Genomic DNA, 144,179 nt, shown 5'->3' on the forward strand with positions numbered 1-144,179 from the left:
TGGGCAAGACATCCTAGTGGGTGTTAATTTGGTTGTTTATGTCTAAGGAAATTGGCAAAGGAAATGACTAAGGCTTTGGAAAGCAAAAATGACATTTTTAGCACATTTATTTATGAAAATAATGGAAAGTAGGAAAAAAGGGAGGTGAATGGTCACAGGTTGCATGTGAGGAGAAAAATGAAGGAAAATAATGGAAAATGAAGAAAATAGAGGTCTCATTCATAAAAAGGCTTCTGAGGATCAGTTGGTAACCTTTTGTTAGTTAAGTGTTGGAGCTCTCTCATTGTTCTCTCTCTCTCATACTCTTGGACACTTAGAGTTTCTTGGAGGAGTTTGGAATTGGAGCAAGAAAGACAAAGAAGGTAAGAGGAAGCAAAGATCAAGAAAGGAAAGGTAGGATCAAGCAGCTACAACATGCTTCATTGCAGGTATCAAATTGCATGTGTATTTTCCTTGCTAGATTTTGCATGCATGGGATTGCATGTGCTTGTTTTATACCATGGAATGGGTTTTACTAGGTGTGACAATATTTTTAGCATAACCTTTCCATTTTGTGATAGTTTTGATGAGATGGGTTCTCTCATATGGTTTATGTGGAATGGATAGATTGGATTCGATGCTGAGTGTGGTTGATCTCTGAATTGACAAACACATGGTCTAGTGGTCTCTGAAAGGATTAAGGATCACGAAGCCACTGACCTAGTAACCAGGTAAAGCTAGATTGTGTGCCTCAGTGGGCCTAGGAATCCTTACCGATGAATGGAGGGATATACAGTAAATCAAAGAGGTGTATTTTCTCTCTGTTGGGCCTAGTTCTCTCAGGATGGGATGCACAGTAAATTCTGGAGAGTATGTCTCGGTGTAGGGCCTAGTGATCTCTAGATCAAACTGTGGATGCATGGTAATGCTTGAGAGACTAGGAGGCACTCAAATTCCTCACAGTGTAGGTGGAGAACTACGATGGCATCCATGTGGATTGGTGATTTTGGTGTGTTCTATGAGTTCCACATTCATGTTTAGATTATGGCACGAGGGTGATTGGCTGAAGAGGGACTTGGCTCAACCAATCTATGGCTGGGTGGAATGTGGTAGTTTCGTCTTTGGTTGGTTCATTGCATTCATTAATAAGAAATCCATTCCCTTGATTTTCATGTGTAAATGTATTGATGTATATGTGGATTTTGATGGCTGATATGTTTATGGTATCTATATTCCTATTATGTTAGTTATATGCATATTTTATGACAATGGCCATGTATGGATCTCAACATATTTTCACTTGTATATGAAAGGATGATGTGTCTATGACCTAATAGATGATAATGTAGCAAAATGACATGAGGGAACAATGGTTGATATCGATTCTCAGATAAGTATGAGATTCCTACACTTGATTCTGTTGTTTACATCTGTAGGTTCCATGTTGAAGATATGTTTGAAAAAATTCCTATCATGGCTAGTAGGGGTATCGTTATCATCTTGTTCATCTTATTGCTTTTGCATCATTTTTTCCCTATACTTTTATTGATTTCAAGCCATCACTCCATTTTTGGGAGTGGCCTAGGCTTTGGGACTCAAAAAGTGGCTTAAATCCTGGGGTCGTTGGCACAAAATTGGCAACTACAGTCTTTGGTCACTGGCAGGCAAGCCAGTGAGAAAATTTAGGTTGTTGGTCACTTCCTTGCCCATAGCATGGGAGAAACTATGGCCTAAGAGATCTAGAACAACGATGGGACCTAAGGACAGACTGTTTGTGTGGCTGACTTGTCTTTTGAGGGTTATTTTGATGATGTTGGATGACTGCGTGTTATGTTCCATTGATTCCAATTCCTTAAGGTCACATAGGAGGTCAAATATGATCATAGTAGCCTCTCATCTCATGTTTTCCCTGGTTGGCATAGTTACTTGGGTGGATGTTGGAGGAGGGTGTTACACTACTCATGATGAGTGTGGATTTATTAAATTTTTCATTAAATAATCTAGCCCCAAATCCTCTACCTCATAGCACTCCTCTTACAAATATCCCCACCCCCACCCCCATCTAATAATCACTATTATCCTCTCTCTTATTTTTATGGAACCAACTCACAAAATAGAAGAAAAGAAAGATCAACAACTTAAAAATTAACCTCTTAGAGGGGGAACATCCTTTACATTACATCAATGAAAAATTCATGGATGATACAAATGACAAGCCATCCTTGTTATATGTATGAGTCTAAGGAGTCACAATATAATCAAAGCCTACATAACAATAATAATATTAGGGAACAACAATAAAAATAAGGGGGACACACTAGCGATAACAATAAGGGGATACACTAGTATTATAGGTACCTAACATGCCCCTCTCCTTCAAAAAGGTGTTTTCCTCAACACTTGAATAGCTATGGATGCTTTTGTATAAAATTATCATCCTCCCATGTGTAATATTTAGTGGGTAAGTTCTTCCACTTAATGAGATTCTCTAAAATTGATCAATTTCGTAGTTATTGGGTTCTTGCTTATGTGACTTCTTCAGGATCAAATATGATTTTTCTTTTCTCGTTAAGTTGTGGCAATATTGTTTGAACTCAGAACTTGTCACCATTAACCTTATTTAAGCATGAGACATGCAAAACTGGGTGCACTCAGGAAGATGCAGGAAGATCCAATTTGTGTGCCATAGTAACAATCTTTTGCAACACCTTGTCAGCACCATAGTACTTGGGTGATAATTTATTATCCTTCTTATCTTGCTTGAGGGATATTTGTTTGTATGGTTGTATCCATAAAAATACCTAATCACCTACATCAAAATTTCTTTTTCTGCAATGTTGATCCGCCCATTGTTTCATTTTATTTTGTGCCAAAGTGAGGTTATCCTTTAAGAGTTGGAGAAATTGTTGTTGATGCTCGATGTGATCTTACACTACTTGTACCTTTTAATTTTCTCTTAAAGATGATGTGATGGACGGTGGACGACATCCATAAAGTCCCATAAATGGGGCCATTTTTTCTGCAGTATGGAAGGAAGTGTTACACTACCATTCAACCAAAGATAACCACTTGAACCATCATGTGTGTTTATCAGATATAAAGCAATGAAGGTATCCTTCCAAACATGTATTCACTATCTTAGTTTTCCTGTCAATCCGAGGATGATACGATGAGCTATGAGCTAATTGAGTACTAAGACAAGAAAATAACTCTGTTCAAAAATTTCCAGTGAAAATGGGATCTCTGTCACTTACAATAATCTTCAGGTTTCCATGTAGCTCTTGAATTGTTTTCATAAATGTAGTAGCAATTTCACTAGCTTTAAAAGGATGGGATAATGCAAAAAAATGTGCATACTTGGTAAGTTTGTCAACTACCATCATGATGACACTCTTTCCTTCATACTCTGGTAAACCTATGACAAAATCCATTGAGATCTCCTCCAATGTTTATTTGGAATGGCTAAAGGTTGTAACAAGTCCAGGGTTTTAATTGTTTCAACTTTATTTTGTTGGAAAACAAGACATTCTGCCAAAAAAATTTGAATATAAGATTTAAGGCCATCCTAAAAAAATTCCTTCTTAACCTTGTGGTATGTTTTTAAAAATACTGGGTTCCCTCCTAAAGGAGAGGTGTGTAATTCCAAAATAATATTTTGTTTGAGTTTGGAGTTATTACATATATATAAGCGATCTTTGTACCATAATGAGTCATTTTTACATAAAAATGTATCATCTATATTGGGATCTTGTTCACACTTTTGAATGATTTTCCATACCTCTTCGTCATTCTTCCATTCCTCCCTTCTTCAATTAGAAAGTTAGGTTGGATAATTGAAATGGAATAGAGAAATGCTTCCACATCCTCATTCGTTCCTGAGAGTGGATCTGCAACAACATTTTACTTCCCTTTTTTTGTAGATGATTTCAAAGTCATAACCCAACATCTTAGTGACCCATTATTTCTACACTTATGAAGAAAATATTTGTTCCTAAAAGTTTTTAGACTATCATGATCCATTTTTACCTTGAAGTGTCTTCCCATTAGGTAAGGTCCCCATCGCTTCAAGGCATGTAGTATTGCCAACATTTCCTTCTCATAAATAGTTTTGTGTAAATATTTTCCCTTGATTTGACGACTTTAAAAAGCAATGGGTCTTCCTTCTTCAATTAAAACAACACCAATTCCATTTCCTCAGGCATCACATTCCACCATTAAGGTTTTTGTTATGTCTATAGTAGCTAAAACTGGAGCTTGGCACATTGCCTCTTTAAGATATTCAAAGGACATAGTTGCTTCTGGAGTCCCAAAAAATTCATATTTCTTCAGTAATCTTGTTAGAAGTGTTGATATTATCCCACAATTCTTAATAAACTTGCAATAATATGTTTTCAACCTAATAAATCCTTGAAGGTGCTTTAGGGTTATCGGAATTTTCCATTCCTTGATGGCTTTAATTTTTTTAGGAACTACCTTAACACTCTTTTGGGAATAGGGATATCTATAAGGTCTGATGTTTGGAGGAACACATCTTGGAATCAAATGAATAGCTCCATCATCATCATGAATAGGTGGGAGACCTTTGGGAGTCTCAAATACTTTGGAATGATTGTCCAAGATTCTTTGGAGAATTGGAGAAATAAATGATTTTGATGTTTGAACATCCAGTGAACATAATTGTGCAATTATGCCACGTTGTCCATTCTTCAAAACCTTTGATATGCTATTAGAGTTGATTATATTTCCTATTTTCTATGTGATTCCACTTAATTCAATTTCCTTTCCTTCCCATGAAAATTTCAAGAAAATTTCTTGAATATTAAAAGCGATCATCCCCAAAGATTGTAATCATTGGACTCCTAATACAACATTAGCACCACCCATTGGAATAGAAAGCATTGGACTATTTAATACATATTCTATCATGGTTAGTTTGATATTATGACGCTTCCTTGAGCAATTTATAGTTCTTGCATTTTCAACCATCACTTGACACTCTAGTGTTGGATATAGAAAGCAAGTCAATTCCTTGGCTATCTTACAATGAATAAAATTTTGGCTACTACCATAATCGATCAACACTATTATCTTTTTCTTCTTGATAAATACTTCTACCTTGAGAGTTTAAGGAGTGGTAATTCTTTCCAATGCATTATAAGATATGGTAGGATTCATATCTTATTTCTTTGGGGTTGGTTCCTAGTGTATATCCTCTTCTTTTTATGTTCCTCGTTCCTTTTATTCCTCCTCTTCACAATCTATGTAAAATAATTTCTTCTCAGCACTCTTATGAACCTTAGTGTATTTTATATCACAATTGTAACGAAACCCTTTTCCTCCTTTCTCCTCTAGTTTCTGTGGTGTCAACCTTGTAGGTTGTGGGAGGCTAGGAGCAACAACGCTTCCATATTTATAGTTGAGTGGTAGGCTTCCTTGTTTCCATAATTTTTCTTTCAAATTTTATTTCCACCTTGAATGCCTTCTCCATTGAATCAGGTTCCCAAATTTGAACCTCATGTCGTATGTTATCTTTTAAATTCCCTATGAAGACATCAATCATATGCTCCTCCAAAATATAATTTCCCTTATATTCATTCTTTGGAAGCCTTCAATGTGCTCCACCATTAAACCCTTTTTGCTTAGATTTATCAACTAGATAAAGAAGGTATTTCTCTATGTATCCTCATAATGTGATACGAATTATTGTGAAAAAATTGTTCAAGTGAGAATTAATTTATCAGAATAAAGCCATCTATACCACAAAAAATAATTTTTCTTTAAATATAAATATGCAATGCGTACCTTTTGTATGTGTGGTACATCATGTATATCAAAGAATTTCTCCATCTGTAGTATCCATGTTACTACATCCTTGGCATTGAAATTTCTCATATCTATCTTTGGAATGTGGTGGGTCTTAAATTAATTGTTGGAGTCTATGAAATCATATTTCATATTCCTTTTGTCTTCATCCTAATTTTCTTGTAGTACCTTGTCACCACTAAGAAGCATTTCTTATAACAACTTTGTCAAACCTTCCTTCAAACCTTCCATTTCTGCTTTTAAATAATTCTTCAAATATTCCACGTTTCCTTTCAGTTTTTCTTCTATCGCATCCATCTTAGCTTCGAGTTCATTTTTGGTTACTCTTTGCGAGAGTGAAATTTGTTGCACTTGCTCTTGTAATTTTGATATATCATGATGCATTTCTTCGTCTTCTTCCTGTGTCATAGTGGAGATTTCTAGTTACTTACTCGGTGTGTCCATTTTTTTGTTTCAAGGTATTTTAGAAATACGATATCTATGCTTCACTATGCCATTTCAATCACTTCAAACTGATTTTTTAGAGAAAAGTTATGAAAAATATAAAAAAAATACACATCTTTTTCTTTCTTTTTAGGAGCTCAATATTGAATCTCTTGTACAACTATAATTTCTAATCTCCAAGGTCTAACATTTCTTTTTGTGGTATCACTATGAGTCTTCTTTCCAACCCCATAAGTCATACCCAAATTGGATTTTACAAGAAATAGTCATGCCTAATATCCCATGATGACCTGATTATAGATAAGTTTAGTACAGAAAACTTATACGGAGTTCCACGTGTCACTATTTTGACCTTTGACCCTCAAAATGATACACGAAAAAACTATTTTGTGCACTTTCAACATTTTTTTTTCAAGTTCAAATATAATGATCAGATAGAAAAATTATGACCATTTTCCCTAGGTCACCTATTTGAGATTGAATTCTGGAGCCTACAAAAATCCTAACTTCCTCGGATCATATCTCTACAAAATTAGTGAACCAAGATCTAAAATTCATAAACCAAGTTCACTAATATTTCGGCTCCACGTGGTTGTAATTACATCTTTTGAAGCCTCAGAGAAAAACATTTATAGAGAAAATTCCAAGATGACTTGTTTGAAGAAGAGAAACCATAAAATCCACATCTGTGATACCAAATGTTATGCAACCAGCTCACAAAATAGAAGAAAACATAAATCAACAACTTAGAAATTAGCCTCTTTGACAGGGAACCTCCTTTACATTACATAAATGAACCATTCTTAGATGATACGAACTAAAAGACCTCCTTTCTATATATAGGAGTCTAAGGGGTCACAATATAATCAATGGATACATATTAACAATAATAATGTAAAGGCACAATAATAACAATAGTGGGCTTCTATGGGGAACAACAATAACAATTAGGGGATAAATGGGCACAACGACAAAAATAATGGGGATACACTAAAAATAACAATAAAGGGTTACACTAGTATTATAGGGACCTAACACTTCTTTGGATGTGGTGGACCATCCTTTGGTTGTGCCACTCCTGAAAGTCAAGATGCATGATTATTTTCTTCCATTTCTAACCTTTGTCGATAAACCTACCTTTTCCACCATCTCGTTACTCCCTCCACCCTCTCAATTGATGCCCCAAGCTTGAACACTTGATATTATTGACTTAATTCTTGACCTAGTTAATGAAATGGAGCTTGATTCCTTGATTTAAAGAGATTAGCTAAAGCTTAGAAAGGGAAAGACTCTTATCCCTTCCTGAAAACCAAGCCAAATTTATTTGTAAGGCATATTTTGAATTATGACATTTTAACACAAAATCCACATTTGGAAAATCCATTACTAGATCGGTTGGAGTTTAATCTCAATCTATGAATCACTCAATAAAGCTACACAAAGAAGAAAAACAAAAGAGTTGAAAAAAAAAAACTTCAACTACTGTATGAATTTGGGGTTATGTTGGTGAACTTAGGACACATAAGGATGATAACGTATGCTTTCCCTATTTCTATCACACCCCCAAAATGAGGATTAGCTCAATGTTAGAGGCCTCAACTATAAAGGAAAACAAAGGCTTCTCAAAGAAAAATGAAATCCAAAAATCATGTAATTATGATGATCCAAGAGACCAAATATTATAGTAAATCCATTTCCAATATAGTAAGCAAACAAAGACTACTATGTGATCACTATAGATGCCTAACGACACTAAGAGGGCTTTTCCTATCATCTAGAATACCTAGGAAATTCAAATTTCAAATGTGTTCATTCTTTTCTACATCGTTATTGTCCAATTTTTTTTAATTGGATATATTGATACCTATTTTATTTCTAATGTATACAACCTACCCTATCCCAAATACAAGTAATTCTTCTTACAATCACTCACTGGAACACACAACTTCCTCTATCATACCCAACTAGGTGCTTGGCAGTGACTTTAACCTCATCAAATCATTGGATGAAAAGTGTGGAGGCATAAAGTGGCTTGACATAGAATCTGTTCTCTTACAAGACACAATGGAAAACTTGTATCTGATGGATGTTGCAACAATCAATGGAACTTTCACTTGGAATAATCAAAGAAGAAGGGCATAGAAAGTGGCCTCAAAATTGGATTCCTTTCTAGTCACAAAATCCATCATGGCCTAGGACATATTTATGGAACCATCCATACTCCCAAGTCATGGCCTAGATCACTAGCCCATATGCCTAAATATCCACATTTTGAGAATTTTTTGTTCCATCCCCCTGATTTCTAGGAAAACATAAAACAATGGTGGAGAGAACATAAATATCTAAAAGGCTTCTCTATGTACAATCTCCTTAAAAAATTGAAACACATAAAATTCCATCTCATAGGGTTGAAACTAAAATAAATGTGGCATCATTCTAGAGGAAAAATGTAAATTGTAGTAGAAAATGGAGAACATACAACAAGAATCAATTCTCTATGGCTGACTAGATGCAATAATTGTAGAAGAAGTCACTATCCTCATTGATCTTGAAGAACACACAAAACTGGAGGAACTTCTTTGGAAACAAACATAAATGATTTTTTACCTTAAGGAAGGGGAAATTAATATTGATTTCATCCATAATTCCATGCTCCAACATTGACATCATAATCACATATCTTCCATCAAAAACTTTGTGGGAGAAAAACTACTAGAATTTCAAAATATTACTTAGGAGCTCACCTAGTTTTATCAAACCATTCTTACATAACTCTCTCAAAATAGGTTATTCAATATTTAGCACATCATCTACAAAATTCCTCATATAGTTATTACAAAGCACAAGTAAGCCATGTTTCAAGCTATATCCCTTAGGAAAGTAGAAGTGATTGTCAAGCAGATGTCGGGAAAGAAGGTCCCCTCCAAAGATGAGTTTATTATTGATTTATTTTAGGCTTGTTGGTCCGTATTCAGTCTAAAGTTCTAGAAAGTGGTGGAAAAATCAAGGAAATCTCATTCCATTCTCAAATACCTTAATGCTACCTCCCTTACACTGGTCCCCAAATAGGATAAAGTGGAGGATCCTAATGGATTTAGGGCCCATTTCTCTTTATAATTTCATATACAAGATCATTACTAAGATAATAGCCAAACAACTCAAACCCATACTCTCAAAGTTGGTCTCTCCAAAACAAACAAGATTTATGAAAGGCTACCAAGTCCTTGATTCTTTCATGGTTTCCCACAAAACCATTCATTCCCTGAAAAAAATATCATAAACCTATAAGGTAGCTTAAGCTTCATCACTCAAAATATTTCGATAAGATCAACTAGCAACACCTTTTCCACATTCTTAGGTATTTTGGTTTCTCCCTAGACTAGATCAAATGGATTGGGAATCTACTATCATCTACCTCCTTCTATATTCTAGTCAATGATTCTCCTTCCACTCTGTTGTAGTGGCTACAACCACCCTCCAAAATTTTTCCTTAGCCTGTTTTGGAGCCTCCCTAGCAACTTTACACAACACTTTATCTTGCTTTGTCAAGCACTCAAGCTTCAAGTGTTTTCCTCGCACAAAGGCAGCCTGTTGATCACAGTTGATCCATTCCCCTCACAGGCTTCTCACTCAGACTTGCTCCAGATGCAAGCTAAGCAACTTTGCCTTGAAAATGGCGCATTTCTGGAGGGAAACCAACCTTACCTGCAAGAATTGAACAATCCACTAGCAACCTGTTGGTGGGCTCCAGTATTGCAGCAATAATGCTGCAAATCCTAGGATTCCCTTCTTTACTTTTATCAACCCGGTAGTTCGTAACAAACTTGGAAGCGACGGTGTTGTATGCATAAGTACTAGCTCTTGCCGCAGCTGTCACTTGGTCAGCTGGCACAAGTCCACTAGGGGCTTAATCCAACTTCTATGAGCTCTTAGAAGAAGCTTTTTAACTGATGGATGGAAGCTAACTCAAAGGAAGTTGATCTACTTGCAGAAAGAAACTGAAAGCCAAAGAGTGACAGAAACCCTAGCAAACCCTAATTCTACCAGCTAGTCTTACTGATGCAGAGGAGAGAATGCAAACTATTGAAAGAGATTCCATTACTTCTATGAAGGTAAAATGCACAAGTCTATGTTATCTCTATCTGAAGAACACATCTTTTTGTATTTTTGAAAGAGTTATCAGAATTATCATGCATGTGCTTTTAACTGGCTTTTTACTGTGCAGGGGTGGATCAAGGAAGAGAAATGCTTGGAAAAAGGTTGGGACAGTTCAAAGAGGGTCTAAGGAGTCCCTAACACCCTTCTGGAGAGTTTCACAAAGTTTGGCTATCCAGCAACCTCACTTGTCAGCTTCTATAGGAAGTCTGTAGGGGTTCTACAGGATGTTTCAGGGATTTCTACAGGATCTTCAGAAATTTCTACAGGATGTTCTAAAATTGGATTTTGGAGGATGGGTGAGTGAAAGAGGATGCATGAATGGATAGGGAGGTAGGGTAGGGGTCTGAAATGACCCAGTGACTGATGGATGAAGTGATGAGAGGGTGTGGAAAGCTAACTTGACTTAAAGAAGGCTAAGGTAATGGAAGAGCAAGAAGGTAGGGTTACGTGGGCAGAAGAGTAGTTGTGAGACGAGGAACCTAACTAGGAGATGGAGCAGCTGGCCTGGACGAAGCCTAGGTGGACGAGAGAATGATGGAGATGCCCTGCACGGTGTACACTTAACCGAATCAACCAAATCCTGCACACAATCAAAATCTTAGCTAATCTATCCTAACTATCAACGAAACAAATGAACAACAACTTTATTTCCAAAGAGAACCATGTACAACACTTAATCAAAGAAACATCTAAAAAGGTTTGAACACATGACTAACTTCTACAAATGAAGACATTACACCAAAGATTGCATGGTCAAGCAAACCAGTGTTTTTGTTGGGCAGCACTGTTTCTGCAATTCCAGCCCTGATCCAATAAGGGAGAGGTGAAACTGAGAGTGCAGGCAACCCTTTTTTCTTTAGCTTTATCAATTATTATCCTATCAATCTATTCTACACATCTGAAGCAATTCTATTCCTCAACAATGACCTATTTAACCAACACAACTAAATCTTTCTCAACAAAACCACGTTTCAAATGCATAAAAGGAAAATCACAGTGCTTAAAGGAAAGATAACAATACAAAGAAGGAGGCCCTAGGCTCTCAGGTTGGGCCCAACCTCGAGAGCTATGGCTCCTATAGAAAACTCAGAGCTGATATCAAATCTGACTACTTCTCATTATCAAAAAATAATCATAAGTCAAGAGTTATGCCAACAATGGCTACAAAAGAAAAAAACAGAGCTAGCAGCACTGTAGTGCAAAATATGCAAGAGTTTTTCAAAAGTCCTTTTCGAAGACTGAGGCCTTAACATTTATACACCACGAGGCCCTAGCTGGCCTCCTAAATCTATGGGACTTGGCTGCCCAAACTGTGAGTGAACAGCTCCTCCAAAAAAATCTGTTTGGCTGCCTTCTAGATCCGGTTTTGGTGGCCTTTAGAGCTCAGAGTTGGGGGTGAAGATCCCAAGGGAGGCTATTTAATGCCATAGAAAACCCCCCTACGAATCCTCAACCCAAGCTTGGCTGGCTCCTAGCCCATGTCTGCTCGGTTTTGCTCCAACATGTGTCAAAAAATCCTTAAATAAGCACGTGTTAGCCACCTAGGAATAGTGACTACCCTTATTCGTACAAATGACATAAACATACTAAAAAATAATGCATAAGTTATGAAAAATGAAGGATTGAATAGGGATAATTAGGCCAAATGAGCCCAAAATGTTACCAAATTTGGGGCTCATCACCTATTGGGCTCAAGGATTGCGCAATCCTGCCAGCCAACCCTCCCAGTAGGATTTGTGCAAATGTTCCCAACAGCAGGCTGTTAAGCCCAAGATTTGCGGAAATCTGGGCAACAGTCAATTGCTCTACCTAGGAACTGCGTAAACCTTCTGGGAATTCAACCCAGCTCCCAACCAGGAATGCGCATTTTTCCCAAGAAGTTGAGCACTTGCATGCATGGACATTCTGGTTGACCAGTTCCACCTAGGACTGAGTAAACTTGACTTGCATACATGCATGACTTGATCTTCCCAGAATAGCAAGATACAACATGCAAAAGGCATCCCATGATTCATAGAGCTATTTTTAGCAGCGCGGGGTTACATGCAAATTTGTTTTAGAAGTTTCCCTCCAAGTGTCGCTTTTTCCTATATTTATGGCATGCACGTTATTAGGTTCGTATACCAATAGGAGTCATAATTTTTTAATGATTGAGATTAAACTTGTAGTATGTACATACCTTTGCTTTCTGTAAATGTTTTCCATATTCAAAAAAAAAAAAAAAATGTAAAGAGGGTATGTCCTAAAAGAATAATCAAAGGACAACAAGAATGAAAAGGTCAAAAAAGATGAGAAATAGGAACCCCAAGAAAAGAAAAAGGACCATGAAAGTGTGCAAGTTAAAATGCCACTACTATTTACTTTTTGTGCAAAATAAATGATTGTGTGCAGTTTGTAACCCTTGCCACAATCCATGATAGTCGAAATGTTTAAACTTGGCTATTCCATGTTTTAAATTTCATGTCTATACATAGAGAATAAAATCTAACCAAACTGTTTAATCCTGGTAGATAAGTAGATAGGTAGAGTAAATAAAAGGAGCTCAAGTGTTTAAACTAAGCCCTTGGATGTAATAAGGTTAAATTTAGTTAGTTTACTATTGTAAAGAAAAAGAAAAATGTTTGATAAGGGTTTGTTAGCTCAAATGCACCCTAATAAAGAGAAGTAAAAATGGTAGGATGAGTAGGTGTGTAAGTAGAGGAAAGGTTGCAGAATTTTGATGATTGATTAGACAAAAGCATGTGTATCATATTTTTCCTTATAAAAGTTCCAAATGTGAATGGGCACTCAAGCATCCAAATTGTGATCAAAGTCAACTAATTACTTTCCCTCATTCATTTCACCTTTTACTTAACTAATGTCCCCACAATAAAGATCAAAGTACTTAAAAACCTTAAGTCAAAGAGGCTCAGAGAATTTCTTTGACTCTTGGAGGGACCAAACCCTTGGCTCAATGATTTATAGGCAATAAGTACTAAATCCTCTCATAAGAATTCATCCCCCCCCCCCCCCTTCAGTTCATTCATTTTCCCTAAATAATACTCTTTCCCTAAGGTTAAGTCACTTTTACCTAAGAAAAGTATTTGTTCCCCCACATAACTCATTTTCATATAAAAAACCCATAAAAATACTATATCCTAAGTCTTTATGTGATTATTGGAAAGCATTAAAACACGAGATATCATATATTTGGGATATTATGCCCATTTTCCACTTATTTGACTAAATCACTAATTTATTTATTAAATCCCTAATGAAAACCTGTTTCCCGTATATATATTAACTCCCACAATATTAATTAATCCCACCCTAATTTAATTATATAAACTAAGGTTTTCTACCCTGGACCCACTAACTAATCGATCCTCGATTAAGTTAGTTAAAAAACCCAATTAAATCTCGCCTAATACCTTAACCCCTGCCTTAATCTCACATTAAACCAAAACCGTCGCGCTTAAACGCTCGCCGGGCCCCCCCATTACCTTCCGTGCAACTCCATCACCTGACTACCACATGATCTCTCCCCTCCACATCAGACAACCCATGTTGATTTCGAAAGGGCCCAAAATCTGAACGTTACCCACCCGAAAAGAGTTGTTTTCCACTGGGCCCCCGAGGAGACGTGGCGCTCAATGAATGGAATCGGGCAACCTCCCCCCAATACTACCAAGTGCCCAAAAGTTGTGTGAAGCAAACCACTTACCAAAAGCTCGTTACACATCAAAACAACCATTGTTCACCCTGCTACATGACAAACAACCACTTTTCACTCGTACCTGCCAAATTGAATTTTGCGCGTAAAGCCAAAAAAGCCCCAAATTATTGTTTTTATCATTTTTTTAACTGTAAACTTCCATGCACGCATCAGCGAACGTCCAAGTTGTCAACCCACATACAATTGCACCCTAAAGACACTAGGAAGCTCCCATATCACCTTCCAACTTTCTCGTAGCCTTTTCAACTATTCACAGTTGCCAGTAAACTGGTTCAGACCCAGTTTTCTTCAAATTCCATGTATTTAAACCATAATTCACTGAAAACCCTGTCAATTTCAGAGATAATTGCTGAGTGTTCTTAATTGAAATTAAAGAGAAACTCTAGTAACTTAAGCCCACCTAGAATTGAACCACCTTTGCCCTAAAAGACTGATAATCTACCTCCCCCATTCTCAAATCCACAAGAACTCAGAATGGCAGCCCCAATTTCCATGGACATCAAACCCATTTCCACTCCTCACCTAGACCTGGACCACCTTCCCCTTACTAATAAATATTTCCAAATCAAGGACACCTATGTACATGAATCCCCTCTCAAATTATACTGCCGATATAGAGACCAGTACCTAAACCATGTTGATAAAATAGGTCTTTGGGAGTCTAATTTTCCCAAGTATCAATTCCCTGAGGTGCACATCTTACCAGAGATTGTCCATTATTGCCATGCAAACTACATCCCCAGTCAAAGAGTAGTGATGTCCCCTGACCAAACCATACTTTTCACCATCAATGCCGAGTCAATCAATGAAATTCTGCAACTACAACCAGGGAAAAACCTAACCCCAATTTCTATTGGAGACCTATTGGACTAATTCCCCAAGCTAACCACTGCAAAGCTTGCTGAAATGTTCCAAAATTTTATTGTGGAAGTGAAACACATTCCAAAATATCCTCCCCCATATGTATATACCATATTTTCCAAATTTGGCCAGGACATTGTAGCAATGATATCTAGTATCCTAGGCTATACCACGAGTGAGTATATAGATGAAATCATCTTAGTCTCCATGTCCATTTTCACTCCAAGATAGCCTCCTACTGTCATGTATGATTATGCCAAGTTCATAGCTAATATGATGCATAACCAATTTCTTAAGATGATTAATAAGAGACTTTTCAAGTATTCCTCAGTTTTGTACCACCTTTTTCTATATTACCAAGCTGACAAGTTCCCCTTTACCCTCTAAAAGCTTGATACTAAAGGTCACCCTAGGTCAGTGATTTTTTGGACTCCTTTGATCCATAAGTATGACTCCTCACATCCCTATACAGACTTCATAGATCCTTTTGTACATCCTATAGTAACAATGCTGATAGGCAGCCCTCCTCCAAGAATTAGTTTGGATATCAGGAGGATCCTATAGCTTTCAAAACAACACAAAGTAGGAGATTGGTACTTGTACCAAAATCACACTGAAATTAGGATTTATGGTTGTGAGGTAGCACCATATAAACTACCCAGATACTGCCCAATGAGGTCATTTTCTTTGGAATATTACAGGCAGATAATCAATTCAAATGAGGTGCATTTTGTTAAAGCCAAAAAGAAGGCCCAGCTCAAAATCAAAGATCAACTAGGCCCCTTTGTGTGTAATAGTCGAGAAGCTAGAAAGGAATCAGAGTAAATCCTTCAGAGAAATAATCTAAAACAAAGCTTCATTTGGAGATATGATCCCTTGGACTTCATCTGCAATAGAAGACAGAAAAACAAGATGGCTCCCTACATTCACCATCGAATCCCTGAAATAGAAAAATATTCAAATCAATTGGAATGGGTGGATAATACTTTAGTGGACAGGGATAGAATGAAGTTACTATTGAAAATGCTCTAATTGATATAAAGAAATAGCTTGATGAGGGTTATTTCCTATAGGTGTCAGGTGGATCTTAGGTCTAAGAAGAATCAAAGGCATAAGGAGAATCTTAGGCACAAGGAGAATCTCAGGCACAAAGTGAATCACATGTAGAAGAAGAATCCCAGGTGCAAGAAGAGTTAGAGCAACCAAACCTATCAAAGGAGTTAACTGAAACATATATATCAAATCGCATCATGAGTACTCCCCTAGTCTTGCAAACTCCTCTAAATGAGGAGAAAAGCCTCAAAGGAAACACAAAAGAGACCACTACTTCAGGAAAAGCAACCACAAAGGCATACGTAGAGACTAGCCTGGTCAAAATGCAAAGGATAAATCTTGTCTCTGAACAAGAATTCATAGAAGAAACAGTTGGGGACACCAGCATAGAAAGAGAAGGAAGTAGGCATGCCACTCCCAGTAGGGGCTGACTAGAACCTTCCACATCACACACTCAGATGTTAGAAAGGCAGTAGAGTGTTGAAGTGTCCTCACTCAGGATGCCATCTGACAGAGACCAAGACATAAGAGAAAGATACAAGGACATAAAATCCAGGAATGAGAGGCTAAAAGCCCAAACTTATGCACAATACTTAAATATGGCTCCTACCAATCAGGCAAGGCTTATGTCAGCCGATGATGTGAGAAAAGGAAAAATGCAAATGACATTTATGAAGCCCACTACTTAGCAACCAATAATAGAAGCAGACTTCAAAAGATAGACTTCGAAGTACTGGCAAAGGAAATTTATCTTATTGACCAGATTGAGCTACACAAGGAGACAGGGGAGATGATTTACTCCACCTTGATAGGGAAAGCCATCGAAGCCCACCATTTACAAAACTCCCTGAATAAAATATTAGCTCAGTTCCAATTGGAGAAGGCCTCTTCACAGGTACAATACACCAGAATCAAGTCCTTAGAGGACTTAATCATTGAATTGGGACACGATCCCAAAGATGTAAAGGCCACTGAAAAATTGATAAAGGAGAAGAATGAAGATATAGCTGCTTTGAAGAAGCAACTCAAGATTCCCCAGTTGCATCACCCACTGACAACAAAAGTCCTGTAGACACAAAAAGGACAGGAAGAGCTTATGGAATTGGTCCTAAAGCTAAATGACCAATTGAAAGAGACAAAGAAGGAGTTGGAAATTTTGATTCAGTCCATTCAAAGTGACTTGGCAACAACTTCCACAAATGCCATTCCCACAGTGACAACATCAGCTCCTTCTACATTGGCAGCATCATTGGCACCTACAGCTCCACCTAGCACAACACTACCAATTACCACTGAATCTACAACAACAGGTACTTAAACAAAGAAAACATTGGAGCTGGTAAAAAACATGGAGGATATGTCAATCCAGGCAACAGAGCTCAAAAGGCTAAAGGGGAAAGTGTCAAGCTTAGAAACTGACTGTAAGCTTGCCCAAATTCGGTAGAGAGAAGAAACACAAAAAGCCCTAAGGATGCATGAGAAGATCAAAGTCCTAGAAAAAGATCTAACATTGCAAAAGCCACTAGGATAGACCAAAGAGATGCTCTAGGCCAATATCATTCACTCTGTCAATGATATTTGGCCATCAATTCAAGTTATATTTGAGCAAATTGAATTGGTGAAAGTAGCCACTAAGGCTATTTAGAAAGTAAGGGAAGATTTAGGAGACCAACCTGAGGATGAAAATTGACTCATAAACTTCCTGAATAGTAGGAACATACATGAGATTAATGAGCTTGGTGTAGGGGATAGGACTGGAGCCATCCTAGAAGTTAAAAAAGTTCTTTCCAAAAGAAACCTTATGGTCAACTTAGAAGAAAACTGCCATGACATGCAGGTGGCCATTAATGTATTCATGGCCAAATTTTAAATTTTGAGGGACAAATGCCTTCCCAGTCCTATGGTGCTCCATGATAAACTTATGACTCAATTGGACTACATTGACAGAATAAGGAAGTTGGCCAAGGAACAAGCAAGCACTTCGGGTATCAAAGCCTTGCCAACTGGTAAAGTATTGTATGATACTTTAGAGAATCTATTTTTTCTAGAGCATGAGGTGAAACACTTGCTTGTCACCAAGCCTAATTTCTCTAAATACACAGAGGCAAATAAAACCTACAGAGGAATGTTGAAAGTTAAGTTACTTGAGGATGAATGGTGGGAAAAAATGACATATTTACTATAAGTTACCACAGTAAATTTGAAGGCAGCTAGATGAAATAGGTAAAAGATAGATCAACAGGGTCAAAGAGTATCAGTGAAAGAATAAAGATAAAGATGATTCCAACGTACAAATATAAGCCAGCTTAAAGGCTCAAACCCAACTGCAACAGTGAGCACTACCACAATAAGAGGGACAACATGATGCATTTTTCCATCTGTACCTACCTTCATGCTTGAAGATATTTTGATTCCGTAGATTAAATCTTAGATTGTTATGAGATATTTTGTAAATATTTTTTGTATAAATACTTCATATTTCGAAGTATTTAGAGTGGATTCCAAGACATTTCTATAGACTTTCTGTCTCAATTCTAAGTTCTATTGTATCAACGACTGGATTGGCTTGCTGGATCATGGAATAAAGCTCAGATATTTTACAAGATTCTTGTGTAAAGTGAAAATCAAATAAGTATTCTCTCATGTGCATTATTATTTTTCCTTACATTTCCTAATAATCATATATGTTTCTACGAAATATGAATGTTAAACTAGGAATGATATTTTAGAACTTACTTAGCTACACTCTGTCTTGACTATTTACATTCTTAATGTTTTCTGCTAAATTATCTTAGTTACAGAATTATTGACTACAACCTTGCTTCTGTAGTTTCCCCCCTGATCTATAGAAAAGGATTCTTAATTGCCCTTTGTTCATGATCACTTGCTTTCTTTCATTCTAATCCTAGTCTAAGGATACTTCATTGCCCTTTCACCCTGGTTAGAACCATCTCATCCATTAAACCTGGAGATTTTCCTTTCGATTTGCTAGCCTGCCCTGTGAACATTCCCTTTAATGATCTGTTCCAGTTATGCTATCGTTTGATTGACTCCATAGCCCAATGGCTTGAAGACCTAGCTTTATCCATCTATTCTAAGAATTCCACCACCCAACCTTCAATCTAAAATCAAAATCCTCATGAACACTAAGAACTAGCCCAAAATCTAATAAAAACAAAGTTAAATCATAAGGAGAGAGCCCTCTCTGGACTTAGGCTGGCTAGAATCTGAGTCTAAAAGATTGGTTTGTGGTTACCTCAGATTATTCCTTCTTTTGATAACTTTTAGGGAAAACTTCTGAGTGATAACATAGTGGCGACCATACTGGGGACTCAAATCCTCAGTCTTAATAAACCTTTGAGAAATTTCAAATCTTTATTTCAAGCCTCTTGAAGGGTTTATTAGAAGTTATTTACAAAAATTTCATAAAAAGAAAGTAATTAGAAAAATTCAAAACTTTGGCTTCAAGGAGAACTCACTATACCAGGGCCAACCCAGATCCAAATCCTACCCCAGTAGTGGATAATCCTAACCTGATTTCGAGAAGATCCAGAAGACAAGAGAGTTTAGTAAGTCTAATACCTTCAATCAAAGTAGATTCATGCCCTAAAGAGTGGTTGTGTTTAGAAGACCTCCCCTTTGATGCGTCAATTGACCTTTCCCTATTTAGAACCAAGTCTGAAAGTGCAGTTGATGACATAGTTCTAGATCCAGAGTTTATTGTAGATCTTGAAGTCCAAAATGCAAACCTGTCAATTGATCAGTATATTCTAAATTCCCCTCAATCATCCCTTACTACTGCTAAGATCTCCGAGCTCTCTGAACTAATGTCAACTACCCTTAGTTCAACATTATTCCCTTCCACCTCTGAAGTTCATTCCCCACCTCCATTTATACCTTCACTTCCCCACCAACCTATCATTACTCATCAATCACCTATTACTCCCAGTTCTCCATCAACTACTCTATCATCTCCTAGTACCCCAACCCCACTTCTTAGCCCTACCCAACATAGAGCCATGGCAAATAGATATGATCCTCTTTTGTTACCTGCCCCACTTGCACCTATGCCACAATATTACCAGAACAAAATTGTCCAATTTGATGGCCTATGACCTGATACAACATAACATCATGTAAAAAAAATGACAGACTACTTAGAATTTCATGAAATTGATATTGGACATGTTCAGATGAGACTTTTTTCTCAGAATCTAGCTGGTGATGTAAGAACATGGTTTAGAGCTTTACCTGCTAATAACATAGACACTTTAGAAATATTCTATCAACAATTTTTAAATAGATGGGAAAAGAAAAAGAACCCTCTGCAAATCCTTTCAGAATATGAAAACATCAAGAGAGGACCAAAGGAAACAGTCTAGGATTACTCTACTAGATTTAATAATATATAAAATGCAATACCAGTCAATCTTAGGCTCCTACCTGGCTTAGCTTTGATAAATTTTCCTGATGGGTTTGATATTGATATGGCCTTCCAACTCAGAGAGAGAAATCCTCCAACTTTAGAAGATATGAAGAGTGTAGTAGTTAGTATAGAAGCTAACCTGCTGGCAAAAATAGCTAAAGTTAGGAATGAGAGGAGAGGATTTGCCAAAGATGAAGCCTCACCCTTTGACCTTAAAATAGATGTTTTAACCAAGGGTATGGAAAAACTAATGGATAGAGTAGAGAACATTAAGAGGAAGCCTCACCGGGATAATCAACAGGCACCTCCAGTGAGAAATCCAAACTGTAGAAAGAACCAAAATCAAAACACTAACAAGAATGGGCCTGATCAAAATATTTGGCCTCCTTTTCAAGAAAACTATGCTGAAACATCCCATTCAAAGGACCCTGAAAATAACACACAAATAAACTTGATGGGATTAGATGATGAGGAAACTGTTTTTTTGACCCAAGATGAGCAAGAAGTACATATGTTGTAGCAATTGCAAACCCAATCTGGAGAATCATTTGATTATAAGCAAGGGTATGATTCTACCATTTTTTAAGTACATAAACAATATAATCTAAGGAGTAAAAAGAATTCTGATACTCCTGAACATGCCAAGAAAACAGTGCCAAATCAACCTAAGAAAAGCAAAACAACTCCAGTTACTAAGACTCTCCAAATCCTCCCTAGACGAAATCATAACCCTTCTGGTCCCACCATTGTAGATATAACAAATGACCAACCCATTGATGATCAACCATCCACTTCAATCCCCTCCAAGGAGATAGTGGAGAAATCTCCAAACACCATATTAGAAAATCCATAGAAAAAGATTTCAAATGCAAAAAAAGAAGAGCAACCTACTCCAAATCCTACTATCAAAATTCCAAACACTCAAATAGAAAAATCCCCTTTGCCTTTCAATTTGGGATTAGAGGTTGCTAAACTAAAAATTTCAGTCCCCTTAACAGAGTTGATTAAAAATGAAACTTACAAGTCTCAAATAAACAAGACCTTAAACTTTGTTGAGAATGAAGACTGTGTTAACTTGTTTGATGATCAACTTGAGCTTATATTTGGTCTTGATGTTAATGGAAAACTGTTAGAAGGAGGGATACCACCGTTTTATATTAGCCTTAGCATTCATGATAAAATCTTACACAATGGAATGTTAGATTCAGGAGCTTCACACAATTTGATTCCTAAATCAGTTATGGAAAAGTTAAATTTGGATATTACTAGACCTTACAAAGACTTGTTTTCATTTTATTCAAGTCAGGTAAAGTGTCTAGGTTTAATCAAAGACCTGTGTGTTTCCTTGGTAAAATACACTGCTAAGGCTATTCTCATGGATATAGTAGTAGCTGAAATCCCACCTAAATATGGCATGCTCTTGTCTAGATCATGGGGGGCCAAACTCCAATGGTCTTTGCAACTTGACATGTCATATGCCACAATATCAGTCTTTGGACAAACTAAAAAGATGTATAAAGAGACCCTAATGAAATATGTGGTGAGTAGCCGGGATATACCTCAAAACTTCCCTATCTATTCCATGCACTCTGACATTTATTCTTTTATTTTGTATAACGCTAAACAAACACAAAAAACCACCTCAAACAACATTATTTCAAAACCAAAAGAAATTGCAGTAACAGTTGAAAAAGAGATTGTCCAAACTCAAGAGATTTTAGATAAAAAAGTTGATCAAAATGCCTCAAACAAGGAAATTTTTCTTCCCCCTGACAGTGAAAATTATGAACATGAGATATTATAGCACTTTGAATTTGATGGATCAGTGAACAATTTAGGAGTAGGAGCAGGAGTGTGGATTTATAATCTAGAGAGTGATCACTCAGAGGGCCATGCTTACAGACTGAATTTCAAATGCGCTAACAACATGGTTGAGTATGAAGCACTTCTTTTAGGTCTTAAACTAGTTAGAAAGTTAGGAGCTATAAGAGTTTATGTTATGGGAGACTGCGAATTAGTGATAAATCAAATTAAAGCTATATATATGACCAAAGCACCTAGATAAAGTTGTTACAGAGGAACCATTATAGAAATACTAAATATTTTCCTAGAAACCAAAGTGGTTGTAATTCTTAGGAAGCATAATATGCAGGCTAATAGTTTAGCAATGTTTGCCAGCACTTGTAAGTTGCCATTCCAACTTAACCATCAGTATACTGTTGAGGTCAAGCACATAACTACTATTCCCAGATAACTTGAAAAACTGGCAAGTATTTGCAAATGACCAACAAATAAACAACTTTTTAACCTTAGAGGAGGAATTTCTAAATAGTAATATAGATACTGACATAACATTATATCCTAGTTTTAAAGATAAAATAGAAATTAACAAAATATAAGATGAAGAGATAGATAGATTCCATCCCACTAAATTTACAAAATCAGATCTACAAAACCTAAAGCAAGTTGAAATTGAAGAGATAATTAACTAAGATTCTGAAATCATTAATCTCAAAGACAACATTTTTCCCAAAGGATTAACCCCTTTGGAAGACTTGTTTGATTCAAATGATGTCCCTAGAAAGCAAAAGATGGAACCCTTAAAATTTGATATAGAGGAGTGTAATATAGGTACTGAGGAAAATCCAAAATTAATAAAACTTTCAAAGTCCTTACCTCCTACTGAAAAGGTGAAATACATTGAACTTTTAAACGAATTCCAAGATGTCTTTGCTTGGAATTATGAGGACCTCAAGTCCTATGACACCAGCATAATACAACACACCATCCCCATAAAAGAAAACCATAAACCTTTTAGACAGAAGCTTAGGAGGATTAATCCCATTCTATTTCCTTCTATTGAAAAGGAAATTAGAAGGATGTATGAAGCTAAGATAATAACACCAATTAGATTCTGTGATTGGGTTTCAAATTTGATGCCAACAAGGAAGAAAACTGGTGAGATTAGAATGTGTGTTGATCTCAAGAATCTCAATAAATTTTCACTCAAAGACAATTACCCTCTCCCTAAAATGGATCATATATTACAAAGGGTAGTAGGGTCAACCAAAATCGCATTATTGGATGGGTTTTTTCGTTACAATCAGATTTTAGTTCACCCAGATGACTAGGCTAAAACTACATTCACTACTCCTTGGGGCACATTCATGTATGTGAAGATGCCTTTTGGATTAAATAATGTAGGGGCCACCTTTCAAAGGGCTATGGACATAGCTTTTGCTAAGGAAATTCATGACTTCCTAGTAATATACTTAGATGATATCACTGTATTCTCAAAATCTGACAAACAACACTTAGATCATCTAAGGCAGGTCTTCATCAAATGTAGGAAGTATGGAATTTCTTTGAATCCTAAAAAATATTTATTTGGGTTAGAAGAGGGAAAATTGTTAGGCCACATAATCTCTAAAGATGGTATCTGAATAGATCCTGCAAGAATTGAAGCCATCTTACAGATACAACATCCTAGGAGCATTAGGGAATTACAAGCCTTTTTAGGGAAAATAAACTTTCTTAGAAGATTTATTTCTAACTTAGCATAATTAATCAGGTCATCAAACATTATGTTGAAAAAAGATTCGACCATAAAATGGACAGTTGAGGCTAAGAATTCCTTTGAATATATTAAGCTAGCCTTAACGAAAATGCTAGTTTTGATCAGTCCAAAGTTTGATAGAGATTTCATTCTATTTTCCTTTGCATCAGAACACACAGTTGTTGCAGTCCTACTGCAGAAAAATGATGAGGGTTATGATAAACCTATTGTCTTTTTTAGCAAATCCCTGAGGGATGCTCCTTTAAAATACAATATAATGGAAAAGCAAGCTTTTGCTTTGGTCAAAGCTATCAAAGGTTTTAGAGTTTACATTTTATATTCTCATATAATAGCTTATGCCCCCAATTTAGTAGTCAAGGATATCCTAACTCAGGATGGTCCAAATGGAAAAAGAGGGAAATGGATTGCTACTATATTAGAATATGACCTAGAAATCAAGCCAACAAAGTTAATCAAAGGCCATGGTTTAGCCAAGCTTATGGATGAATCGAACTGTTAGGCCTTAGATATAAATTTTATTACGGAAATGGATAACAAAGAGGAGATGGTGACTCCACCAATCAGCCAGGCCTTTATTGAATCACCGTGGTATGTTGACATCATATATGTTTTACAAAATCTACAAGCTCCTCATGAATTATCCAGGACCAAAAGAAGATTTTTAAAAATGAAATATTTAAAATTTTGCATAATTGACATTGCTTTGTTTTGGAGGAATCATGAAGGTGTCCTTCTTAATTGTTTATTGAAAGAAGAATTTGACAAGGTGTTACAAGAGTTTCATGCAAGTGACTATGGAGGACATCTTTACTGGAAAATCATTGCTGACAAGATTCTTAGCACTGGTTTCTATTGGCCCACTTTGTTTTCTGATGTAAAGAAATTTGTAACCTCATGTCATAAATGTCAAATTTTCGAAGGAAAGAAAAAGCTTTTACCCCTTCCACTAAAACCAATATCTGCTGAAGCACCTTCTCAACAATGGGGTCTTGACTTCATTTGTGAAATCCACCCACCTTCCTCTACCCAACACAAATGGATCCTCACTGCTATAGACTATTTCACAAAGTGGATATAAGCCATACCATCAAGGCAAGCTACTGACACTTTTATAATAACCTTCCTTAAATCCAACATCCTATCTAGATTTGGGTGCCCAACCAAGATAATCACTGATAATGCAGCAGCCTTCAAATCTAAAATAATGATTGATTCTTGTAATAAGTACCATATAACTTTGGGCCATTCCACAGCATATTACCCCCGAGGAAATTGACTAGCAGAGTCCTCAAACAAAAGTCTGGTAAATATCGTCAAAAGATTATTAGAAGACAACAAGAAAACATGGAACAAGAAGCTAGCGAATGCCTTATGGGCAGAAAAGCTAACCACAAAGAAATCCATTGGTACTAGTCCTTATCAATTAGTTTATGGAATGGAAGTTGTTTTCCCATCTTCCTTAGGAACACCAGTGATGAAGCTACTCCAAGAGCTGCAAGTTGAACCTAATGACATCCAAAGAAGAATCAACCAAACAATTCACTTAAAGCAGACCAGGGAAGAACTATACATCAGATCTCAAGTTGTGCAGGAAAGGAATTAGAAGACTTTTGATAATAGGACAAAGGCAGAAGATTTTTACCTAGGGGACCAAGCTTTGAAATGGGATTCAAAAAGAGAGGGTCAAGATAAACATGGGAAATTTGATTTCCTATGGAAAGACCCATATATCATCTGTGCTTTCAGAGGTAGTAATGCTTTCTTCCTCGGAGAAATGGATGGCACAGAAGTAGAAGGAGGACCAGTTAATGGTCAAATACTTAAACAATACATGGAACCTAGTTACTGATTTCACTAATCATTTGTACATATTCTATTTTTCAAAAGTCTAGAGTTGATTGGATGGTGATTTTTTGAAGTTGAAGCCCGAAGAGAAGGCCCTAAGCTTCAAAAGTTTTACCGTCATAAATAGCAATAAGGCAGACAAGTGAAAAGGGAGAAGTTGCAGAGTGACATCATAGCAATTTAGAAGGCCATTGATCTACAAGTTCTTGACATTTCACCAAGAAATTCCATCCCCAAGTGGAGCCACTTTTAGGTTCCTATACCAATAGGAGGAATAATTTTTGAATGGTTGAGATTAAACCTGTAATATGTACATACCTTTGCTTTCTGCAAATGTTTTCCATATTCAAAAAAAATAAAAAATTGTAAAGAGGGTGTGTCCTAAAAGAATAATCAAAGGACAAAAAGAATAAAATGTTCAGAAAAGAGGAAAAATATGAACCCCAAGAAAAGAAAAAGGACCATGAAAGTGTGCAAGTCAAAATGCCACTACTATTTACTTTTTGTGCAAAATAAATGATTGTGTGTAGTTTGTAACCCTTGCCACAATCCATGATAGTCGAAATGTTTAAACTTGGCTATTTCATGTTTTAAATTTCATGTCTATAGATAGAGAATAAAATCTGACCAAACTGTTTAGTCTTGGCAGATAAGTAGATAGGTAGAGTAAATAAAAGGAGCTCAACTGTTTAAACTGAGCCCTTGGATGTAATAAGGTTAAATTTAGTTAGTTTACTGTTGTAAAGAAAAAGAAAAATGTTTGATAAGGGTTTGCTAGCTCAAATGCACCCTAATAAAGAGAAGTAAAAATGGTAGGATGAGTAGGTGGGTAAGTAGAGGAAAGGTTGCAGAATTTTGATGATTGATTAGACAAAAGCATGTGTATCATCCTTTTCCTTATAAACGTTTCAAATGTGAATAGGCACTCAAGCATCCAAATGGTGATTAAAGTCAACTAATTAATTTCCCTCATTCATTTCACCTTTTACTTAACTAATTTCCCCATAATAAAGATCAAAGTACTTAAAAACCTTAAGTCAAAGAGGCTCAGAGCATTTCTCTGACTTTTGGAGGGATCAGACCCTCGACTCTATGATTTATAGGCAATAAGTACTAAATCCCCTTATATGCATTCATTCCCCCACTTCAATTCATTCACTTTCCCTAAATAATACTCTTTCACTAAGGTTAAATCACTTTTACCTAGGAAAAGTATTTGTTCCCCCACATAACTCATTTTCATATCAAAAACCCATAAAAATACTATATCCTAAGTCTTTATGTGATTATCAAAAAGAATTAAAACATGAGATATCATATATTTGGGGTATTATGCCCCTTTTCCGCTTATTTGACTAAATTACTAATTTATTTATTAAATAACTAATGAAAACCTGTTTCCCATATATATATAGATATCTATCTATCTATCTATATATATATATATATATATATATATATATATATATATATATATATATATATATATATATATATATATATATATATATATATATATATATATTCCCGCAATATTAATTAATCCCACCCTAGTTTAATAATATAAACTAAGGTTTTCTACCTTGGACCCACTAGCTAATCGATCCTCGATTAATTTAGTTAAAAAACCCAATTAAATCCCGCCCGATACCTTAACCCCCACCTTAATCTCACATTAAACCAAAACCACTGCACTTAAATGCCCGCCCGGCACCCCCATTACCTTCCGTGCAACTCCATTGCCTGACCATCGCACAATCTCTCCCATCCCCATCTAATGGCCCTTGTTGAATTCGGAAGGGCTTGAAATCCGAATGTTACCCACCCAAAAAGGGTTGTTTTCCACTGGGCCCCCAAGGCGATGTGGCGCTCAGTGAATGGAATCGGGCGGCCTCCCCCCAATACCGCCAAGCACCCAAAAGTTGTGTGAAGAAAACCGCTTATTGCCAGCCGACTACATGCCAAAACAACCACTGTTCATCCCGATATGCGACAAACGACCACTGTTCACCTGTACCCTGCAAATTGACTTTTGCGCATAAAGCCAAAAAAACCCAAAATTATTGTTTTTATCGTTTTTTTAATTGTAAACTTCCATGCACGCATTTGTGAATGTCCAAGCTATCAACCCACGTACAATTTCACCCTGAAGATGCTACGAAGCTCCCAGATCACCTTCCAGCCTACTCATAGCCTTTTCAACCATTCACAGTTGCCAGTTACCCGGTTCAGACCCAGTTTTCTTCAAATTCTAGGTATTTAAACCATAATTCACTGAAACCCTATCAATTTCAGAGCCAATTGTTGAGTGTTCTTAATTGAAATTAAAGAGAAACTCTAGTAACTTAAACCCACCTAGAATTGAAGCACCTTTGCCCTAAAAGACTGACAATTTACCTCCCTCATTCTCAAATCCACAAGAATTGAGAATGGCAGCCCTAATTGCCATGGGCGTCAGACCCATTTCCACTCCTCACTTGGAACACCTTCCCCTTGCTGATAAATATTTCCAAATCAAGGACACCTCTGTCCATGAATCCCCTCTCAAATTATATTACCGATACAAAGACCAATATGTAAACCATGCTAATAAAATAGGTCTTTGGGAGTCTAATTTTTCCAAGTTTCAATTCCCTGAGGTGCACATCTTTCCAGAAATTGTCCATTATTGTCATGCAAACTACATCGCCAGTGAGAGAGTAGTGATTTCCCCTCACCAAACCATATTTTTCACCATCACTGTCGAGTCAATCAATGAAATGCTGCAACTACAACCAGGGCAAAACCTAACCCCAATTTCTATTGGAGGCCTATTAGACTTATTCCCCAAGCTAAGCACTGCAAAGCTTGTTGAAATGTTCCAAACTTTTATTGTGGAAAAGAAACATATTCCAAAAGATCCTCCCCCATATGTATATACCATATTTTCCACATTTGACCAGGACATTGTAGCAATGATATCTAGTATCCTAAGCTATACCACCAATGAGTATATAGATGAAATCATCTTAGCCTTCATCTCCATTTTCACTCCAGGACAACCTCCTATTGTCATGTATGATTATGCCAAGTTAATAGCTGATAGGATGCACGAACAATTTCTTAGGATGAGTAATGAGAGAGTATTCAAGTATTCCTCAGTTTTGTACCACCTTTTTCTATATTACCAAGCTGACAAGTTCCCCTTTACTCTCCAAAAGCTTGATACTAAAGGTCACCCTAGGTCAGTGATTTTCTGGACTCCTTTGATCCATAAGTATGACTCCCCATATCCCTATATAGACTTCATAGATATTTTTGTACATCCTATAGTAACAATGCTGATAGGCAACCCTCCTCCAAGAATCAATTCAGATATCAGGAGGATCCTGTAGCTTTCAAAACAACACAAAGTGGGAGATTGGTACTTGTACCAAAATAACATTGAAATTAGGATTTATGGCTATGAGCTTGCCCCATATAAACTACCCAAATACCTCCAATGAGGTTATTTTCTCTGGAGTACTACAGGCAGATAATCAATACAGATGAGGTGCATTTTCTTAAAGCCAAAAAGAAGGCCTAGCTCATAATCAAAGATCAACTAGGCCCCTTTGTGTTCAATAGCCGAGAAGCTGGAAAGGAAGCAGAGCAAATCCTTCAATGACTTAATCTAAAACATAGCTTCATGTGGAGATATGATCCCTTGGACTTCATCTGCAACAGAAGACATAAAAACAAGATGGCTCCCTACATTCACCACTGAATCCCTGAAATAGAAAAATATGTAAATCAATTGGAATGGGTGGAGAATACTTTGGTGGACAGGGATAGCACTGAAGTTTTTGTTCAAAATGCTCTAATTGATATAGAGAAATAGTTTGATGAGGGCTATTTCCTGAAGGTGCCAGGAGGATCTGAGGTCGAAGAAGAATCACAGGCACAAGGAGAATCTCAGGCACAAAGTGAATCTCAGGAACAAAGTGAATCACATGTAGAAGAAGAATCCCATGTGCAAGAAGAGTCAAAACAACCAGACCTATCAGAGCAGTTAACTCAAACAGGTATAGTAGAGCCCATCATGAATACTCCCCCAGTCTTGAAAACTCCTCTAAATGAGGAGAAAAGCCTCAAAAGAAATAGGGAAGAGGCCACTGCCTCAGGCAAAGCAACTGCACAGGCGTGTAGAGACCAGCCTGGTCAAAAGGCAAAGGATAAATCCTGTCTCTGAATAGGAATTCATAGAAGAATCAGTTGCGGCCACCAGCACAGAAAGAGAAGGAAGCAGGCATGCCACTCTCTCTAGGGGCACACTAGAACATTCCACATCACACACTCATATATTGGAAAGGCAGCAAAGTGTTGAAGTGTCCTCATTTAGGATGTCAACTGATAGAGACCAAGATATTAGAGAAAGATACAAGAACATAAAAGCCAGAAATGAGAGGCTAAAAGCCCAAACTTATGTACAATACTTAAAGATGGCCCATACCAATCAGACAAGGCTTATGTTAGCCTATGATGTGAAAGAAGGCAAAATGCAGATGACATTTATGAAGCCCACTACTCAGCAACCAAGAATAGCAGTAGACTTCAAAAAGATAGACTTCAAAGTACTGGCAAAGGACATTCATCCTATTGACCAGATTGAGCTGCACAAGCAGACAGGGGAGATGATTTACTCCACCTTGACAGGGAAAGCCATCGTAGCCCACTAATTGCAAAACTCCCTAAATAACATATTAGCTCAGTTCCAATTGGAGAAGGCCTCTTCACAGGCCAAAGACACCAGAATCAAGTCCTTAGAGGACTTAATAATTGAGTTGGGACAGGATCCCAAAGATGTAAAGGCCACTAAAAAATTGATATAGAAGAATAATGATGATATAGTTTCTTTGAAGAAGCAACTCAAGAGTCCCCAGTTGCATCACCCAAAGACAGCAGAAGTCCTAGAGACAGAAAATGGACAAGAAGAGCTTATGGACTTGGTCATAAAGCTAAATGACCAATTGAAAGAGATAGAGAAGGAGTTGGACATTTTTATTCAGTCCAAACAAAGTGACCTGGAAACAGCTTCCACAACTTCCATTCCCACAATGACAACATCAGTTCCTTCTACATTGGCAACATCATTGGCACCTACAGCTCCACCTGACACAACACTACCAATTACCACTGAATCTAAAACAATAGGTACTGCAACAGAGAAAACAATGGAGCTGGTAAAAAACATGGAGGATATGTCAATCCAAGAAATAGAGCTCAAAAGGCTAAAGGAGAAAGTGGCAATCTTAGAAACTGACTGTAAGCTTGCCCAAATTCAGCAGAGAGAAGAAACACAAAAAGCCCTAAGGATGCACAAGAAGATCAAAGTCCTAGAAAAAGATCTAACACTGCAAAAGCCACTAGGACAGACCAAAGAGATGCTCTGGGCCAATATCATTCACTCCGTCAATGATATTTGGCCATCAATTCAAGTTATATTTGAGCAAACTGAATTGGTGAAAGTAGCCACTGAGGCTATTCAGAAAGTAAGGGAAGATTTAGGAGACCAACCTGAGGATGCAAATCGACTCATCCACTTCCTGAACAGTAAGAACAGACATGAGCTTAATGAGCTTGGTGTAGAGGATAGGACTGAAGCCATCCTAGAAGTTAAAAAGGTTATTTCCAAAAGAAACCTTATGGTCAACTTAGAAGAAAAATGCCATAACATGTAGGTGGCCATTGACAGATTCATGGCCAAATTTCAAATTTTGAGGGACAAAGGCCTTCCCAATCCTATGGTCATCCATGATAAACTTATGACCCAATTAGACTACACTGATAGACTAAGGAAGTTGGCCAAGGAACAAGCAAACACTTCGGGTATCAAAGTTGTGCCAACTGGAAAAGTATTATATGATGCTTTGGAGAATCTATTTTTTCTAGAGCATGAGGCAAAACATTTGTTTGTCACCAAGCCCAATTTCTCTAAATACACAGAGGCAGATGAAATCTATAGAAGAATGCTAAAATTTAAGTTACCTGAGGATGAATGGTGCGAAAAAATGACAGATTTACTATAAGTTACCACAGTAAATTTGAAGGTATCCAGATGAAATAGGTAAAATACATATCAGCAGGGTTAAAGAGTAGCAGGTCAAAGAGTGTCAATGAAAGAGAAAACATAAAGATGATTCCAGCGTACAAATATCAGCCAGCTTAAAGGGCTCAAACCCAACTACAACAGCCAGCACTACCACAATAAGAGGGACAACATGATGCAGTTTTCCATCTGTCCCTACCTTGATGCTTGAAGATATTTTGATTCCCTAGATTAAATCTCAGATTGTTATGAGATATTTTGCAAATATTTTTTGTATAAATACTTCATATTTTGAAGCATTTAGGGTGGATTCCAAGACATTTCTATAGACTTTGTCTCTCAATTCTAAGTCCTATTGTATCAATAACTGGATTGCCTTGCTGGATCATGGAATAAAGCTTAGATATTTTACAGGATTCTTGTGTAAAGCGAAAATCTAATAAGTATTCTCTCATGTGTATTATTGTTTTTCCTTATGTTTCCTAATAATCATATATGTTTCTATGAAATCTAAATGTCAAACTAGGAATGATATTTCAGAACTTGCTTAACTACACTCTGTCTTGACTATTTATATTCTTAATGTTTTTTGCTAAATTATCTTAGTTAGGGAATTCCTGACTGCTCCCTTGCATCTGTAGTTTCCCCCCAGTCTATAGCAAAGGATTCTTAATTGCCCTTTGTTCATGATCACCTGCTTTCTTGCATTATGATCTCGATCTAAGGATTCTTCATTGCCCTTTCACCCTAGTTAGAACCATCTCATCCATTAAACCTGGAGATTTTCCTTTCGCTTTTCTAGCTTGTGTTGTGAACATTCCCTTTAATGATCTGGTCCAGTTATGCTATCCTTTGATTGACTCCATAGCCCAATGGATTGAAGACCTAGCTTTATCTATCTATTCTAAGAATTCCACCACCCAACCTTCAATCTAAAATCAAAATCCTCATGAACACTAAGAACTAGCTTAAAATATAATAAAAACAAAGTTAAATCAGAAAGAAAGAGCCCTCTCTGGACTTAGGTTGGCTAGAACCTGAGTGTAAAATATTGGTTTGTGGTTACCTCAGATTATCATTATTCCTTCTTTTGATAACTTCTAGGGAAAACTTTTGAGTGATAACACGCGTCATGAGAACAAACTTACGTATTCAACACATCATATCTCATTCATTCACATCGATTTTGGAGCTCTAAAATCCCAAAACACATCCAGGACTCTTTGAGACTTCTGGCTTAGCTATTCACGAGTAAGTGGCCTCAACTTGTCTTTTTCAGAGTTTCTATCACCTTTTGTGTATTCACTTGTGTGAGCGTTGTTTACTTGATTTCTTTGAATGCTTGTTGTCATTTACATGTATACTAGCTTGTCCTAGCTCTGTTTCAGTTTTTGTTGTTGTCGCATGCATGAAATTGTTTTCCACAAACATTCGTCGAATGACGAACTGCCTCACCCACATGCATGTTGATATATTTTCTGATTCTTCCATTCATGTTTTTCATGCACTGGCAATCACTTATGTTATCACTTAGTGTCACCAGGCATTCATTGTCTTATTTTCTTTCATTTGCCCGTCGGTGAGTCAGGCCAGCCTTGGCCCGGACTCTGCCTTCACCAAGGTTGCATTGTGCAATCTAGGGAAGGAAGACTCACCTTCCTCCAGAGAAATGTGCATTGTTTCCTAGCACTGCACTCTAGGACTGCTTTGCGAATTTCTGGAGGAAAATGGCTACTTGACCCAAGAAATTGCGCAAATTTGTACTTGGGCCAGTAGTCCTTCCCCGCTGAAATTCTGCATTGCACAATCCGAGCAGCCAGCTGCCAGACGAGATTGTGCATTTCACTAATCCAGCATCTAGTCCTACCTCCTAGATAGCCCAGACTACCTTTTCTGCAGTTCTGGTAGCTAGTCACTCAACCTCCCAGTAAAATTTGCACAATCTTGCTCATCAGTTCCCTAGGTATGTGTTGTGTCCTTCCCCGGATTTACTTTGTTTTCATTGACATGTTTCTTTCCATGCATGCTTCTTCTTTCTAGATATTTTAGGTGTTGATCTATCTTAATGGCTTCCAAGAAAGCAAGATCACAAGATAGTGATGGAGTTGCAACTGGAGCAACAGTTGAGCAGGTGTCCTCTAGTCTACTAGTCTATGAAGATTCAAAGTTGTATCTAGACAAGGACATCAAACTGAAGTGACAAGAGGTTAATTAAGCATTCAGAGGCACTTTTGGGGAAGACCTCAAAGGCTATCAGTTGTACATGAAAATTCACAAGTTTGGTTTGTACCAGATTGCATGCAGAGACCCCATGTTCCCATGCACAAACATGATTCATTCGATCGTCTCTCACACTGAACCCAAGAGGATGACCTTGATCAGTGTCACTGGGATGAAGCTTGCAACCTTTTGGGCACGAGATTATGATGAGATGTACTAGATGTTTGAACTCACGACTATCATGGCCCCTCCATTCATCTTGCCCAACAACATAGCTCACTCCAGATACATTCTGAAGGATTGGGTAAAGGAGATAGCGCGCTTTAGGATGACACCCAACCATATACACAATACAAATATATTGAGGAAGGTGTAGCAATAATTGGTCATATTCGCATGTTGACTAATTGGCCAAGAAAGAAATGAAAACATTTCCTCAGAGTTGGGTGATTGCATTGGACCAACAAGCTAGAGAAGGAAGACAATGCGACTGGACCAACATACTAGCTCACCAGCTGAAGGAACAAGTCACAAAGGCTCGACGGTCATCTGAGGGTATGCATGCAAAGATTTATATCTCTCCTTACATTCTAGATGCAGTCCGTGCTTGACATGAGTTCCTGGGCTTGGAGTGGGCATGGTCACTGGTGAAGACTGTTGTGAACACATATTTCAAGTTGTTGTCTGAATGCAACTTCAGAGGAGTGATCATACAACTGTCTGTCCATTTTGTCACCCCAGTGTATAGGTTGATATTCGAATAGGATCCACCCTGCATGTCAGAGGAAGCGATGAAGGCATTGCTAGGCATCGCAAATTGGTATTCGTTGCCATCCAACTTGTTCATTTGAGTGTTCAGTGCGGAGAAGTCTCTGCATGTTCTGCCAAATTTTGTCTTGGACGTGCTTATCATGCAAGAAGTAGCATACCAAATCTCAGCAGGACTGACAGCTAGACTGTAGTAGAAGAAGAAGGCACCTTTGCCCGATTTTCTTTTGCGAATTAGGTTATATGAGATCAGAGTATCAAGCAAATGGATGTCGAAGTAGAATAGATGAGGAAGTATCGTTTCAAACTCCAAAGCTTCAACTCCTATGACCCACATTGTATTGTGAAGGATCACTATGTGAGAGTTCAATTCAACTGGATCCATGGGGCATGTCATTGGGCCGAGGAGGACTCATGGATGTACTGCTACAATTCCTCTAGATCCAGGGAACAGGTCAGCTTCGCCATAGAGTGGTTAGCACAACAACATGAAGTAGCATCCCGGAGAGTAGCAATAGTAGCAGCAACAACAGATGAAGTAGAGCCAAGAATACCTATCCATGAGAAAGGCAAGAGGAAAATTGTTGACCACATGCAGGAGGAGAAAAGATGCAAGTTTCGAGCATATCCACTCATAGAACAAGAAGCTATGGCTATTCAAGAAAAGAGGCAACAATGTGACAAGCACATTGTGTGAAGGCAGAGGGATAAGAAGATAATGGAAGAAGCACAGAAGGAGTTGCATGAGCTGAGGGAGCAACTCCGGAGAGAACAAGAGTTGCGCCAACATGAGAAGCAAGTGTAACAGTAGTAGATACAGTAGGCGGCACATCACGTGTACACAGACGAAGTAGTGCCTGTACAAGTATTTGATTCATCTGAATAGATGGCATTAGGGGAACAGGGTGAAGCATTGTAGGGGCAAGACTTTTCTCATGGGATAGAATAAACGCTTGAAACGTTAGATGCAGAAATGGAGCAACAGGAGTTGGAACAGGACACCGACCTCATGCCTCACCACAAAAAGGTCAACTCACCCGCTTCATTGCATCCTGATGATGAGAAAGTCTCAAATGACAAAGGAGGCACCGATATCCTTGGTGGTTAGTCGGAAGTAGAGACGCACAACATCTCCTTTAACAAATCTCATCACAGAGTTATGAAGTCTCAGAGAGTACCGACTATAGAGGACCAAACATCCCTTGTGAAATTTGAAGAACAGGTGAACGTGACTGATGTGCACAAACATCCAGCTGCTTTGGCCGATGCAACTAGAGCGTATGTTGAAGCCACTAGCTGAAGTGTTTGTTTCCTCATAGCTGAGAATGATTGAATGGTGAAGGAACTACATGTGGCCAAGCAAGGAGGTGACTTGGTGACATCGTCCACCTGAGCTGAACTGAATAATTCAATACTAGATGAAGTATTGTCCCTTTATACAATGATGCGAGCATTGTACTCCAAGTTTGCTACCATTCACCAAGCAGTCGTCCATTTCCACGGACGACAACAACAATGTGTGAGAAGAGCATGCATATTGAAGAACATACATGCTGCTATTGATAACCTGCAAGCATGGATGATGAAGTATAAGGGAGCCCTGCTTCACTTGCCAAAGATGTTGAAGGCCAATGTGGTCGAGCTGCAAGCACGTATCTGAAGTCAGATCTGGAACTATGAAGACCTACCGCAACTCATCACTAGCATACATGCTTCTGATGCATGAGTATTCAAAAGCATGGATGTTATAGTGTACACTCATTGGATCCCATCACTTGGGACTCTCACCCAGGGAAAAACAAAGAAGCAATTTCGACAGGAGCTTGACTCGTAATTCGACTAGTCGATGTGCACTACCACTAGCCCAAACTTGCCTATCAGTGTAGACATCATGCGCAAGTATGTAATTGGTTTGGCCACATTGAAGAGAATGATGTGCATTCTCTCAGACGAGTTGGACAGAGGAGCCCAAGCAATGTACCTAGATGCTATGGAGGCAAGGTTCAGGTTTCAAATGGATGTCATAGCAGAACACACGGAGACTATCAAGGACTACCAATATTGGCATCAATATGTCATTGTTGATCAACATGAGGATGTCAAGCAGTTAGACTTCTATGGTCATGTATGTTTGAATGATTTCTACTTTGGCTTGTTCAAGACATTGTTCTAATGGATACATGTGCATTGTAATGTTGAGTCATGACAAGCGTAATTCCAGTCTAAATAGTGGATGTAATAGTCATAGAGTAGGTGAAGAGTCATGAGGGTAGTTGAATGGTCACAAAGGGGATGTCAAGGGTCACCCCACCCTTTGCTATAAATAGTCCCTCATAACTCATTGTATGGGATTTTGGTCAGAAAAGCTTCTATTAAGACTATCTTGAAGAAATCTTGGACAATATTGTAATGCACCTTGGCTTCTCCACTGCACGGAGATAGTACATCTCTTTGGAGGAGCAGGTGGATGTGGCTGTAATGTTTCACTGTGTTATCCCCCTATACCAATAGGTGTCATATGTCATGATTGACTTGGTTGTAGCTCTAAAATATGTTCATACCTTTGCTTGTTGCAAAGGTTTTCCATATTTGTGAAAAACAAAAAAATAAAAAATGTAAAGAGCGTATGCCTTAGAAAAAAGAATAAAAGGGTAAAAAAAATAAAGAAAAGGTAAAAAAATGAAAGAAAATGAACCCCAATAAAAATAAAAGACCATGAAAGTGTGCAAGTCTAAATGCCACTACTATTTATTTCCATGTATAATAAAGATTGTGTGCAACTTGTCGCCTACGCCACAATCCATGGTAACCAAATAGTTTAATCTTGGTTATTCCATGTTTTAGAAATAGAGAATAAAAATCTGACCAAACAGTGTAAACATGGCAGATAAGTAAATAGGTAGAGTAAATATAAGGAGCTCATTAGTTTAATCTGAGCCCTTGGATGTAATAAGGTTAGATTTAGATAGGTATCACTATGTAAAAGAAAAGAGAGTTTGAAAAGGGTTTGCCAGTCTAAGTGCACCCTGATAAAGAAGTAAAAATGCTAGGCTAAGTAGGTAGGGTAAGTAGATGATGGTTGCAGAATAAATGTGTGGTGAATGGTTAAGTTTAGTGCTTAAATCTTTTTCTTTCATCAGTTGGAAAAAGCACAACTCGCATTGGAGACAGCACATCAAGGAATCAAAGCCAAATTTATTAAACTCCCTTACTCCATTTTTCCCTAAGCTTTCACTAATGTCCCCTAAGTGCTAAAGGTACCTAAACAAGTTAGAGGGGCTCAGAGCATTTCTCTGACTTTTGGAGGGACCGGAACCTCAGCCCAATAATTTGAAATACCTAAATTACTTAAATCCCCTTCATCAACATTTACCCCTCCATAAAGTCACGCATTCCCTTTATAAAGCTTTTCCTAAGTAAAATCCTATTTTACTTAGGGAAATTAAAACATTCTCCATATAAACTCTCATATTCACTTACGCTAAGTCTTAAATGTGTATGATGAAAATGCCTTCAGAAACAATTTAACTTAGCGCGCATTCATATCTTACAAAATCATATTAACTGGTAATTAATATTATTATTCAACTCACGAAAATAAACTACCCCTTACCCGTATTATTATTACAAACCCAATAAATTACATATCACGCCCCCGATTGCAAAATAACCTTAATAATGTTTGAATACATGGGATTAATTTGTCAACCCATGACTAATTAAGAACCCCGACCCCCACCATGTTAAATAAAGGGTTAATTGATCATCAGGGTTAATTAACAACTTTCGACCAATCACATCTCCCCCAATGTAATTAAAGTCTTCAATTAAACGTCGGGCCCCCTCCATTAAACACTAGTTACTTCACAACCCTCGACCACCGTCAGATCGGGTCTCTCAGATCCAACGGCCATCACTCATATTGCACAAGCCTTTTGGTTGGACATTATACGCATGATATGAGCGGTTTTCCCAAAAGTGTCGATGCTACGTGTCAACTGACTAGTGGAATCACGTGGCCCTCCCTCAATACCACCAACCTCCCATAAGCGATGCAATGAAACCCGCTTACCACCTCCCACAAATGACAAAATGTCACATCATCAAGTTGAAGACACCTATCCATGTCACTAAACCCACCAAAAATGGACTTTGAATAAAAAACAAATGAAATATATTCTTCGTCCTTTACCAGAGAAATTCCATGCACGCGCACAACATGTCCAAACTCTACCAGCTTGTCCCCCAACTGACAAACTTCATTGAACGCTACCTTTTAACATAGCTCCAGTTACTGTATTCATCCTACGAACGTGAACATCCTTGCCAGTTGCCCAGAAATAGGTATTTACCAGACTTTTTCCCTAAAACCCTGTTAGATACTGAAAATTCCTCTAAATTACTTTAAAACCCAAAATTTTCGGTATATTTGAGTTGCTAAGCTTAGTTTGAAACTCCCAGACACCTCTGTTTTTGACAATTTCATTGGAAATCCCAGTTTTGCCCTTGAAAACACAATAACCAGGATGGAAACCCCCCTGGCCCTCATTGTAGCTCCAGTTAATGCTCCCCATAAATACTTGGATTACCTTCCCTCGGTAGATAATACTTCCAAATAAAAGACCTTGAACCTGATAAAAGCTTCTTGAGACTATATTGTCGATGCTGAGACAATTACATGAACAATTCGGATGCCATAGGACTTTGGAAATCAAATCTCCCAAAGTACCAATTCCCTTCTGTGCACATTTTCCTGGACATTATCCACCAATGCCAGGCCAATTATAACCCTAACCTCAGAGCTCTAATGTCCCATGACCAGTTAGTTATGTTTACCATTACTACTGATTCAATTAACAAAATGTTACAGCTTCATCCTGGCCAAAACCTCACCCCCATTTCCATTGGAGAGTTACTAGAAAAATCCACCAAAATGTCTAGTTTTGAACTCAGTTGTATTTGCCATACTTTGATGGATAAGGATCATATACCAAAAAACCCTCCTCCCTACCTAACATGTTTCTTCACTGATATAGGCAAGGATATTATTAATATGATTGTTGCCATTATGGGTTTCAATACTAGTGAGTTTGTTGATGAATTGACCATAGTTTTCATGAGTATCTTTACCCCTGGTCAGCCTCCTACTGTCAAATATGGCTATGCTGCATTCATAGCTGATAAAATCCATGACCAATTCATGAGGCTAGAAAATGAGAGTGTGTTCAAGTATTCCACAGTCCTATATCACCTCTTCCTTTACTATCAAACTGAAAAATTTCCTTTCTTTGTGCATAAGCTTGATACAAAAGGTAACCCTAGGTTAGTCATTTTGTAGACCTCTATATTTCACTACTCATCCCCTTCTCCATATTCATATATTGACTTCATTGATCAGTTTGTCCATCCTATAACTACCATGTTGATAGGAAGTTCCCCCCCTAGAATCAATGATGATATCAAAATAATCCTTTAGTTGTCAAAGTAGTATAGGATAGGTGACAGGTACTTATACCAAAATCATACTGAGATCAAAGTCTATGGGTGTGAACTGCCTCCCTATAAGTTACCCAAATATGTCCCCATGAGATTATTTTCCCTGGAGTACTACATGCAACTAATCAAATCTGATCAAATCCATTTCATGAAAGCAAAGAAGAAAGCCCAACTGAGGATCGAAGACCACCTAGGCCCATTTGTGTGCAACATCAAAAAAGCAGGACAAGAAGCAGAACAAATCATAGAAAGGAAGTTGCATTTAAAGAAAGCTTTGCTTGGACATATGATCCTCATAGTTTCATCTGTGATAGAAGGAGAAAAAACAAGTTATCACCCTACATCCATCACAACATTCCTGAAATAGAAAAATATGCCAATTTAAATGAATGAAGGGAAGGGACATTGGTAGAACAAGATAGTGATAAAGTTGAAGTTGAAAATGCGATGAAAGATTTGGAGAAGAGACTTGACCTAGACTCCTTTTTATAGGTGTATGTAGAGTCTTCCCAAAGGCCAGCCCAGGAAACCAGTGCTCCCACTGCAGAGCCTTCATAGAAGCAAACTCAGGAACCAAGTCCATCTACATCAGAACAACCAAAAACAATAGAACAACTAGAGAAATCAGAGCATCTTGAAATATCTGTAGAGTTATATCCACCATAGTCACATCCAGCTCATACTAATATGGGAAATCCTCCAATGCTACAGACTCCTCCGAATGAGGAAAGGAACTTGAAAAGAGACAGGGAATTAGCTACCCCTCCAAGCATACCCACAGATCAACCCTTTCCTGAGAGGCAAAGGATAAATCCATTTTCAGAGGAGGAATTCATTGGAGAAACTACAAAGAGTTTGAGAAAGGAATGGTCAGATAGTTTAAAAGCATTCCCAACAGGAGGGGCACCCTCAAGTTCATAGAGGCAAGAGCTAGAAAGACAACCCAGCACAGAAGTGTCATTCTTTAGGTCTTCTTCTGAGAAGATTATAGACATAAAGTGGAAGTTTAAAGAGATAGAGGCAAAGAATGAGCAACTAAAGGCTCAAGCCTATGCTTAGTACTTAAAGATTCCCCCTACAAACCATACCAGACTGATGTCAGCCTTTGACATCAAAGAGGGAAAAATGAAAATGAGTTTTTTGAAGCCCACATTGCTGCAGCCAAAATCCTTGGCAGATTATCTCAAAAATGACTTTGAAGTTTTGGCTAAAGACATCTAACCTATTGACCAGATTGAACTACACAAGCAAATAAGTGAGATGGTCTATTCAACACTGACCAGCAAAGCAATGATGGCTCATAGATTTCAAAATTCACTGAGAAACACTACATCCCAATTGTAGCTGGAGAAATCCTCCTCACAGGCAAAAGATAATAGAATAAAATCATTGGAAGAGTTAGTAATTGAGTTAGGTCATGACCCGAAAGATGTCAAGGTAGTAGAAAGCCTAATTAAGAAAAAGAATGAAGACATAGCTGCACTTAGAAAACAATTGAAGTTGCCACCACTCATTCACCCTCAGACTGCTAATGTTATAGAGAAGAAAAATGATGAAGAACTTATGGACTTGGTCCTTAAGTTAAACGAGCAATTGAAGGAAACAGAGTAGGAATTGGAAAAATCAATGTAGTTAAGGTAGAGTGAGTCGACCACACAACCTCAAACTGTAGTGACAATAGTTTCAAGAGCAATCCCTTCCACAATGGCAACTGTTTTAGCACCAAGCATTCCTTTGGAAACAACTGTACCCATAGAAGCTACAAGTACACCAACACAAAGCACAGAGGAATTGATTAAGTCAATGGAATAAATGAAACTCCAAGTAACAGAGCTGCAGAAAGTAAAATAGAAATTCACTACTTTGGAGCAAAAATATGATATATCAAAGATCCATTATGCAGAAGAGATAAGGAAAAACAAAGTCATGGCAGAACAAATTAAAGCATTGGAGAAGGATTTGACATTTGAAAAGCCTTTGACAGACATTAGGAAGATATTGTGGACCAATATCATTGATTCCATCAAAGATATTTGGTCATCGATTCAAATTATTTTTGAACAAATTGATTTGGTAAAGCTTGCTCTTGTAGAAATTGAGAAGACCAGAGAAAAGCTGGGCAGGAAGCCTGAGGAAGCTATCAGATTAATCAATTTTCTAAACAGTAAAAACAAGCAATAGTTGGAGCAATCAGACATTGAGGATAGGACTGCTACCATCCTCAAAATAAAGAAAGTATTGACCAAAATGAATCTGATGCAAGGCTTGGAACGTAGATGTCAAAGCATGCAAGAAGATATAGATGAGTTCATGAAGAAATTTGACATTTTAAGAAGTAAAGGACTCCGAAGTCCTTTGGTCATCAATGATAAACTAATGGTTCAGATTGATTACATTGATAAATTATATCAGTAGGCTGATAGTCAAGCTAGTTCATCATCAGCAAAGGCACTACCCATAGGAAAAGTGCTTTACGCTGGCTTAGAGAACCTCTTCTTCATTGAACATGAAGTGAAACACTTATTCAGAGTCCAGCCTAATTTTGTGAAATATACAGACGCTAATGAAATTTACAGGAAATTAACAAGGATGAATATACCAAAGGAAGATTGGTGGACAAATATGACTGACATCCTATAAATTACCAGGGTAAACAGTGAGGTAAATAGAAATATTTACTACAGTAAATTTGGGTAAAAAGGATGAATGTTAGTAAACAGGTAAAGAGTATCAGTTACTGGTGAAAGAGTATCAGTTAAAAAGATCAAATCAGATGTCCAACACAGAGTTACTAGGGCAACAACAAGATGCAAATTCATAGAGCATTCCTCCAGCTCCTTCAATAAAAACAGGGACATCAAAAATCAATTCATTATTTGTCACTATATTCATGACCATCTGTCTCTATATTTGTGTAAAGAGATATTTTCTATTCCTTGAATAAATCTCATTTAGTTATGAGATATTTTGATGTAAATTTTGTATAAATACTTCTTTCTTCGAAGTATTAGGGGTGGATTCTACAACATTTCTATAGACATTTTCTTCTGGAATTGAAGTGCTATTGTACCAACATTTTGTATGGCTTACTGGATCAAGGAATAAAGCTAAGGCAATTTATAGGATACTTGTGTCAAATAGAAATCAAATAAGTATTCTATATCTCTTGTGTTTTATTGTTTCCCTTATCTTTATTAATAATCACACGTGTTTTCATCAAATCTAAATGATAAATGAACTAATGATATTTCAAAAGTTGCTTTGCTGCAATCTGTTTTAAAAGGTTTATCTTTCTTAATGTTTTCTTCTAGACTATCATGGTGAGGGAATTCATAAGTGCTCCCTTGATTTCATAGTTTATCACAGTGACCCATTTAACAAAGAATACTTAACTGCTCCTTGTTAATGAGTACCCTCTATTCTGCATATTAAACCCAGTTAAAGGATTCTTCATTGCCCTTTCTCCCTGTTTATTACCATTTCATTCATCCATCTGAACTTGGCATTTTCCTTTTGTTTTACTACCTTGCCTTATGAGTTTTCCCTTTACTAATTTGATCTGATCCAGTTGAGCCATCACTCGATTTCACTCCGTAGCCCAATGGTTTGAAGGCCTTGTTCTATCCATCTGTTACTAGAATTTCACCACCTAACCAAAATCCCTTACAAGCTTTGATAAATAGCCTAATATCCCATAAAACAAAGCTAAATCATAAAGAGAGAGCCCTCTTTGAGTACAGGTTGGCTAGATTCTGTACTTAAAATATTGGTTTGTAGTTACCTCGGACTGTCCCTTTTTTTGATAACTTCTAAGGGAAAATCTGAGTGATAACATAGTGGTGACCATACTAGGGAATGAACAATTCCTCAGTTGAAATAAAACCTTTAAGAAACCAAAAAGTTTGATTTAAATCATCTTAGAGGATTTTAGAAGTTATTTTGGAAAATTTATATAAGAAAATTCATAAAAAATTAAAATATGGCTTCAGAAAGGACTCGTTACACTAGAGCTAATCCTTATCCCAATCCACCACCTCTGTTTCAGAACCCCAATCTGATCCCCAGAATCATTAGGAGACAAGAAAGTTTTGTTAGCCCTTGACCCATATTTAGATCCCAATCTTGTCCTGTGAAGTGGCTTTTCCTAGAAGACCTTTCCTTTGATGAGTACTTTGAAACCTCTTTGTTTCGGACTTCATCCGACTCTAAATTAATAGACCTAGTCCAAGACCTAGAGTTCATCAGAGAAATCGAAATCCAAAGAGCTAATTTGTTAATTGATCGACATTTGTAGAACTCACCTCAATCTGATCTTACCACTGAAGAAACTTCTAATCCTTCTATAGTTACTTCTTTTTCCACTAGCTCATCATCATTGCCTCATTTCTCTCAACCTCAAATCACTCCACATTTGACCATTACTCTAAGCTCTCCATCCACAACTTAAACATCGACTGTTACCCCAACTCCAGCCTTTGTTTCACCACTACCAATAGCAATGGCCAACAGATATGCTTCCTTGGTACTACCAACCAATTTAGGTGTCATGCCCCAGGACTACCAAAGTATTATTACTACTTTTGATGGCACTGGAACTATACAACCCAGCAACATGCCAAGAAGATGACTGATTATTTTGAAATTTATGAAATACATACTGCTAATGTGCAAATTAGAATATTCGTTCAAACTTTATCTGGGGAAGTTAGAACCTGGTTCAAAGCCTTAACACCCAATAGTATAGATAGCCTAAGAACTCTCTATCAACAATTCTCGAATAGGTGGGAGAAAAGGAAAGACCCCCTTCATATTTTATTTGAATACAAGAACCTAAGAAGAGGACCCCATGAAACTGTTGAGGATTATTGCACTATATTTAACAGTCTGTATAGTGCCATTCCACTAGATCTTAGGCCCCCACCTGGTTTAGCCTTAATCAAATTCCCAGATGGATTTGATTATGATATGGCTTTCCATCTGAGAGAATGAAACCCCCCTAATTTGGAAGATATGCAAAGCATAGCAGTTAGTGTTGAAGCCAACCTGCTATCCAAAAGATCCAAAGCCAGGAGTGAAAGGAGGATACCATTAAAAGAAGAAAGTTCACCCTTCGAACAAAAGCTAGATGCCATAATTAAAGGAATGGATAGACGAGGAGACAGAGTGGAGATAATTGAAAGGAAATCTCCTTGGGATAACCAGCAAGCTAATGTAGGGAGAAATCCTAATTTCAGGAAAAATCAAAACCAGATCACAAGAAAGAATGGTCCTGACCAAAACATTAGACCCCCTTTCCAGGAGAACTATGCAAAAGATTCTCACTCTTAAGGCCCAGAAGAAGATACTCAAATCAATTTGATGGGGCTTGATGATGAAGAAGAAGTTCTGTTATCCCAAGATGATCAAGAGGCCCACATACCTAAACAGTTCCAAACCCAATCAGGAGAAGCATTCGACTTTAGACAGGGATATGACTTAGAAATTTTTGAGGTGCACAAACAGTATAATTTGAGAAGTAGAAGAAGTACGATAACCTCAAAACAAACCAAAAAACAATTCTTGATCAACCCAAAAAAGACAAAACAGGCCCAGTGACAAAAACACCTCAGATCCTTTCAAGAACTAATCAAAACCCTTCCAGCCCCACCATAGAAGATGTGTCTGATAACTAGCCCAGCAATAAACAACCTTCCACTTCAATTCCCTCCAAGGAAACAGTGGAAGAACCTCAAAAGATTGATCTAGGAGAATCAACAAATCATAACCCTCATCCTGAAAAGGGAAAAGACATAGAAAACATAGAAAATAGAGAAAACATTGTTGCTTGAAATCCAAAAGCTCAAATAGAAAAACCCTTTAATATGGAAACAGAAGTAGGAAAGCAAAAAAAAATTGTCCCATTATCTGAATTAGCCAAACATGATGTTTACCGAATTCAAATCAATAGATCACTAAAAATTATTAGAACTGAAGACTCAGTTAATCTTTTTGATGATCAGCCTGAATTAATCTTTGGCCCAAAAGTGAATGGGAAACCATTGGAAGGAGGAATTCCTCCCTTCTATGTTAGCCTAAACATACATGATAAGATTCTGCACAATGCTATGTTCGACTCTGGTGCATCTCATAATCTCATGCCCAAGTCTGTCATGGAAAATCTAGACCTAGACATCACTAGACCATACAAAGATTTGTTTTTTTTTTATTCCAGTCAAGTGAGATGTTTAGGATTGATAAAAGACTTGTGTGTTTCATTGGTCCAATACCCTGCAAAAACAATTTTAATGGACATAGTGGTAGTAGACATACCTCCCAAATATGGCACACTATTGTCTAGATCCTGGGATGCTAAGCTTCAAGGGTCTCTTCAACTAGATATGTCATATGCCACTATATTGGTTTTTGGACAACCCAAGAAACTATACAGAGAAACATTGATGAAATATGTAGTAGGTAGTTAGGAAAAACCCCAAAATTTCCCCATCTACTCAATACACTCTTATATGGATTCTTTCATTCTTTACAATGAAAAGACAGTCCTTCAAATACTTTAGATGTTTTAGCAGCAAAACCAAAAGAAATTAAAATAAAAATCAATTGTTCATATTCAGGAAATATCAAATAACAAATAAAAATCAGATGACAATGAAAACCCAAATGCCATGGTTAAACAAGTTCCCACCACCCCACATACAAATTATGAACATGAAATCCTTTGGCATTTATATTTTGATGGCTCGGTAAATAAACTTGGAGTAGGAGTAGGAGTTTGGTGTACAATTTAGAAAATGATCATGCTAAAGGCCATGCCTACAGATTAAATTTTAGATGCACCAATAATATGGCAGAATATGAGGGACAGTCATATAAATCCTTAACACTTTTTTAGAAACCTAGCTCGCAACTATCCCTAAAAAGCATAATATGCAAGCCCACAGACTGGCCATGTTTGCCAGCCACTGCAAATTACCTTTTCAACCTAATCATCAGTATACTGCTGAGGTTAGGCATAGGCTAGCCATACCTGATAATCTTAAGAACTGGCAGGTATTTGATAGTGATAAGCAGATCAATAATTTTATAACTTTAGATGAAGACTTTTCTAACATTAACATAGATGTTGATACAGTTACTAGTTTTGATCAGATAAATGAAATAGATTTTAACAATTTCGAAGAGAATTCAATAAACATGCTTTAGCCCACTAAGTTCTCACAATAAGAAATTCAAGACCTGAAACAAATGGACCTAGATGAGATAATTAAAGAGGAGACATAGGTTATAAATTTGAAGGATAATCATTTACCCAAAGGATTAACTCCTTTGGAAGATTTGTTTTACTCTAATGACATTCCCAAGAAACCTAAAATGCAGCCATTAAAAGCAGATATTGAAGAGCATAACCTAGGAACACAGGATAATCCCAAATTGATAAAATTGTCGAAATCTCTACCTCCTGATCAGAAGCTAAAGTATGTTGAACTTATGAGAGAATTCCAGGATTTTTTTGCCTGGAGTTACAAAGATTTGAAGTCCTATGACACCTCTATCATTCAGCATACCATCCCTTTGAAATAAAATCAAAATCCCTTTAAACAAAAACTCAGAAGAATTAACCCTGTGTTATTACCATCAATTGAGAAAGAAATCAAACGCATGTACGAAGCAAGAATTATTTCCCCTATTAGATTTTCAGAATGGGTGTCTAACCTAGTACCTACTAGGAAGAAAAAAGGGGAAATGAGGTTATGAGTTGACTTGAGAAATGTAAATAAGGTCTCCCTTAAAGATAGCTATCCTTTATCCAAAATGGATCATATTTTGCAAAGGGTAGTGGGTTCTTCTAGAATTTCACTTTTAGATGGGTTTTCATGTTATAACCAAATCTTGGTTCATCTTGATGACTAAGAGAAAACTACATTTACAACACCATGGTGTACTTTCATGTACATTAAAATGCCATTTGGAATAAAAAATGCAGTAGCAACCTTCCAAAGAGCAATGGGCATTGCCTTTGCCAAAGAAATTCATGATTTTCTTGTTATATATCTTGATGATCTAACTGTTTTTTCCAAATCAGATCAACAACACTTGGAGCATCTCAAGCAAGTTTTTCTAAAGTGCAGAAAGTATGACATTTCTTTGAATCCAAAGAAGTATTTGTTCGGTCTGGAATAAGGAAAACGTTTAGGTCACATCATTTCCAAGGATGGCATTCGAATTTACCCTTCTAGGATTGAAGTTATTTTACAAATACCCCATCCAAGAAACATTAAAGAGCTTCAGACTTTCCTAGGAAAAATCAATTTTTTGAGAAGATTCATCTCTAAAATAGCCGAACTCATAAGATCATTAAATAACATGCTAAAAAATGATTCAAGCATCAAATGGACAGTAGATGCTAAGCAATCATTTGAAGAAATCAAAACAGCCTTAACCAGAACACCGGTCCTTACAAGCCCAAAATTTGACAAAGACTTCATCATTTTTTCTTTTGCATTAGAACACACCATAGTTGCAGTTTTACTACAAAAGGATGATCAAGGATGTGAAAAACCAATAGCCTTTTTTAGTAAAGCTTTCAAAGATGCATCATTAAAATACAAAATAATGGAGAGACAAGCTTTTTCATTGGTGAAAGCCATTAAAGATTTCAGAGTCTATATATTGTATTCCCATATAATAGCTTATGTTCCTAACACAGTAGTCAAAGACATCCTAACTCAGGATGGAGTTGATGGCAAAAGAGGAAAATGAATAGCTACTATCTTTGAGTACGATATGGAGATAAAACCTACCAAGCTAATTAAAGGTCAGGGATTGGCCAAACTCATGGAAGAAACTAATTTCCAAGCCCTAGACATAAATCTTATCATAGAGGTGGATAACGAACAAGAGATGGCGAATCCACACATCAGCCAGGCCTTTTCAAATTCACCTTGGTATGCTGATATAATTTATGTTTTACAAAGCCTGCAAGCTCCTCCAGGGTTATCCAGAACCAACAATAGGCTTTTTAAAATGAAAGCTTCAAATTTTTGCATCTTAGATAATACTCTGTTTTGGGAAACCATGAAGGAATTTTGTTAAATTGTTTATTAAAAGAAGAAGCTAACAAGGCTCTCCAAGAATTTCATGCAGGGGACTATGGTGGACATCTCTATTGGAAGTCAACTGCTGACAAAATCCTAAGGGCTAGATTCTATTGGCCAACCTTGTTTGCAGACATGAAGAAATTTCTAACTTACTACCATAAATGTCAAATCTTTGAAGGGAAAAGAAAATTTTTACCTTTACCCTTGAAACCTATTTCCACTGAGAAGGCTTTTCAAAAATGGGGTCTTGACTTCATTGGAGAAATTCATCCACCCTCTTCTCGTCAACACAAATGGATACTTACTGCAACTGATTAATTTACTAAATGGATAGATGCCATTCTGTCTAGACAAGCCACAGACACTGTCATTATAGGATTTCTAGAGGACAATATTTTGTCTAGATTTGGTTGTCCCACTAAAATCATTACTGATAATTCTGCAGCCTTCAAGTCAAAGAAAATAATTGCCTTCTATCAAAAATATCACATAACACTTGGTCATTCCACAGCTTACTATCCTCAAGGGAATGGACTTGCAGAATCTTCTAATAAAAGTCTCATCAATATTATCAAAAAACTGTTGGAAGAAAATAAGAAAACTTGGAATAAGAAGTTGACAAATGCTTTGTGGGCAGATAGGCTTACTACTAAGAAGTCCATTGGAACCAGTCCCTATGAGCTAGTATATGGAATGGAGGTAGTTTTTCCTTCATCTTTAGGGGTTCCGGTCATGAAACCACTTCAAGAGGATCAAGTGGAACCAAATGATATACAGAGAAGAATAAACAAGACCATCCATTTGCAGCAAACCAAGGAGGAAGTGTACCAAAGATCCCAAGTACTGCAAGAGAAACTCAAGAAGATATTTGACAAAAGGACCAAAGCAGAAGATTTATTTCTGGGAGATAAAGTGTTGAGATGGGATTCAAGAAGAGAGGACAAAGGAAAACATGGGAAGTTTGAATTCCTATGGAAAAGACCATACATAATATATTCTTTCAGAGGAAACAATGCATATTTTCTTAAAGAGTTAGATGGCATAGAAATTGAAGGAGGACCAGTCAATGGTCGGATGTTAAAGCATTACTTTGATCCTAGTTACTGATATTACCATGTTTCTAACTATACATAATAAATCCTTTATAATGTTCAGTATTGATTGGATGGTAAGATTATGAAGTTGAAGTCCGAAGAGAAGGCCCTAAGCTTCAGAAGCATTATTGTCATACATATAGATAAAGCAGCAGGCAAAAGGAAGATTGCAGAGCACAGTCAAAGTCATTCAGAGGCCACTGATTTACTGTTCTTGACTTTACACCAGGGAAAGTCATCCCCAAGTGGAGCCACTATTATCCCCCTATACCAATAGGTGTCATATATCATGATTGACTTGGTTGTAGCTCTGAAATATGTTCATACCTTTGCTTGTTGCAAAGGTTTTCCATGTTTGTGAAAAATAAAAAATAAAAAAATGTAAAGAGGGTATGCCCTAGAAAAAAAATAAAAGGGTAAAAAGAATAAATAAAAGGTCAAAAAATGAAAGAAAATGAACCCTAACAAAAAGAAAAGACCATGAAAGTGTGCAAGTCTAAATGCCACTACTCTTTATTTCCATGTATAATAAATATTGTGTGTAACTTGTCGCCTACGCCATAATCCATGGTAACCAAACAATTTAATTTTGGTTATTCCATGTTTTCAATTTCATGTTTTAGAAATAGAGAATAAAAATCTGACCAAATAGTGTAAACTTGGCAGATAAGTAGATAGGTCGAATAAATATAAGGAGCTCAACAGTTTAATCTGAGCCCTTGGATGTCATAAGGGTAGATTTAGATAGGTATCACTATGTGAAAGAAAAGAAACTTTGAAAAGGGTTTGCCAGTCTAAGTGCACCCTAATAATGAAGTAAAAATGCTAGGATAAGTAGGTAGGGTAAGTAGATGATGGTTGGAGAATAAATGTGTGGTGAATGGTTAAGTTTAGTGTTTAAATCTTTTGCTTTCATCACTTGGACAAAGCACAACTCACATTGGAGACAACACATCAAGGAATCAAAGTCAAATTTATTAAACTCCGTTACTTCATTTTTCTCTAAGCTTTCACTAATTTCCCCTAAGTGCTAAAGGTACCTAAACAAGTTAGAGGGGCTCAGAGCATTTCTCTGACTTTTAGAGGGACCGGACCCTTGGCCCAATAATTTGAAATACCTAAAGTACTTAAATCCCCTTCATCAACATTTACCCCTCCATAAAGTCACTCATTCCCTTTATAAAGCTTTTTCAAAATAAAATCCTATTTTACTTAGGAAAATTTAAAATTTTCTCCATATAAACCCTCATAATCACTTAGCCTAAGTCTTAAATGTGTATGATGAAAATGCTTTCAGAAAAATTTTACTTAGCGCACATTCATATCTTACAAAATCATATTAACTGCTAATTAATATTATTATTCAACTCCCGAAAATATACCACCCCTTACCCGTATTATTATTACAAACCCAATAAATTACATATCCCACCCCCAGTTTCAAAATAACCTTAATAATGTTTGAATACATGGGATTAATTAGTCAACCTATGACTAATTAAGAACTCCGACCCCCACCATGTTAAATAAAGGGTTAATTGATCATCAGGGTTAATTAACAACTTTCAACCAATCACATCTCCCCCAATGTAATTAAAGTCTTCAATTAAATATCGGCCCCCCTCCATTAAACACTAGTCACTTTGTTATGAAACCAGCTCAAGAAAAGATAGAAAAGATAGATCAATGCCTTAGAATTCAGCCTCTTTGAGGGGGAAACCTCCTTTACATTACATAAATGAACAATTCTTGGATGATTCAAATGACAAAACCTCCTTTCTATATATAGGAGTCTAAGGAGTCACAATATAATCCAGCCGACCTAACAATAATAATATAAAGCCACAAAAATAACAATAGAGGGATTCTATGGGGCACAATAATAACAATATGGGGGCAATAGGGGCACAACAATATTAATAAGGGGTATAACTGCAATAGTAATGGGGTAATCACTAGTATTATAGGGACCCAACATGCCCCTCTCCTTCAAAAAAGTGTTGTCCTCAATGCTTGAGTAGTTTTGGATACTTCTGCATAAAATTCTCATCCTCCCATGTGGAATCTTCAGCGGATAAGTTCTTCCACTTGATAAGATACTCTGAAATTGATCGATTTCGTAGCTGTCGAGTTCTTGTTTCTGTGACTGCTTCCGGTTCCAATATATTTTTTCCTTCCTCGTCAAGTTCTGGAAATATTGTTTGAACTGGGAGCTTGTCACCTATAACATTCTTTAAACATGAAACATGGAAAACTGGGTGCAATCGAGAAGCTGCAGGAAGCTCCAATTTGTATGCCATAGTACCAATATTTTGCAACACCTTGTACGGACCATAATACTTTGGTGATAATTTATTATCCTTCTTAGCTTGCTTGAGGGACATTTGCTTATATGGTTGTAGCCGTAGGAATACCCAATCACCTACATCAAAACTGCTTTCACTGCGATGTTGATCTGCCTGTTGTTTCATTCTATTCTGTGCCAACATGAGGTTATCCTTTAAGAGTTGGAGGACTTATTGTTGATGTTCGATGTGATGTTCCACTGCCTGAACCTTAGAATTTTCTCTTAAATACGATGTGATGGATGGTGGTTGATACCCATAAAGTGCCATAAATGGGGTCTTTTTTGTTGCTGTATGGAAGGAAGTGTTATACCACCATTCAGCCAGAGGCAACTATTTGACCCATTGTGTCTGTTTATCAGATACAAAGCAACAAAGATATCCTTCCAAACATTTGTTTACTATCTTAGTTTGCCCATCAGATTGAGGATGATAAGATGAGCTATGAGCTAACTGAGTACCAAGACAAGAAAATAATTCTGTCCAAAAATTTCCAGTGAAAATGGGATCTCTGTCACTTACAATAATCTTTGGGTTTCCATGTAGCTTTTTAATTGTTTCCATAAATGCAGTAGAAACTGTACTGGCTTTAAATGGATGTGATAATGCACAAAAGTGTGCATACTTGGTAAGTCTGTCAACTACCACCATGATGACACTCTTTCCCTCAGACTTGGGTAAACCTATGATAAAATCCATTGAAACCTCCTCCCGACATTGGCTTGGAATGGATAAAGGTTGTAATAAACCCAGTATCTTAATTGCTTCAACTTTATTTTGTTGGCAAACCAAACATTCCGCCACAAACTTTTGAATATCTGATTTAAGGCCATCCCAAAAAAAATTCCTTCTTAACCCTGTGGTAAGTTTTTAAAAATCCTGAGTGCCCTCCTAAGGGAGAAGTGTGCAATTCCATAAGAATCTTTTGTTTTAGCTGGGAATTCTTACAAAGGTATAAGTGATCTTTGTACAATAACGAATCATTTTGCCAGCTAAATGTATCAGACGTACTGGAATCTTGTTGTAACTTTCGAATAAGTGCCCACACTTCTTCGTCATTCTTCCATTCCTCCCTTACTTCATTTATCCAATCTGGTTGGATAATAGAAATGGCGCACAACAATGCTTCCACATCCTCATCCTTTCTTGAGAGTGCATCTGCTACCACATTTTGCTTCCCTTTTTTGTAGATGATTTCAAAGTCATAACCCAACATCTTTGTGACCCACTATTGTTGCTCTTCAGAGGATAATCTTTGTTCTAAAAAGTATTTATGGCTATCATGATCCGTTTTTACCTTGAAGTGTCTTCCCATTAGGTAGGGTCGCCATTTCTTAAGTGCATGGAGTATTGCCAACATTTCCTTCTCATAAATAGCTTTGCTTAAAAACTTTCCCTTGATTGGACAACTTTCAAAAGCAATGGGTCTTTCATCTTGCATTAGAACAACACCAATTCCATTTCCTGAAGCATCACATTCCATAATAAAGGTTTTTGTGAAGTCCGGTGTAGCTAAGACGGGTGCTTGGCACATTGCCTCTTTAAGATGTTCAAAGGCCTTTTTTGCTTCCAGAGTCCATGAAAATGCATCTTTCTTCAATAATGTTGTTAGAGGTGCTGCTATTCTCCGATAATTCTTAACAAACTTGCGATAATACCTTGTCAACCCAAGAAATCCTCGCAGATGCTTTATGGGTGTGGATTTTCCATTCCATAATGGCTTTAATTTTGCTAGGGTCTACTTTAACTCCTTCATGAGATACAATATGACCCAAATATTCCACCCCCTAGACTCCAAAGAAACATTTGGATCTTTTTTCATATAATTGTTTCTCCTCCAATAGTTGTAGCACCCTGTCAACATGTTCAACATGAGCCTTCGAAGACTTTCTGTAGATTAGTATATCATCAAAACATACTAACACAAATTTTCTAAGGAATGGTTTGAAAATTGAATTCATCAAACCTTGAAATGTTGAAGGTGCATTGGTAAGGCCAAAAGGCATGACCAAAAATTCATAATGACCCTCATGAGTTCTAAATGTTGTTTTCGGAATGTCTTCAGTCTTCATTCTAATTTAATGATATCCTGAACGAAGATCCAACTTGGTGAAGTAAATTGATCCATGCAATTCATCCAGTAATTCATCAATGACAGGAATGGGGAGCTTATCTTTAATAGTAGCTTTTTGAGCTCCCTATAATCCGGACACATGCGCCATGATCCATCCTTCTTGTGCACCAATACTATGGGAGCAGAGAAAGAACTTTGACTCGGTTGAATTATACCAGCCTCTAGCATTTCTGCAACCATACGTTCAATTTCACTCTTTTGGACATAGGGATATCTGTACGGCCTGATGTTTGGAGGAACACTTCCTGGAATCAGATGGATAGCATGATCATGATCACGCATAGGTGGGAGACCTTTGGGAGTCTCAAATACCTTGGAATGCTTGTCCAAGACTTTTTGGAGATCTGGAGAAATAGATGATTCCGATGTGGAAACATCTAGCGAGAATAATTGTGCAATTACACCTCTTTGCTCCTTTTTTAGAAGCTTTTTCATACCATTAGAGCTGATTATCTTTCCTGGTTTCCCTGCAATACCCCTTAATTCAACTTCCTTTCCTTCCGTAGAAAATTTGATGAAAAGTTCTTGAAAATTAAAATCTATTGTACCCAAGGATTGTAGCCATTGGACTCCTAGTACAACATCAACACCTCCCATTGGAATGGAAAGCATTGGGCTAGTCAATACATATTCTCCCATGGATAGCTTGATATTATGGCACTTTCCAGAGCAATTTATTGTTCCTCCATTTGCAATCATCACTTGACACTCTGGTGCTAGATATAAGAAGCAATTCAATTCTTTTGCTACCTTACAATGAATAAAATTGTGGGTGTTTCCTTAATCAATAACACTATTACCTTTTTCTTCTTGATTTGTCCTTCTATCTGGATGGTTTGAGGAGTGGTAATTTCCACCAATGCATTACAAGATATGGTTGGATTTATTTGTTCTTCATCTAGGCTTTTTTCCTGGAGTATATCCTCTTCTTTTGACCTTTCTTGCTCCTTTTCTTCTTCCTCTTCACAATCTATGTAGAATAATTTCTTCTCAGCACACTTATGACCTTTAGTGTATTTGCTATCACAACTATAAAAAAGCCCTTTTGTTCTTTTTTCTTCCAATTTTTGTGGTGCCAACCTTATAGGCTGTGGAAGACTAGGGGCAACAACACTTCCGTCTTTATAGTTGTGAGTGGTATGCTTCCTGGTTGCCATAATTTTTCTTTCCATTTTTCTTGCTAACCTGAATGCCTTCTCTAATGAATCAGGTTCCCAAAGGCGAACATCATGTTGGATATTATCCTTTGAAGACCCTATGAACACATCAATCCTATGCTCCTCTGGAATATCTTTTACCCTTATGTTCAATTTTTGGAACTCCTCAATGTGCTCCATTATTGAACCCTTTTGTTTGAGACTTATCAATTGGCTAAAAAAAAGTGTTGCTTTTTGTATCCTCATAATGTGCTACCAATTCTTCTGTAAAAATTGCCCAAGTGATAAATTTTTTACGAGAGAAAAGCCACTGATACCATACAAACTGATTTGGTTCCAAATATAAAGTTGCCATACGTACCTTATGTGTGTTTTGCACATTATTTAGATCGAAGAATTGCTCCATCTGTAATATCCATGTGGCGGGATCCTTGCCATCAAACTTCCTCATATCGATTTTTGGAATATGGTGAGTCTGCGATCCAACATTAGCGTCTATGGAATCATGATTAACATTTCTTTTGTTCTCATCATGAGTTTCCTTGACTACCTTTTCACCATTAGTAAGTATTTCTTGTAGAAAATTTGTCAAATCTATCTTCAAATCTGCCATGCCTGTCTTCAAATTTGTGTTCAAATCTATATTCAAATTGTCCATCTTAGCTTCCATGCCATTCATCTTAGCTTCCACGCCATTTATCTTAGCTTCTATTAACTTTTGTGAGCGTGACATTTGTTGCTATTGTTCTTGTAATTTTGATATATCATGTAGCATTTCTTCCTCTTCTTCATGAGTCATGCTAGAGCTTTCAGGTTCCTTACTAGGTGTTTGCATTTTCTTTCCTCAAGGCATCAGTTACCAATAATAATTCTCTACTATGCCCTTTGAATTCCTTCAAAATAAATTTTCAAACCAAGCTTAAGCAAAAATTAAAAAAATCTACACACCTTTTTTCACTTTGTAGGAGCTCGATATTGCCTTTGATGTATCTCTGTACTTTCCAATCATCTAGTTCTGAATTTGTGATCTGTAGTAGCTCTCTGTGTCCTCTTTCCAATGCCACAAGTCTGACCGAAATTGGATTCTCCAAGGAAGAGTTATGTGAAATCTCCCATAGTGACTTGATTATAGACTAGTTCAGTAGAGCGAACTTGTACGATGTGCCACAAGTCACTGTTTCAACCTTTGGATCTGAAAAATGCATTCAAGAAACTACAGTCTGTCCTCTTTCTGTAACTTCTTACGACATTTCAATCTGATCCCCAAAAATAAAGTTATGACGATTTTCCCCAGGTCACCTATTTGGAATGTAATTCAGGAGTCTGCAGAAAGACCAACTTCCTCAGATCATATCTCGTCAAATATAGCATGAAAAGCTATGAAATTCAGATCCGAGGTTTAGAGTGATTTCTTATCAAATGGGTTGTTTTTGAAAATTCTGAAACGTCGCAGAAAAAAAGTTATAGTGAAAATGCCACGATGACCTGTTTGGAGCAGCGAAACCCTAGAATCCAAAGCTCTGATACCAAATGTTATGAAACCAGCTCGAGAAAAGATAGAAAAGATAGATCAATGCCTTAGAATTCAGCCTCTTCGAGGGGGAAACCTCCTTTACATTACATAAATGAACAATTATTGGATGATTCAAATGACAAAACCTCCTTTCTATATATAGGAGTCTAAGGAGTCACAATATAATCCAGCCGACCTAACAATAATAATATAAAGCGACAAAAATAACAATAGAGAGATTCTATGGGGCACAATAATAACGATATGGGGGCAATAGGGGCACAAAAATATTAATAAGGGGTATAAGTGCAATAGTAATGGGGTAATCACTAGTATTATAGGGACCCAACACACTTCACAACCCCCGACTGTCGTCAGATCGAGACTCTCAGATTCGATGGCCATTGCTCATATCACATGGGCCTTTTGGTTGGATGTTATATGCACAATATGAGTGGTTGTCCCATTTTTTACTGTTGTCCCATTTGTCCCTGTAAATATGGCAAATAGATATGCTCCTTTATAGTTACCTGGAAATCTTGGGGCTATGCCTCAAGATTATCAAAGTAAGATTACTTATTTTGATGGTACTGGTACATATATATCCCAATAGCATACAAAGAAAATGCAAGACTATTTTGAGAACTATGAAATTGACGATGATGATGTAAGAATGAAGATTTTCATCCAAAGTCTAACTGGTGATGTTAGGACTTGGTTTAGAGCACTTGCTGTCAACTCTATAGCCAATCTTGATGCCCTTTATCAGTCATTTTTGAATAGGTGGGAAAAGAAGAAGGATCCATTGCATATCCTATCAGAGTATGACAGTATAAAAAGAGGCCCACAAGAAACTGTCCTAGACTATTGTGCAAGATTCAACAATGTTTACAATGCCATTCCTCAAAACCTTAGACCTCCACCTGATTTAGCTTTGATCAAATTCCCTGATGGATTTGATTCCGACATGGCATATCAACTGAGGGAAAGAGCCCCTCCAACCTTAGCAGACATGCAGAATATAGCTGTTAGTGTAGAGGAAAATCTCATTGCCAAACAAAACCGAGCAAGAGCTGAAAGAAGAACAACATTCAAAGAGGAACCTTCAGCATTTGAGCAAAATATGGATGCAATCATCAAAGGCATGGAAAAACTTGGGGATAGGGTGGAAACCATCGAAAGAAATTCATGATGGGAAGGTCAACCAAGTACTGCAAGGAACCCAAACTTTAGAAAGAATCAAAATCAAATGTTGGAAGGGCTGGCCCCGACCAGAACATCAGACCTCCCTTTCAAGAAAACTATGCTGAAGCCTCAACATCTGGTGAGCCAACAGAGGACCCTCATATCAACTTGATGGGTTTGGACAGTGAACACCAAGTATTTCTAACACAAGAAGATCAAGAGGCCCATAATTTCAATCAATTTCAAACCAAATTAGGAGAGTCATTTGATTTTAGAGAAGGCTATGATGCAGCAGTCTATGAGGTTCATAAATAGTACAGATTAAGAAGTAGAACCATAGATGTGCCTGAACCTACCAAGCTCAAGGATACCAAGCAGCCAAAGAAAGTAAAAGATAAAGCTGCGCTCACAGAATCCTTTGATAAAACATATCCAAACCCAAGAGAAGTTACTATGGGAGATATATCAGATGTACAGCCCACAAAAAATCAGATATTTACATGTCCTCCCACAAAAGCAAATTCAAACAGTGTTCCTGAAAATATTTCTAAAACAGAGGTACTTCAAAACAACATTCAAAATCAAGAGAAAGTCATTGAAAATCCAGCTGAAAAGGAAAAGTCTGCTGTCCACAACACAAAAGTGCAGATAGAAAAACCCTTTAATTTAGAAACAGAAATTGGCAAGCTGAAAATAGCTATTCCACTTTCTGAATTGGCCAAACATGAAGTATATAGACAGCAAATCAATAAGTCACTCCAAATACCAGACAATAGGGATGCTGTAAATGTTTTAGATGATCAACCTGAATTACTCTTTGGTCCTGAGGTCAATGGTAAAACAACAGATGGAGGAGTTCCTCCATTTTATGTGAGTTTAAATATTCATGACAAAGTGCTCCATAATGCAATGTTTGATTCAGGAGCTTCCCATAACCTAATGCCTAAATCTGTGATGGAAAGACTAGACCTAGACATCACAAGACCCTACAAAGATTTGTTCTCATTTGATTCCAGCCAGGTCAGCTGTCTAGGCCTAATCAAAGACCTTTATGTTGGCATTATGATTTTGGTATGGCTCTATGTTACAGATGTTGTACTTGATGGCAACACCCTCATGTGGCAATGCTCTGATCAGGCTCTCAAAATGTTGAAAATTAAGAAGTACGCAGGAGCACAGTTCAGAAGGTGCGTACACGCAGGCACACCGTGAAGGGACCACGGCCAGACACGCAGGACACCCGTTTAGAAGATGCGTACCCCCAGTTTCACTTACTTCAAGGCAGAGAAGCGCGTTCACGTGGGGTTTCCTATGTTTGGCCCGTAGTATTTAGCCCGCCGCTCTTGATACTATGGTTTTGGCCCGTGGTATTGTTTTATATTATTATTATTATTATTGAGCCCCATGCTTTTGGGCCCCTTGTATTGGTTACCTATGGTATTGATCCATGATTTTAGGAGGAGCTTGCCTATATAAAGCAAAGGAGATCACTTGGCCATGTATCTTTTTGCAAATTGAATATCTTAAGATCTGAAATATTGGGTTATTGTTTTAAAGCTTGATCTATATGAAAGAGAAGTTGAAAGCTAATCTGTGAAGGATGATCTCTCGAGCACATGATCAGATCTGGGCATCTGACTAACTGTAGGCACTCTGGTGAACTGCCAAATCGGCCCTAATCAGAAGTACGCAGGTGATTAACGGTGAAAGTGCGTGGGTATGCAGAGGAGAAACAGGAGATCTGCGTGGGTACGCAGAGCAGAAGAAGGAGCACTGCGTGTGTACGTCGAGCAAAAGAAGGAGAACTGCGTGGGTACGCAGCGCGACAGAGGTTCAGGTGCGTACGCACAGTAAAAGTACGCAGCGCGATAGTATCTATGAGTGTGTGGCTTTAGTTGCAGTACGCGGCGCGATAGTGTCTCTGGGTGTGTACCTACAGTAACAGTACGCAGCGTGATTTAAGAAGAAGTTCGTGGGTACGCGGTGCAACAGAAGGCTCTCTGTGGATATACACAGGGAAGCAGAAGGTGAAGTGTGTAGCGACGCAGGCCAGAGAAAGAAAAATTGCGTATCTGTCTTAAGATCTTCTGTTGACTGAATTTTTCTGTTGATAAGGTGTTCTGGGTTTAGTTCTGTTATTGTTGATCTGGTTACTGCAGTTGACTGTGTAATTTACATGTACTTGATGATCATTTGATGTTTATGGATCCAGTTTGAAAATTTATGAAAAGTGGTTCTTGAAAGAAAATAAGTAGGGGGTTGTAGCTCCCTTCCAGGAGAGACTGGAAAACGAGAGAGAGTTGTAGCTCTCTGCAGGTTGCAGCCTGCGTACTGGTAAAGGACTGCACCAGTACAAAATCATTGTAAAAGGAGTTTCTAATTTGAAAGAAGATAGAGACATATTGCAGCAGGTGGTTTTCACCCACATTGGGTTTCCACCTTATATCTGGTGTTCTTTGGTGTGATTATCTGTTTTTCTTGTTCATGCTCATTATTTTATGGTACTGATATGCAAAAATAATTCAAAGTATAAATAAGGAAGATTTGTTAAAAGAACTTGATAATACTAATTCACCCCCCCTCTCAGTATTATTTCCAACAATTGGTATCAGAGACAGGTCCTTCGGAGAAGCTTGATCGCTTGAAGGAAGATCATTCATCATGAGCAACTACGAGAGGGAAGCATCAATCAGGCCACCAATTTTTGATGGGACAAACTTCAATTATTGGAAGGTAAGAGTTACTGCCTATCTTCAATCTCTTGGTACAGAAGTTTGGGATATCATAGATACAGGCTACACTTTTCCTTCAGCTACTCCTACAGATATGGCCGAAAAGAAGAAATATGAAACAAATGCTAAAGCAGTCAATACCTTGCTGGGATGCTTATCTCAAATAGAATTCGTAAAGGTTATGCAATATAAATCCGCAAAAGAAATATGGGACAAGATTGTCTTGAGCTACAAAGGAGATGAACAGGTAAAGCGTGCTAAACTTCAAACTCTCAGGATTCAGTATGAGAATCTCAGGATGTATAATGATGAAAGTGTGGCTAACTATTTTCTTCGGGTATATGAGATTGTTAATTGCATGAAAAACTTGGGTGAAGAAATAAAAGAGGCTATTGTGGTTGAAAAAGTTCTAAGATCATTGTCCCCCAAGTTTGAATCTAAAGTGTCTGCAATAGAAGAAAAGGAAAATCTACGAATTCTTACTATGTCTCAGCTACACGGAATTCTAACTGCTTATGAAATGAGAAAGGGAGGTCCATCAGACAGAAGAGAAGCTGCTTTCAAGGCTTCAGGCAAAGGAGATTATTATGAAGCAAGTCACGTGCCAGAAGAAGAAGAAGAAGAATCAAATTTTGTCAGAAATCTTCAAAGGGGTTCTGGAAGGTTCAGAGGTAAGTTACCTTTTAAATGCTTTGCTTGTGGAAGAGTAGGTCATTATGCTACAAAATGTCCTTATAAGGATAAAGGAAAGGAACCTGCTAGATGGAACAAGAAACAGAGTGCAAATAAGAAAAGCTACTACACTCATGAAGATAGTGATGGTCTATCAAATAGTGATGAAGATGAACGAGGTAATGACTATAAACTGTTAATGGCATTTGAAGATGATGATTATATGGATGCTATAGATGTGGATAGCCTTTATGAAGAAATTACTAGACTCAAGAGATGTATAGAAGAAAAGAATATGATCATTGATACTCTACAATTTCAAATTGATGAAAAGGAAAAACATCTTGAAAAATTAGAAGGTGAAATTATTGGTCTTAGAAAAGAGATTGAGAAAACAAAAGCTATTAATCTTAAGTTTGTCAAAGGATCTGAAACTTTGGATGAGATTATCAATGTACAGTGTTCTCCACTAAACAAGACAGGTCTGGGCTATAATGGAGAAACTTCTCAAGCATCCACCTCAAAAAGTTATCTTGATGCAGCAAGAAGGAATGAGCAAAAGCACAATGGAGACCATCAGGTAAAGCAAGGACGAATTGCAAACAAAGACTATCAGGGGCAATCCGTCTTAAGGGTGAACAAAAGCTACAACCAGCCACAGGTAAAATCTTCTCAATTTGGTTCAAGAATGGATGACAATAGAAATTACAATCATTTGGCCGGTAGATTTGATAACCGCAGAAGTTTCTTCAATGGACAATGTTTCTCTTGCCATAACTTTGGTCACAAAGCAGCTCAATGTGTTGCATATAAAACAATCATGACTAGAGAAGCTCAAAAACAAAGAAGTATGACCGGGATTACAAAAAGGACCTATAACAACTTTTCGGCTCTTGAAAATGAAGTTGAATGTTCTATTTGCAATAACTTTGGTCATGAAGATTCTGAATGCAGGAGTAGGTTTCAGCAGACAAAGGAACAAGCCTCAAGCACCAAAACATGGAGAATAAAGGAACCACAAACAGAAAGATGTGGGATAGCATTTTATGCAGAGGGACAGGAAAATCTATGGTACATTGACAGTGGATGTTCGAAGCATATGACAGGTGATAAAGAAAAAATTGAGTCATATTCTGCTCTAGAAAAAGGAAAGAAAGTTTCTTTTGGAAATGATACTCCTGCAACTATAAAAGGAAAAGGCACTGCTCAGTTAAAAGAAAAGGTCAAGGCTGGAAATGTTTTGTATGTTGATGGATTGAAAAATAATCTTCTAAGTGTCAGCGAGATGTGTGATCAAGGAACCGAGGTGATATTTAGAACAAATGGATGTCTTGTTCGTGATCTTGATACTGGTAAAACGGTGATCAAAGGTAAAAGAACTCCAAATAATCTATACATATTTGAAGAAGGACAACAACAATGCTATCTAAGCAAGGATGATGAACACTGGTTATGGCATCGGAGATTGGGGAATCTAAGCTTTTCACAAATAAGGAAAGCATGCAAATATCAGGAAGTTCGCGATCTTCCAGACAACACCATATGCAAATCATGTCAGTTTGGAAAGCAAACCAGAACTAACTTTCCAGAGAAGGAAGGATTAGCTAGCATGCCTCTTGAGCTAGTACATACAGATACATGTGGTCCATTCAGGAAAAGGATACCTCGAGGAGAAGAATACTTGATATTATTCATTGACGATTTCTCCAGGTTTGTCTGGTTAGGACTTATGAAGCACAAAGATGAAGCATTCGAAAAATTCAAATCCTTCAAAGCCTTGGTTGAAAATGGATCAGGATACAAAATTAAGTGCCTCAGATCCAACAGAGGTGGGGAGTTTACCTCAAATGAATTTTTCGATTTCTGTGAAGAACATGGGATAAGAAGAGAATTCTCTACAGCTAGAACTCCTCAGCAAAATGGAGTTGTGGAAAGAATGAACAGAACAGTCCAACAAATGGCTCGTGCTATGCTTGATGAGTCAGGAACTCCCGCAACTTTCTGGGGTGAAGCTGCACATGCTGCGGTTGTTATTCTCAACAAAACAAATGTCCGGGTGAACAGCACTCAAACCCCTCATGAGCTCTGGTGTGGTGAGACACCTTCGGTAAAGCACTTCAAAATATTTGGGAGCAAATGTTATATTAAGAATACTGATGAGCAACTTGGCAAACTTGAACCTAGAGCAGATGAAGGCATTCTTCTTGGTTATTCTCCACATAGCAAAGCATACAAGTGCTACAATAAAAGACTTGGCAGAATTGTTGACAGCATTGATGTAGTGGTTGATGAGAAGGGATACATTCCTAGGCAAGTACATCATGAAGACATCGAAGAAGATGAAGGCTACCCTCAAAGATAGAATGATGAAGAAGAAGAACCTCAAGAAGAACCAGAGGAGCAGACAAGAATAGAAGAGAAGACTCCATCCAGATATGTTCAGAAGAATCATCCAGAAGCTCAGATTGTAGGGCAGAAAGAAGCAGGTGTACAAACAAGAAGAACAGTTGCAGAAGCTTCAAGCTATTTGGCATTACTCTCCTCCACTGAACCACAAAATGTGAAAGAGGCATGCAAAGATGAATGTTGGGTGAAAGCAATGGATGAAGAACTTGAGAAGATCGAAAAGAACAACACTTGGGAGCTGGTTCCTAGACCAAAAGATAAGAATGTTATGGGAACAAAATGGGTCTTCAAAAATAAATTGGATGAAAATGGAGAAGTAATTAGAAACAAGGCCAGACTTGTTTGTAAAGGGTATGCACAACAAGAAGGAATAGACTTTGAAGAAACCTTTGCTCCGGTTGCAAGACTTGAGGCCATCCGAATGTTCCTTGCTCTCTCAAGCTTTCAAAACTTCAATGTATTTCAAATGGACATGAAATCAGCCTTTTTGAATGGAGACTTGGAAGAAGAAGTATACATCAGCCTTTTTGAATGGAGACTTGGAAGAAGAAGTATACATCGAGCAGCCAGATGGGTTCATTCTTGGAAATGATCCAAATCTTGTATGCAGATTGAAAAAGGCTCTCTATGGTCTCAAACAAGCTCCAAGGGCTTGGTACTATCGTTTGGACAAATATCTTCATCAACAAGGTTTTTCAAAAGGATCAGCAGATAGTAATATTTATATAAAAGTTGAAAATGACAAATTGCTAATACTTGTTGTGTATGTAGATGACATTATCTTTGGCAGCAATGAAGAAGCTATGAGTCAAAGCTTTGCCTTGGTGATGCAGAAAGAATTCGAAATGTCCTTGCTGGGAGAATTGACATACTTTCTTGGTTTGCAAATCCAACAAAAAGAAGGAGGGATCTTTTTGTCTCAAACCAAGTATCTCAAACAGATTTTGAAGAAATATGGCATGGAAGATGCAAAACCAGTATGTACACCCATGGTCACAGGATGTAGCCTCAGTGAAAATGATGAATCTGCAGCAGTGCATCAACCAACCTACAGATCTATGATTGGAAGTTTACTTTATTTGACAGGTACCCGACCGGATATCATGCATGCAGTTGGAATAGTTGGAAGATTTCAGGCAAATCCGAAGGAGACTCATCTTCAGGCAGTGAAGAGAATTTTCAAATATCTTCAAGGGACTCAAAATTATGGATTATGGTATCGTAGAGATACAGATCTCACACTTCATGCTTATACAGATGCAGATTGGGCCGGAGGCGTGGATGACCGAAAAAGCACAAGTGGTGGTGCATTCTTTATGGGTTCCAGACTAGTATCTTGGTTCAGCAAGAAACAGAGTTCGATTGCCTTATCTACAGCTGAAGCGGAATATGTTGCTGCTGCATCTTGCTGCACTCAACTCCTTTGGATGATGCAGACCTTGCAGGATTTTCAAATCACTTGTACTCCACCTATTCCCATCTTATATGATAACACAAGTGCAATCAGCATCTCAAAGAACCCAGTCATGCATTCAAAAACAAAGCACATACCAATCAAGTATCATTTTCTCTGGGAACAAGTGCTTGAACAGAAGGTCAAGTTGGAGTATGTTCCTTCTAAGGAACAAGTTGCTGATATACTCACCAAACCATTGCCCAGGGAGACTTTTGAATACCTCAGGCAAAAGCTGGGGGTAGTTGATGCATCATCTTATTGCTGAAACTCTTCTGATTGATGGTTGTACGTATGGTTCATCTGGGGTATATGCGTACATATGCTGGGTTGCGGTTTGGTTGAAGATTGAATGGCACAGGTTCAGGGGGAGCATATAATGGATTGTTGGCATTATGGAGGATGTACAGAAGGAGCTCATGGATGTTGGTCTGAATATAGCTGCAATATGTCTCTATCTCTTTCATGGTCATTTATGGTGTTTGGTGGATTATGGTTTTTTTTTTTTACAGATCTGGTTCATATTCAGGGGAAGCATGTTCTTAGGGGGAGCATAACCCTTTGACCTTGATGTCAAAGGGGGAGAATGAAGCTGAAGATCTTGAGGTTGCCATCAAGTCCAAAGGGGGAGATTGTTGGCATTATGATTCTGGTATGGCTCTATGTTACAGATGTTATACTTGATGGCAACACCCTCATGTGGCAATGCTCTGATCAGGCTCTCAAAATGTTGAAAATTAAGAAGTACGCAGGAGAACAGTTCAGAAGGTGCGTACACGCAGGCACACCGTGAAGGGACCACGGCCAGACACGCAGGACACCCGTTTAGAAGATGCGTACCCCCAGTTTCACTTACTTCAAGGCAGAGAAGCGCGTTCACGTGGGGTTTCCTATGTTTGGCCCATAGTATTTAGCCCGCCGCTCTTGATACTATGGTTTTGGCCCGTGGTATTGTTTTATATTATTATTATTATTATTGAGCCCCATGCTTTTGGGCCCCTTGTATTGGTTACCTATGGTATTGATCCATGATTTTAGGAGGAGCTTGCCTATATAAAGCAAAGGAGATCACTTGGCCATGTATCTTTTTGCAAATTGAATATCTTAAGATCTGAAATATTGGGTTATTGTTTTAAAGCTTGATCTATATCAAAGAGAAGTTGAAAGCTAATCTGTGAAGGGTGATCTCTCGAGCGCATGATCAGATCTGGGCATCTGACTAACTGTAGGCACTCTGGTGAACTGCCAAATCGGCCCTAATCAGAAGTACGCAGGTGATTAACGGTGAAAGTGCGTGGGTACGCAGAGGAGAAACAGGAGATCTGTGTGGGTACGCAGAGCAGAAGAAGGAGCACTGCGTGTGTACGCCGAGCAAAAGAAGGAGAACTGCGTGGGTACGCAGCGCGACAGAGGTTCAGGTGCGTACGCACAGTAAAAGTACGCAGCGCGGTAGTATCTATGAGTGCGTGGCTTTAGTTGCAGTACGCGGCGCGATAGTGTCTCTAGGTGCGTACCTACAGTAACAGTACGCAGCGCGATTTAAGAAGAAGTTCGTGGGTACGTGGTGCAACAGAAGGCTCTCTGTGGATATACGCAGGGAAGCAGAAGGTGAAGTGCGTAGCGACGCAGGCCAGAGAAAGAAAAACTGCGTATCTGTCTTAAGATCTTCTGTTGACTGAATTTTTCTGTTGATAAGGTGTTCTGGGTTTAGTTCTGTTATTGTTGATCTGGTTACTGCAGTTGACTGTGTAATTTACATGTACTTGATGATCATTTGATGTTTATGGATCCGGTTTGAAAATTTATGAAAAGTGGTCCTTGAAAGGAAAGAAGTAGGGGGTTGTAGCTCCCTTCCAGGAGAGACTGGAAAACGAGAGAGAGTTGTAGCTCTCTGCAGGTTGCAGCCTGCATACTGGTAAAGGACTGCACCAGTACAAAATCATTGTAAAAGGAGTTTCTAATTTGAAAGAAGATAGAGACATATTGCAGCAGGTGGTTTTCACCCACATTGGGTTTCCACCTTATATCTGGTGTTCTTTGGTGTGACTATCTGTTTTTCTTGTTCATGCTCATTATTTTATGGTACTGATATGCAAAAATAATTCAAAGTATAAATAAGGAAGATTTGTTAAAAGAACTTGATAATACTGATTCACCCCCCCTCTCAGTATTATTTCCAACATTCTGTGTATCCCTAGTCCAATATCTAGCTAAAACAATCTTGATGGATGTGGTGGTAGCTGACATTCCACCCAAGTATGGCATGCTTTTATCCAGAGCTTGGGGTGCAAAACTCCAAGGATCTTTACAGCTAGACATGTCCTATGCCACTATTTCGGTCTTTGGACAGCCAAAGAGATTGTACCGTGAAACACTGATGCAGTATGTGGTGAGTAGTTAAGAAAAGCCCCAAAACTTCCCCATCTATGCAATGCATTCCGACATGGATTTATTCATTTTATATAATGCTGACATGTGCCCCAAAACTGATGCCAAACTCCTGATAACAGCACAACCAGAAAGCATGAATGAACAATCTGCTGCTCAAGATCAAAAAATGGTCAAGGTGACTAATGTAATAAAGAAAAACGACATATCATATGACTTACAGGAACCCAATCTGCCCACTAAACAAATTTCCAAAACTCTCAATACAAGTCATAACCAAGAAATCTTATGGTACTTAGAGTTTGATGGCTCAGTAAACAAATTAGGAGCAGGAGCAGGGGTTTGGCTACATAACATGCAAAATGACCATGCTGAAGGTCATGCATATAGATTAAACTTCAGATGCACAAACAATATGGCTGAGTATGAAGCCCTTTTGCTAGGACTCAAGCTGATCAGAGGACTAGGTGCGACACAAATTTCAATACTAGGGGATTCTGATCTTATCATACAGCAGATAAAGGGAAATTTCGTTACTAATGATCTTAGGCTGAGGGCTTACAGAGGGGCAGCCATTGAAATACTTAACACTTTCTTAGAATTTCAGATCACCAAAATCTCAAGAAAGCACAATTTACATGCACATAGCTTGGCAACTTTTGTCAGCACTTGCAAGCTTCCTTTTGAGCCCAGTCACCATTTCACTGCCGAAATAAAACATATACCTGTTGTCCCTGATAATGTCAAAAATTGGCAGATCTTTGAAAATGACACACAGATAAATAACTTCCTGACTCTGAAGGAGGAATTCTCTAACATCAACATTGATACCAGCATTGTGGATGACCAACAACAAATGCAAAGAATTGAACAAAATATATCAGCTGAGACAGCAAATTTGATCTTGCACCCAACCACTTTTGATGTCAAAAATGTACGAGAGCTGAAGCAAACAGATTGTGATGAAACAACTGAGGCAGAAGTTGAAGTAATTTAACTAAAAGACAATTTTCTGCCCACAGGTTTAACCCCTTTGGAGGATTTATTCGATTCAAATGACATTTCAAGGAAGCCAAAAATGCAACCACTGAATGCTAAAATTGAGGACTGTAACATTGGAACCACACAAAATCCCAGAATGGTAAAACTATCCAAAGCATTGCCTACTGATCAGAAATTGAAATACATTGACTTGTTTAAGGAATTCCAAGATGTGTTTGCTTGGGGTTATGAAGACCTCAAATCCTATGATACCTCAGTCATCCAACATACTATACCTTTGAAAGAGAATCAAAAACATTTTAAACAAAAGCTTAGAAGAGTGAATCTTGTCCTTCTCCCTCTGATTGAAAAAGAAGTCAAACGAATGTATGAGGCGGGAATCATTGCTCCAATTAGGTTCCCAGAGTGGATTTCAAATCTAGTCCCTACTAGGAAGAAAATGGGAGAGATAAGACTGTGTGTTGACTTGAGAAATTTGAACAAAGTCTCTCTCAAAGACCATTACCCCTTGCCCAAAATGGACCATATCCTACAAAGGGTAGTGGGAGCCTCTAGGATCTCATTGTTAGATGGATTCTCAGGATTCAATTAGATTTTAGTACACCCGGATGACCAAGACAAAACTGCCTTTACAACACCATGGGGAACCTTCAAATATGTGAAAATGCCTTTTGGACTCAAAAATGTAGGGGCCACTTTTCAAAGAGCAATGGACATAGCCTTTGCCAAAGAAATCCATGATTTCCTAGTCATATACCTTGATGATCTTACTACCTTCTCAAAATCAGACCAAGAACATTTAGAGCATCTCAGACAAGTGTTCCTAATTTGCAGAAAATATGGCATATCATTGAATCCAAAGAAATCACTGTTTGGCCTAGAGGAAGGCAAGTTCCCAGGTCACATCATTTCAAAAGATGGCATTAGGATCGACCTGGACAGAATTCAAGCTATCCTTCAAGTGCCTCATCTAAGAAACATCAAAGAACTGCAAGCTTTTCTCGGAAAGATTAATTTCCTAAGAAGGTTCAGTCCCAATTTGGCTGAGCTAATTAGACTATTAAATAACATGCTGAAGAAAGATTCTAAAGTCAAATGGACCATGGAAGCCAAACAAGCCTTCGAGGACATCAAAAGAGCTTTTATAAATACACCAGTCCTCACAAGTCCCAGGTTTGATAGAGATTTCATCATTTTTTCATTTGCCTCTCAGCATACAATTGTTGTTGTCCTATTGCAAAAAGATGACCAAGGGTGTGAGAAACCCATTGCTTTCTTCAGCGAAGCTCTTCGAGATGCTCCCTTAAAATATCAGATCATGGAAAAGCAAGATTATGCCCTTGTAAAAGCCATCAAGGATTTCATAATTTACATTTTATACTCTCATGTGATTGCCTATGTCCCAAATGTTGTGGTTAAAGACATTTTAACTCAAGAAGGAATTGAAGGAAAGAGGGGCAAATGGATAGCCAATATTTTAGAGTATGATATTGAAATCAAGCCTACAAAAGTGATAAAAGGGCAGGGACTAGCCAAATTGATGACCAAAACCAATTTCCAAGCCCTTGATATCAATGAACTAGACAACGAACATGAGATGGCGACTCCACAGATCAATCAAGCCTTTTTACAATCCCCTTCGTATGCTGATATATGTTTTGTATTGTTAAACCTGCAAGCTCCTCCAGGGTTGTCCAGAACTAAAAGGAGATTCTTGAAAATGAAGGCATCAAAGTTTTGCATTATAGACAATGTTTTGTTTTGGAAAAATCATGAAGGGATTTTACTTTATTTCCTAACATTGCATGAAACTGACAATGTCCTCAAGGAATTTCATGCAGGTGACTGTGGAGGACACCTATACTGAAAATCAACAGCTGATAAAATCCTAAGGGCTGGAATTTATTGGCCCTCCCTGTTTGCTGATTTGAAAAATTTGTGATGTCTTGCCATAAATGCCAGATCTTTGAAGGCAAGAGAAAGCTGTTACCTTTACCACTCAAACCTATTTCAACTGAAATACCATTCCAACAATGGGGTTTAGACTTCATTGGGGAAATCCACCCTTCATCTTCTGGCCAACACAGGTGGATTTTGACTGCCATAGACTACTTTGCCAAATGGATAGAAGCCATCCCTTGTAGGCAAGCCAATGACTCCATTATTATGCAATTTTTAGAAACCAACATCTTGTCCAGATTTGGCTGTCCAGATATGCTGCTGCTTTCAAATCCAAAAAAATGATCAACTTTTGCCACAAATACCACATGACTCTGGGCCATTCCACAGCCTATTACCCTCAAGGCAATGGCCTAGCTGAGTCCTCCAACAAAAGCCTCATCAACATCATCAAAAAGGTCTTGGAGGAGAACAAAAAGAATTGGCATAAGAAGCTGGTAAATGCACTATGGGCAGACAGATTGACCACTAAAAGATCTATTGGTACAAGTCCCTATGAATTGGTTTATGGAATGGAGGCCAGATTTCCTTCATCTTTGGGAATCCCTGTGATCAAGTTACTACAAGAAATACAAGCAGAGCCTAATGATATTCAAAGAAGGATCAATCAAACTATTCACTTGCAGCAGACAAGAGAAGAAGTATATCAGAGAACCCAGGTCCTACAAGATAAACTCAAGAAGATCTTTGATAAAAGAACAAAAGCTGAAGATTTCTTCATAGGAAACAAAGTGCTGAGATGGGACTCCAGGAGGGAAGATAAAGGGAAACATGGCAAGTTTGATTTCCTATGGAAGGGGCCATATATTATTCAAGCTGTACAAGGTAATAACACTTATTTTTTGAGGAGTTTGGATGGCACAAATACTGAAGAAGGCCCAGTCAATGGGAGAATGCTCAAACATTATTTTGATCCCCTTTGATGAACACAACACAGCTATATATTGTACATAAATATTTGTATTTCCAACATTTTTATTTACAGCAATTTGATAAGGAACAACATGTAGCAGACTTTGATGAAAAAGTCAAGGAATTACATTACTTTTAGTGTATATTTTGAAATTACAACAAAGGATCAAGAACAAGACTTGGGAAGGTTAAAGATGTTGATAAGAAATCAGAAAAATCAGCAAAGACTGAGCTGTAGTTTTTCACAGAGCAGCTCAAAAAGGTACTACATGCAGGTTACAAAGATTCAGATCATTGGTCTCCAAGAGAAGGGAGTTTTAGGCCACAACAAAAGTTGAAAAATAAGGCAATCTGACCTGTTGTTCTTGGCCTTTCACAAGGAAAGGCCATCCCCAAGTGGAGCCACTGTTAGGTTCATATACCAATAAGTTTCATTTTTCATGATTGACCTGGGAAGTGCCAAATATGTTCATCTTTTCATGCTGCAAAGGTTCCATATTTTGTAAGAGCATTAGAATAAAATTAAAAAATGTAAAGAGGGTATGCCCTAAAAGAATTATTAAAAGGCAAAAAGAGTAAATTGGTCAGAAAGAAAAATAAAAATGAACCCCAAAGAAAGACTAGGAAAGTGGCTAGCCAAATGCCACTACTAGCCTGATGGATGGTCCAACAGTTCAATCTGGACAATGCCTTGTTTTAAATTGCTCATTCTAGACTAGAGAATGAATATCTATCCAAACAGTTCAAGCTTGGCAGATGAGTAGATAGGCAGAGAAATGAAGGAGCCCAACTGCTTAATCTGAGCCCTTGGAAGAAATAAGGGTAGATTTAGATAGGAGGACAGTCAAAAGAAAAGAGGACAATCAGGGTTTTCTAGTTCAAATGCACCCAATCAAATGGAAGAAAAAATGCTAGGTATGTTAGGTTGGGTAGGTAATGTGAGATTGTAGAAGCAGGTGGGTGCTCATTATTGACTTGTCAAGGGAGGCTCATATCATCAGTGACATAAGCACTAAGGCAATTGTTTGAACTGTGGAACAATGGATGCATGACTAACCTCCCCTTTCCTCCCTCACAACAAACACTCACTAACATCCCTTAAAGAGATTGAGATCTGCTCAAAAACTCTTAAACTTCACTCCATATCCATGAAAAGCTTAAGTAAAACTTCTGGTTTGCTTAAAGGCTCAACTCCACATTTCTTGTGTAAAATCATCATTCCAATTTCCTTTCATGCCTAAGTTCACCTTATAAGCTTGGCATTCACCCATACAATTTTAATCCATGAAGTCATATTAACTTCTAACTCTATTATTTAACTCCCTAAATCATCTTCCCTATCCCTATTATACAAAAAAATTATATAAAACCCCAAAAATATTAAAAAGTCCCACCCCATGGCACTATAGCCATATAATGCAGTCTTGGGAAATATCCAGTCCATTTGGGGCCTTGGTATTAGCCCTTCCGCGTCCAAACACCTGGGAGTAATTTAACATTTTGTTAAATTATTTAACCTCACCTAAACCCTCCATAAACCTTACTCCACTACCCTTCGCGCTTGTATGTTTTGGGATTAATTTAATCTTCGGTTAAATTAATAACCATGTCTCAAACCACACAACCGGGAACCCATTAACCCAAAGTTTTTAGCCCTCCCGCGACATATTATAATATTATATACGGGTGGGTCCCCGTGTCGTATCACACCAACATCTAACCATCCCGTCAACCATTGATTTGCGCCTGACAAATCCGATGGCCTAGGTTGATTTCGGAGTGCGCCCGACGTATGGGAGTTAGCCCCTGATAGCACGGCGGTTTTACCGTCGTACAAAAGATGTGTGTCCTATTTTGATTGCGTTGGGCCTCCTCTGACACATACCGCCCCCATACCAAAGGTGGTCTGATGAAACCGTTTACTGCCTTCTGTCCTTGCTGCCAGTGTCATACGCCACGCTAGCCCCCACACCACTATTCCGTCCTACTTGTCCACTTAATCATCCAACCACGTCATCATCCTAGTCAGCTACCACATCACCATTCCGTACCAGCTAACCGCCAAATGACGTCATGCTGACGTCATGCCGAAAAAGCGCCAAAAGTCCCGAATTTTCATAAAATATGCCAAATCGACTGTTTTTGTTCATTTTCATTGGACAATTTGGAAGCTCTGTGCATATTTTTTTACGTCGTTTGTCCACCCAAGTGCAAATACAATCATCCGAGCCGCTGTCGCCTGCAATTTCGACTCCATTGTTAGCCATTGAACCAGCTCAACACCCTCGGCGCCATAAATCCAGGTATTTGCCCGAAATTTCACCTGTTAACCCTATTTTTTTCCATTTTTCTCCATTTTAGCTGCGTAAACACCTGCAAATATCCAAACCAAGGACATTTTTGCACCTAAATTCTGCCCAAAATTTACTGAGTAACCCCTTGTTCAAAAGAAACCCTGTGAACCTGCGACCATTTGCAAAATTCACCGTCAAAAAATCATTTCTAAGTTGGTTTTGCTGAGAGAATATTCATAATGCCCGTGCATTGGCTCCTTTTGCCAATATCCCCTACAGGAACTTCCCTCATTTGGCCAAAATCATCCTCTTTTCCCTCTGCAAATTGCCCACAGTCTCTTAATCCAGGGAATCCATTAACCAAAGGCAAGTCTATCTGAACTCTTCCAAAATTTGCCTCTTTTATCATAACTACAGATAGTAAAGACCATTGCCCCATTTAAACTAAGTCTGCAGCTCTTTTGCAAATCCTCAACAGCTCTTTCATCAATCTGTTGTTGTACTAATCCTAGTTCCAAGTATAAACACAGATAAAACTTCAAAATGGCCACTCCCACAGCTTTAATATTGCCCCCTTGAATGCACCACATAGGAACTTGGAACGGCTGCCCGTTACTGACAGGGATTACCAAATGAAGGAAATAGTGGAACTGACCAACAAATATCACATTGAAACCTTTTGTGAGATAAGGAAAAGACACAGAAGCAATGCTGATATCCTTGGTATCTGGGAGTCCAATCTGCCAATTTATTATCTCCCACAAGTAAATGTATTCCCTGACCTTATCCATCAATGTTGTGAGAATTATGAGCCCACTCAAAGAGCAGTTTTGGCTCCATCTGGGACTGTCTTGTTTCACATCACCCCTCAACCCATAAACAGGATGCTGAACTTTGAGCCAACAAAGCCTCTGGTTCCTCTCTCCATGAAACTTCTTCTTGACCAAGGTGCCAAGCTACCCAGCTCAGAGATCACAAGAATTGCCCAGTTGTTCATGCAACCAGATTTTCAGCCCCGGTAGCCTCCTCCTTATCTACATGTGTGGTTTAATGAAACAGGGAGAATGCTGGTAGACATCATATCCTGCATCTTAGGATTCAATACCAGTGAGTATGTTGATGAGACAGTTTTGGTAATGTTGTCCATGTTTGCTCCAGGACAGCCCCCTGTTGTCCAGTATGATTATGCCACCTTCATAGCTGATAAGATTCATGAGCAATTCATGAACCTAGAGAGAGAAAGGGTGTTCAAACATACCTCCTACATATATCATTTGCTGCTGTACTATCAGCCTGATAGTTTCCCAATTTTCCTCAGAAAATTAGATGGCAAGGGGGAGCGAAGGTCTGTAATATTTTGGTCATCAGTCTGCCACCATGTTTATTACTCTCCATATACGTACTACGAGTTTATTGACCTATTTATACACCCAACTTCCTGCTTACTGGTAAGCACTCCTCTCCCTAGACTCACTGATGAGATGCAAAAGATTCTGCAGCTTTCCAAAATCTACAGCATTGGTGACTGATATTTTTACCAAAACCACACAGTAATCAGGATTTATGGTTGTGAATTGGCCCCTTACAGACTACCCAAATATGTCCCCATGAGACTTTTTGCCTTGGAATACTTCCAGGAATTTGGTAATGCAGATATGATTCATTTCTATGGCAAAAGAAAAAAGGCACAGCTCAACATTAGGCATTAATTGGGCCCATTTATTTTCAATAAGAGAGAAGAAGCCTGGGTGGAGGCAGACAAGATGTTGAAAAAAATTCTGTTACTAAAAACAAGCTTTTATTGGGCACCATATGACCCCAATCACTTTATAAGCCTTAGAAGAGTTAAATAAAGGCTTGCAACATATGAACACTGCAATATCCCTCAAATTGAAGAACATGCTAATAAACAAGAATGGGTAAAGGGCACTCTAGTTGAAGAATTTTATGAGGAAGAGATAGCAGAAAAAGAAATCAAAGACCTTGAAAAAACAGTTGACTTGGAATCTTTTGGACAGGTGTTTTTCACAACCCCTCGGCACCTTGGAGAAGGCACCTCATCTGCCACGGCCTCCCAGCAACCTGCCCAAGTAAGTGCCCCACCAGCAACAACAGATAAAGGTAAAGGGGTGCAGCATTTAGAAGAGCAAGTAGACAATTTGGAATAGCAAGAAACAATGGCAGATCAACCTACTTCTACAGATGAACAAAGTCAAGGGCAAGACCCTTCCACTCAAGCAAAGGCGACAGAAATCCCAGTGTTACAGACACCTCTTAATGAGGAAAGGGCAAAGAAAAGGGATAGACAATAAGAAACCCCTCCAGGAACATCTACCGAGCAACAAGGGGAAAAGAGACAGAGGTTAAATCCTTTTTCAGAAGAGGAAATTCCAAAAGGGAAAACAGAACAACAAGTTCCCCCAAGCATGGAGACATCGGCCAGCTCCTTTCAACAGGAGCAAGAGAGACAACAGGGGGTGGAGGTAACATCCACCAGGCAACAGAGCTGACAGGGCTCTGATATCAAAAAAGAATTTACTAATATCAAGGCTAGAAATGAGCCAGTGAGATACCAGCTATACAACCAATTGCTAAGGATGGCACCCACCAATCAATAAAGGCTAATGTCAGCCTATGACATCCAGGAAGGCAAAATGACTCTCAGTCATTTCAGACCTACAATGCAACAACCCCAATTAGCTGCTGACTATATTAGAACCAATCTGGAAGTGTTTGCCAAAGATATCCATCCAATGCACCAGATTGAATTTCACAAGCAGACCGGGGAAATGGTATATTCTACCTTGGCAGATAAAACATTGTTAGCCCATAGATAGAAAAACTCTTTGCACAGTACTTATGCCCAACTAGAATTGGATAAAGCTTCATCACAGGCCAAGGACAATAGAATCAAATCCTTGGAGGAGATCATTATAGAGCTGGGGCATGATCCCACTGATCCCAAGGGCATGCAAGCTTTGATAAAAAAGAAGGACGAAGACATAGCAGCCCTTAGAAGACAAATCAAGCTACCATCTACATTACATCCTCAAACTACAGAGGTAGCACAACAAAAAGAAGAGCAGGATGTGGTAGCTTTGCTTATGACCTTGCATAAAAGGTTGATAGAGACAAAAAGTGCCTTGGAGGCATCATTACAGGGAAGACAGGGAGAGTTGGCCTCTCAGCCAATTCAAATGGCTCAGATCCTTACAGGTGCTCCTCCTACGGCCACCACAATAGTCCCTCCCACTACTCCAGCATCAGAAGCAGGTACTTCGAGTTCAGCACCAATTTCAGCAACTACTACAGCACCTGCTGAGCAAGAGACCAGCCTGGGAATGGACAATATGATGAAAGAAATAGAAGCCCTGGAATTGAAAATGGCGGAATTGAAAGAGACCAAAGAAAAGCTGGCTAAAATTGAGGAAAAATATGACAAGTCAAAGCAGGAGGTAGCTGAGAAGACAAGGGAAGTGAAAGCCCTAGAAAAAGGGATAAAGGAACTGGAGAAAGAGCTCACTTTTGATAGAACTCTAGCTGATATCAAGAAAATTCTATGGGCCAAGATTGGCCAATCCATTACAGACCAATGGCAATCCATTGAAACCATGCATGAGCAAATGGATTCGATAGGCATAGCTCAATTTGAAAATCAAAAGGCTAGAGCATCTTTAGGAAATATGCCTGAGCAAGCTAATAGGATGATCCAATTCCTGAACACTCACACCAAAGAGTAGTTGGCAGCAATAGGAATCAGGAATAGGACTAACACTATCTTGCTAGTAAAACGGGTGTTGACCCTAAGGAATTTTGTGCAGACCTTAGAAGGAAAGTGCCAAGAGATGCAAGCAAAGGTGGATGAGTTCAAAATAAAGATCACAACATTACAGAGTAGAGGGCTACCCAGCCTAGTAACCAGCGCTGGAAGACTGCTGACACATGAGCATTATGCCAATAGAGTAAACAACTATGCTTCCAATCAAATCATAGCCTCCTCAAGCACAACAGAAGAAACAGGGCCTCCATCTGGACAAAGTGTCTTTGATAAATTAGAAAATCTATTCTACATTGCACACGAGATAAACCATCTCTTTGAACTCCAGCCAAACTTTTATAGATATACTGAAGCTGATGAGACACTGATCAAAATACAAAGGCATCAGCTACCTACAGAGGATTGGTGGAGAGGAATGATGGAGACATTGCTCAGGTGATTTCGATTATTGATTCTTTTTGCAAGCTACAGGTCAACACATACAGATGCTATGATCCACCTGTCAAAAGGGAATAAAAAGCAGTGCAAGGTAGAAACAGAATGACCACTACAGCTCATTAAATGCAAAGAAACCAAGCACCGATAATGAAGACAAAGACAAAGACAACAACAAGCAGCATACCAGCGATAGGACAACACACGCAGAATAAATGCGCAGCAAGCAGCCAACTCATTCAGCACAGAAAGTCAAAACTCCTCTGGAAAATTGGACAGCTAGCGCATTCATATTTATTACAGCATTTATTCCTTCACTTACTACTTCTTAAATAGTTGGTAAATAAAGTTGTGAGTTGAAAGCTTATCCTCATGATATTTTGTATTCTCCTTTTGTATAAACACCCCCCCATAATATGTATTTGGGGGTGGTAATTTCATTTCTGAACTGCGTTATAAGTTATCAAAGCTATATAATACAAAGGTTATTGGAATTTCACTGTGTTGAACCATTTGAATGTGGAACTGAAGCTCTGGGAATGCTACAAAATTCTTGTGTCTTTTATGGATCAATAAGTCCCTCTTCTCTGTGTTTTTTATGTTTTCTATGTATGCAATTTCATGTATATTCCACAAACTTAGTAGCAGAGAAGAAGAATAGCACAGAATTTGCTTAAGGGTACTCTGTGTTCAATCTCAGTTACTGTATATGTTTTCTTCAGAATTAATCATAAATAGGAACTCTTAATTGCTCCTATTTGCATTAGTTCTTTCATTCTAAATATTGCTTAGGAATTCTTCATTTTTCCCTAGTAATATTCATGCACTTTCCCTCTGCCAGAATAATGAAAGATTCTTGAGTGCCTTTCATTCTCTGACTTAATTTCACCATTTCAGATATCAAAATTGCTCCTAAATTGACTACCCTGCTCTGTAGCAAACTCCTTTTACCAAATGAATACTTCAACATTTTAACAGTTCACTCACTCTGACTCCATCTACCCAATGGAAGAAACTGTTCCCTACTTACATTCCTGTTCCACCTGAAATTACCCTCCAACAGAATCAAAACAAAACTTGTGCATAATAGCTAGCCTAAAATACTCCAAAACCAAAGATAAAACTACAAAGAGAGAGCCCTCTCTGGTTGCAGGTAGGCTAGGACCTGCAGCTAAAAGATTGGTTAGTGGCTACCTCGGTCGTATTCCCTTCAGGAGCCAGGGAACAACCTGAGTGATAACACAAGCTAGATAACCACTCCTACTATGCTTAACCCCAGACATGGGTGAACACCCCCAGACTACAAGGCTTTTAACCACCAATTACTCACAGTTTAAACAAAATGTGATGATGGAGAAGACTAACCACACCAGCAGATGCACAAGACCCTGTGATGGCTGGCTGCAACCAGTGAAAAGGTCTGTAAATCTATTTTTTAATACACAGACAGGATGATAGCTCTTTGGCATTAAAACAACAGAAACCTACATACAAATTCAATGATACATGCTAAATCCTAACATAGAGGTGGGATGACAGCCCCTCTAATGCTAAACATTAACAACACATGAACAAATGCAAAACAGGCACAGACTAGAACAAGAAGAAGAAGTGGACACTGAGCAGTTAACAGCAAAAGAAGCTTGCATTAGCTGGAAATGAAGACCAGACACTGCAGGTATCATAGCAGTTACAATCTCCAGAAGTTGAACCTTATAGCAAAATAACACTCATCAACCTATTACATTGTGTTTCTGGGTATATATATAGGCTAATTACAAAATAAATCTGTTATGCTAAGTGTGGAGGTGTCTTAATGGACCACCAACCACATTTACAATCTGAAATGGGCCTCTGATACAAATCTTACTGCTTCAATGAACAAAATGACCCTTTCTGTTGTTCTGTGGTCCTTCTCTGAGTAGGTGAAGTACTGACTGAAAGAACCCCATAACTGATAAATGTTGCTATCTGCCTGAGGTCGTCCATTTTGTCCTTCGGCCCTTCTATCTCTGAATGCAGTTGGTTGCAGATTTAATGCGCTGAGTATAGGCAATTGATTGTTTCTATCCATCGGGAGCTCCAAACAGTCAAAGAAGTTAAAAAACATGGCGAAAGCGTGAGCAGAAGACGAATAAATAATATATGTTAGATTAAACAATCAAACGACGGAGATCGCGTTATGAGGGCTATCGGAAGCAAAGAGGAACAAATGAACGCTGACCGTCGGATCACACAGATCGATGACGGAGATTGAATTATGGAAGCCATCAGGAAGAAATGCAATTGAAGGATCGTCAGCCATTAGATCTGCCTGTGGCAGATCCAACGGTGATCACGTGGCAGAGAAACACACACAATAATGGGTGGGAGAACGGCGGTTTTGCACGACGGGCAGTTTCCCCGCACCGCCTACCATGGCTCGGCGGTTTTTGTACACCAAGGCACGATCCTGTAATAAAGCACTGCGTGGCAGCCCAAAACCACTGCCCCTGCTGGTTAACAGGCAGGCAAGTCGCGGCGGGAGCAGGTGCAACTTCCGTTGGATCTAACGACGGATGACTAGATGATAAGGAAAGTGCACAAGGTTTAATCATGCAGTAGACATAACAGAGACCATCGGATCGTGGGCGTTTGACGGTGGAGATGAAAGCGAAGGGTTAACAAAGGCGTACAAAGGAATAAGTGGGGTCACGAGGTTAAGCGCCCAGGGGTTAAACGAAGCATAGGTTTATATGGGGTTTTAAAGGAATAAAACAAAAATGAAGGGATTATGAGAAAAATAAAAAGAATGCAGGGGAAAGAAGAAATGGAGGCAACATGAGTTATAAGGGAATAAGGCTTTATATTGATGATTGAGGTAAAGCAGGGATAGCAGAGTTCATGGAAGTGTAGTGAGAAATGGAGGAAAAGAGAGAAAGACTATTGCGAGCCCTTTGCACCCATCAATCAATACTGCCCAACCTATATTTGTCCATCAAAAGTCACAACATGTAGCAGAGCTAACATTGGCTCCTTCTGGGGATGAGATCCTCCCTGTGAGGTCTCAAGAACTGCAGACTAATGCCTTCTTACAAAACTTAGCTTTAAAAACAATTGCCTAGTATCCATTGGGCATGGAGTCAAACCAGGTCTACTCTAAAAACTGAAAAAGAAACTGCTTACAATCATTAAAGCTTGAAAAACTTAAAACTTCAAAAATTTCCCATTTACTGGGCCATCAAAAATGCTGCCTGTCATCCGGTTCATCATAGATCAGCAAGAAAGGATTTATTTGATCCTCAACCTCAAACAGTTTAGGACATTTGAGCTTGACATGCAGATATGGATCAAATTTCATTTCCCTTCTATGTATTTTCCTCCTTGGATGTTCTTTAGAGGAGCCTTTGTACACCTGCTGGATAATCATGGCTGCTGTGTACCTGTTTCTATCTTATGTGGCCTACATGATAAATATGAATGGTGTACCAATGTGTTTATGTGTAGGGGACATAGAAACATTATCTGCCCCTGAATTATTTTGCAAACAATCCTCATCCAAGGAGGAGTCCCATAACTGCACATCTTCTTCCTCTGTCATCTGAAAAGCTGCCCTTTCAATCTGTGTGGAGGCCACCTGAGCAGATTTCAGAACATCAAGACTGAGATGATCAGCTTCAGCCTTGAGCATGGAATTTTTTTCTGCCTCAGTGTTTAAGTGGCAACTTTGAGGGATTTTCACTTGAGCAGACAGAGGGACAAAAGATGATGGGGAGATTTCTTTTCCCTTTTTAATCACGGGACTAGGGGCAATAGCAGGCAGGCTAAATGGTAGATTTGCATAGCCATGTGAAGATGAGCTAGCTTTGAGCACAAATTCTTGGAGGAAGAAGGGATCTGCTGCTGGATTCCACTACTGATCAGCTTGTTGTTCTACAACTACAACAAACTGGAAAACAGTGCCTTTGGACAATTCTTCTTCATAGGCAGCTCTGGTTAGGAAAGGAGCACCTTCCAAACCATGGACCTCCTCCTCTTCTTCATATTGCACTTCTTCCATGACTATATTCTGTAAAAGGGGCCTCACCCCTTTATCTTCCTTTGTATCTCTGTTTCTCGACAAAATCTGCACTTGCTCATTTGCTCCTTTGTATGAATTTGAAGTTGAAAAAGAAATGGAACAATGAGCTCCTACCTCCTCAGAATGCTGCTCAGCTTTTAATTTGGAAACTTCAGAGGCCAAAAAATCAATCATCCTAGCTAATTCATCTATTTCAGAATCATAGGATGAAGAGGATTCACCTCCCTACCTTCTTCTTTCATCATCACCTTCGAGTCTTTCTGCAGCAATAATATTTGATTCTACTTCAAAGGCTGCAGTTTGCATATCAGCCAAAGAAGTACATATTATTTCTCTTAATAGCAGGTAGAATTGAGAATTGAAAGCATTAGCATAAATGAGCATGGCAGAAGCAAGGGTAGGTCTCACTTCAGCTGGCATTCTGCTGTACATATGATTGAATCTAATGTTGAAATTAGACAGCAGCTCACCATCTTCTCTCTGCAAGTTTCCAAATTCATCATGACAAAAGAGAAAATCTTTATTATTCCCTAGCGCTTTAAGAACACATTATCTAAAGCATCAATGTCTGCAATGGACCTAGGGGGTAAATTTCTAAACCATTTTCTAGCTTCCCCTTCTAGGCTTTGAACAAAAGCCCTCATCCAAACATCTTCTTCATTGATATCCAGGTTATTAGCATAGCTGTGAAAGGACTCTAAATGTTCTTCAGCTATTACTCCTTCCGTACCAGTAAACTTTGGCATAAATTCTTCATAATCTCCAGTAGGCATGGCATTCAAAGGGGAAGGCAAGACTAAGGGTCCATATCTAGCGGCAACTATTCGTTCTATCTTTGTGAGGGCTTGCTGGCCTGCCATGGCTGAGGTAAATGGAAGGGTACTCGTAGACTGAGTGGAATGAATCAATGAAAAGAATGACAGAAACAAAGGAATATGATGGACAACATGTATGCTTTTTTCAAAAAAGGTCCGAAAGGAAAATGAATAAGTAAGGAGCTGTATGAATCTCTGAAGGTATTTCTACACTGGCAGAGATACATAAAAATTCTATAAGGCTTACCTAATCCTAATGCTCCTTAGTGCAAAGTCTTTCTTATGCTTAACAGTCTTCTCAGGATCAGGCACTGGTCAACTACTGATTTCTGAAGATATCTGCGAGCATGCTTCACCAGCTGCGCCAGAATTGCAATGTGGAGTCACCAAAAGATGGTCTTCCTCCGGTGGAGTCACCAGACAGATGATTACAAAAAGAAACTGTGTTCAAACCTTGTCTGTCATCAAAGCTTGAAACTGTGTCATTTTCCCAGGGAAGTTGAGCTTTAATTCTCCTCTCCCCAGCAATGGCACCAATTAATGTTATCACCCCAAGAAACTCTCCTAGGTTGTAAATTAGAGATTCTTGGGAACATTACAAACTCAACAAAAAGTTGGATAAATGGTGGATGAATGAAAGAAATGCTGCATATTCAAGCCAGATAACCACTCCTACTATGCTTAACCCCAAACATGGGTGAACACCCCCAGACTACAAGGCTTTTAACCACCAATTACTCACAGTTTAAACAAAATGTGATGATGGAGAAGACTGACCACACTAGCAGATGCACAGGACCCCGTGATGGCCCGCTGTAACTAGTTAAAAGGTCCGTAAATCTGTTTTTTCATACACAGATAGGATGACAACTCTCTGGCATTAAAACAATAGAAACCTACATACAAATTCAATGATACATGCTAAATCCTAACACAGAGGTGGGATGACAGCCCCTCTAATGCTAAACATTAACAGCACATGAACAAATGCAAAATAGGCACAACTTGGAACAAGAAGAAGAAGTGGGCAGTGAGAAATTAATAGCAAAAGAAGCTTTCATTAGCTGGAAATGAAGACCAGACACTGCAGGTATCACAACAGTTACAATCTCCAAAAGTTGAACCTTACAGTAAAATAACACTCAACAACCTATTACATTGTGTTTCTGGGTATATATATAGGCTGATTACAAAATAACTCTGCTATGCTAAGTGTGGAGGTGTCTTAATGGACCACCAACCACATTTACAATCTGAAATGGGCCTCTGATACAAATATGACTGCTTTAATGAACAAAATGACCCTTTTTGTTGTTCTGTGGTCCTTCTCTGAGCAGGTGAAGTACTAATTGAAAGAAGCCCATAACTGATAAATGTTGTTATCTGCCCAAGGTCGTCCATTTTGTCCTTTGGCCCTTCTATCTTTGAATGCAGTTGGTTGCAGATTTAATGCACTAAGTATAGGCAATTGATTGTTGTTGTCCATTGGGAGCTCCAGACAGTCAAAAGAGTTAAAAAACATGGTAGAAGCATGAGCAGAAGACGAATAAATAATAGACATTATATTAAACAATCGGATGGTGGAGATCGCGTTATGAGGGCTATTGGAAGCAAAGAGGAACGGATGAACGCTGACCGTCGGATCACAGAGATCGGTGGCGGAGATTGAATTATGGAAGCCATCGAGAAGAAATGCGATTGGAGGATCATCAGCCGTTAGATCTGCATGCGGCAGATCCAACGATGATCGCGCGGCATAGAAACACACACATTAACAGGCAGGAGAACGACGCTTTTGCGTGGTGGGCAGTTTCCCAGCATCGCCTACCGGGGCTCGGCAGTTTTCGTATCGCGGGGCGCGATCTTGTAATAAATCGCCACGTGGCAGCCGAAAACCACCGCCCCCACAGGTTAACAGGTGGGCAGGTCACAGCGGGAGAAGGTGCGACTGTCATTGGATCTAACGTTGGACGGCTGGATGATAAGGAAAGTGCACGAGGTTTAATTGTGTGGTAGACATAATAGAGACTGTTGGATTGTGGGCGATTGATGGTGGAGATGAAACTGAAATGTTAATAAAGGCGCACAAAGGAATAAGCGGGGTCACGAGGTTAAGCGACCAGGGGTTAAACGAAACATAGGTTTATACGGGGTTTTAAAGGAATAAAACAGAAATGAAGGGATTATGAGAAAAATAAAAAGAATGCAGGGGAAAGAAGAAATGGATTTAGCGGGAGTTATAAGGGAATAAGGCTTTATATTTATGATCGGGGTAAAGTAGTGATAATAGGGTTCATGGAAGTGTAGGGAGAAATGGAGGAAAGGAGAGAAAGACTGTTGCGAGCCCTTTTCACCCATCAATCAGCACTACCCAACCTATATTTGTCCATCAAAAGTCACAACATGTAGCAGAGCTAATAGTAGCTCCAATCAATTCTCCCCATAAAGACTTGGATTACCTTCCCTTAGCAGATAAAGACTTCCAAATAAAAGACCTTGAACATGATAAAAGCTTCTTGAAACTATATTTTCGATGCCAAAAAAATTACATGAACAATTCGGATGCCATAGGACTTTGGTAATCAAATCTCCCAAATTACCAATTCCCTTCTGTGCACATTTTCCTGGACATTATCCGCCAATGCCAGGACAATTATAACCCTAACCTTAGAGTAGTTTTTTCCCCTGACTAGTCAGTTCTGTTTACCATTTCTGCTAATTCAATTAACAAAATGTTACAGCTTTAGCCCAGCCAGAACCTCACCCCCATTTCCATTGGAGAGTTACTAGAAAAATCCACCAAAATGTCTAGTTCTAAACTTAGCCGTATTTGCCATACTTTCATGGATAAGGATCATATACCCAAAAATCCTCCTCACAACCTAACATGTTTCTTCACTGATATAGGCAAGGATATTTTTAATATGATTACTGCCATTATGGGTTTCAATACTAATGAGTTTGTTGATGAATTGACCCTAGATTTCATGAGTATCTTCATCCCTGGTCAGCCTTCTGCTATCAAATATGACTATGCTGCATTCATAGCTGAAAAAATCCATGACCAGTTCATGAGGCTAGAAAATGAGAGAGTGTTCAAGTATTCCATAGTCCTATATCACCTCTTCCTTTACTATCAAACTAACAAATTCCCTTTCTCTGTGCATAAGCTTGATACAAAAGGTAACCCTAGGTCAGTCATTTTTTGTACCTCTATATTTCACTAGTCATCCTCTTCTCCCTATTCATATATTGACTTCATTGATAAGTTTGTCCATCCTATACTACCATGTTGACAGGAAGTTCTTCCCCTAGAATTAGTGATGATATGAAAAGAATCCTTCAGTTGTCAAAACAGTATATGATAGGTGACTGGTACGTATACCAGAATCATACTAAGATCATAGTCTATGGGTGTGAACTGCCTCCCTATAAGTTACCCAAGTATGTCCCCATGAGATTATTTTCCCTGGAGTAATATAGGAAACTAATAAACTCTAATCAAATTCATTTCATGAAAGCAAAGAAGAAAGCCCAGGTGAGGATCAAAGACCACCTATGCCCATTTGTGTGCAACAACAGAAAAACAGGACAAGAAGAAGAACAAATCATAGAAAGGAATATGCATTTAAAGAAGAGCTTTGCTTGGACATATCATCCTCACAGTTTCATCTGTGATAGAAGGAAAAAACAAGTTATCAACCTACATCCATCACATCATTCATGAAATAGAAAAATATGCCAATTTAAATAAATGGAGGGAAGGGACATTGGTAGAATAAGATAGTGATAAAGTTGAAGTTGAAAATGTGATGAAAGATTTGGAGAAGAGACTTGACCTAGACTTCTTTGTACAAGTGCATGCAGAGTCTTCCCAAAGGCCAGCCAAGAAAACCAGTGCTCCCACAATAGAGCCTTCACAGAGGCAAACTCAGGAACCAAGTCCATCTACATCAAAACAACCATAAACAATAGAACAGCTAGAGAAATCAGAGCATCCTGAAATATCTATAGAGTTAGATCCACCACAGTCACATCCAGCTCATACTAGTATGGGAAATCCTCCAGTGCTATAGACTCCTCTGAATGAGGAAAGGAACTTGAAAAGAGATAGGGAGATAGCTACCCCTCCAAGCATACCCACAGATCAACCCTTTGCTAAGAGGTAAAGGATGAATCCATACTTAGAGGAGGAATTCATTGGAGAAACTACAGAGAGTTTGAGAAATGAAGGGACAAATAGTTTACAAACATTCCCAACAAGTGGGACACCCTCAAGTTCATAGAGGCAAGAGCTAGAAAGACAACCCAGCACAGAAGTGTCATCCTTCAGGTCTTCTTCTGAGAAGATTATAGACATAAAAGGGAAGTTTAAAGAGATCAAGGCAAAGAATGAGCAACTGAAGGCTCAAGCCTATGCTCAGTAATTAAAGATGGCCCCTACAAACCATACCAGACTGATGTTAGCCTTTGACATCAAAGAGGGAAAAATGCAAATGAGTTTTCTGAAGCCCACAATGCTGCAGCTAAAATACTTGGCAGATTATCTCAAAATTGACTTTTAACTTTTGGCTAAAGACATCCACCCTATCAACCATATTGAGCTACACAATCAAACAGGTGAGATGTTCTATTCAACACTAACAAGCAAAGCAATGATGGCTCATAGATTGCAAAATTCACTGAGCAACACTACAAGCCAATTGTAGCTGGAGAAAGCCTCCTCATAGGCAAAAGATGATAGAATAAAATCATTGGAAGAGTTAGTAATTGAGTTGGGTCATGACCCAAAAGCTGTCAAGGAAGAAGAAAGCCTAATTAAGAAAAAGAATGAAGACATAGCTACACTTAGAAAACAATAGAAGTTTCCACCACTCATTCACCCTTAGACTGCTGAGGTTATAGAGAAGAAAAATAAAAAACAACTTATGGACTTGGTCCTTAAGTTAAACGAGCAATTGAAGGAAATAGATTAGGAATTGAAAAAAGCAATGCAGTAGGCAGAGTCAGTCGACCACACAGGTTCAAATTGTAGTGCCAATAGTTTCAGCAGCAGTCCATTCCACAATGGCAACTGTTTTAGCACCAAACATTCTTTTGACAATAGCTGCACCCATAGAAGCTACAGGTACACCAAAACAGAGCACATAGGAATTGATTAAGTCAATGGAAGAAATGAAACTCCACGTAATAGAGTTGCAGAAAGTAAAAGAGAAATTCTCTACTTTCGAGCAAAAATATGGTATATCAAACGTCAATTATGTAGAAGAGATAAGGAAAAACAAAGGCATGTCCCAACAAATTAAAGCATTGGAGAAGGATCTGACATTTGAAAAGCCTTTGACAGACATTAGAAAGATATTGTGGATCAATATCATTGATTCCATCAATGATATTTGCTCATCAATTCAAATTATTTTTGAACAAATTGATTTGGTAAAGCTTGCTCTTGTAGAAATTGAGAAGACCAGAGAAGAGTTGGGCAGGAAACCTGAGGAAGCTATCAGATTAATCAGTTTTCTAAACAGTAAAAACAGGCAATAGTTGGAACAATTAGACATTGAGGATAGGGCTGCAGCCATCCTCGAAATAAAGAAAGTATTGACCAAAAGGAATCTGATGCAAGGCCTGGAATGTAGATGTCAAAGCATGAAAGAAGATATAGATGAGTTCATGAAGAAATTTGACATTTTAAGAAGCAAAGGACTCCCAAGTCCTTTGGTCATTAATAATAAACTAATGGTTCGATTGATTACATTGATAAATTACATCAACAGGCTGACAATCAAGCTAGTTCATCATTAGCAAAGGCACAACCCACAGGAAAAGTGCTTTACGATGGTTTAGAGAACCTCTTCTTCATTGAACATGAAGTGAAGCACTTATTCATAGTCCATCCTAATTTTGTGAAATATACAGAGGCTAATGAAATTTACAGGAAATTAACAAGGATGAATATACCAAAGGAAGATTGGTGGACCAATATGACTGACATCCTATAAATTACCATGGTAAACAGTGAGGTAAATAGAAATATTTACCACAGTAAATTTGGGTAAAAATGATGAATTCTAGTAAACAGGTAAAGAGTATCAGTTATAGGTGAAAGAGTATTAGTTAAAAAGATCAAATCAGATTTCCAACATAGAGTTACCAAGGCAACAACAAGATGTAGATTCCTATAGCATGCCTCCAGCTCCTTCAACAAGAAAAGGGACAACAAAAAACACTTCATTATTTGTCACTATATTCAAGACTATCTGTCTCTATATTTGTGTAAAGAGATATTTTATATTCCTTGAATAAATCTCATTTAGTTATGAGATATTTTGATGTAAATTTTGTATAAATACTTCTTTCTTTGAAGTATTAGGGATGGATTCTACAACATTTCTATAGACATTTTATTCTGGAATTGAAGTGCTATTGTAGCAACATTTTGTATGGCTTACTAGATCAAGGAATAAAGCTAAGGCAGTTTACATGATACTTGTGTCAAACAGAAATCAAATAAGTATTCTATATCTCTTGTGTTTTACTGTTTCCCTTATGTTTATTAATAATCACATGTGTTTTCATGAAATCTAAATGATAAAAGAAATAATGATATTTTAGAAGTTGCTTTGCTACAATCTGCTTTAAAAGGTTTATCTTTCTTAATGTTTTCTTCTAGACTATCATAGTTAGGGAATTCATAAATGCTCCCTTGTTTTCATAGTTTATCACAATGACCCATTTAACAAAGAATACTTAATTGCTCCTTGTTAATGAGTACCCTCTGTTCTGCATATTAAACCTGGTTAAAGGATTCTTCATTGCCCTTTCTCCCTATTTATTACCATTTCATCCATCCATCTGAACTTGGTATTTGCCTTTTGTTTTACTACCTTGCCCTGTGAGTTTTCCCTTTAGTAATTTGATCTGATCCAGTTGAGCCATCACTCGATTTCACTCCATATCCCAATGGTTTGAAGGCCTTGTTCTATCCATCTGTTACCAGAATTTCACCACCTAACCAAAATCCCCTACAAGCTTTCATAACTAGCCTAATATCCCATAAAACAGAGCTAAATCATAAAGAGAGAGCCCTCTCTGAGTACATATTTTCTAGATTCTATACTTAAAAGATTGGTTTGTAGTTACCTCAGAGTGTCCCTTCTTTTGATAACTTCTAAGGGAAAATCTGAGTGATAACACACTGATGGGGCTCAGGTTTACATGGATGTATTGTATGATTGGAACTTACACTTTTATATAATAAGAGCCAACACATTTTCATGCATATGTTGTTATTGTAGTTGGACTGCTCTGGTTGCCTTAATGATATATGTTGTTTAACTTACGTATGCAATTATATGAATCTTGTTGCAAATGTGTTTTATATATTGTTAATGCTATCGTTGTTCGTGTTGATTGCTCTGCTGGGTACCAGACATACCTTTCACATGAACCTTTCTGTAACAACCATTTCACTCATTCAGACTGATCCATGAGTGTTGTATGCATCATCTTACCTTGTACGTTGTGACTACCGCATTCGAGTGAACTACTTTGCTAGACGATTTGTATGTCCTTTTGTGTTTTGTGTTCCTAGCCGAGTTGTGATTGATCCGTTTCAAATTGGAACTCACCTTCACCCTTATCTTCCCCCTTTTGAGTTAGAACCTCTCATACATATTCCTTGACTCATTGCAACAGTCACACCCTTGCTACTGACAAAGTTATCCTACTTTCCTCTGTGTGAAATTGTGGTCAAGGAATTACTTTATGACCCACTATTGGGACTCCTACACCAAATGGTCTGAGGTCTAATTGGGACTTCTTACCGTGGATATCCCCTTGACATTTTGGCAGGTCGAGCACCATCAACACACTCCTTTCAATTCCTTTGTGGGTATCCGGCATGGGGACCCCCTCTTGTCATTTCTTTTCATTTTGGTAGTGGAATGGCTAGGTAAATATATCAAAGAGTTGGTCTTTAGTAAGAAGCTCAAAGGCCTCTATTTATTGAGAAACAATCTTCCCCTCACTCATCAATAGTTCATTGATGAAATCATGGGTATGGGTATCACCACTGTCTCTAAATATTGTGAGTTCCTTCAAACATCATAATAGTTTTCTCTCTCCTTTGACATGGAAGTGAAAAAATCCAAATATCAATTATTTTTCTTCAATACTCCATTGACTATGCATCATCACATAAAAGACATTCTAGGCTTCCAAAAATGCCAACTTCCCTCCAAAAAATTAGGATCCCCTTTAGCTGATAGTTAACTAAGATGAGGCTTATGGGAGGACCTATTGTCCAAAATAAACTACAAACTAATAGGCTAGGATTTCCACTCTTTGAATATTATTGGAAGACCAGTGCTTTTGAAAGAAGTTATCTAAGTCCTCCCTCCCCATATATTTATCTTTAACATTAATGGCACCATTCTAAATCCTTTAGTCACTCTAGTGACTCTAGCATAAATTACTTTGGGGGGGGGGGGGTGACAATATGGAACGAAAATGGTTCCTCATTGCATGGGACAATTTTTGTAAACCAAAACTCAAAGAAGGACTTGGTCTATGAGATCCCACCACCATGGAAATGTTACTGGGTGTAAAAATATTATGGAGGTGGATTTAGGGGGGCCCTGATCTTTGGAAATGCATATGGCACCATAAATATGACCCTCCTACACCATCATAGATCTTGGTCTTCTCAAGCACCATGGCTCCTATTTCATATATATGGTCTTTAACAAAGAAATAAATCCACTTGATCTAGTAGAATTTCTTCTGGGAAATTAAAGACAATCATGATGTTTTGTTCTAGAAAGACTCTTCACTACATCTCCCAAATCTTTGTTGAAATAAATAGCTCAATAATTTGAAGTAAAAAATGACTAATCATGGTTTAACAAAATTTGCAGACTATTAGAACATAGCTAAACCTAACGAACAATGGTGCAAATGGATACCTCTAACATCCTGGGATCCCAAACCAGTGGAAGACAATGACAATAATTCTGGTGCAAACTTCAACAAAGGCTAAGTCCTAATTCAACACAATCGAATAAAATTTAAAGGGGATATAGTCATAAAGGAACCTTCTTGATCTAGGAGGCCTACCAATTAAAAGTAGGACATCATGGCCTGCCAACAAAGGAGGTATGGGTTAAAATATGGTAAAAGAAAACCAAACCAAAAATATCATTCCTTTTCTGGATTTTGTTCCAAAATAAAACTCTAGCAAGGGACAATATACTAAAACGTAATTATCAAGGGCCATCCAAATGTCCTCTATGCCTTCTTCACTCAAAACGTATGGAGGATATTTTTAACAATTGCACCTTTGGTTATTTCCTTTAGGAATTCTTAGATTCTCATATTTATTATTTAGATAGATATTCCAACATTGTTCCCAACTCTATCATTAACTGGTGTATATATGTATCCTCTATTATGGTCATTAATCACTTCTAGGGATTTCTCCTAGCTTCATCCTTTGGGAAATATGGAAAGAGTGAAATGGAAGGATTTTCAAAGTATCATTTATTCCCATCCACTCTATACGGAACTTTTCTCTCACCAACATAAAAGAATATATTCTTACATTCCCACAACCACCCTATGATAGGAAGGCACATGGGTTAGAATCTTGACTCCTTTGCCACTGGAATTTGATTCCCTCTGATCTTCCCCTTTCTCCAACCCTTACCTTCTTCACATATCCTTTCATTCATTCTACTTGGTCCCCTCCTAATCGTCATTCATGTAAAGGCCTTCCCCTCTTCATCTACTTGTTGCATTGGAAAAAACCTCCTCATAAGCTCATAGGAGAAGCACATGCTTTGACTAGAATAAACCCTAATTAAAGGCCTATTTTCCACAATAACACACCCTGACAGACCTTAGTCTAGTAACATATGTTACTCTAGGCATAAATTCTTTGTATCTCAATGAAGGCTGCATTACCCAAGTTTAATAAGCCCACAGGAAAAATTCACGAGATAACTCACAGAATCTTCATTTTTTACTCAAAGTTGACTCTGAAAAGCTAGAAAATATCACCTCAAGCCAATCCATGGATGTTTCCTATCCTAACTAATACTACTAGGGTAGTAGGAAGCAATAAAGTAGAGGAAATGTCTTCCATCCTCTTGGATTTTACCCAAAGTGAACTAGTGAAGCAATTGGTAAAATCAAAGCCGCCCATTGCCTATATATGGGAGGCTAGGCTATTGAAATTAGGATCAAAATTCATGCACTATTATGCTAACAAGATATTTATTGCAACCATATATGGTTGTATTCTTCCCTCATTGAAAAATATAAATCTACTATTGGGTTGTCCATTTCATGTTTTTATTCTTAGAGTGTCATGTTTATGCTACCATGACCTGGATTTATGTTTATAATGGTTGGATTCAATGTTATGATGTTGTCCATTTACTAGTATGTTAGATTTATAGGGTTTATACATGTTCTGAATAAAACATGTGCTTCTATTATGTGTAGGTCTCATTCTTGGATCTGGTTGAGGATTCTTCCTTTACTACGTTGACTACTCCAATGAATCCTCATAGGAGGACATACAAGTTGATATTCACCCAAAATTTGCCAATTCAACTCTTGTCTATGCATAGTTATTGAATCTCTCTTACCTCTACAACCTTAGATCCCTTACTCTAGTTGCCTTGGGTTTCGGGAAAATTTGAGAGGGTTTCTTGTCCATCTATATGGGAATTTTTCCCTATAGAAGAATTGGCAACTCACTTTTAGAATCACATGATATATTACTTAACTTCAATGCTTGGTTTTTTCCAAGATCACTCATCTTGCTACTATCCATAGGCTAATGGCCAGTTTGAAGCTATCAATAGCTTCATCAAGTCCATGATTTGCTAGTTAGTAGTCAATCACAAAACCAATTTTCATATAATGGTATATTCTACGCTATGGGCATATCAAACCTCAGTAAAAACTTCTACATGCTTCACACTGTTTCAATTAGTATACAGCTTGGAAGTAGTCCTCCCTATCAAGTGCCAGATCCCATCGATGAAACTTGTTATCAAATTTCTGCCTGATACCTCTTTTGAAGAGGAGCATTTTTGGTCACTTCATAACTTAGATGAAAATCCATGAGATGTTGCACTAGCTCTCAAATCCCACAAGAAGAGATTCAAATTTAAGTATGAAAAGTGCGTTAAGCATCATTCTTACCAAGAGGGTGACGTTGTCCTTATTTACACTGAAAAGAATGACCTCTAGGGTGCAGGGACTGTATAGCCAATGTGGCTTGATCCCTATATCGTCACTTGGGTCCTTTACAAAAGGGCCTCTGAACTTACGGACTACGATGGAATCCCACTCGCTGAGACCTACAACAAGCTCTATCTAAAGAAGTATTATACTAAAATAGCATATGCTTTGTAATTTTATGTACAATTTTTTGTTTCTTTTGGTGTGCTTTTTTTCATCTTGCTTGTTTTTTGCTAAACTTGGTTGTTTTCCTTATGCCTATATCTTTTTCATAGATGTTTTTTCTACTCTTACTATATGTAGGATATTCGTATGGTGAAAGTCCTTATACATGACACATTGCATCAAGTGTCTGGGTTCTTTACACACCCACTTTAGAGATTCTTATTTCTGGCAGAGTCTTCCTTTATCATGCTACTAATAATGTTTCTGAGTACACTATAGTTATCAAACTCTTTTCAGAGGCTATTTCTCGTGGCTTTTCAAACATACTGGTTATATTACACTCCCAGCTAGTAGTTATGCATTTCAATAGTCATTATCACATCTATAATCCAATATTGCTACATCAATTTTTAAGAATTCATCTTTTGGAACAACATTTTGAGTTTATTACTTATCAACATGTTCCAAGAGAATCTAATATATTAGATGATTCATTAGAAAATTATGTGTTGGATTGACATTTATCACATTTATTATAGTTACAAGAATAAGTGTATATTTCCATTCAAAAATACATAAAAAACTAAAATACACCATAAAACGCAAAATAATATTTGTATATATATATATAGATTGTCTCAAACTTTTAGTACATTCAAATGCCTCCAAAAATTGGGTGTTTTTTACAAAATGGCTTCATTGAACCTAGCATGACACCCTACCACTATAACATCTACTCCTGTTGATCCATAAATTTTTGCTTCATTTGTCAAGACTTTGCAATGCGAAATTAATCTTTTTCCTCACTTAGCCACATTAACATGAGCCATTTTCCTACAGTAAGACATGTTAACACAACCTCCCCATTCGGGAAGGGAATGTTAATGTGCCCAGTTAGCCTGGGTGACCGTGTTACCCAGCCAGGCGACCTAGGGCTCAGCTAAAACTCCAAATTTTACATTGAAAACTGAAATTAAAGCTATTAACTAAAGGAAAAAATATTTAACTCTTACCTGCCACTGATAGGAGTTAAATGGTGGCCTAGATTGTGCAGAAAGGCCTGCTTCATTTTTCTTGTGAAAGAGATTTCTCCAAGTACATTAGTGCAAACGAGGATCTCAAATCATATTTATAGCCACTTTTAATATGCCTAACCCTCATATTAGTCATTTTCAAACACACTTTCAATAAATTTCTAGATGAATCAATTCTCATCCCTATTTTGAAATATGTTCTCATGATCTTATGTTGTTTCAAGTGAATTTTTGTAGAATTGGCCAACACAGAATCAATGTGAGAATTATTTTTAGGGAATTTGTATTGCTTGTTAAACAAAAGAAACATCCATTTACCTTTTTTGGGCTCATTAAACTCCTACAAAGAATATTTGAGAAACTCTTTTTTAGTCTTTTTCTCTCTCTTCTAACTAAAAAAGGAAAGTTCTCTTCGTCTTACTCGTTTAAAATTTTACAAATAATATCGAGTTTACTACGTTCCCCTCATACTCATCAAAAAATAAGGTGGACGTCTATTGAGCATAGGTTTATCACTTTATCCAGACTCAACGGACTAACAACAGAAAAGGAACTATGACGGGTATACTATTAACCCTTTGTTTCACCCAGTCATCAACCATGACAAACGTACCGCCTTGGAGTCTCTTTAAGCTCTTTTTAGACTCTCTAATTGTGAAAATACTACTGAGTTTACCCTTTCCAGACTCGTTAAACCTAAGAATATGGGGGAAAAATTGGATGAAGCAATGGTTAATATATCTATGTTTGGCAGAATTTTTGGCAGTAGTCTATTGTCGATCAATTGAACATGGCACTTTTCCTAGCATATTCCTCATTTTTCAACATCTATAAGAACCCTACCAACTAATGAGTCTTGTCTTAATACCCTGATCTCCCTTCATCTTTCTATCTCGATCCTCTTGGTGTTCTTGAGTTTAAGCTTCTGAGTCTTATTGGTGTCATTCCTTCTATTGTTCAAGGGATTGTCTACAATCTGTTACCTTTATCAGCTATCTGATCATATGCCTATTTCCCTTAGTTAGTTCATCCTACTTTTCTACTCTATCTTAAAAATTAATCATTTTGTCTCATTTCACATAAATTGATGTAGGACTCCTTATTTCCCACCTTTGACAAATTCCTTTCAATCAACTTCAACACATTATCTAGGAAGTGAATCGAGAAACACCACCCTAAAGCTTGCAATCCTCAATGGCATGTTTTTGTGCACTTGATTATGGGTTTTCAGTATTGGTTCCCACTTAAATGATTCTACGAGTGTTTGACCTCAACTCCTTTATTCAGTCTCTCTAGATTGTACTGTGCATCTTCAAGACCATCATCCTTATTAGTGGTCATCCTTTCATCTATTAACAGTTTTTGTCATTGACTGGTAATTAGACAAGTTCTTGCATGTTCAACATCAACTCATTTATTCATATGTGTATAATTATGTTATTATGCGACGATGACAAAGACCTCGATTCGAGGCTTCCATCATGCAACCTTGTTTCCTCTCCCAAGTTAAGACTATTCATTTAGAGACAACTTATTATATGGTTACATTATTACATCTATCCACATTATGCTTATCGGTGCATGATCTATCATAGATCCATCAAACATTATTCTAGTTTAGCTACTGAGCTTGGGAAATCCCGACTTAGAAAACGATATATATACATATCTGACATATGTGTGTTGTTTCCAAGCCTCTTTCCATTTTGAAACTCATTCTCTTAAAGGGGCATCTATTACACTAGAAAAACCTCCTCATTAGATCATAGGAGTACCACATGTTTTGACTGGAATAAATCTTGATTACATGCTTATTTTTTATAGTAACGCACAATAAATGAATTTCATATAGAATTTTAATGCGGGCAAAGAACTAGTAACATGTGTTACCCTAGGCATAAACACTTTGTGTCTCAATGAAGACCATGTTACCCAAGTTTCATGATCCCACAACAAAAATCATTAGTTAACTCATAGAGTATATGTTGTTTACTCAATGTTGACTCTACAAAGTTGGAAAATATTGTCTCAAGCTCATCCATGGATGTTTCATATCCTAATTAGAGTACTAAGTTGGGAGAAATAAAAAAGTAGAGGAAACATCTTCCATCCTCATGTATTTTTCCCAAAGTGAACTAGTGAAGCAATTGGTAAAATTAAAGCCTCCAAGTGCCTATATATTGAAGGCTAGAGTACTCAATTAGGATCAAAATTCATGCACTTTTATGCTAGGAAGACATTGATTGAGAGAGAGGTAGAAGAGCTAGCAGTTTGAGGATGTTATGCTATAGCCATATATGGTTGTATTCTTTCCCCATTTAATAATATAGATCTATTGTTTTTTTTTCCATTTCATGGTTTTATGCTTAGATTGTCATGTTTATGATGCTATGACTTGGATTTAGGTTTATTATGGTTGGATTAAATATTATGATTTTTCCATTTACTAGTACATTAGATTGATAAGTTTTATATATGTTGTGAATATCAGGTGTGCATGTCTTGTGTGTAGGCCTCATTCTTGGAGCTGGTTGAGGATTCTTCCTTCAATACACTGACTTCTCTAACAGATATTCACAACAGGATAGACAGATTTTTCTTCACCCTGAATTTCTCAATTCCAGTCTTGTGTATGAATCATTGAATCTTTGTTACCTTTATAGCCTTAGATCCCTTACTCCTTCTACTTTAGGTTTTGAGAAAACTTGAGAGGGTTTATTATCCATCTTTACAAGAATTTTTTCCTATAGCACTACTTAGGCTCCATGGGAATCAACAACAATAATGCAGCATAATGTATGAACATAGTCATTGTGCTAAAAATTGCATAGGTATAGAGGTACTCTAAAGTCTATGTGGAGGGTGATTCTTAGATTATTATCAACATGCTCTGCAATCTTCAGAATGACACCACAATGCATAAAGTATCTAAAATTTGGGATCTGGAAGTGGTTCTTTATAAGGCCTCTTCTTTTCTATCCCATATCCTGGTCATCATCTCCTTTGATTTTCAACAAACAAATAACAAGGTAGTAGGCATGCTAGCTAACCATGGATCTTTATACCCGTGGTCTATACTCTCATCCACCTTGAACCTTCTACAAGAGACCCCCCTTAAAAACATGTTTTGGAAGCTTATACAACAAGAAATGTCTATCCTAGATGGTGTTCCTATGATGAAGAAATGAGGGTGATGGGGATGCTACCACCACACCTGTCTAACTAATGGTGACATGGAAGCATGCCTTTATAAATATTTTTTATGACTCCTCTGCTACTGAGACTTCACATCATGCAATTCAATTATATTCCACTTGATATCATGCTTGTACAAGATCTTCATATTGATTACATGTTGTCCTGACAAGCTGTTTTCCATACCCCTACCCATGTAGAGACCATCCTCACTCTAATGTAGCTATCAATGGTCTTTTCATGGTGTAATTCTTATTTGGTGCCCTTGGGTATCATTTCTACTCATTTACGATCTTTACTTTGGCTCCCATAAATTCAAAATGGGGGAGTTGGTTTTATCACCTCCTTGAGTCTTGGCTACATCCCACTCCATTGTTCTTGATATACTCTAGCTACAATAAAATTCATAGTATCCCCTTTCTTCACTAGAGTTACAACAACAATTTCCCATTGGTATCCTAGATTCTCAATTTATCCCAATTGTTCCATTCTCCCCGAAAGACTATTTCCTCAACCTTTGACTCCTCATGCATTTTATATGATGGTATTTTTGGGTGCTAGAAACCTTTAGCTAGAGCTTCCTCAACTTTTTTTGGTTTGAATTCCTATACTTTCCTAGTTTCTATCCTAGAATTTGTCATTGTAACAGATATCCCCCAAACCATTTTTCTATCTAGCACTCTCATCATGCTTATTTTTTTCTCTTAAGCCTTTTGGATCTCATTCTAGGCCTTCTCTAGTGGCTACCTCCTTCCTCCTATTTTTATTCCTATGGGATTTATGCTCTACCATCCTCTCCATCCCAAGTTAGCTCAATTTTTTGTGTTTGTTGACTACTTTCTCTTCTTCAAATTCCTGGCTTTCCAGGCCCCTTAGTAACCTATCCTTTTCTATGATTAAAGGGTTTCATTTCCTTGGATGAACTTAAGCGATACACAAAGGTTCCTTATCATGTGAAGGTACCTCTGGTACCTGAATCATCTAAGAAGAGGAAAGGTTTACATACAAACCACCCTTGCACTTTGTGTGAAATATATAAATATTATTTGCATCGCTTCCCTCATCTCTCACAATTTCACCATACTCTCACCATTGTTCATGATATCAATGCCACTCGTAGTAGAGTTTCCCATATTCTACTTATGGCCCCTGGAACCTCTTCTTCACTAGGATCAGGAACCAATCAACTCACCATCGTGATTGGTCTTCCTGTGGTAGAGATTGTAGAGAACATTATATATATCCTTTATGTGTCATCATCTATGGGATATACATCTTTAGACTCCATAGGAGCATCTATATACATACCTTTTGAAACATATTTTTTCTCTGAGGTCGTTTCAGTGACAACATTGGTGGACCTTTAGTATATTAGTCAACAATATCCATTTTTAGACATTGTGCATATGAACCATGTCTCCCATAGTGATGCTCCAAACAATCCATGATCATTTACGTCATGTGGTCCCTCATAGTCTCACATTCCAGTATTTCACTCAAAAGAAGACATTATGGAGTCTTTGATTATGCTATATTATTGATGGGATGATATGAATCGTTGCTCATAAATTATGCCATGACAAATACATCTAGTTAACTAATATGTTGTGGAATCAAAATAGTTTATACATTGCCAAGTAGATTTGTTCAAGAACCCCATTCTTACTCATAATGCTTTTGAAGAGGAGAATATGGTAAATATTTTTTCTACCATTTACAATGCATCCCTCTTTATCAATTCGATAACTAGAGTAGTCACTAAGATGCGCAATAGAATCCATTGTGTTGTTAAAACAATGAGGTCATAATTTAAGATATATATATATCTATCTATCTATCTATATATATATATATAGATAGATATATATATATATATATATATATAATTCTTTTCTTAACTGAATATTTACAATATTTTGTTGTAGTATCCTTCCCAGTATTCCTATAATGCTAGGTGAAATGTGGAGTGAATATAATAGGCTTCAAATTTAGACAAAATCATCCTTAATATGAGAGTACCTTGAGCAAAACATAGGCCAACAAGTAGAAAACCGTACGGAAACACATTTTGCAATATTATGGGGTGATAATCCAAGTTATGTGCCAATCTATAGATTTCTTCTCCAACTTGTGGCTTTTGCATTTAAATCATCACGTAATATCATTAAATAATCATCTATAAATCCCACTGGATCTGTGGGTTATGCTCAAAACATTACAAGCCAATCATATGTAAGAAGAACAAGCTATAAAATGCTACCATCATGATTGATAATATTTGTAGGAAATACTAGTAGATATAGAATACCAAAACTGCATGTCATAACCATTATGCAACAATCATATTCATGAAAATATCAATAGCCCCCTTTTGCAACACCCAATTCCATTCAAATATCAACAAAACCATTTTGTAATGGTTATAGTCATGCCAAGGTCAATGACCTTCATAACTCAATTGTGAAAGGTCATGATGTAAACTATTAGGGATCTATACAAAATTAATCATAAAAACCATAGAATACCACAAGAAATAAAATTTTAAAAATTTTAAATTCTTATAACTGACAGTGTTGGTAATGTCCCCACACATTCAGCAAGACCCTAGGGAAAGACTAAAAATTACGGCTTAGCCTCAATCCTCCATCTGTCAACTAGAAACTTATATTCCCACAATTGTTTACACACATTATATTATTTGTAACTATCTATGTCAGGAAAAAGTTGTTGGAGAAGATCCCATTGGTATGTCTATCATATTTGAACACCACACAATCAAAATTGCATGCAATACATTCGAACAACTTTGGAAGGATAGTAGGGAAGTGTTGTATTAAATCTCATAGAGGTTAATTGTCATTAGAATCATTAGATGATAGTTATACGCTTTCTTCTTCTATGGATAATCACATCGGATTGAACAATGTACCTATGTGCACCAAGGAATAAGAACATTGAACATAGATTCTACAATCAAAACATAAACCACCTTCCAAAGAGTTGTATGCAATAGTCCATAAAGATTTTCAGTTTAAGTTCAAATGCAAGAGCTCGTGAATATAGATCATCTTATTCAATCTAATCTGTATTATACTCCATGTCATAAACCTATACCATCAACTAACTTCCCAAGATGCAGACCTTTCCTGGATTTGAATTTTTGAACATCTAGCATGATCTTGTTTACAAAAGGATGGTTGACGAGACTACACAAGTAAAGATCATTGAGAGGTTTATATCATGATGTATGCAAGCTTTGAGTTCAAATTTATGCTCTCTAAAGAAGTGATGGTAGTTGAAGAAATATCATCATAAGTTCTAATATGAGGATGTACACAATAGAGAGAGAGAGAGAGATTCGAGTAGATTTGTGGGAGTAAAGAAAAGAGTAATTGAAGACTTGGATTGATTCTTGATATAAAACCCTAATTCATGATGCAACTTGACAAAACATCCCAATAAGAGACATGAGATCTATCCAAGTTCAACAATATATAATGCAACAAAAAGATCCAACTACTTTAGTGGTAGTTTATACTGTTGAAGCTTACACCCTAATCAAGACTCAGGACAATTTGTTTTTCTTATGTTATAATAAGAGAAGGAACATAATTTGGCATTATCGTAGTAGCGCCAAAAGTATGAGCACTAATATTCTCAACATGCTAAGTGAAGTATCATGAGACTAAGTGGTTGGATGACTTATTGAAAATTTATAATGTTATTCTTACTTGTTCAAATAATTGTGATGAATGACCCCTACCTTAGCAATTGAAAACAGTTTTGATCTAGATAAGGGTGCTTTTTCACATAACCCAAACAATTCATCTAGTAGTTCACAAGCCAACTAAAATTGAGCATTCACTAGAACTAAACAAGCCACATGATACTAAACTCTTTCACCTATTATAGGTTGGCCAAATCCAAAAGATTGTGTACTTTAAAATTGATCTAGCTTAGCCTTGGTAATTATGATAATGGATTGAAATATTTATCCCTTTACTAAATAAGACATTATGGTAGGAGGTGCACCATCTCTATCTCATTTAAGTACAAATATGAATATATAATTTCAAACTGTAGATATGAGGTTTCAGTGATACAATTATTTCAGTCATTGATTAGTTTGTTCACCTTAGGGAAGAACAATTATGTTACACTGAATTACAACATTAATAGAATAGGATTTTTGGACCTAATGGAGAGCCTAAGTGCATACGATGACCCAATTAATAGAAAGGTAAATTCATAGTATTGAGTCAGTGTGACTAAAAATCCCAATAATACATTCATTTTTGTGTGAGGTTTGAATGTTAGCAAAGCCCATCTAAACATGGTTTATTGATCGAAATGAGAGTGTAGAAATATGGTGTGTTACTTTCGGGTTGTTTTAATTTCAAAAGAGGCAAACATGTTAGGGCATCATATTAGGTAAGGTTTCACAGTCCAAAGAAAGGTTATATCACTATCTCTATGCATGAAATTAATGTAAGCACTAATCAACTCACATAATCTACTCAGTACACGTTGGTTTCTTAGTTATGCTCTTCCTCCAACTTTTTAGGTATTTCTATTATTCTATCATATCAAGTAAAATTACACACTAATGATGGAATCTGTGAAAGAGGGGTTACAATGGACAAGTGTCCATGATAATATATCAACAAGATATTTCTTCCATAATTACGCATAGGTCGCAATATTATACTTCTATTGGCATTTTCATTGTAGTTTAAGTCTAATATATACACACCGGAAACGATTGTTAAATTAGCCATATATATATAGACTTTCCCTTATGACTTTACAGCTCAATGTTATGCATGATATCTACTATCAGTCACTTAATGGTGATAATGCCTTCTATAACCTATTTTATTGATTAACCAAGACTATGATCATGGTATGTAGAATTTTATGTTCATATGCAATAAGATTACAAGATCTATGTTGTAGGATGAGGTAAGGATCCCTTATGCAGTCATAATAATACTATAGCATACTCATATAAACACGCATTTATAACTAACATTCATCAATACCATGTTGTGTAATAATACACAATGTCATAAGTTGTCTTAGTGGCATCACAATATAAGAAGTACTAGTATTATAATAAACAAGTATTTACTTAGCCAATTGCAATTAAAATAATCTTAGGACTACAACCATTTCTTGTATATTTGATGTCAAGTACTTACCTCAAGTAAGGCTAGAAACTAAGTTAGAGAACTCCACTTTCTATTAGATCATGGATTAGCTTGCACTGCAGCCTTTCTTGCAACCCAATTGTTAGAGTCGGTCTTGAGCCCTCCATCAGTGATCAAAACTCTTTGCATTTGCATAGGTAGGTGTCTCATCAGTGTCAATTTTTGCATCCCATTAGGCATTCCATAACCCTGATGGAGGAGCTGGTGTATTTGTACCCCTCTTGGCATTGCTGGATTAGGTCATTTCAGTCATTAAGCTCTTTCAAGTTTGTCTTGTCTTGTCTTGAGGTCAAATTCCTAGGTCTAGGGTTTTGGTCAAGTTTGCTTATAAGGTCATGTCTCTGAAGGTCAATAAGTGCTCAACAAGCCAGAGGGATGTTTGTAAAGATGTTTCTTCGAAATTTTTATCTTGTACAGTTAATTTTCACCTTGGATTTAAAAACTCTGTTTTTAAAGCCAAGGTCATTTTAAATTTTTGTAAAAAGTGATGAAATTTCAAAAGACTTCAAAGGGCAGCATGTAACCCTGGTCCCCTTGCCAAGATCCCTCAGATGATCTCCCTGCAAAAAGAATCAAGTCAAAGCACTAAAAGAGTCAATTTCAGGACAAAGGAAACCAAACAGTCAGTTTTATAAAAGTGTCAAAGAGAAACATTAGAAGTGGGTTTGAGCATGAAATTTTTTCAAATGAAACTTATAAAAACTCAATCTCCCTACTTTCAATCTCATTGTGCATCCAAGACACTTGCAAGAGAAGTTTGAGTGAGTGATTGAGTGAAAGGAGCGAAAGCAGAGCAAGTTCGGAAGTTTAACAGGGGCGCGACCCGTCAGGCCAGGCGCGCGACCCGTCAGAGGCGCGCGACCCGTCAGAGGGTTTCCCACAGTGCGATTTCACAATGGGCGCGACCCGTCAGGCACGCGCGACCCGTTGGGCGTGGTGCACGACCTGTCAAGCTGTCTCCCCACAAACTTATTTCAAATTTGCTCAAACGCCCCCCAAACCATCAAATCGCTTGAGGTAGGTTCTCTAAGCTTGGAATGATTGCTGGTTATGGTTGATGGATGATGAATGTGTTTTTAATGATCAAAATGTGCAAGAGAAATCTCTCCATATGGCTGTATGTAAATTTGTAAAAAGTGTGCTAGGGTTTATTGCTGTTTCATGATTTTTCCCCTTGTAATTATTTTCCTTATTCCCATTTCATCTTCCCTGCATTTCCATGCCAATGTCCCTTTTAAATTTATAAAGCAAATGAACCCTATCCCTTTTCCCTTTAAAAAATAAAAATGAAATCCTAACCCTACCCCTCCTTATGCCCATGTAAACATATGAAATTAATGATGTATAAGCAATGATGTTTGCAGTAATTTCCCTAAATTCCCTATTGTATACATGTATTCCCATTTTCCTTGTAAAAATGTCCCTCCCCTAACATTTCCGTCATGTTCCTTGTCCCCTTGAAACAGTGTATAAATCAACTTTTTACAGGCAGAAACAGCAGCACAGTTTGTCCACTTTGCTCCTTAAACAATGTCAGAAACCGAAACCTATGAGCAAAGTGATGACCATTCATCAGCTTCAGAGATTGAGATATAGAGGAGGCCTCATAAGGGTGGAAAGGGTGGTCATCATAGGCGAGAGGAGCCCACCTCTTTAGCAGATTTATAGGCTTGTCCTATGGCAGTCACATGTTTCCAGTATATGTCTTGCTATGAGTTTTGTGAGAGGATCTCTCGGATTCAGCACCACAGAGAGTTGGTTCGCCTATTTGTTTTACACTTGCATGATGGACATGTCAACCTTGCTGGGGTGAACTTTACATTGACACCTGAGCTGATCTCACATGCCACAGGGATACCTAATGTTGGGGAGGTGTGGAATAAACACAAGGTGTTGGACAGCGTTCACTTTGAGCCTTTTGTTAGACCAGCATCCATGAGACACTTGACAGGTGTGTTTCCCTTCAGATTTCTCAGGAGTGAGTATGCTCCCATGATAAGGCTCATCATGCACTATTTTACCTGTGAGGGCAGATTTTCATAGATATATTCGTACCATATTCGCCTATTGATGCACTTCACACGGGTACGGATGATGAACATCCCTGTTTTCTTCTATCAGAACATTCAGAGGATGGTGTCCATGTTGCAGAGGAAGAGCCCGGCACAGCAGTATAGGAGCCTTTACCATTATGGTTTGATTCAGCTTGTAGTACTACATCAGTTGGCTCAGCAGGGCATCTCATGGGAGGAGTTCATTTCTCGTGAGCTTTTCACAGCACCACCCTCGCCACATCCTGAGGTTGTTCACGAGGAGGGAGGACCATCACAGCAGCATGACATCCTCGTCATTAGACATGTCAGCTCCTCACCTTTGGTCACCTATCAGAAAGGCCCGAGGGCCTTATTTGCAGCAGCTCGGCGAGTACTATCTCCACAGTAGGTGGAAGGGGTCTCGCCTTCATCATCAGCTCAGCGAGTGTTATCTCCACATCAGGTGGAAGGGGCCTCTCTCTCTTCAGCAGCACAGGCAGCACAGAGGGGCAAGCAGCCCATGATTGATGAGGGGCCATCAGGAGTTCCAGATATTGAGCTTGTTGATCTTGAGGCCAGTTCTCCGAGCCAAGAGGCAAAGGAGATCATTCAGCACCTTAGAGCTGAAAATGAGGTATTGCAAAAGAGACTAGAAGGTGCACAATGGACAATCTCATACCTGGAGCAGCGCAACAAACAGTTGGAGGATGAGAAAACTCTTGATGAGTTGTGGAGGATTCGTAGTGACCGAATCTTGAACCGAAGAAGGCCCGGTGATCTAGTGCCAATGGAGCGGGAGACCATGCTTATCCGGGTCAATGCACACTTGGAGAGGCTATTGGCTAAGGCCAACCAAGAGAAGAAATTGCTGAGGAACATGAAGAACCATTACTGGGCAAGAATGCATGTGTGCAAGGAAAAGATGAAGATGTTTCAAAGGCGGTTGACCGAGGCACTGAAACGGAGAAAGAAGCCCAATCCCCTCCGTATCTTGGCTGAGGCTTCCCTCAAGGATCAAGGCACTAAATAGCCTAGCCACAGCACAAATCCCAAGAAATTTTGATAATTTTGGGTGAATTTTGGCATTTTTTGGCAATTTGCAGGTTTTTCCCATTAACGGGTCTCACCCCCCGCGCGACCCTTCATCATGGCAACTCAGTTTGGCAAAAACTCAGCATTTCCAAATTTTTCATGCAAAGTTACACATGCCTATGGATGGACTTGAGATTTTATGAAGTTTTAGGCCTCCAAAAGGTCAAAAAACTAGCAAAAAATGACTTTCTGCCACTTTTTTGAATTGCAGAAAGCAGTCTTGGGAGATTTGATTTTTGGCTGGGCAAATGAACTCCAAATTCAAAAATTCTAGTTGGGTTGGAACGTAGACTCATAGACCTTTCCAACAAGCCTACTCTTGCCCAATTTGGACACCTGCAAGGGCCCCAAACATGGCTCCAAAGGCGTGCGACCCGTCAGGCAGGGGCGCGCGACCCATCAGGCAAATTTTGCCAAAATGCACTGTACAGCCCAGAAAACGCTGATTTGACCCAGTTTGACTTTTTGGGGTGAATTTTGATTCTATTTGATGTAATTATTGTACTTGTAAGGCACTTTTAATCTCATGTAACACTTCTAGAAGATTCATTCATGTAAAGGGTAAATATTAAATGAATGAATTGGTTTCCTAGCTTATAGAGGCAAGTTGTTTTGACTGCCTAGTTTGTAGTGCTTAGTTTAGAAGTGGTTGAAACAGCTCCTAGGATAGTGAGCGCGACCCATGGAGGCAGGGAAAGAGGTTAGATCATCTATATTATGTACTTTCTTTTTCATTTTCATGGTTGGACTCTTGAGGGAGAAGCTATCATTGTATTATTCACTGTATCTCTGCAATTTTTGGCTAAGGAAGACCAGGGTTTTGCAGTCCTCTTTGGGATTCTTGTGGACTCATGTGTTGATGGTGTGTTTTCTCAATGTACTTGTAAGTGTGTTATGTGTATCATTTCCTTTCTTTTACTTCTGCACATTAAACAAATGAAGTGTTAAAGTATGAATTCATGCCTGCCATGCTCTGCTTTTAAGTTTGTTTAATTTCAATGTTTTCTGCTGTCTAAAGAGAATTCAAAGTCATTGTTTGCTCTCTTTAGCTCCTCATCTTTCATTCCTGACTATCCACCTCAATCCAAGGCATCAATACTGTCTCCTACCTCGCCCCAAAGAACCCCCTGCAGAAACTGTGTCCAATCCCCGCACCCAAAATTGCCCTCTCCTGAATTTGCCACCAAAAACCCAAAAAAAAACCCAAATCAAACTCTTTTATCAGTTTACTAGCCTAAAATTAGTGTTACCCTATTGGTCATCTCATCTATTGAAGATTTTACCGAGATAGACCGGAGAGAGCCTTCTCTTGCCCCGTAGGGCTAGCTACGAGGCTAAATGGTTTGATGTTGCCTTGAGGTTTACCTTTCTCAGCCTGAGGTGAAATTTCAAGCGCTAACATACTGGCGACCATACTGGGGAGAACAAATTGATTGTTTTCTCATTGATGTGTTTAATTCATAAGCTTAGACGGAGTCTGAAGATACGCCAGGTAGCCTTCGAAAACGCTCTTGTTTTACATCAGCGTAAGTAGATAAACGCTGCTTCAGTCGACCTCCGTGAGCTAGTGAATGTAACATGGCAATCTGCAGCTTAACCCTAGTGTGTTTATAAACTCTGAACTTTCGGATGATTGAGTCAAGAGTTTTCACAGGCTGATTGGTTATTTGTTCCTTAATTTTCAAACTGGCTTCCAATTCTGGTCGTACATTCAAATCTCATTCATGCCCAGCTATTTTTGAGTATCTCGAAGATATTGATTTCGACGAGAGTTTTGAGTTGTCATTGTTCAAAACCAAATCTGAAAGTGCACTTGATACTCTAGTTCCTAATCCCGATTTTGAGGCTGCTATTGAATTTGAGAGGCATATTAAATTGGTTGAAAATTTCATCTTGAGAAATCTCTAGACACGTGTTCAAGCTACTACCCTTGCTGATTTTGTTGAGAGTATATCTGGTCATATTGGATCTACTATCACGGCGCATGAACAGTCCAATCCTCCTTTTATTTCTCTTTCTCCCATAGTTACTCATCCCCCATCTACAGTCGGTTCGCCTTCTACATCCCATACCACTTCTCCTCCTCATACTCCTCATACAGCTACACCTACTCCGCCTGCTACTCCTAGACCTACTCTACCAAAAGCAATGGCTGCCCGGTTTGCCCCACTTGCTTTGCCCGCAAATCTTCATGATATGCCCGCTGATTATCAAAGTAAAATTCCCATGTTCGATGGCACTCCACAAAGTATTACCGCTCAGCAACATATTGACAAGATGACCACTTTCTTTGATCTATATGAGTTAGATGAAGAAGATGTTACCATGCGGTTGTTCGTGCAAACATTTGGAGGAGAAGTTAGAAAGTGGTTCAGAGGGTTGGCAGCAAGAAGCATTCCCACCTTGCAAGCACTTCAGGATCAGTTTTTAGATCGATGGGAAATCAGAAAGGATCCGCTTCAGATTAATGCCGAATACAACAACCTCAAGCGTAGTCCGGGTGAGTCAGTTCAAGATTACATAATCAGATTCAATACAGTTTATAATGCTATTCCCGATGATTTGAAACCGTCAAGAAAGTCAGCTCTACTTAAGTTCCCGGATGGCTTTGATCCGGAGATGGCCTACTCATTGAGAGATAGAGATCCTCCTACCTTGGAGGATATGCAGAAGATTGTTGTTAGCGTTGAGGCAAATTTAAATGATAAAAGGGCGAGAATGAAGGCTGAAAAGCGAGTCACAATCAAGGAGGAAGCATCCACCTCAAATCAGCTACTTCGTGATGTTGAACAGATAAAGAGGGTACTTGAAAATGTTCGTCTTGACAAGCCGGAACCGCAGATCCGTAATCCAAATTTCAGAGGTCAACAACAGCAGCAGTATAGAATCAAGCAGCGTGAAACAAAGGCACAAGAGGGAGCAGCTCAGCAGCAAATGAAACCTCCTTTTCAGCAGAATTTTGTTAGCCAAGAATCAGAGGATGAAGGTGATACAGTGGGAGAAGAGAATCACTTCTTTACTCCTGATGATCTGCCCACTTATGTTACAGAAGAAGATGAATTGGTAAGTCACTCCATCATCCCTGAAGATGAAAATTATATCTTGTCACATGATGCAATATTTGAAGAAGAATCTAAAGAATATCAAAGAGGATATTTGCATGCTTTATCAGCTCAGCAAGGCCAGCAAAGACAATTGAGAAACCGAGCTATTCCCATAAATCCTATTCAGAAAAGGAAAGATACTGCAGCAAAGAATGATTCGGCTTCCCCACACGCAAAAGGAAAAGACATAGTCGGTCCTTCAACAAGTCAATCATCACCAGCAGCTAAGACAGATCAGCCATCAAATGCACCAAAAGATAAAGCTGAAAAAAGAGATAATCCGGCTAAAGAAGGTGAGAAGGTTTCAGTTTTCAGTTTGGAGAATGAGATTGCAAAGTTGAAAGTGCCTATTCCTTTGACAGAAATCATGAAGAATAGCACCTACCGAAGCCATCTTTCCAAGATGTTGAATTTTGATCCAATGCTAGACACGGTGAATGTACAAGATGATCAGCCAGAATTGATTTTTGGGCCAGCTTTAAATGGTGAGTCTCCTGAAAGTGATGTTCCTCCATTTTATATCAGTTTGCGATTGCATGAGTATGTGCTGCACAATGCCATGTTTGACTCGGGAGCCTCGCATAATTTGATGCCGAAAACGATTATGGAGAAGCTGGGACTTGACATCACAAGGAAGTATCATGATTTGTACTCGTTTGATTCCAGCCGAGTAAGGTGTATTGGTTTGATCAAAGACTTGGTGGTGAGCCTAGATCAAATTCCAGCGAAGAATGTTCTGATGGATGTGGTGGTGGCGGGCATTCCTCCGCGGTTCGGCATGTTGCTTTCGAGATCTTGGGGAGCTAAACTCAAAGGTACACTCCAGCTTGATTTTTCATATGCCACAATTCCAGTTTTTGGTCAAATGAGGAAGTTGTATCGGGAGCAAAAGATGAAATACATGATCACTAGTAAGGAAAAGCTAGTCAATCATCCTGTAAATTATGTACAAACAGATTTAGAATCCTTTGTTTTGTTTGTTGATAATTTCAATGAGATAGATAGTCAGTTAGTGCAAGTAGAAGATGTGCCAGGAATTTCGGAAAATTTCAGAGAAGTTTTGACAAAGGAAAATGAAGAAAGGTCTGGTGTCATAAGGCCAATTGCTGAAACAAATGGGCAGCAAACAGAGCAGGCATCGACATCAGATTTTCAGCATTTAGATGATGATGAGGATGGTCTTTGGACCATGGATTTTGATGGCACAGTGGGCAGCGATGGTGCTGGTATAGGTGTGTGGATTCAAAGCCCATTTTCAGTCCAAAACCAAGTTCCAAGTAAGGTACGGGTATGTTCTTATAAATTGGCTTTTGATTGTTCGAATAATGAGGCGGAATACGAAGTTCTTATTGCTGGTCTGAAAATCCTTCGGAAGTTCAAGGCAAAGAAGATAGCAGTATATGGCGACTCCGAGTTGGTTATCAAGCAAGTGAAGGGTGAATTTCAGGCCAACCATCCTCGTATGCGAGCATATCGGAATGCTGTCCTAGATATCTTAAAGCGGTTTTCAGAACATACTTTGACAGTGTGCCCCAGATTCAAAATGGTGTTGCAGATGCATTGGCAAAGGCAGCAAGTAATCTGAAAATACCCATGAATTCCAGCAATAAGTTTGAGATATATGTAAAGCATCGTCCTACAGTTCCAGATAATCAAAGGTGTTGGCAAGTCTTCCAAGATGACGAAGAAATCAAAGATTTTTTGCAAATTGAAGGTAAATTCGAAGACATTTCAATAGATGCGGAAGCTGAAGGAGTAAACCATATGGATGTGTTGCAGCTCAAGGAAAATTACATTCCTAAAGGATTAATTCCTTTGGAAGAATTTTTTGATCAAGATGATGTGGCTCGTAAGCCAACTTTGAGGCCAACGGAGGAAGGTGTTGAAGATGTCAATCTTGGGACAACCGAAAATCCAAAGATGGTGAAGCTATCAAAAGCATTGTCGCCCAAGGTAAAGAATGAATATATCAGATTGTTGTCTTCATTTTCTAATGTTTTTGCATGGGATTATTTATATTTAAAAACTTATGATACAAGTATCATTCAGCATACTATTCCCATAAATCCAAATCAAAAGCCTTTTCGACAAAAGTTGAGAAGAATTAATCCTAAATTGCTGCCACTAATCGAGAAAGAAGTCAACAGGTTGTATAAGTCTGGAATCATAGTGCCAATCTGATTTTCTGATTGGATTTCTAACTTGGTGCCCGTGAGAAAGAAGACCGGCGAGATTCGATTGTGTATAGACTTTAGAAATCTGAACAAGGTGTCATTAAAGGACAATTATCCGCTGCCCAAAATGGACCATATATTGCAGCGGGTAGTGGGGGCATCGAGGATGTCATTGCTTGATGGTTATTCCGGGTATAATCAGATTTTGGTGCACGAAGATGACCGTGACAAGACAACATTTACTACTCCATGGGGAACATTCCATTACGCCAAGATGCCGTTTGGATTGAAGAACGCGGGTGCCACTTTTCAGCGGGCAATGGATATGGCATTTGCTAATGAGAAAGATGTCTTTTTGGTTGTTTATCTTGATGATCTGACCGTGTTTTCTAAATCAGATGAGGAACATTTGTTTCATTTGACTAAGGTGTTTCAAAAGTGCAGAAAGTATGGCATCTCATTGAATCCAAAGAAGAGTCTTTTTTCCATGAGCGAAGGTAAGCTGTTGGGCCACATCATTTCTAAAGATGGCATTCGTATAGATCCTGCACGAGTGGAAGAAATTCAGCAATTAGAGCAGCCCCGAAGTAAGAAAGAAATTCAGTCCTTCAATGGCAAATTGAATTTTCTGCGTCGCTTCATTCCCAATCTTGCCGAACATCTTAGAGAGATAACTAACATGCTCAAGAAGGACAGCGAGCTCAAATGGACCGAAGAGGTGGTAAAATCTTTCAATTTGGTAAAGGTAATCTTATCTTCAGCCCCAACTTTGATCAGCCCAGATTATACACAGGATTTTATTTTATTTTCATTTGCTTCGGAGCATACGTTGGCAGCCATGTTGATGCAAAAGAGAGATGGGGTTGAGAGGCCCATCGCTTTTTTCAGCCACATCATAAGGGACGGAGCGCTAAATTATAATATCATTGAAAAGCAAGCATTGGCGCTGATCAAAGCCTTGAAAGATTTCCGGGTATACATATTGAATTCTCATATTTTGGCATATGTTCCCAATGCAGCTGTTAAAGATGTTTTAGTACAAACGGAACCGGAAGGAAGAAGGGGTAAGTGGATCGCTGCATTATTAGAATATGATGTAGAAATTAAGCCTACCAAGTTGATTAAAGGTCAAGGTCTTGCTAAGTTGATGGCTGAAACGAATCTTCACGTCCTTGACATCAATTTGATTGCTGCCTTATCCGACGAAGACGAAGAAAATTCAGCTATACAGGTATCCGATATCTTTGTTTCCTCTCCTTGGTATGCTGATATAGTTTATGTGCTTCAAAATTTGTCTGCGCCCCCTGGGATGTCTAGAAACAAAGCTAGAACATTGAAGCTAAAGGCTGCCAAATTTTGCATCATCAAATCTGCACTTTATTGGAAAGATCCCGGTGGCATATTGCTGAACTGTTTGGTCGAAGAAGAAGCTAAGGCAACAGTAGAAGATTTTCACAAAGGTGACTGTGGGGGTCACTTGTTTTGGAAGACCATGGCTAATAAGATCTTGAGAGCTGGTTTTTATTGGCCTTCTTTATTTTCTGATGTGTATAAAGCGGTAAAGAGCTGTCATGAATGTCAAATTTTTCAAGGAAAGCAAAAGTTACAGCCGTTGCCTCTCAAGCCCATAGAAATCAGCGCACCATTTCAGCAGTGGGGCTTAGATTTTATTGGCGAAATCCACCCAGCATCTTCCGGGCAGCATCGATGGATCTTGACCGCCACAGATTACTTCACAAAGTGGATTGAAGCCATTCCTACTCGGCAGGCCACAGATTCGGTAATTATTTCTTTTCTTGAGAATAATATCTTGTCACGTTTCGGCTGTCCACACAAGTTGATTACAGATAATGCAGCAGCGTTTAAATCGAAGAAAATGGTTGATTTTTGCTATAAATATAACATCAGCTTGGGGCATTCAACCGCCTACCATCTGCAAGGAAATGGGCTGGCCGAATCTTCAAACAAATCTCTAGTGAACATCATAAAGAAATTGCTGGAAATCAATAAGAAGAGCTGGCACAAAAAGTTAGTAAATGCATTATGGGCTGATCGGGTAAGTCAAAAGAAGTCAATTGGTATGTCACCCTTTGAATTGGTCTACGGAATAGATGCAGTTTTCCCTACTTCACTTAGTATACCGGTAGCAAAGTTGCTTCAAGAAGCTGGTGGCGAGGAGGATCCTATGCAACGGCGGATCAGTCAAATGATTCATTTACAGCAGACACGAGAGGAGGTTCATCAAAATTCCTTGAAGTTGCAAGAGCGCATTAAGAAGATCTATGACAGAAAAGCAAAGCCGGATGATTTTCAGATAGATGATGTTGTTTTGAGATGGGATGCCCGAAATGAAGACAAAGGGAAACATGGTAAGTTCGACAACTTGTGGAAAGGTCCCTACAAAATTGCAGCATACCGTGGTCCAAATGCCTTTCTTCCCAAAGAAATGAATGGTGATGAATGTCCTGGTGGGTCGGTGAATGGCCGGCTGCTCAAAAGGTATCATGCTTGAGTATTTTCTTCTCTAATCACTCTCATTGTAATTACCATTTTACTTTCATTCTACAGCAAGTATGAAACTGATCTCTCATCTTCAGTTTGGGGCCCGAGGTGAAGGCTATAATTCTGAAAATGGTGATTAGTTGGTGTGAATTTTTAAAGTTGTTTTAGCCAGTTTATTTTCTGCATAAAGTGAGTCAAGTTAGTGTCAAAGTTAGTGTAAGATTTCAGTCAATTGTCCAAGTCAAATAAAGTTGTCCAAATTTGGTCACATGTGTAAAAGTTGACTCCATTGCCCAATGTTAATAAAGCACTGGTCTGCTCTCCCAGAGGTCTAAGGTTCTTGGTACCTCCAAGGAGCTACCATCCCCATTGGAGCCAATGTTAGAGTCGGTCTTGAGCCCTCCATCAGTGATCAAAACTCTTTGCATTTGCATAGGTAGGTGTCTCATCAATGTCAATTTTTGCATCCCATTAGGCATGCCATAACCCTGATGGAGGAGCTGGTGTATTTGTACCCCTCTTGGCATTGCTGGATTAGGTCATTTCAGTCATTAAGCTCTTTCAAGTTTGTCTTGTCTTGTCTTGAGGTCAAATTCCTAGGTCTAGGGTTTTGGTCAAGTTTGCTTATAAGGTCATGTCTCTGAAGGTCAATAAGTGCTCAGCAAGCCAGAGGGATGTTTGTAAAGATGTTTCTTCGAAATTTTTATCTTGTACAGTTAATTTTCACCTTGGATTTAAAAACTCTGTTTTTAAAGCCAAGGTCATTTTAAATTTTTGTAAAAAGTGATGAAATTTCAAAAGACTTCAAAGGGAAGCATGTAACCCTGGTCCCCTTGCCAAGATCCCTCAGATGATCTCCCTGCAAAAAGAATCAAGTCAAAGCACTAAAAGAGTCAATTTGAGGACAAAGGAAACCAAAAAGTCAGTTTTATAAAAGTGTCAAAGAGAAACATTAGAAGTGGGTTTGAGCATGAAATTTTTTCAAATGAAACTTATAAAAACTCAATCTCCCTCCTTTCAATCTCATTGTGCATCCAAGACACTTGCAAGAGAAGTTTGAGTGAGTGATTGAGTGAAAGGAGCGAAAGCAGAGCAAGTTCGGGCGTTTAACAGGGGCGCGACCCGTCAGGCCAGGCGCGCGACCCGTCAAAGGCGCGCGACCCGTCAGAGGGTTTCCCACAGTGCGATTTCACAATGGGTACGACCCGTCAGGCGCGCGCGACCCGTTGGGCGTGGTGCGCGACCCGTCAAGCTGTCTCCCCACAAACTTATTTCAAATTTGCTCAAACGCCCCCCAAGCCATCAAATCGCTTGAGGTAGGTTCTCTAAGCTTGGAATGATTGATGGTTATGGTTGATGGATGATGAATGTATTTTTAATGATCAAAATGTGCAAGAGAAATCTCTCCATATGGCTGTATGAAAATTTGTAAAAAGTGTGCTAGGGTTTCTTGCTGTTTCATGATTTTTCCCCTTGTAATTATTTTCCTTATTCCCATTTCATCTTCCCTGCATTTCCATGCCATGTCCCTTTTAAATTTATAAAGCAAATGAACCCTATCCCTTTTCCCTTTAAAAAATAAAAATGAAATCCTAACCCTACCCCTCCTTATGCCCATGTAAACATATGAAATTAATGATGTATAAGCAATGATGTTTGCAGTAATTTCCCTAAATTCCCTGTTGTATACATGTATTCCCATTTTCCTTGTAAAAATGTCCCTCCCCTAACATTTCCCTCATGTTCCTTGTCCCCTTGAAACAGCATATAAATCAACTTTTTACAGGCAGAAACAGCAGCACAGTTTGTCCACTTTGCTCCTTAAACAATGTCAGAAACCGAAACCTATGAGCAAAGTGATGACCATTCATCAACTTCAGAGATTGAGATACAGAGGAAGCCTCATAAGGGTGGAAAGGGTGGTCATCATAGGCTAGAGGAGTCCACCTCTTTAGCAGATTTACAGGCTTGTCCTATGGCAGTCACATGTTTCCAGTATATGTCTTGCTATGAGTTTTGTGAGAGGATCTCTCGGATTCAGCACCACAGAGAGTTGGTTCGCCAATTTGTTTTACACTTGCATGATGGACATGTCAACCTTGTTGGGGTGAACTTTACATTGACACCCGAGCTGATCTCACATGCCACAGGGATACCTAATGTTGGGGAGGTGTGGAATAAATGCAAGGTGTTGGACAGCGTTCACTTTGAGCCTTTTGTTAGACCAGCATCCATGAGACACTTGACAGGTGTGTTTCCCTTCAGATTTCTCAGGAGTGAGTATGCTCCCATGATAAGGCTCATCATGCACTATTTTACCTGTGAGGGCAGATTTTCACAGATATATTCGTACCATATTCACCTATTGATGCACTTCACACGGGTACGGATGATGAACATCCCTATTTTCTTCTATCAGAACATTCAGAGGATGGTGTCCATGTTGCAGAGGAAGAGCCCGGCACAGCAGTATAAGAGCCTTTACCATTATGGTTTGATTCAGCTTGTAGTACTACATCAGTTGGCTCAGCAGGGCATCTCATGGGAGGAGTTCATTTCTTGTGAGCTTTTCACAGCACCACCCTTGCGACATCCTGAGGTTGTTCACGAGGAGGGAGGACCATCACAGCAGCATGACATCCCCGTCATTAGACATGTCAGCTCCTCACCTTTGGTCACCTATCAGAAAGGCCCGAGGGCCTTATTTGCAGTAGCTCGGCGAGTACTATCTCCACAGCAGGTGGAAGGGGTCTCGCCTTCATCATCAGCTCAGCGAGTGTTATCTCCACATCAGGTGGAAGGGGCCTCGCTCTCTTCAGCAGCACAGGCAGCACAGAGGGGCAAGCAGCCCATGATTGATGAGGGGCCATCAGGAGTTCCAGATATTGAGCTTGTTGATCTTGAGGCCAGTTCTCCGAGCCAAGAGGCAAAGGAGATCATTCAGCACCTTAGAGCTGAAAATGAGGTATTGCAAAAGAGACTAGAAGGTGCACAATGGAAAATCTCATACCTGGAGCAGCGCAACAAACAGTTCGAGGATGAGAAAACTCTTGATGAGCTGTGGAGGATTCGTAGTGACCGAATCTTGAACCGAAGAAGGCCCGGTGATCTAGTGTCAATGGAGCGGGAGACCATACTTATCCGAGTCAATGCACACTTGGAGAGGCCATTGGCTAAGGCCAACCAAGAGAAGAAATTGCTGAGGAACATGAAGAACCATTACTGGGCAAGAATGCATGTGTGCAAGGCAAAGATGAAGATGTTTCAAAGGCGGTTGACCGAGGCACTAAAACGGAGAAAGAAGCCCAATCCCCTCCGTATCTTGGCTGAGGCTTCCCTCAAGGATAAAGGCACTAAATAGCCCAGCCATAGCACAAATCCCAAGAAATTTTGAGAATTTTGAGTGAATTTTGGCATTTTTTGGCAATTTGCAGGTTTTTCCCATTAACGGGTCTCACCCCCCGCGCGACCCTTCATCATGGAAACTCAATTTGGCAAAAACTCAGCATTTCCAGATTTTTCATGCAAATTTACACATGCCTATGGATGGACTTGAGATTTTATGAATTTTTAGGCCTCCAAAAGGTCAAAAAACTAGCAAAAAATGAATTTCTGCCACTTTTTTGAATTGCAGAAAGCAGTCTTGGGAGATTTGATTTTTGACTGGGTAAATGAACTCCAAATTCAAAAATTCTAGCTGGGTTGGAAAGTAGACTCACAGACCTTTCCAACAAGCCTACTCTTGCCCAATTTGGACACCTGCAAGTGCCCCAAAGATGGCTCCAAAGCCGCGCGCCCCGTCAGGCAGCGGCACGCGACCCGTCAGGCAGATTTTGCCAAAATGCACTGTACAGCCCATAAAACGCAGATTTGACCCAGTTTGACTTTTTGGGGTGAATTTTGATTCTCTTTGATGTAATTATTGTACTTGTAAGGCACTTTTACTCTCATGTAACACTTCTAGAAGATTCATTCATGTAAAGCGTAAATATTAAATGAATGAATTGGTTTCCTATCTTATAGAGGCAAGTTGTTTTGACTGCCTAGTTTGTAGTGTTTAGTTTAGAAGTGGTTGAAACAACTCCTAGGATAGTGAGCTCGACCCATGGAGGCAGGGAAATAGGTTAGATCATCTATATTATGTACTTTCTTGTTCATTTTCATGGTTGGACTCTTGAGGGAGAAGCTATCATTGTATTATTCACTGTATCTCTGCAATTTTTGGCTAAGGAAGACTAGGGTTTTGCAGTCCTCTTTGGGATTCTTGTGGACTCATGTGTTGATGGTGTGTTTTCTCAATGTACTTGTAAGTGTGTTATGTGTATCATTTCCTTTCTTTTACTTCTGCACATTAAACAAATGAAGTGTTAAAGTATGAATTCATGCCTGCCATGCTCTGCTTTTAAGTTTGTTTAATTTCAATGTTTTCTACTGTCTAAAGAGAATTCAAAGTCATTGTTTGCTCTCTTTAGCTCCTCATCTTTCATTCCTGACCATCCACCTCAATCCAAGGCATCAATACTGTCTCCTACCTCGCCCCAAAGAACCCCCTGCAGAAACTGTGTCCAATCCCCGCACCCAAAATTGCCTTCTCCTCAATTTGCCATCAAAAACCCAAAAAAAAACCCCAAATCAAACTCTTTTATCAGTTTACTAGCCTAAAATCAGTGTTACCCTATTGGTCATCTCATCTATTGAAGATTTTACCGAGAGAGACCGGAGAGAGCCTTCTCCTGCCCCGTAGGGCTAGCTACGAGGCTAAATGGTTTGATGTTGCCTTGAGGTTTACCTTTCTCAGCCTGAGGTGAAATTTCAAGTGCTAACACCAATCACCCCCTTAATAGACTCCAAAGCATAAAGAGGTGTTGTAGAAAAACAAGAAACCCCCATATTTAATTTAATTACTAATAAATAATGGGGACCCTTCATATTTTATGCCTAGTTTATTTAAAATAAAATGTTTTTTTATTAATAAAGGGCATACAAGGAATTAATCACAAGCATTTTGATTACAATACCTTTGTTAAAGCATAAATTTTCTCCCTTTATCGGAGCTCTCCATAACAAAGTTTTATTTTAAAACATTACGAAATATCAAAGCTTCGATGGGCTTACTCCCAAGTTTCTCTTTAATATCAAAGTCTCTTTGTTATCATCCCTTCCCATTTCATAAAGTTTTATCAACTGGATGTTACGAAAAGTTTTCTCCCTGATGCCTTTATTACTTTTTTATGATCCTTGATGCCTTTATTAAATGTTTATAAAAGGCTTTGTTTCAGAGTGCTTATTGTAAAAAGAAATTTTGTAATTCCTCCAATATTCAAACTCTAAAAAATTAATATTAAAATAATCACATCGGAACTTATAATATCAAAGATTCATTTTAATTTCATCCCTGCTAAGAGGCTTGCTTAATCAATTTAATGTCTTAAATTGCTCTATAGAAATTATCAATCTGGGTATCGTAAACTGATGAAGTGTGGTGCACCATATGTGTTTAGTTAACCTTTTTCTTACTTCTTTGTTTTATAGTTTATGTTGTTCTTGGGGTTTTGTTCTTGTTGGTTTCCTAAAGTGTCTAATAAATGGAAATCCTATTCTAAGGTCTTAAGAATACTTTTAAAGGACAAGTATGGATAGAGATTTCAAGACAAGGTCTATGTCCCTAATGGTAACTTCCAAAACTTAGCACTTCAAAAGATCCCAAAACATGTTATTGATGGAATTAGTACTTAAACAAAAGTGTAAATATGCAGCTACTTCAATCAAACAAAAGATGAAATACTGATCATGAAATCACTGTCTCTGCTGCTTGTATGAAAAAAAAATTTAAGCTATTGCACTCAAACAAATCCAAAATTTCAAGGAAAGTAAACTAAAATCACATTACATCAACTCATATTCTGACCTCTCACCATTCGACTTGCTCTGGCTATCAGAGGTAATCATAAACAACTTGAGCAATCTAATATCTAATTTGCCGAAAATAAAACTAATATTAAACTACACATTCATACTTCAATCCCTCACCATTCGACTCGCTCTGGCTATAGGAGGTAACTGAAAATGACATGAGCAATTCAATAGCTATCTTGCAGAAAAATAAACTAATATCAAACTACGCATTCATACTTCAATCCCTCACTATTCGACTCGCTCTGGCTATAGGAGGTAACTGAAAATGACATGAGCAATTCAATAACTATCTTGCAGAAAAATAAACTAATATCAAACTACGCATTCATACTTCAATCCTTCACCATTCGACTACTCTGGCTATAGGAGGTAACTGAAAATGACATGAGAAATTCAATACCTAACTTGCAGAAAAATAAACTAATATCAAACTACACATTCATACTTCAATCCCTCACCATTCGACTCGCTCTGGCTATAGGAGGTAACTGAAAATGACATGAGCAATTCAATACCTAACTTGTAGAAAAATAAACTAATATCAAACTACGCATCCTTCACCAATCGACTCGCTCTGGCTATAGGAGGTAACTGAAAATGACATGAGCAATCTGATATCTAAACTAACTAACAAAGCAAGTAAATAAAACTGAAATCAAAGCATAAATGAAATTGAAAAGCAAAAAAAAAACAAAGTCAGCAGAGAGGCAAATCTCATGTCACTATTTGATGCAAAAACATGTAAGGAAAAGAAACTAATCTATGATCAACTGGTTGAACACACTTACATGAATTAAAATTGCATGAATGGAAAATCTAAACTATCAAACTTGAAAGCAATCAAATGACATAATGAAATCAAAACAAAATTTACAAAATGAAATCTACTCTACCTTACATTCTAATATGCTCCATGACATCTACTTCACATCTCCTTCCATGTTGAGAACATCAAATCTTTATTCAAATTCTTCAAAATTACAAAGTACAACAAAGCTCTCCAAAGCTTTCAAAAGCCATCAAGGAAGAACTACAAACTCCAAGCTAAAGAACTCCGAAGCTAAAAAAAAACTAACAAATGAAGGAGAGAGATCTCCTATTTATACAAAAAGATGAGAAGCCATCTCATTAATGAGAGTCCATGGATCTCTCCCTCTACCTCTAGAGTCCTAATCAAAATAGGAACTAATAAGACAGATGTCTTCTTATATTTACAATACAATTAGGAGATTTGACACATATCCTTATGATCCCATAATTCTTTCCATTCAAATTCGAATTTGGCCTTAGAGTGCCACATAAGGGTCTTCTAGAAGCCTCGTTTCAACCTACACATGTCAACAATCTCAACCCATTTGTTAGGTATAAACATATGCACATTATTTTCTAATTTTTAACCACAAATTCACTTAAAAGGCTTAGAATTAATAAAGATTGGAAAAACATAAATGTGGCCCAATGATAATGAAAGTGGGATGAATGTGGTGACATAGTAGTGAAATGGAGGTGATATAATGGGCATAATAGTGAAAGTGTAATGGAAATGAATGAAATTTTCAAGACTCAACATACCCCCCAACTGAAGCTATTGCATGTCCTCATGCAATATATATTACATTAACTTTTTTGATCCTTGAGCTTTGGCTTAACTTTGCATGATATCATTTGATAACTTCATATTTTTGCAAAGTGTTTTACTTGAATTACAACATGGTTGGTTCTTATGTTACAACCAAGTTTTTTTTTGTTGTTGTTGCATTCTATTTTGATCTTTGAACTTTGCATAATGATATTTTGATTATTGTTGCAAAGTATATCTTTATTGGATTGCATGATGGTTGGTTCTTGTGTGACAACCATGATTTTGTTTGTATCCAATTTATCCTTTAAGCACTTTTTTTTTGAAAAGCCATTCTATGCTCATAATAACAATGCAATAGTTAATATATGTTGGAAGTATGTGGGCTCCTGAGTATGATATGGACATGGAAAAATATGAAGATGAATGTATCCCCCCCCCAACTGATGGTATTGACAATTTTATGAAATGAGGAAGAGAAATGTTTTTCCAACAATTATCATTCTAGCTTTTTATGGAATTCTATGGTCAAAAGTTAGAAAATGACGTACCTTCACTTACCCTTTGGAATGGATGAGTTGTATGTGTGGTGGCTGCAACACTTTGATCATATTCTTCTTCAAGTGGCTGAACAAGAGGAGTCATGGATAAAGAGATAAGATGACTTTTTATTGCTTCTACTAAAACTTGTTGAATCTGCTCCAAAATGTTGAAAATAATAGTCTTCATGTCTTCAAAACTCATTGGCACAATTCCTACTATGTGAAAAGATGTTCTGATGTCGAACATAGTAGGAAATTGTTGACTTAGTGACCATTAATGGATGCCACTAGTCAACACGAGAACTCTCACCATTGATGACAATGAGAGTCAAGATGCCCAAACACATCTTGCTAGGTACGAATGAATTTGCCGATGTCGAGTCAGCTAGAAGATTTGACAAACAAGGGACATTAATGTATTCCCATTGTTTGTCAGCATAAGGACTTGCCATTAAGGCATGCAAGCCTCAAGGTGTTTTTACAAAGAACTTAGACTCAAAGGACTATGGACTCAATAATTTGCATTAAAGCAGGGCTTATTTGTGAAAATGAAAATGACAAGAAATGGAAGATGAAAATGGAACATGGCAGTGGAGAGCAGAAATGGTAATGGGCAATAAGCACGTGAATGAGCCTCTTACTTTTATTTGTGGGTTATGAATGGAGAAAAAGAGATAGAAGGTGTATGTGAATGTAAATGGAAAATATGGAGTGAAATGAGGTGAATGGTTTATTATGAAGTATGGATGTGATGGATGGATGTGATGGAGACAATAGTATCTGAAAGTTTTTCAAGTGTTTGGACCCGATTTTACATCAGCATATTTCCTCTTTGTTGCTGATAATCCTTTTATGAAACAAATTGGTCTCTTAGAGAGACACCATTCTTTTGTAGTCATTTGTCCTTCCTCCTGGAACCTGCAAAAAAACCAATACTTCTTCTGCAATGGAATATAAGATTATCAAAGGAGACAGGTGATCAATCTCTCTAGTTATGATATTTACACACAAAACAAAGAATTTGAATTAATGAAACAAGTTCTCAAAGGAAAAATCAAAAGAATTTATACCTGCTTTGGAATTGGTGCCCCAAGTTGAATGTTTCTTTCTTTTAGCAATTTATTTCATTATTTTCCATTTCAAACTCTAATGATGAATTTCTCATTGTGTATATCTTGTTGATATCTTTCCAACAGTACTTGAATCATCAAAATCTAATTTTGGATAAGAAAGTTAGGCTGATTTGAACAATGAGGTTTTTTTTCATCTGTGGAATTGGACTTTAGCTACAGAATGTGCACGGTTTTGTAGCTAAAAATATTGAATACAAAGTTAGCCATTCATCTTTCATCATTAGTCCAAAATTAATCAATACCTTCAGAAAAGTGAGCAAATAACTTATTCATTTCATTGATTCAAAATTATTATTTTTTCTTGACATGCAGCGACTCAGTGTGGCGACTTAGTGATAACACTCAACCTGACTTCCTTTTGACCGGGGTCTTTTTCATCGAATTGGATCAAATGAATAGGACACCATCCATGTACTGACATTCCCCTAGCTATCCATGTGGCTTGTTTTGCTTGATGACACCTGCAACCTAGAGTTTAACAAAACAGCTGCGGAAAGTTGAACCAGCTACGGAAAGTGGCTGAAACAGTCAACCATCAGTTTTACGCATATTTTGGATACTTGTGTTGTGCATAGCTTTCTATCTCTTCCGCACTTTCCTGTGGAGTTTCTGCAACCTTAAAAGTAAGTGATTCATCTTTAAAAAGGAGATTTTTATTTGAAACAAGACCAACCAAAATGATATTGATCCCTTCTCTTAACTGAAAATGCAAGTGTTACTACACAATAAGCCCCAGGTTTCCCATACAAACAACAGATAAATTCTGATAAATAATCAAGGATACCAAGGTCATGCTTGATAATAACATCGTTATCTGGCCTGAGCAAGGACTAGACTATTTGTGCAGCTTCATGTTGCAACATTACGCTGTTTTGAATCCAAGTATGCATATATTGAGCCATAACTCATGTTTAAGACAATTCCCAGGAATATTAGATGACATTTCTGAAAAATAACAACACCAACTTACCTGCATGGGATTCATTCCACTCCGTGGCATATGTAAAATAGCCAACTCCCATAAGATCACACTAAATCTAAAATTCTGGAACGTGGAAATAAAGAGAAGAGTTATGTGATTTTTTTATTTTATTTTTTTGAATACATATTATTAGCCATAACTAAAGTACGAGTCAGGAGAGAAGACATTATACATTAAAATCAAGTTTGAATGCTACTCCATGCCACGTCTATCAATCGGCTGTGAGGAGTCGTATCTAACCAGTTCACATAATGGAGAGTCGTCTTAAATTGGAACTATTGTTAACATGATTGTAATGAAGTATGATTTGATTAAGGATGGAGGCGTGTAACCAGTAGTTGAATGCCACCGCATATTTTATACCCAAATTGGAATTGCCTACCCCAGATAACCGAATTAAATCAGACATTAAACTATCAGTTCATCAATTGAAATTCTGTTTTTTTCTCTCGTGATAGGCAAAAATGCGCTCCAAAGAACCGAGGATTTCTCCCAGACCACCACGTATTTCTTAAAACATTTTCTGGGTTATCTAATTGACCCTGTTGGCAAAATAACCCATGTTTTATTTTTCCATATTCATCTCCGTTTGGCCAAATCACGCGTTTGAAATTTGACATTTTTCAGCTATGACACATTTTTTTTCTTTTATAATGTGTATTATACAGGCGCAATGACAAAGTTGAAGAACTGGGGCGACTAATAGTCACAGGTTTGTTATCTGAAAATAGAAGAATGAGCCAATCGCTGATCTATTATCCTCATGTTTAGTCAATATTTAGAAATATCCTTCTGTCAGCAAATGTAATCAGCTTACATGCTCTCGCCCTAGGAGAAAAATGACTACTCGGCCCTCAATAATTTAATGGATCACCAGAAGCTACCTTCAAGAATTCAACCGTCTGTTTCTGACTGATAATGTAGCTATCCAAAGGTGAAATCAACTCTAGAAATTTTCCACTAAATGATGAATGCCCCCTACAGGAATCAACCTTCAAAAATGCACGATTCGGTCCTCAAACAAGGAGCTCAATCCACCTGAAATAAATTTCAGCCTCTAAAAAGAAATGTCAAGGCCCCTTGATGGAGTTAACATGGATTCTACAAATTTTCATTCACCTTCTCATTGTTACCTAATGGTTTAACATTTGAACGCTTGGTTTTTTCGCATATACAGTGCAATTTTTTATTTATTTATGTTGCAGGTTTGTTTCAGGCCAATGCTTGAACAGGGAGGCAGATTTTCTTGTTGAAGCCACAATGAAAGCTAGGATTCAAGATAGCAATAGATTATTTTTCTTCTTTTTCTTTTCTCTGAAATTGTAAATTTTTATAATAAGCATTAATGATTTTGAATTTCAGGCAGCAAAGACTTCAAGTAAAACATGCGAAAAAAAGGACTTTGGCTGAGGTTTTAAGCTCATTTTTTATCAGTTTAAGCTGGGTGACTAGGATAGGATCCATGTTGGGAAAATTCTGGAGATACCCATGTGGTCGGTTTTTTAATTGGATGCTTGTAACTGCTAAACCTTCAAACAACTGCGGAATTCTCAACTAGTTGCGGAATCAGGGCACTTTCCGCAGCTAAGTTGCAAAACATTATTAAAACAGGATACAGTGTTTTGAGGACCACTACAAACCATACCTAGTCAATTTTGGACAATTTGAACCTATCAAAGCAATTGGGTTTCATTTATTTTTTTTTGAATCAATTGAAATGATGAAGTTTATTTTGTCTCCTTTCTTATTCTCTCTCCTTTTTTTTTTACATAACAGTTCTTTTTCTGATCCTCTAGATCACACAAAGCACAGGAGGAGAGCATACTCAAGAATTATTAATATTTCTTTTTCATAACAATCCTTTTTCTGATCCTCCAGATCACACAAAGTGCATGAGGAGAGCATACTCAAGAATTGTTAAAAAAAGGATTTAGATGTAAGAAATAAGGTCTCCTAATTACACTTCCCCAGCAATGGTGCCAAAATGTTTAGTCAATTTAACGTCTTAAATTGCTCTATAGAAATTATCAATCCGGGTATCGTAAACTGATGAAGTGTGGTGCACCATATGTGCTTAGTTAACCGTTTTCTTACTTCGTTGTTTTATAGTTTATGTTGTTTTTGGGGTTTTGTTCTTGTTGGTTTCCTAAAGTGTCTAATGCAAATGGAAATCCTATTCTAATATCTTAAGAATACTTTTAAAGGACAAGTATGGATAGAGATTTCAAGACAAGGTCTATGTCCCTAATGGTAACTTCCAAAACTTAGCACTTCAAAAGATCCCAAAACATGTTATTGATAGAATTAGTACTTAAACAAAAGTGTAAATATGCAGCTACTTCAATCAAACAAAAGATAAAATACTGATCATGAAATCACTGTCTCTGTTGCTTGTTTGAAAATAAAAGTTAAGCTATTGCACTCAAACAAATAAAAAATTGCAAGGAAAGTAAACTACAATCATATTACATCAACTCATATTCTGACCCCTCACCATTCGACTCGCACTGGATATCGGAGGTAACCATAAACAACTTGAGCAATCTGATATTTAATTTGAAGAAAATCAAACTAATATTAAACTACACATTCATACTTCAATCCCTCACCATTCGACTCGCTCTGGCTATAGGAGGTAACTGAAAATGACATGAGCAATTGAATAAATATCTTGCAGAAAAATAAACTAATATCAAACTACGCATTCATACTTCAATCCCTCACCATTCGACTCGCTCTGGCCATAGGAGGTAACTAAAAATGACATGAGCAATTCAATACCTAACTTGCAGAAAAATAAACTAATATCAAACTACGCATTCATACTTCAATCCCTCACCATTCGACTCGCTCTGGCTATAGGAGGTAACTGAAAATGACATGAGCAATCTGATATCTAAACTAACTAACAAAGCAAGTAAATAAAACTGAAATCAAAGCATAACTGAAATTGAAAATAAAAAAAAACAAAGTCAGCAGAGAGGAAAATCTCATGTCACTACTTGATGCAAAAACATGTAAAGAAAAGAAACTAATCTATGATCAACCGGTTGAACACACTTACATGAATTAAAATTGCATAAATGGAAAATCTAAACTATCAAACTTGAAAGCAATCAAATGACATAATGAAATCAAAGCAAAATTTACAAAATGAAATCTACTCTACCTTACATTCTAATATGCTCCATGACATCTACTTCACATCTCCTTCCATGTTGAGAACATCAAAGCTTTATCCAAATTCTTCAAAATTACAAAGTACAACAAAGCTCTCCAAAGCTTTCAAAAGCCATCACGGAAGAACTACAAACTCCAAGCTAAAGAACTCACAAGCTAAAAAAAAAACTAACAAATGAAGGAGAGAGATCTCCTATTTATACAAAAAGATGAGAAGTCATCTCATTAATGAGAGTCCATGAATCTCTCCCTCTACCTCTAGAGTCGTAATCAAAATAGGAACTGATAAGACACAAGTCTTCTTAGAGTTACAATACAATTAGGAGATTTGACACATATCCTCATGATCCCATGATTCTTTCAATTCAAATTCGAATTTGGCCTTAGAGTGCCACATAAGGGTCTTCTAGAAGCCTCCTTTCAACCTACACATATCAACAATCTCAACCCATTTGTTAGGTATAAGCATATGCACATTATTTTCTAATTTTTAACCACAAATTCACTTAAAAGGCTTAGAATTAATAAAGATTGGGGAAACATAAATGTGGCCCAATGATAATTAAAGTGGGATGAATGTGGTGACATAGTAGTGAAATGGAGGTGAAATGGAGGTGATATAATGGGCATAATAGTGAAAGTGTAATGGAAATGAATGACATTTTCAAAACTCAACAAGGCTCCTCTGATATTCTTTAAAGTCATTGAGATACCTTTATCAATACTCTTTCATTGAAACCTCTTTAGAATTAAAGTTACAATATATATTCTCTCTGATATACGATTACTAATACAAATTTTGATTTTGGGAAATGTTATATCGGAGGATTATATTAAGTAACCTTCCAAGAATAATTCTCCTGATAAGCCTTGCATATGATCCATCAGAACTCATATTTTGAGATGATTTTCATGATCATTATATGATCAAAAGATTTTCATTTCAGAAGGTTGGTACATCATAATGTTATTTTAAATCACCCTCCAAAATCTCACCTCTGATACTTTGAGGTGACTTGTCACATGGTCTCTCACTTGTGTATTAAGTGGGTTTTAATGATCTCGAAAACATAAATTTTTTCATATAATTCACTTCGATATCATAATATTTGTTCACAAAAAGAGATTTATTATTGCAAAGTGTATTTCCATTAGCACTAATTTCTATCCAATTAAGGTTTTTCGCTAATCTCCTGTGTCTTCATTACAGAAAAGCTCTGATTCCTGGATTCACGAAGATACGTCGAAGGGAGGTAAAACCAGGAAGAAGGCTTCATCATAACAATAATCTTCTGGTCGTTTTATAGAAGACATTGATGAAAATATTCCTGGATCAACACTATTCTCTGATACAGTCCGCACTAGAGATGTTGGGCACTCTTCCTGGGAAGCAATTTACAAGTATTTTGAAGATGAAAATCCTAGAATTACTCAGAGGATGATAACTACTGATGATAGCACCCTGGTTTCAAAAACTACTTTCACTGATGCCACTAATTATTTTCTACATAGAATAGCATCCAAGCCGCAACTTCTTCCTTATAAAGATATGGTTTGATGGGTTGTGGATAATTTGAGTATTTCTAAGAGCAAAATTCATACCAACAAGGGAACACTCATTGGGTTCTTTACAAGCAAGCATTTACAGATCATGTACAACCTACCCAATCGTCAATGCAAATACAAAAAGGAATATATTGAGGAATTTTTAATGGAACACAGTCACCTGTTAGAGAAAATTAAAAAATGGAGAAAAGATTTAAGTAAACATAAAGTGGAAGAAACTGTTAAGTACGTCGTTGACTCTCTTCCAGGCCCTTATTCCAAAATATCTGCTATAATGTGTAGGTTGCATGTGCTACATAATGTGGTGAAATTTCCCGTTAACTGAGTAAATATTATAGATGGAGCTTAAGATGGATTTATATTTTATTGGGCTACTATTCTTTCCAATAATCTAGTTGCTCACATTTTAGCCTTTAGGATTGGATGTAATATCTCTGAAAACATAATCTGTCCTTTCTATATGTCTTCCTACATTATGGATGCTCTATGATTTTCAATGGATTTTTCTTGTATGGGCTAGAAATGGAATCTCCAAGATCCAATCACCATCAATGTTTATCATGATATCTTATGTGAGTCAAATTATCAACAACATTTCTATCGAATTTCCCACAGAGTTATGTTACCAATTTATCAAGTTACTTTTGGTACAAAAGAACCTCGGATGTCCGAGGAGGATAAATTTTATCTTCGGCAAGTTGAAAATTGGTTCAGTGAGGAATATTTTACTTATATGAAAGTTTATGGAAGTTTATAAAACCCTCATGTTTTTCCATCATACATTCCAAATAAACTTTTGAGTAGAGAAATAACCTATCAAAATGTTAGACATGGTATTTCTAAAGTTCTGACAGAATCAAGTAAAAATATGTGGCCTACCGTTCCAACTAAGTTTGGTACATTCTCCTTAGCTAATAATAAGCATGCAAAGAAGGAAATTTAGGCTATTCAAACCCTTAGTCTTCCTACTGTACCAAACAGACAATATGACCCTAGTTTTGTAGTTAAGAGTTTCACAACTTCACAAAATATCAGAAAATTCATGCATGAGCCTGACAGATTGGATGATTTATTTGAGAAGTCTTCTTCTTATTCATTTTTGTTAAAAACAGCAAAGGAGGAATTGATTCCTAACCAAAATACTCATTCTACACAATACAGATCCTTTAAGACACCTAGTCTTCCTATGGATTTATTGAAGGTACATGAAGTGAAAGTTGTAAGCAATAATGTTCAGTTTATAGGTTCTTCACTGTCAACTAATCTTCCCCAACATAAAGGAATAGTGGCTTCTTCTTCTTCTCAGGCATAAGGCTTTGTGAATGATCCTAAATTGGATGAAATTTGGAAAGAGTTTAGCCTAAATCTAAACTCCAATAACAATGAGACTTAAACTAATAAAATTTCACAGCAAATGAATGTTCAAGGCACTCCAAAGAATCCTAAAAAAAGTTCCAAAGTATTGAAGGTTACTAGACAATATCTTTCTAAAAATGATGTTGAGGTTATCCCTGCATTTCCTTCCTCCAAAATTGTTTTAAATATTGAGGAGATTCCTCCATTAGATACTTTCTACATTTATCACTACAAGGCTATAGTGAAAAGAGGAAGAAAGAAGAAAAAACTTGATCAGTCAAAAGAATTAGTACCTGGTAATATACCCCCCTTTCAATTTTTATGGAAAGGATCTACAACAAAGCCAACAAAGGAATTGGGTAAACTCTCTCAGTTTATTGGTGCCTATGCCTTAACCACAATTGATAAAGTTGTAGAAGTGAAAATTTTTCTAAAGGAAAAAGAGGAGAAAAATTCCCTATTGGAGCATAAACTTGAAGATGAAAAGAAGAAGATCATTGAAAATTGGCAGTCACAGGTAACATAACTTCAACAAAAGTTTGACTCCCTCAAGGTCAAATGTGATACAAATTTACAGACCAGAAATGAACAAATTCAAGAAATGCAAAAAAGGATTGAACAAATGCATATTAATCCTAAATTAACAGAGTTCAAGAATGAGGCCAAAGAGTTAAATTCCCTTTTCATAGAAATAAATAACATTTTTCCACAAACTGGAAATAATTCAATACCAATGTAAGAGTGTTGATTGTCTATTTGATGAATTGTTAAAAATGAAGAACTATTTTGAAGATATGGATGGAAATATCTCAGGTTTATTAACTTGGCAAGATAGTGAAGATATTAGATCTGCTAATCTACCCAAAATTGAAGAGGCTCATAAAATTATTGTGTTTAGAGAATGGAAAATCCAAATGAAACAAGCTGAAGAAACTATATATGGGTCTTGAGATCTTGCTAGCAACATCATTGAATCATTCAATGATAATATACTACAACCCAATATTATTTCGAGTTGTCCCAAAAGTGTCCTACTTGACATCAAATTATTGAAAAAGTCATGGTAGGAATGCTCCAAAAAAATCACCAAAATGGTTGATTAGTTGAATAAAGTTACTCTTTATCATCATTCGTAGTTCTTAGTGAAGCCTCATAGTCAATGGTTGCTTCTCCAATTATTTTCAAATGTCACCATACATATGCTTCTAACTTTGAGGAATGTTATGTTTATAGGTTAAATGTGGGTCAAGCCAAAGTGCCTACTCGAACTCAATTATTTAATCAATATCTTCAATCTACAACAAAAAAATGTTAAACAATATTCCTCCTAAGAATAGAAAGTTTTAACTATTTCCAAGTTTTCCCCTTATTGTTACTTTTGTTCAAGAGTTGTTAGATCTTTCTATCTTTATTTTTTATTAAAAACCTATAAATTCCCTCTCTAAGATAGAGACAGGTTTCTGAATTTTTGTAAGGAAACTTAAGTTGCACTATCCTTTATCTATATGTATTCTTATAATAGAATGGTAGTATGTTTTTGTTCACATTATGTGTGTGCTAATAGACCTTTCAATATCACTACTAGTATATTGATTAAAATATAATTCATATTTGTGAACAACAAGATCTCAATATATGTGACGTTTTAACAAATTAATTTAATTAACTATTTAATTAAATTAATTCTCTTTCATTGAGCTAACTTCATAATTGCAGGATGATCTACATTATTATGTCAATTGTGATATCATTGTAACACATATATTATTAGCTTACTCAAGTTTAGTATTAGTTTATATTAGTTCTTATTTTAGCTTCTTAGTTCACATTATAATAATTAATCACGCCCATTATATTCCATATAGTTTTATTTGAAGTGAAACTTGTCCCAAAATTCTAATCGGAGCCATCATTCCAAATGGAAAAGGATATGACTTAAGGTCCTGATCGGGTGGTTTCCCTAATGTTGATGCAGTCATTTAGGACCATTAACATTTTTGGTACTAGAAATAGATCCAATCGAATATGAATGGAAATAAATTCTCATCCCAAATCTAAAAGTCATTCTAAGAGTCACTTAGCCTCAAAGTCTCCTCCAACTTCCATATCACATTCTAAGTCTCTTGATTCTAAATCTGAGGTTTCTCAATCCTCATATCCTGGCTTGGCTATAAAAGCAGTTGGTGAATCTTCCACTGCTCTTCCAAATCAACCTATTGAAGCTCCTGAATTTAATTTGAAAATCACAATGGATCTCCATTCTAAGCTAAAACGCAACTCAAACATGACTTTCAAATGATAGTATCACTTCATCATTAAGGTCTTCTGTAATTCTTAACAAAGCACAAAGTGACAAGCTCATAATTCAACCTTTTGAATTTCCTTTACCAACCCATAAGAAAAATAAACATACTTTTGGTATTGAGTATTCAGCTAGCGATATTGTTTCATATTCTCCGCCTCATACTCCTTCTGTTCAACCCACTTCTTCTCAACCTACTTTTTCTTCTTCCTATTACTCTTTATCATCAAATTCCACCCATATTCCTCTTCCACAATCAACTGGTGCTATTGTTAGTAGTAGTACTATAGGGGTAGCTTCTCCAACTGTAAGTACTTCCACAACCCCTTCATCAAGCACAAATACTTCTAGACTTGAAAATAATCCAAGAATGGTAAACAGATCATGGAATAACCGAGGAGCCATTGCAATGACACCCCCCTTGCATCCACTTCCTAAACATCTAGAGAGATGGTTTCCAAAGTATAATCTTGATGATGGTTTATCTATAGAATAACATATTCACAATTTCATGCTCACAATCAATCTCAATGGGGTATCAAAAGAGGATGTGGTTTGAGACTATTTTCTTATACATTTGAAGCAGAAACAGGGTCATGGTAATTCTCCCTGCCAGTTGGATCTATTTCATATTGGGACAAATTCAAGTTACAATTTATTAAGAAATTTGGGGATGATAGAACCACTACTACCTTGATTAATGATTTATCAAATCTTAAAGCTACTCCAAATGAGAAAATAAAATATTTTAATTCAAGGTTTAACAAATTATTGAATAAAATCCCAACTATTTCTAGACCAACCATTGACATTTAGAATGAATGGTACATCAATGCATTACCTTGAAATATTGTGATGTTTGTAGATAGAGCTCAAAAAATCATACTTGCTAATAATATGAAAGGAGATCTTGCTGTCAAGAAAAAAGTACTTGCCCTTGAAAATAAATCTGCTATAGAAGAAAGAAAACAAGAAAAAAAGATAACTTTCAAAGAAGAACCTAAGAAGAAAACTTCCAAATATCCTTTTGATGTGAAAGTTTGGAAAAATGTGCTTAAAACTATGTCTAACGATATGGTAGAGCTTAAGAAGTAGGTTGTCAAATCTTCAAGGAGATCTTATAGACCATTTAAGAAGAATCAACCTCCTCAACTAGCTGCTCAAATTTCAAATGCATATTATGATGATGAAGATGAGGAAGATGAATAAACTGCATCTGAGGAAGAAACCTAAGAAGAAGAAATAGTAGAAGATCATGGCTTGTGGGACTATATGCTTACTTCTTCGGGGAATGAAATGGAAGAAGAATCTCTTCCAATTAGTACCTAAAGTAAAGGACACACATATACTACAAACAAGCAAAACTCATCAGAACTCTAATAACATTGCCAAGGAGAAAGGTGCATCTAAGAAAAGTTCTAATCGGTCCATTGATCCAACTCTGAGTACTTTGAAAGCACCTTCTCCTTCTTCTTCTTCATCAAAGACTTTAATATTTTCTAATGGCATTGAATATAACATAACAGACGACATGAAAACGACCAAAGAAAATATTTTTATATATGAGGTTAGTAAATTGAAACAATAACAAAAATTATTACTGAATGAGTTAAATTTCATACTTGCATCGCCATTACCCTCAGCTGTTGCTTCTTCTAAAGTCTCAAAAGAGAAAAATAAACCACCTAATGCCCTCTCAGATAAATTAGAATTTTCCGATGCAATCTTAATTGGAGAAATATCTAATTCTCATACTCCTCCTTTTCTTTTAACTTTTGAAATTTTTAACAAAAATGTTCATAATTGCCTAGTAGATTCAGGTGTTTCTTCTAACATCATTCCTTATTCAGTGTACCATAAATTGAATGTAACACCTCAAAAATGTTTTATGCAAATTGTTCAATTAGACAGAACAAACGTCAAATTTTTAGGAGAAATGAATGGTGTATTAATTAGACTATCTTCTAATTCAAAGGTATTTCAAATAATTGATATCTTGGTAGATGACATCCATGATTTTTATGGTATTATATTAAGCATGGATTGGTCCTAAAAATTACACGGTTATTTTGCAATAGATTAGTCATACCTTTCGATCCCTTTCAATGGTAAACCAAATCAAATCAAAGTTGAAAGGAAAAAACATATGAAGTATTCAATGACTGATTTAGATGGTGAAAATGAACCTGGAGGTTTTAACAATAACATTTGGAGAAATTATCCTTTAGAATCTTTTTTTTGATAGTTTTCCCACCCAAAAATCTCCTATTCCTAGTGATTTTTTGTTATCATAAATAGAAAAACTTTCACAAAAAGATTCATCAAGGTGTGTTAATATTATATAAAATCATATAAATAAGCTTGATGATTGATTTTGGACACTCTATTTTAATGGACCGAAGTCCAGTGATGATGGAAGAGTTGGTTGTATTATAATTAATCCAAATGGAGAGAAAACAATGCTTCCCTGCAGGTTAGAGTTTGAATGCACTAATAACGTAGTTGAATACAAAGCGTTGGTTCAAGGTTTGCAGAAAGATATTAGCCTTGATGTCAGATATATTAAAGTTTTTTATTATTCCAAAATAATTATTAAACAGGTAAGGAATACAATTCATTGTGTTTCTAATCACCTTAAACATTATCAGTCCTTAATTCAAGATTTGATTATACATTTCATGGCATTCAATATAACTCCAATTCCTAGAATTCAGAATTCCAGTGCATGTATTTTGGCTAGTGTTTCTTCAAAACTCATACCTCCAAAAGACTTTAGTCCAGATATATTTTCAATAGAACTAATTTTTCGCCCTTTTATCCCTAAAAATGTTACAAATTGGGAAGTGTTTAATGATGATAATGATATTCTAAGTTTCTTGACTTTTGAAGCTTCTTATACAGATCGAATCATTGATGAAGATGAACATCATAAGAACCTCAATAAATATTCTGATGAAAATTATTTACCAAAACCTCTAGTAAATTTAGAATATTTATATGATCTGAAAGATCGATTCAAGAAACCCACCAACTATAAACTCCACAGTAGTACCTTAAGGTTTGAATTTGTTAATTTAGGGTCTGAGGAAAAACCTCAGAATATTAATTTAGAACTTGGACTCTCCCTTGATGAAAGGCTTTCCTTCATATAATTACTGAGATATAAAGATATTTTTTCCTCGAGTTATAATGATCTGAAAACATGTGACACCTCTATAATTCAATGTACCATTCCCATGCTTCCCTATGTAAAGCCAGTTCAATAAAAACTTAGAAAAAATCACCCAAATCTTGAAACACAAATAAATTTCAAGCTGAATAAATTTCTTAAAGATAAAATCATTTTTCCATTCAAACATTCCAAGTGGGTGTCAAATCTCATCCCTGTCAGAAAGAAGAATGGTGACATTAGAATTTGTATTGATTTTAGGAATTTGAATAAAGCATCTGATTATGAAAATTTTCCTCTCCTAGGATGGAAAAAATCTTACAGTTTGTTGTAGGATCCAAAATTATGACATTTTTAGATGGTTTTTCAGGTTATAACCATATCTTCACTTTGCAGATAGATTAAAGACCACATTTAAAGCCAAATGGGGAACCTATGGTTATCAAAAAATGCCTTTTGGTTTAATTAATGTTAGAGCTATATTGGAAACAGTTATGGACATTGCCTCAAAAGGTTTGATTAAAAAATTAATTGTTGTTTACTTAGATGACATTACAATCTATTCAAAGAAAAGGAGTACTCATCTAAATGACTTAAACAAAATCTTTGAAAGGTGCAGGAGATTTGATATTTCTTTAATTCCTAAAACATATTTATTTTCTCTTAGTGAAGGAAATATTTTAGGTTTTATTGTTAAAGAAGGAATTAGTATATACCTAGAGAGAGTCAAGGCTATATTAGAAATTCCATTGCTTCATAAGAATAAGTCTATGCAGTATTTCCTTGGACAAATCAATTTCGTCAAATGATTTGTTCCCGACTTTTGACAGATTGTCATGCCTTTACAGAATATGATAAAAAATAAAGAAATATACAAGTGGGTACAAGCTGAAAGAACATCTTTTGAGTCAATTAAGTAAGCCATTATAGATACGCCTTCATTATTATCTCCCGCTTATTCCAAGGAACTTTCCCTATATACCTTTGCCTCTGATCATTCTTATGCAATAGTATTAACTACCCAGAATAAAGAACAATTTCAAGCTCTTATTTCTTTTTATAGTTCTACTTTACAAGGAGAAGAATTAAATTATTCTGAAGTTGAAAAATAAGCTTTCACAATCTACAAATCAATAAAGCATTTCAGACCTTTTCTCTTAAAATCACACATAAAAGTAATTGTACCTTTCCTAGCGGTAAGGAAATTAATTATACAAAAGGAATTAGGAGAAAAGAGAGCTAACTAGGTTACAACTTTACAGGAATATGACCTTGAAATCAAACTAGCTAAGATTGTTAGAGGTCAAGGTTTTTGTAGATTGGTGACCGATGCATCTGAAAATACATCGGCAGCTGATTTAGGTAAACACATTCAAGTTTCAGAACCATGTCCTGTTGATACTCAATATCAATATGTTGATTTTATTTTCTACTTAAAAAATGGCTATGCACCTATTTAATTGGATTCCAAAAATAAAAGAGAATTGATATTGAAAGCCAATCAATATCAACTCATTAATGACATTTTTTTCAGAAACAAAATATGATTATGTTTTGCTTATATGCTTAGAGAAGCCCAAAGTTGAAAAGGTGTTTCAGGAGTTACTGATGAGCCCCATAAATGGGTAATTATATGGGCTCATTTTGCCTCCTAACACAGTTAAATCAACCATTCTCTTAGCTTATTGCATGCTTTTTTATTATATTAAGTGCATATGGAGTGAGTTGGGTTAGTTATGATGCCATGAGGTCTAATATGCGTTTAATGAAAATTTTTGTTGAATTTTGAGGACAAAGTCAAAGATTCAATGGACAATTGGCAGAAATAATTTGAAGTGGACAATGGAGAGGATTTATAGGAGGGAATCCCCCTCATTTATTACTCCCCACTTCGAATTCTCCTTTATGCAGCTCAGAGCACAAACAGCCAAAGAAATGCACTAGGAGGCAACCAAGCAAGTGGAGGATAACTTATGTGTATCTTCAGTTTTGGGAGCCAAGCCTCCCTGATTTTAAGGAAGTTGTTGGGAGCTTTAGTTGTATAAGTAGAGAGGACTAGGGCCTCACTAGGGTTGAATTTTTGTTGTAGTTTTGCCCTGCTCAACTTTGAGCTTACTTTTGGTGATAATATTATGTAATCCTATTACTATTTTGATAGTAAAGATAAGATTATTCTTGAGCTAGCACTGAGTTACCTCAGAGGGCTGAAGCTCTTGGGTTAGAGCCCAATCCAAGCAACCAATCTCCACTTGTTTTTATTTATATGCTTTGTTTCAGTTTATCATTTAGTTTTTGTTAGATGAATTTCTTTCTTGGTTAAGAATAGGTTGCTTTTGGTGAAGCCCCAAGGGTTAGCTCAATCGGTCAAGTCGGGGCCTCGCCAATGGGAGGTCACAGGGTCGAAACCCGAAAGCTCTTGGGGTTAGGTCTGTGGTGACCGAGGGGTGGACCCCCTTCGGGTGGGGTCCACCCAGATTTCTCAAACCTAGAGTAGTGGATCAACTGACCAGGGTCCGTGAACCAGCTGGAAAAAAAAAAAAAAAAAAAAAAGGTTGCTTTTGGTGATTTAGAAGGTTGTTTCCATTTATGTTTTCTATAGTAGGATAAACAATGATAGAAAGAAGATATGAAAGGCCAGCCATAGTGCCTTGGCCTCCTTTCCTCCCTTCAGGACCAAGAACTGCGGCCAAGACCCTCTTGCTGCCACAAAAAACACAGATTTTCCTTCTCCATAGGATTTCTAGTGTTGCAGTTTGTTAGAAGGTTAATGCTTTTCTTTAGATCTCTTTCACCATGCTCATTTCTGTCTTTGTAATAATTCTTCTTCCATGCTTTCTCTCATTATAGCATTTTTCATAATTTCTTCCCATAGCTCATACTTTAGATTAGCTTGATGCAAAATTTTGTTTTTTGATGTACTTAATTTCCTTGCTTGCTTGGTTTCATTGTTTGACTGTCAGATATTTTGTAGTAGATTTCTCCTCACAATAGGTCAGCCCATTAGCCAACACATTCTCTCCCTGATCTATGCCCTACAGGTCGCCCAAATTTCACCTCAAATCTACCTTAGTTTTTTGCGTTTTTCCATACGACTTCTTCCTCTCTCCCGACCATCTTTCCCTCTTGTAGTGATCCTTGGTGAACCATAGGCACCCTAACACATCATCCCAACCTTCATCTATCCTTTCCACCTAATATCACACCTTTAAAACCTTCAAAACTGCTCTCGGCATCCTCCTATAAACCTCCTGTAGACCTCCTGTAGATCCCCTGTGTCCTCCTGTAAATTTTCCTGTAGGCTTCCTTTTGAGGGTAGATTGCAGGAAAAGCCTCCAGAAGGCCACTTGAGACCTCCTAGGACCCATCCACACCATCCTACATCCTCTCAAGTCCCAAAACCGCCCTCCATCACCACCTATTCGCTACCACATTCACAAACAAATAAATTACATGCATGACAAATTCACATAAAAATACATAAAAATCCAAAAAGATGTTTTTTCCTCATTTCCTTCTAGAAATAGCTTGAGTAGATGTTGTTTACATCCTTGAGTAGGTAATGGTGTTCATTTCATGGTTTTCATATGTCTTTTTGCCTAAGTAGGATTAGGTTGTTAAGTATGGTTTGCTAGGTTTACTTTACATTTAAGTCTTTTTCCTTTCTGCAAGTAGAGTAGCCTCTATAGAGTAAGTTTTCATTTCTTTCATCACATATAGAGCTTCTTCTGGAATCCATAGAATTTGGCTGGAGATCCTACTGATCTTGCACTAGCTGACCAAGTGACAGCCTGAAGTAAGAACTAGTACTTGTGCATACAACACCGTTGCTTCCAAGCTTGTTACGAACTACCGGGTTGATAAGAGTAAAGTAGGTAGCCCAAGAGTTGCAACATTATTGTTGCAATACTGGTGCTCACCACTTTTTGGTGTCATTGCCAGGGAAGTGTCATAGTATTTTGTGATTACTGCTTTATTCTATTTTCTATCGCAACATTCCGTTAAGTAGTTTATTTCAGCAAAAGTAGAATAATTGTTTCTCTCAATTTCTGCATTTCCTTGCTTTTCTTTTCAATTCTGCAAATTTCATTTCATCAAAAGTAGACTAGTTGTTTCTTTCAGTTTCTTCATTTCCTTGCTTTCCTTTTCAATTCTGCAAATTTCATTTTAGGGAAAGTAGACTAGTTGTGTCTTTCAGTTTCTACATTTCCTTCCTTTCCTTTTCAATTTTGCAAATTTCATTTCAGCAAAGTACATTTCAGTTAGTTACAATTTGTGTTATTCAATCCATTTCAGTTTTGCAGGTAAAATCAATGAAAAAAACAAAAACCAACCAAAAATATTTCCTTTCATGCCTTGTAGGAATAGAGATAATTTAGCAAAATTCTTACCCAACACCCCCACTACATCACACAGCCAACCTTCTCTCTTCTTCAGTGGCAGTGATAAAGAAGAACCTTTAGGTGAACAACTAGAGATATTTGAAGATACTATAGGGGAAGAAGAAGAAGAAAACATCCCTCCTCAGTCGATGGCTGAAAACAAAAATGCTAGGGGAAATGGAGAAAGAATAGAGGGTACCTTTCCCATTCGGGAGACTAATGGGGACACCAAAATGAAGAATATAAGTCCTTCAGCCCTACCTCACTTCCATGGTTTGACTACAGAAGATCCTGACACCTTCTTGTTTGAGTTTTTTGTCATCTGTCGAACCTATGACTATGCAAAAGATGAGCAAAAGTTCAAACTATTCCCTTCTACTCTCAAGGATGCAGCATTGCGTTGGTTTATGGGGTTACCTGGAAATAACATCACAACTTGGGCTCAGATGCAGCAGGCCTTTAATAAAAAATATTGAGACTACTGTAGGTCAAAATATACCAAAGAAGAAATCTTCTGAATCACCATGGGAAGTGATGAATCCTTGGAAGATTATGAAGAGAGGTTTCAGCTCAGTTACAAAAGGGTCAGGTGCACACTTGACCCTGAATCTCTGAAGTTGGTTCTGCTCAGGGGAATCCCAGAAAACCTTCTAGACACCCTCCATCTACTGGCCAGGGGAGACATCTACCAACTATCTTATGAGGACACAAAGACTGTCTTTAGAATCCATTCTAGAGCAGCCATAAAGAGAGGTAGTGGGAGTCAACCCATAGCCAACACCTCCTCTTCCAATTCATCCCTCAAAGGTGAACTCGGAAACATTCTAGAAGACTTCAACAGTGAGATGTTGCAGACTCTTGCCATGCAAATGGAAACCTTGCATATCAAAAGGAAACAAGAGGAAGTAGAGAGGGCTTTGGCCATCTTTTGTCCTAGATGCACCAGGAGGCATCGTATGAACGAATGTCCATTGAACTTTATAGAGGTTTGTTCAGTCTGTGAAGAATATCATTCTATAGATAAGTACCCTTCCTTGCCCAGACTTAAAGTTTTATACAAGGGGGCCAAAGGAGCCACTAAACCACTCTATTTCATGAACCAAAGGAGACCACATGGACCTAGACCATACCAGTAGGGGATGCAAGGGACATCTTAGGCATACTACAACCCTAACCAAGTCAGTTACATACCTTCTTGGGAACCCCCTGCTCATCCTTCTTGGTCCACGCCTCCTCCTTGGTCCTTTCCATCTCAATATCATTCCCAACCAGCCACTCATTCATTTCAATCCTATGCTTAGCCGCAACCTCAGTGGAATGCATCTCATCAGGGGTGGAGGCCATAGTACAACTATCCTCCCACTATTTTTCCTCCACCACCTGCTCAACCACAACCATTTCCTCCTGCTCCACCAAGGAAAACCCAAATGCCTAACCAGCCAAACCCGAACCTGAACAACAGACAGGCTTAACAAGTATAAAGTGGGGAACCATCATGCCCAACGTATGCTGTGGAGATTTAGGAGATTAACTTGTGATCTGGGAAGGTTCTCCCAGATAGCTAGCCTCCACCTAGGGAGGTTGAGGAAGATAAAGAGGAAAGTGAACCTAAATCAATTCCACCCTTTCCTGAGAGACTATCCAGGACAACACAACCTACCTCAGAAGAAACTAAACTTCTGGGAGAATTTAAACAGAGATGTGTGAATATACCACTTCTCCAAGCCATAAAAGATGTGCCTGTATACAATAGGTTGATCAAAGAGAAGTGCTTTAGGTATCCAGGAAGGCACAAGAGAGATGCCCCAACCATCAATGTCATAGAACAACTGTTAGACCTGATGTTGGGGTAGGTAATCTATCCAAAATATCTGGACCCTGGAAGCCCAGTAGTTGATGTCCACATCTATGGCACCCTGATCCCACATACCTTGATTGATCTAGGAGCTGCTATTAATGTGATGAAAAAGGAAACAATTCTCAAACTTAACCTCCAGGGCTCCTTGAGGAAGACCACGACAGTACTGCAGCTAGCAGACTGCTCCATCATGACCCATGAAAGGATTGTGGAAGATGTGATGGTCTCCATTGATTCTTTGCAGTACCTTGTTATTTTCTTAGTTCTACAGTCGGAGGCAAAGATCAATGGGTATCCTCTCATCGTGGGAAGACCCTGGTTGGTTACTGTCGATGCCTACATCAGCTGTTGGGCTAGGAACATGACCATCAAGAATGAGCATATGTCCAAACAGTTAAGCCTATACCCTCCTGCCCAACCCTTGCTAGAACATGATCTACCCCTCTGGTTGGAGGAGGAGGATGAGGATGAAGTCTATTCTGCACCATTTTTTGCATTAGAAACTGCCATGGGGGGGAAGCTGCAAGATGAGGATGATATCATTGAAAACGTAATTCAGAATCCACCCCCCATGTTACAGGGAAAAGTGTCTAT

The sequence above is a fragment of the Pinus tabuliformis genome, chromosome 3_2 (assembly GCF_031772625.1).
Source record: "Pinus tabuliformis cultivar Carrire ecotype Pingquan chromosome 3_2, CPIR1, whole genome shotgun sequence".
Classification (NCBI taxonomy): Eukaryota; Viridiplantae; Streptophyta; class Pinopsida; order Pinales; family Pinaceae; genus Pinus; species Pinus tabuliformis.